This window comes from Labrus bergylta, chromosome 18 (genome assembly GCF_963930695.1).
Source record: "Labrus bergylta chromosome 18, fLabBer1.1, whole genome shotgun sequence".
NCBI classification, from domain to species: Eukaryota; Metazoa; Chordata; class Actinopteri; order Labriformes; family Labridae; genus Labrus; species Labrus bergylta.
Genome location: NC_089212.1, coordinates 21,014,900 through 21,136,795, shown reverse-complemented (window position 1 = coordinate 21,136,795; position 121,896 = coordinate 21,014,900). Strand labels below are relative to the sequence as shown.

Sequence of the window (121,896 nt, the reverse complement as noted above, 5' to 3'; positions counted from 1 at the left end):
AAGATTATGTTATTTTTGAACTAAACGCTGAATCTTATGTAAGGCTCTCAGGACAACATAACCATATCATGTCTGGATTTAAGGTGTGGGAGACACTTATGATTTCACGTCGGGCGATCCTTTAGGTTCTGTTTACGTCTGAGTAGGTGGATCTGCAGGATTAGACGGAGTCATCGGCTGTTCTGGATTAAATTCACACTGTATTGTATTGCAGCCTTGCTCCCTGCTGATGTGCAGATCAGCGACTATAAAACACAAAGCCGTGCAGACCTTAAAAACCTTAAAACCTTCACCCAACTGCGGGACGAATATAGTCGTTGTCTCACAAAAGCTTTCTAATCTTGGTCGCCTCATTGTATGTCTGTCATCATGTGACATCGGCCGGCGTGGAGATGACCTATATTCACCAGCAAAACAAAAACTCTCATCTCCTCCAGAGTATTTTCTTTGAAAGTCATGAAAAAAGGAAATTGCATGTCAATATAATTCACAGGATTTAAAAGTGAAGGATTATTTTATATTGTGTTTATATTGTGAGTGTTAATCTGTACTGTGCGAGCGCCTGTTCTATCGTAAACACTCTGACTTCTATCTGATAGATAACAGGTGCTGGTCTTTTTTTTTCTCCTCGTGGGTTATTAACTCCCACACCAGACAGGGCGCACTCTGTGGAGCAAAAAGGCTTGCTGATCTTACGTATTCCTTGTTGCTTGTTTAATCCTCTGAAGTCGACTACTGAGCAGCTGCCAACAGATTCAGTACGCGGCCTGTCTCGGCCCAATAAAAAGGGCCCTTCTATTTGACCTGGACTCTGGTGTCTTCTCATCTTAATGTATTCAGTCTTCACAATATGGAGTAGGGTGGGCTCCTCCCCCCTTCTGTCCCTCTTGATGGAAAAGATCTCACAGTAGATGAAAAAGCTGTTACTCTGGTGGCTCCTTTGAGGTGGTGACTGCTTGTAGACTGTAGACAGATCAGCACCAAACAGTCGGAGCACAATGCAGCAGAGTTGACAGCTGGTTGGCATGGTGATGACAGCATAAGTGGGATCCATTAGGACGAGATGAGGGGCAGTTCTAGTTGTTAATGAGAGGACTCTCACAGATTTGGTCCTTTGAGCAGGCCTTTGCGCCTCTTCTGCGACTTGGAGAGCCGGCTTTCAACACAACGTTTTTTGACTGAACAGGATAGCCACAAAGGGGGTTGATGGGGGGCGAGGAGATACAATCTACCAAGTCTACTATCTCACAAAACCTTACACCCCTTCAGGGAGGACCCATGAGCGCACGAGTAATGCCTATGCTGAATCCACTCGCCCCCCTCCTCACCAAAATGAGTCATGTCATGAGTGGCCGACAAGGCCTATGAAAGAGCCAGATATATGATCCCCAACGCTAAGGAGTTGTGAAAGTTGTCTCCTCCAAGGAATGCACAACCCATTAAAATGTCTGCCTAAACGATCCCTCGCCCCCTCCCAGCCTGCAGATTCGGTGGTATTTGGATTAACGGTGCAGACAGAGCTGCTGATTACCTTGAGGTGCCTGAAGCAGCAGCACTTCAGAGACAAAAAAACATGCTTCAATATATCACCTTAAAAAGGAAATGTCAACCCAGAATTTGGGTCAGGCTGCAAAACAGAAATGTGATTGAAAAGCAAAATAAATGCAAAATTAGGAGGGAATTCTACCGTAGGGATTTTAGATCTTGAAATTAAAATGCTCCAGCTTTCAAGAACACTTTTCCAACAAAGCCAAATCATTTCATCGTTAATTCTGATGAAGTGCTGAACAAATAAACAAGCATGAGTTACTGTATTTGTTCCAAAATAGTACATGGGTCTTGTGATGGGCATTTACAGTAATCTAAATACTTCAGTCCTTGCCTTACTTTATGAACGAGTATTCGCTAATTATATTTCTTTTTTTCCTTTTTTTTAAAGTTAAAAAATGATGGTCGGACATGGACCTCCCAGTAGCCCACTATGTTTCCTACTGTGTGGTGCTCATCAGTACCGTGTGTCTGTAGGACAGCGGTCTTCAAATCCAAGTTCTGAATGAAATGACAAGTGATGGTAACATATGACTCCGTGTTGAGAGCTGTGTAGTAACAGACACTTAGCAGTTCAGCTCCATTCTACTGCGCGCTCCTCAGACATTTTTCAGCTCTTGTTCTACGTGATGATGGCATATATTCCAGCTCGATAAACGCCATCAATTGCACAGAAGCTTTCTCCTTCCACAAAACTTAGTGGAGGCATATCTGCAGTCATCATATGGGTCATTAGCAGGTTGCTAACAGTGCCAGCAAAGGATGTGATGTGATTCTGCTAGTTTCTCTCTTATTTTTAAGCTTTTGTAGTTAAGCATCAAAACTGTATTCATATGATATGCAAGTTTAATACCATGTATTTAACTGCATGTTATCATCGTTTATTGTTTTGTCTCGCCTTTTGGAGAAATGTGTCCTGTCCATAGACTGTAAATATTAGGTCCTGTCCCTGCATGGGTCCAAAAAGAATATTTTAGTGGTGTTGCAGAAATCTATTATGGGCTTCAATTTCTGAATTTCCCCGCTACGATACGAAAACAGAATTCAAAGTCTTGAGAAGGGGAACGTTTCCATGTTTGTTGCAAACTAGCAATAGGCCAAATAACTGTTTTGCAGGCAACCATTTTATCAGCTTTGTCATTATTGGTTTATCGTCTAGCTAATCTGGCAGCTTGATGAAAGAAAGTCTGACATTAACTAAGTTTTAGTTCTTTGTTTAGAGTTTTTTTTTAACGCCTCAACAAAAATATCTTGCTCTTTAGTTTCTAAATACTGTAATTAATTTGCTCATGAGTTACTAAGTTTGTCCATCTTCAGTTTGATGCTGGCTCGACAGCATATCGCTTTTCATAGATATACAAACACATTTGCTGAAGACACAATTGGGACAACTTCAGAGTAGGCCTGTCTCATAAAAAAACACCATTTAGGTTACATACTTTTGTCTAAAAAATATATTGATCATAACCACTTAATACATGTAGCCTACATGCTACATGTCTTTAATGTGAAATCCACACCTGAGGTCAATGTTCTCCTCTCAGTCTGTCTTGAGTTATGAAAACTGAAGGGAAAATCCTCCCCGCCACCTGAACTTTCACATTAATCCCCAATTGACATCATGGGATTATTTTTGTCACGGATCCTGCCTACACATACATGTATCACACACTTTGACCCGCAGCGTTGAGCACAGGCAGTTGACAAAGATGTGTCATCTCCGTGTGGTGAAGGAGGCGACTTCAAATACCAGAGTGCTAGTGAGGATATGGGGTAACCAACAACAGTCGGAGGATTGAGGTGTAACCAACACAACACACTCTTCACGCTCTCATTAATCACTTATCAAGGCCTTTGAATAGCTATTTATACGCCGGCCTGAATTACATGGCAGTGGAGAACAGAGAGGCCTACATATGTTGAAATAATATCTGATGTGGATGAATGAACGCTGTATTAGGTGGCATCAAGTTGACAAGTATGAAACTCTCAAAAATTCACATACAGGATCAATTTAAAAGGATGTTGGCACTCAAATGTGAAGGAATAGTTGGAAAATAGGCTACTCTTACATGCTTTCTTGTAGAGAAACAAATGACAGAAGCGACACTGTCAGGTCTGAATCTACAGCCGACATCTAGTTAGCTTAACAAATCTAGTCATAGTAACACGAGCAAACAGTGGAAAACACCTGGGCTGTGTCCGACACCACATAGCCTACATCACAGTGCCTACTAATAAATCAAAATATACACACTTCATACTAACAAGACCGTTAGTATGCCGTTAGCAATATGCTAAATATGCGTCACCCGACGTACTTTCAGTCTGAGCTCTGTTCGATGAGCTAGCATTAAGTTAGCTTGAGTAAAAGCAAATAGAATTCAACAACAATATGCAAGCGTTTATTTTTAATACAACTACCTGATCATTTTAATATTATCCGGCAACATGTAAAATTTATTTCATCATAGAGCTTATGTTAAGCCGCTAGTTGGCTAGCTGGCAAGCTCCTGTTTGTATAAATTTTGGCTGATCTAATGTTCGTCCAGGTATTTCTCGCAATCAAAAATGCATAGACCTATTATGATTTTGGATCATATGACATTATCAATTTGATGTCATATTTAGTATGAATAGTATGAAAGTATGCGCTTTCAGACACAGCCCTGGTCTCCGTCAAAAGGTAACAAAGTCCACCAACGAGCACCAAAAGCTCTTGATTAGCTGCATTTCCCAAAACTTAAGACAACTGACACAGCTATAGTCGTTTCCCTCTGTTGCCTGCTAGCATCTAGCTAGCTTGTTACATATTTATTGTACAACATGAGAGACGTACATTTTCTCTTTTAAGACTTTTTTGGGTGCTAAAGTTTCAGTTATAATTTCAAAAGCTTAGGAGTCAGTTATCTGTTTCCTGTTTAAGCTAGCATCAAGCTAGCTTCTGGTTCTTGCAACGTTTTCCCGCCTCGTAAGGTTTCAGTCTTCTGATCTAACAGTGGAAGAGACCGCTAAATATGTTCATGACAAATATGTTGTAACTAACTAATATCAGTCCCTATGCATTCTCAGAAACATTTTGTTGTATTTATTTCAAAGGTTACATCTAATACTTCATTATTAGCAGTTACTCAACAAAAAAGGTCTGTATGCTTAACTCAATCGTTCTCATTTATCAATATCTTTATTTTCTTTGACACTATCAGACATCTACAGTTAAAACACAACATTTGGCAAAATACAATGATTTGGCAAAAAACTTCAACTGATTGACTCACTGATCATTTCAGTGAACTGGCAGAAAATGAGCATCACTGGAGATAACTTCATGTTCAGTCACACACAAAGATTTCATCCCTATCCATATTCAGTGTTTTTTAAGGACTCTCCAGCTAACTTAGGGGCCAGGTCAGACAGTATTCAGAGACATCCTGATTCACTCTCTGGTGCTGTGACACACTCAGGCTCCTCATGTTTGTTTTTGTGCAAAAATAGAGAGCGGGAGAGGGGATGAAAGAGACAGACAACACAGAAAAAAATCAAAATCTTTTGATCCTCAAAGTCACCAACCACATTGGACAAGAAGTCTTTGTTTTCCTACATGAGTTTGGACTGTACAGTATGAAACCATGAGTGGCAGTTTCAGAAGTAATCTGTGGGGCAGCCGAGGCCTTGGATGACAGTTTTTTTTTTTAACTCACAACATCTCCATCTAAGACAGGCATCAGCACAGTCAGCCACAAAACTCCACATTAATAAAAGTAATTTATCTCTGCTGCATTTTGGCAAGACTTTTTCAATTATGTCATTGCCAAAAAGATAACTGCCCACTCAAGAAAACAAAGAAAGAAAACAGTGTAAAGCTTTCTGCCTGGATGAAAACTTCCAACTCACATCACTAAAAAAACCATTGTCTCTGACGCTGTATTCCTTTTCAAGTGTTTCTCTCCATTTGCCTTGATTCACAGCCTTTTGAAGCACCAACATTTCTTTTAAAGATGCAGCGATGTCACATTCACTGCATGACAACACTGGCATGTTATAAAGAGATTTGAACATTAAAAATATATACAACACATTGTTTCGTTGTTGCAAACGCTGCTGGAGCTTCCTCAGTCTGGTGCACAATCAGGAATGATCAGTGTAACTGGGCTGGTTTGATCCAGGTGAAGATTCAGTACACTACAAGGTTTATATACAGGTTTCAATATGGCATTTGGAACCATATTTTGTAAGAAAAATAAGTGAATTCATCCTCATTTACAACAATGGTCCCTTTGAAAGTGAAGACATATCAAAATGATAATAACCTGAAACATGTTAGAGTACTTTGACCAAGAAAATGCCGGCTCATCTTGCATAAAATGTTGACATAGTTTCGCACAGTTACTTCTGTATAAACTGACTCTTCATGTCAATAGCTGCTGAGTGCTGTTGAGATGCATTGTTTGTGGATTGGCTGTTCTGACAACATTTAATAGCGATGTGTTTTATCTACAGATATTGAGTAGTGTGATCTTAAGTGGTGTAGGTTGGCTGGCAAGCCACACAACTGTAAACAGGAGCGTAAACAGAAAAAAATATTTCTCACATGCAACCTCTTAACTCGCCGAACAACACGGCGGAGTGATGATTCAAAGACAGAAATATGGATGATCTTGCAGTAACAGAGCATTTCACATTTTCCTTTACAGATCCCAAACATGTGGACAGAATCTCAGCTGGTCTGACTTCATCCTTATTCACATCCACTTGGCCCACATGGCATCATCCGCTTGATATTATTGAAAAGAAAATATGAGTGTAAATACATAAGGTCACATTGTGGGATGACAGTACAGTAGACACAATAAAATAGCTTAATCGAAGGTATGAGGGTGATGTTCGTTTTGTGCTCTTTCGCATCACTGTGTTCAACTCTAAATTACAGAGTTCTGTAGATGAAATCATACTGCAACATAATGTGGTGTGTGGGAGTTTCATATTGCAGTACAATGGTTCTGTGCTGTATTATCATCATCATCCACCAGGATCCCACTGCTCCTCGACACATCACATGTGACAATGAACAATTCACAATAATATTAAAATAGAAACCTCCCTCTCACGGAGTGGAGTCACATCTGCTGTCAGAGACTACTGCGGTAATGATCACCATATGTCAACTACAGCCACATAATGTACATTATGTAAAAACAGTTGGATTAGAAGTGCAAATGCAAACTTATAAAAATATGGGGGGGAAATGACGAATGCATATTTCCAAAAATACACCATATATATGACACAACTGAACTTCTTTCACATTTAAGTTCAGTAAACACTGCATAGGTGACAGCATCACTAGCACAGATGAGATTGTTTTAGTTATCTTATAATGCCTCACTGTAATAAATATTACATAAATATTTTCTATTTTAAAACCAGGCTCCCTCTGCAGCCAACAATAGTCTTATGAATGCTGTGTGCCATTTAATGTAAAGGTGATATTTAAGGAAAAAAGAAGAAAAAACCTTGCATCATGAATGATATCTGTTACACAGGAATATCCATACAAACGCTAACTCATCACACATTCATACTAATGTCAGGACAAATCATAAATTCAAAAAATAGCAGCAAATGTGGGCATTTTAAGCCAAATAAAGATTAAAATAGCAATAAAAATGAAGTGCATTGGTAATCCGTTAAAAATAAATAATAAATGAAAAACAGAAGGCAAAATAAGGCTTAGCAAAATTGGCTTGCAAATAAATAAAAAAAAACAAGATGGATGTCTCACTGGGTCTCTGAAAAAAACAAAAAAAAACCATTGGAGAGAACGGGACAGAACAGTGATGAACCTTCATGTTAACCGAAGGACAAAAATCTTAAAGCACTGCCTTCAATAACAAAAACAAGCACTGCATAGCCCTTCAGAGCACTATCCGCCCCAGTACCACTTGTCAAGGTTATTGAAAGACTTGTACTCCTTGTGCCTACGCAGGTAATCACACGCCAGGCATGTGTGCTCTGCCCAGAAATAGGCCTTCTTTACTTTAAAGTGCCGTCGCCACTCAAAGTACCTGAGGTACATTTCCTCGTTCTTGTCCAGGAGCAGCAGATAATCAGCCAGCTCCTTGGGTGAGGTGAAGTCGTCCACGTGGATGAAAGCGTCACCCTGGATGAAGTTCTCGTAGTTCTGCCTTGGCGGGCCGAGAACCACTGGCACGGTGCCCACCGAGAGCGGGTTGTAGAGTTTTTCAGTAATGTAGTCCTTGTGAATGGAGTTCTCGAAGGACAGGTAGAACTTACAGCTGGCCATGGTGGGGAAGTAGTCTTGGTCAGCGATGTACTCTCCGAAGGCTTGCCCGTACGCGTGAACCTCGATGTGTTTGTACAGCTCGTTGTAGTATTTCACGCGCACATGTTCCTGGTTCCAGTTGCTCACAATCCAGCAGATCAGCTTGTTTTTGCTGGGTGGGACAAAGTCCTCCTCGCCCTCCGCTGCTACGATGGACCCATAAGGCACTTCAATGTCAGCATCCTGACGATAGTTGAGAGTCAGATTGAACAGGTTCTCGATCCCAGGCAGCTGGGAGGAGTGGGATGGCGACTCTAAGTTCATCCATACCCATTTCTGGAAAGAAGGTCGCTGGATCGGTGGCAGGTTGGACAGATCGGTGCAGATGTCCCGGTGGTGGATGACGACCCCATCGGACTTGTTGAAGAAGTTCCTGTCCGCTGTGATGAAGCAGCCCTCGATGTTGAAGAGAGAGCTGCACACGCCCAGGTCATAGGTTTGTCCGAAAGGCCAGAGCCAGATCAGCACGGTGGTCACGTTTTTATCGCTCCTGGTGGAGAAGAGGTTCTTGACCCGGTCTGTGGATACCGTTGACTCTACGGGACCGGATAACCAGCTGGTGGATGGTTTAAAATACATCAAAAACAGAGTCACAAAGCATCCCAGAATGAAAGTGCCGAGCAGAAGGGGTCGTAGGATTCTGTGAAAAGGTGCAGATGGCATACTCTGTCCTGAAAGGGAAGATTGAAGGAAAACAGTGCCAGATTAAAGACATGATCAACAGGAAACAACAACCCCACTCATCACCATGTAAACCTGTTCGACATCAAACCATGGCTTAATAATTACTATCATGCTGGATCATTGGACCTGAACATAGTTTGTGCATTAATTACAGCCTGCGAGCATCTGCATGGGAACAAAGTGTTTTTTTACTCTTGCTATATATACGAGAATACGCCCTGCACCCACGACTTCCAATCAATCCTCCCAAACAAAATGTGAAGCCTCTGCAGGCTCATTATGTTACCAACCTTGTGGATTTGACTGAATCCTGAAATCCAAGCACGAATCGAGGCCGGGGAAATCGGAGGGAGCAGTTCCTACATGGAGTCGAGGGTGGGATCAATCTTCTTTGTGATTCAGAGCTCATAGGCAAAAGAAATGTGTAGGTCACAACTAAGACAGGCTTCTTTGCTCTCACCCAGAATAACAATGATCTAAATGAGGTGTGTTTGATCTGGAATGTAAAGGTCTTCTTAATGATGCCTCCTTTACGTGAGCAGAAAGAGAGAATCAGAGACATTCAATTAGTGCTAATGCATCCATGAAGGAAAAGCTTTATCAATCAACATGCAGAGATAGGCTTCATCTTCACCGACAAATCTTTCATATTAGCTGGAAAATAGAACGGAAACACTGAGGTTATTGCAAAAACAAATTGCCAGGTACTCTTGAGTGCTATTTCAAATTTGCTGGTTAAGCATGGGTGTAAGCTTCCAGCTGTTATTAGTTGTGCAACATGTAATGTATGAGAATACTGCCATCTTAAGGCTGGGGAGAGGAGAAAGGCCCCTTGACTCTTCAGCTCTCTAGGGCTCAACACACCTGCAGGTTGCATAAAGATAGGCAAAAGAAAAGGCTAAACAGACCTTTAGAGAGGACTTTCATCATTTCATAAATCACATTTTTATTACAGATTCTCCCCAAATGAAATGTCAAACATGACATATGGTGAATCATTTTGGCCGTATGTACGACAGCCCCCCTTCATCTCTCCCATCTGTGACTTTGGTGCACAGATCTGCGCACAGAGGCCACACAAATCAGTGCCAGATAAGTGCAACTCCTTTTAAAGGCTTATGGTATCAATACACTTCATGTTTGCAAATCCTCTTATAATGCTAAAACATGTTTTCTGCCGGCAGCAGCGATAAGCTCTGTGCCTCACAGAAGATGCAGCCCATGCATACCTTTTTTTTTTTTATATATGTCGGTGTAAAATATGCAATATAGATTCAGAAATGCTGAGGAGTATCTATGGCAGTGCACAGATCAAAATCTATTAAATATGCAGTGTGTGGTAAAGTTATAGTGTCTCCATGGTGATGGTGCTGAGGTCAGAGTATTTAACATGAGGTGGTAATGTTTTCCTCTTTTCTTTCTATCCATGTACACAAAAAAAAAAGATTTAAGGGATGCATGTGAGACTCAAGCATTCATGCAGATTTTTAATAGCATAGCCTGGGTTTTTTTGTCAAATGCGTTCTGATGTATTTAGGACAGAGAGAGAGAGAGAGAGAGAGAGAGAGGGAGCACCGCATGGGTGAGTAGTCTGCAGAGAGGCTACGTTTGAAAAGACTGTGGAGAGAGGCAGGGAAAAAAACGCAGCCACTGATTTTTGCAGCATCAGTCACAGAGATGCATCAAATCCCTGGCGTGCTTTCATTGACAGGTGGGCTAAAGGGCGATGGGAAAAACGCTCATGTGCTGCAAAAAAAGGCATTTGTTTTCTATTCCCCCCCCCCCGTGATTTAGCCTGTGTGTAGCCTACTCTGTCTGTCAGGAAGGCCACATCAGTGATTGCAAAAGGACACTTGATCCCAGGTGAGAATCAATTTGCAGCCATCGAGCACTGAAGGTCATTTTAAAAACGTGACGCTATATGGTCCACTTTACAATGGTTGTCTTTTGGCGTCCATCTAACTTGATGGACAGCACAGTTTTGTGCACCAAAAAAAAACGCGCAGAATATAAAATATACGCGGGGAGGATGATGCTGGAAAAATGTCACATTCAATGGAGAAAAAAAACAACATTTCACATAATCGCCCGGTGCACTAAGACTGTATGTGGAGAAATAAAGAGCAAAAGGAAAATGTGAAATTTCTCTGACATTTTTTTTAATTAGCTCGTGAAGATTTGCTGTCAAACCCAGGTAACCTGCCGCTGCTCATCCATGGGGTGCAGAGGAGGGAAAAAAAAAAAACCACATAGCCATGCATTTCACTCACCATCTCGACAGGCGTGAGTCAAAATAGACCTTTCTTCTCATTTCCTCCAGAGGTCCGTCGCTTCCCCCCCCCCCCTTTTCAAAGACACTTTGCAACGTACGGAAGATGCGGATGCGTTTGGAATAAAAAACCGCGTCTGTCCGCCGTTTTTGCAGCAAAAGATCCGGATGAAGCTACATCCATCGTCTTGACTCCACAAAAAAAATGATGGTACCTTACTGTAGCAAATGTGCGCCGATTCTGCCCCCCCCAAGTGATGCACACCGACGCAGAATATGATGGCTGCAAAAAAAAAAAAAAATTGCAAAGATAGAAAAAAAAAAAAAAAATGTGCAGCTACCCCGTCAGCCTGCACGTTAAAATCATGGCTCGGTGTGTGAAGACGCCATGTATGCTCAGGGATGTGATGCGATGTGGAATAATTCCCTGCTGGCTGCCCATGCGCTACCTTGCTCTGTTTACCGTCAATGCAGCTGCAGGCTGTGGCGGAGCTCCAGTGTGTGCGCGTTTCAGCGTGTGTGTGTGTGTGTGTGTGTGTGTGTGTGGGGGATGCTGAGATTCAGCGTTAGAGCATATTACACTTCAATCATCTGCTCAAGGTTCTCATTGAATAAACAGGTGATTCATTGCTGCTGAGAGGAAACACGGACCAAAAGGTTTCCCCTCACTTAGCCTGGCTCCACCGTTTATCCAAATAGTAGAAAAACTGTTTTTTTTTTTTGTGTGGTTTTTTTTCGGTGTTAAACCACTGGCAGCACTGTGACCGCCTGTCAGTGGTGATACTGCAACACAACCACTAATTGTATCAAGCATCAGTTAAGTAATTCATGCCACATTTTTACTCCTATCACTGCCTTGAACGACAGATTGATGTCTCAGTATACGTAGGGTTGGTTTCTGATTCTACAAAGAGGCACTTGAGCTTCCAAATGTGTCCATTACGGCACCATTAAACCAGTTATGACTATGAGCTCATTAATTAATCATTCAAAAGGGACGCTCAAGCCATTCATTTTTGCACATCCGTTAAGTTGGGGGACTTAAAAGAGACAAGTGAAGTTGCAAAAACCATTGGATACTCCAACAGTGCAATGTTATGTCCTTCATTAAACCATTGTGCTGTATGTTAAAATACTCTGATTTTCTTGATGACCGCAGCAGAAACATTTGTATTTACAATGTAGTAAATGAGTTTTTGAACATGCAGGACTCAGTACGTATACATGCAGTTAGAATAAGTCGATGTATTGTGTTATAGTCCGGCTAAATCTGGACTTTTACAAATACATGTGAGCATGTTAGACCGACTGAAACTGTACTGAATCGAATTTCTCAAAGTCGGACTTAAACACCTTGATAACACAGTAAGAGATCAATTTACTCTTAAGAGCCTCTTATTGAGGCATTAAATATGCCTCAATAAGACCCAAACTGGTCTAAGGCTTTCTGCCCGTGCTGGGCTTCTACCCGGAAATGGAACATGATTTGTGCTAATTAAATGATCTAATCGAGCTTTAAGTGTAGCTCAAATTAAACTGTGCATGAAAAAGTATACTGACTGTTGTAATGCAAATATTAAGTATGCTCATCTGAACTGGGAGCTTCCTTTTTCAGAGCTCATCGCTTTGCAATCTGGCAACTTTACTGTTTTGAATCACATGCATTCCCTTTCAATGAGTAATACTACCCTCCCAGGTGATATTGATATGAACTTGGTATTTTTAGCTCATAATAGTGACACAGATTAAAAGTTTTCACCTAAAGGAAATCTCAAAGAAATATAGGAAGAGCGTGAAAGTGACACATTCACAAAGAAACACTTTGACACCATGTACCATTCTCCATGTGGTCAGAACATTCAAGAGAAGGTCAACTTTTCTACAGGCAACATAATCTACTTTTGTTGTCAACATGATTCATCTCAGATTTTAAAAAGTGACGTGACTTTCAAACAGCAGATCTATGTTGTGTTTCTCTTGTGCTGTTTTTTTAGACTGAGTCAGAGATGGAAGCAGAATGAGGCGACAGCTTTTCACCGGCAGACTGCTTTGTTTATTTGTGTCTTTCACTCTTTTTTCTTTACAGGGTGCATCTGACATTTCTTTCTATAAAGGTTTAATACAGTCACAGATTACAGGAACACCTGAACATGCCTTTCCACAGTTTCAGCCGTGCACAGTGGAGACGGTGATTTATCATACTGATTGTGTTAGAAATCCAAAACATGTTCAAGGATGTGTAAACAAGAAAAATTAAACCAATTAATTCAAGTGGAATGAAATCACATACATCACCACAGTCCAAATAAAGACAATCTGGTCCACTTTCCTGCAGCTTTGTCAATCATTCAGGTGAACTCATCTAAGTGTTCAGTTTGTTGTGCAGTCTTAACTTAATTTACTCTTCTTGTTATTATTTTATACCACCATAAATAAACATTTGCTATGGCTTACAGCCGCATCATTCCTGCCATTTTCGTCGCTCACCCCCAAATATGGCAGCCCACTTGCGAGTTATCTCTAGGTAGATTGCAGGTTTATTGGGCAGGTAGTCCAGGTAAACAGTCAGGCTTGTTTTAGGAGTCGCCATCTCAATCTGAGTGCCCTCGTGCCATTCGTTAAAAGATGTGATCGAGATGAAGTCGGGACGGGCTTGTAACGCAGCACTCAGGGAGGTTTCATAATACTTGCCGTTGATGCGGTTTCGGGTGTTTTGGAAGTTCCAGGGTCGGATGCTCGTGTCTATGTACCCTGGACCCACACTCGGGATGAATATCAGGTTGTTGTCTTCGCAGAATGCTTTAATAGAATCCCAGTTCTTCTGAGTGGATCCATAGGAAAAGCCATTAGTGGCAAAGTAAGTATACAGACCATCAAAACCAGCAGTTAGGATGTCCCTCTTGTGTTTCTCTTCAACCAGCAAAGCGATGAAGATGGCATCATACGGCGTGTCCCTGATGCTGTTACTCTCGGTGTGTTTGAGCAGCTTGGCCCATTGCTCAGAGTTCATCAGATACGAGTCATACACGTAGAAGAGTGGGAGCAGCTTGCCAGTGTTTGTCCGGTACTTGAAGAAAGCAGGGTGCTCTCCGTATCTGAGACGAGGAGATAAACAAGATCAACGACAACAAAGACAGCGTCACTGGAGTAGAAGGAAGGGATCAAACATGATAATAACAGATCAGTTAAATGAATCACAACAGAATGGATACTCAACGATCTTCAGGCTGATATTCAGTGGGTACGGAAAGTATTCAGACCCCTTTACATTTTTCACTCTTTGTTTCATTGCAGCCATTTGCTAAAATCAAAAAAGTTCATTTTATTTCTCATTAATGTGCACTCAGCACCCCATCTTGACAGAAAAAAAACAGAAATGTAGAATTTTTTTGCAAATTTATTAAAAAAGAAAAACTGAAATATCACATGGTCATAAGTATTCAGACCCTTTGCTGTGACACTCATATTTAACTCACATGCTGTCCATTTCTTCTGATCCTCCTTGAGGTGGTTCTGCTCCTTCATTGGAGTCCAGCTGTGTTTAATTAAACTGATTGGACTTGATTAGGAAAGGCACACACCTGTCTATATATGACCTTACAGCTCACAGTGCATGTCAGAGCAAATGAGAATCATGAGGTCGAAGGAACTGCCCAAGGAGCTCAGAGACAGAATTGTGGCAAGGCACAGATCTGGCCAAGGTTACAAAATAATTTCTGCAGGACTCAAGGTTCCTAAGAGCACAGTGGCCTCCATAATCCTTAAATGGAAGAAGTTTGGGACGACCAGAACTCTTCCTAGACCTGGCCGTCCAGCCAAACTGAACAATCGTGGGAGAAGAGCCTTGGTGAGAGAGGTAAAGAAGAACCCAAAGATCACTGTGGCTGAGCTCCAGAGATGCAGTAGGGAGATGGGAAAAAGTTCCACAATGTCAACTGTCACTGTGGCCCGACGGAAGCCTCTCCTCAGTGCAAGACATATGAAAGCCTGCATAGAGTTTGACAAAAAACACATGAAGGACTCCCAGACTATGAGAAAGAAGATTCTCTGGTCTGATGAGACCAAGATTGAACTTTTTGGCTTTCATTCTAAGCAGTATATGTGGAGAAAACCAGGCACTGCTCATCACCTGCCCAATACAATCCCAACAGTGAAACATGGTGGTGGCAGCATCATGCTATGGGGGTGTTTTTCAGCTGCAGGGACAGGACGACTGGTTAGAATTGAAGGAAAGATGAATGCGGCCAAGTACAGAGATATCCTGGAAGAAAACCTCTTCCAGAGTGCTCAGGACCTCAGACTGGGCCGAAGGTTCACCTTCCAACAAGACAATGACCCTAAGCACACAGCTAAAATAACAAAGGAGTGGCTTCAGAACAACTCTGTGACCATTCTTGACTGACCCAGCCGGAGCCCTGACCTAAACCCAATTGAGCAACTCTGGAGAGACCTGAAAATGGCTGTCCACCAATGTTCATCATCCAACCTGACAGAACTGGAGAGGATCTGCAAGGAAGAATGGCAGAGGATCCCCAAATCCAGATGTGAAAAACTTGTTGCATCATTCCCAAGAAGACTCATGGCTGTACTAGCTCAAAAGGGTGCTTCTACTCAATACTGAGCAAAGGGTCTGAATACTTATGACCATGTGATATTTCAGTTTTTCTTTTTTAATAAATTTGCAAAAATTTCTACATTTCTGTTTTTTTTTTCTGTCAAGATGGGGTGCTGAGTGTACATTAATGAGAAATAAAATGAACTTTTTTGATTTTAGCAAATGGCTGCAATGAAACAAAGAGTTAAAAATGTAAAGGGGTCTGAATACTTTCCGTACCCACTGTATATATATTTTTTAAAGGTTGATTTTGAGGTTTTTTAATATTTTATTTACAGATGGGACAGTGGATAGAGTCTGAAATCTGAGAGAGAGTGGGGAAAAAGCGGGAAAGGAGCCACAGGTCAGATTCAAACCCGGGCCGCCCACTTGGAGGTCTTTAGCTTCTGTAAATGGGACGCACCCACTAACCACTATGTGCCCAGAACCCCAATCAGGCGCTGAAATTTGAGCGAAAACAGCAACACTTACTTGTTTATGATGTATTTGACATTAGTGAACATGTTGACTTCATCTCTTCCTTTGTAGGGTTCGATGTGGAAAATGACCTGATAACACATCAATGACAGAAACAGAAAAGGTTTAGTTTGGAGAATAATCTGTACTTTGAAGGATATTTGTACATCTAACTTTTAGTCCAATACTAAATACAAATCCAAACTCACTCATCTCCTGATACAGACCTTAATGTGGTATTTATGTGCCACTTCCATCAGTAAAGGCACCAAGGCATCTGTTGGATCACCGTTATCATCCTTCATGTTCGGAGGATACCAGGAAACAGCGATGACACCTGAGAGTAAACGTACAACAGGTAAATACATAAATCCAGGACCAGAGAGAAAAGAAGACTCAAATAAATGTTCTTAAATGTAATGAAAGATTATTCAGACACTGGAAATACAATGCAGTGCCTGTGCTGAGTACTGATCCTACACTGGTGCGCCTTTTCTCTGAGTTTACATGTATGTAAAATAACATGAAGGCATAGTGGGGTCTGCCTCTCGACACCTTTAAATAACTAAATTAATGCAACAAGTACAGACACTAATTTTCATAATGAAACTTTATATAATGTAATTTGAATTGGTCAATAAGCATCCAAAGATTCAAAGAACATAGCACGGGCCAATCACAAGATCACAATACAATCATATCTGTATAAAATGGGCCCTTAACTGAAGTTTGGGCTCATTCTTACCAATGGCTGCTATGCGCAGCTGCTGCATATGAGCCTCAATGACAGAGGGATCCTTGGAGCTGTAAGCCCCTAAAGAGGGGTAGAAGTTGGCCCCGATGTCATCAGGTGGGATGTGCCTCCCCTGTGGATACCCCTGAGCCACCTTAGAGTCCCAGTGTGGCAGCTGAGGATGGTCCCAGTGGATGTATTTCCCATCAAACTTGGGGTTCCCATACCACGTGTAGTAGAAGACGTGGACATAGTAGTTTGGAGGAGGGAACTTCCTCAGTGTAGCCTCCAGCTGAGCATCTTTTCCTGGCTGAGGAGAGTCATTCATTTTGTTCTGCTCGGGTTTATGGTCATCTCTCTGGACCTGTTTGAGCTCCACGCCATCAAGGCTGCCGAACGCAGAGTCCTCTGGTGTGAGCGACTTCAAGACAACTGTTACTATGAGCACAAGCAACACCAAAGTGATCAACGTAATGCAAAATTTACGTCTGAACCTCGCCATTCTTCAGTCAGTGCTTGAGGCTTCCCACGTTTCACTGTTCAGCCTGAAGTGATGGATGCTTGTCGGACAGGATGCCATCGAAGCTTGGTTACAGAGTTTTTGTTTAACCTGGAGGTTTGAGGAAACAAGAGATGTAAGTGTTTTTCAACTCTGGTTCAGTTTACTACACACACAGCAAGGCAACCAGAAGGGTAAATCCTCGATTGAGGGCTTGGTTTGAAAAAAAATATTAAAACCATATATCTATTTGTAGCTGATCCAGAACGCTGCTGCTAGAGTCCTCACCAAAACCAAGAAAATGGATCACATCAGTCCAGTTCTGAGGTCCTTACACTGGCTCCCAGTCTATCAGAGAATAGACTTTAAAATCCTCCTGCTGGTTTTATAAAGCACTTAAAGGTTTAGGGCCAAAATACATGAGTGACCTCCTGATTAATTACCGAACCATCCAGACCGCTCAGGTCGTCTGGGACAGGTCTGCTCTCTGTCCCCAGAGTCAGAACCAAACACGGAGAAGCAGCGTTCAGTTTCTATGCTCCTTATATCTGAAACAAACTCCCAGAAAACTGCAGGTGTGCTGAAATTCTCAGCTCTTTTAAATCCAGGTTGAAGACTCACCTGTTCACAGCTGCCTTTCATTAAACAATTTAAATAAGATTTTAAATTTCAACTCTGCACTGTAACTTTGAACTCTTTTTATATTTTTACTTTATTTATTTCAATTAATTTCATTTGAATTATTTCTATTTTAACATATGTTCAGATTGAATAATTCCAGTGATTTTCTTCTATTTTTACTTTATTTATTTCAATTAATTTCATTTGAATTATTTTTATTTTAACATATGTTCAGATTGAATAATTCCAGTGATTTTCTTTTATTTTTACTTTATTTATTTCAATTAATTTCATTTGAATTATTTTTATTTTAACATATGTTCAGATTTAATAATTCCAGTGATTTTCTTTTATTTTTACTTTATTTATTTCAATTAATTTCATTTGAATTATTTTTATTTTAACATATGTTCAGATTTAATAATTCCAGTGATTTTCTTTTATTTTTACTTCATTTATTTCAATTAATTTCATTTGAATTATTTTTATTTTAACATATGTTCAGATTGAATAATTCCAGTGATTTTATTTTTTTTTTTTTTTTATTTTTTTAATGTTCTATTTTAATGTTTCTTTTCTTTCCTCTGTCATGATGCTTTTTGCTGTCTTGTGTGAAGCACTTTGAATTGCCTTTGTTGTTGAAAATGTGCTGTATAAATAAACTTGCCTTGTATGTTTAGGGCTTTGGCTCTGAAAAACAAAAGGAGTGCTTAGAAAAATAGCATATGTAGCATATACTGCTGTTAATCGACGCCTATAGACAGAAAACAAGCAAACATTCAACTCTACCTGCATTGATGAACTTTGGACTTGTCAGCAGCTGTGCAGAATAACAGAGGTTACACATGGTCACTTTAATCCTCCGTTACTAAAAATGTAGCGTGTTTTAATTTTAAACTGGCTCCGTTTAGTCGTTAATATTTATTATTTCTCAAAGAAACAGCAGAACAGCTTGAACGAGTATTCATTTATTATTTACACTGCATGAGACGAGACGAGACGGAACCAGCACTTCTGGTTCAGTTGCTTATCCCGGAAGTTAACATAGGAAACTCAACCAATGGCGAAGGTGGGACCCACCCTACTCTGCCTCTGATTGGCTGGTTGTTGTCGTTGGGTTAGAGATTCAACGGAAAGTATTACAGATTGTAGTATTTTTTTTAAAAACTTCAATTTAACCCCTCAAACACATACAACTGAACCTTTTTATCCCTTGTTTTTATTTTTAAATATTTATTTCCTCTTATTTCACTTTTAATTCCCTCTAATCAGATGCATTTAACATGATTTCAGCGGTGTAACGTACAGCATGGACGTGATATGTTAAATAGGTAATTTATTTGTTGTATACAATGACATCTGTAATTGTTTTCTGTTGTTATGAATAAAGGGGAAAATAGTAAAAAGCAGTGTGATTGCTTACGGTTAAGGTACAAAGATGTCGTCCCGCAAAATATCACAGAGATGTAAACAGCTCTACTACGCATGCGCAATGGTCGTGACCCATTCATGTTGTGTAGGAGGCTGATGTTTTCTTTTTTTTTTTACTTTATTAAAACTATCTTCATCCTATGTCTTCATCACGTTTATGGTACAAACAAATAATTCAATCAGATTGTTCAGATATATTGGCGTTAAACATACAAAAATAAAAACAACAATAACCAACAGGTCTGTTTATTGATAAAAAGGTCTGTATAGACAGAAAAAAGCAAGAGTAAAATAACAGCACAAGAGGTTTTAATTGGGTAAAATATTGAGGTGACTGCATGGGTTCATTGTTTTATTATATTTTTTTGTGAGAGGATTTTAGATTTGAGAGTATCTGCAAGTATATTTTTTAACTCAGTTTGTTCAAACATAAAATAAGAAGGTAATTTCTCTGAAACATATATTTTGTGAATATAGAATTTGGCAAAGATTATAAGAACATAAATGACATACTGTTCATTGCTGTAGAAGTTATGATTGTTAAAAATTAGGAAAATGATGTTTCTCTCTGTTTCTCGCCTTGCAGCGGTGAAACTGAGTGAGAAACTTTTATTTACAGTTTGTGATGAGAAGGAAAAATGTCATCCTTATCCATTTGGAAACGTATGTAACACAAACATCACCTAATTAAAAAACACCTGTAAATAAATTGCAAAATGCTTTATAAGCCTCTGTGTTTCATTATGTTGCATTATTTCAAATAAAAACATTCTAAGCGTTTTCTTGTTTATTTTGTAGTTTGCTTACATCGAATTCTGAAAAGAAACAACACTGGAGCTCAACTTCATCAACAGGAACAATCTGTAAGTTAAACCAAATGCTAACATATTAAAGGTGCACTGTGTAACTTTGGTAGGGAAATATGAAAGTTGGAGAAGTGAAACAATTCTATGTTTCTGAACTAAATACACAAACTCAAATTCAAAGGAGAAAATGGCTCTCTGGAACACTGATTGGAAAAAGCTAGCAGGAGCGTAGCAGTTTCAATGTTGTGGGCCCACCAACAAAACTTTCCTCTGAGGAGAGTTTGAGTATGGAGTTATGAACATATACCACAGAATCTGTCAATTTCACCAACTTTCCCATTTCTCTACAGAAACTGCATCTTTAATGAAGAGATATATATATATTTTTTTGCAGCTAAATATCTCTTGGCTACAAAATATGTTTTCTTTTCAAGGAGAGAGAACAAGATCTGCTTGCTTGGTTGATTTATTTTGTTAAAATGTTAATCCATCTGCCTTGTCATTTACTTTTGAATTATTCAACTTTCAGACATTGGCAAAAATTACATCAACGTTCATGCCAATATTGAAACATTTCTTTGAATGTTAATTAAAGTCCACACTTGATTGAAAAACTCAAACTCAACATTATCTACTTAGACAGACCGATGTTGATGAAGGAAGAATCAAACCCGCGAAAGTCTTCTAGGCGCAGAAGGAAAAGGTCTCTCTCCAATGATATGCTCTTCTCCCTGAGTGCTGAAGACTGGGATAAGATGCTGTTTGAGGAAGTGGATCAGCAGGTTTGTAAAGACAAGCTATTTCATAAGCAAATTACACATTACAATGTTCCATTTTAATCCTCCATTGTTCACTATGTTTCATAATTTACAAATCAAAATCTTCCCTCAGAAGAACTCTTCAGCCCAAGTACAGAACACCATCATCTACTACACGCTCCTCTGTCTGAAAGTGGGACTGTGGGTCGCCTTTGCTTGGATCTTGTCTCACCTCCACCTGGGTGCTCCATGTTTTCTCCTGCCTTTGGTCCTGTGGTTGTATTCAGAGCCCATGCACACGGCTACAAAATGGGCCAGGAAGCGTCTGCTGGCCAAAAAAGTCACACTTGGTGGAGTGACAGAAGTACATAAATGAAAGATCAGTAAAACACTTCCTTTTCCTTCTGCTCAGCTTATTAATTCGACACAGAAACACACTAATTGTATATACCGTAAACTTGTCTAGAAAGATTTCATTTAATTTTGAGACACGTGTAGAGGGAATTGTTATTTTTTGTTGAGAAAATAGAGACATCATTTAAACATTGACTTCTAGAAAAAAAAAATGGCAACAACTTTGGTTTCCATCCATTTTATTGAATTTGTAGACTTTCCAACAAACTTGTACAAATTGCAAAACAGCTTTTGGTAACACCGCTTTGTTTCCTTCTTATTATTGTCATCATTATTAGGAAATAAATTAAGTGAATAAAAAGTAAACAATGTGAATAGAGAACAAAGAAATACAACAGAAAAAAAAAATTCCACAAAAAGCAGTAAAGAAGAAAAAAAAGAGGCAACTGTTGTCCGCAAAGGATCAACTGCATCTTGTTAAAGCCGTCAACCAGGCTAGTCGCTGGTTAGTCGAACAGTCAAACTGAAGAGCCCATCATGAGCTCTCTGGTTTGAATTCTGCATTACTCTTTTTAACCACCAGGTGGCATCACTATCACATAGGAAAACTGCCTGGTCCTGCCACACACTCCTGACTCCACCAGCCTTCTTACAGTGAAGAGGTTTGGTGATGCGAAAGAAGTAAAGCTGGCATTTATGTGGAGCAATTTTGAAGGTTGCATTTTGTTTATTTTAAATATTTGGTCTCTTCACACTGTACACACTCAGATAAGTTACACACTTGAAAAAACTGCAACATGTGCTGTTAAATATGTTCATTCCTTTTTTATTGAATTTTTTTTTTATCCAGAGACAAGTAAACGGTTATTTTGTAAGCACTTTTAGTACACCATGAATGTGATTTTGTGTGCAGGTAAATAACTGACCATTGGTACCAGTTAATTGCCTGAGCATGGATTTTTTTTCTTTCCACTGGCACAAAATGAAAAAAAGCATCTCTCTGGAACTGTCACTACAAATCGAGATTATGTGGCTGAAATTTTCTTGATGAGAACTAATAATAAACAGACCCAGTGAAAAAACTGTCAATACCAGCCCTGTGTGCAAAGTGGCATGTGTTTGTGTGGGTGTGGAGTCGAGGCACAGGGAGGCATAACAGAGGGGAGGAATCGATGCCCAGAGGGCGTTGTGTTGTCGGGTAGAGCGTGTCCACTGCCAGCAGCATCTGATTTAGCCTCTACATTTCATTCACGCCAGTCTCTTCACATTCTTTGCTACTCATGGGGAGGAGCACTTTTCCAAATGGTTAAATATAGACAAAAAAGTGCACCACAAACCGAAAGGTTCACCGCACATGCTGCATTGCGTTTCAACTGCTGAACATGAGAAAAGTTATTTGTTGTCCGTGGATTGGGCACTGCAGGGAAACCTCAGTCTCATCGGAATACATTGGAAGAAACTCTCTACTTTCTGAGAGGTCAAGGCAACAAAAACAAAACCAAAAAGTTCAATCTCTAGTTTGAATTCCTCTAACTCAGTCGCTTTGCCTCTTTATACAGAAGGCCTTTCCTTACACGACACAGAACCTTGAAAAACCTCAGATAGCGTTGGAAGTAAAACGACAAATCATCCGTTAATAATATCAAAAATTCCAACAAACAGGCAAAAAAAATTAAAACAGATTGGTCACAGCAAATTTATGTACACAGACACATTAAGAAAAGAGCTGTCAGTGGAGTTGGGGAAAGGGCGGTGGAATAAGGGAGAAAGGGGGAGAAAGATTTGGGCAATTAGATAAGCCCTGTGTCTTCGCTTTACAGGGGAGTTACAGGGGTTGCCAGGATGGACAGGGTGAGAAGGGGAGAGGAGGGGGGAGAGGGAAGGCTGTACGTTCACCTCTTCTTTGGGGCTTGGGTGGTGCGGGGTGGGGTGACAGGCCGGCCAGAATTTACACCACCATACTGGTACTTTGCCTTCTTCTCCGAGGGCTTTAGGATCTTTAAATAATGACACACAAACACAGACATGGAGAGAGGAAAGACACGTATGTGAGTGTGTTTTTCTTTTTCACATGCACGTCAAATGATCCAGTGTGTTCCTTTAGTTTTAATACTACCTGGAAGGAGCACATGAGGGATTCATCAACACTCATCATGCCGCCTGCATTGTCGAACTCCCCGCAGTAGTTTGGAGCAGAGAAAAGTGTGACCAGTTGGCGTTTGGCAAAGAACTCGTATCCATCCTCCACAACCTGTGAGAAGACGCATGACATTATTCATCCGCCTACATCGATCAATACAAAGAAACATCTCCAGCTCGTCTCAGAATCCTTTTGCTATCATGGTGGAGTGTACAAAACCACCTACACCTCAATCAATACAAAAGAGCTGAAATAGCTGTTGCCAATTCATTTCAATCCTGGTAACTGTTTCATTTGGTCAGCAGGTTCTCAGTCTCTGCTGGACATAAACACCTCTATGATATCTGAATGCTGAGTAAAGCCCCGTGTCCACCTAGAGTTATTTCTGGGCAGAAAAGCACTGGCTGTGCACTTGGGAGCGCTTGCATGAAGTGTTTGTGTGCTGAGAAGAAAAGCACTGCACGTCCCTCCCGTCTCTATGACAACAGTTTGTTGACCACAGCGACTGTATGACCATCATAGCTCCGTTACTTTTTTCCTATGTTTTTTTTTTACTTAAGGTCGTTTTTACCCTAGTAGACACGGAGCAAAGAGGATATGGGTACAAGACACGATCCGTAGGAGGAAAAAATAAGGGGAATATCATACTTTATTAATCTTCAATTGAGAAAAGACATCTGCGCTAAAGAAAAAACACTAGGTGGACACAAGGCTTAAGAGTTTAATAAATGATGCCTGGGGAAAAGAGATCAGAAGGTCTATAAGTGTGTGGTTTACCTCTGGTATCTGTATCTTTGCATGAGTCAAAGTAATTACTTATGCCAAAGTCACACAAACTAATAGAGGCCAGCGTTGTAAAATTGCACAGGCAACCATTTTTGAGTAAAAGCCAGACACAGAATTCTTTTAATTGAAATGACCTTGCTATTCATCCTTTATATCCAGTTCTCTACACCTTCCAGATTACCTGGTGGGCTCTGCAGATGAGGTCCAGGTCGTGGCGATTTAGGAATTTGCTGACAACATCTGCCCCGAAGGTGAAGGAGACCCCACGGTCGTTCTCTCCCCAGCCTTGTACATCCTTATCGGGGTCCGACCACAGGAGGTCACACAGCAGGCCTGAGAGAAGAGAGATGGAAAAAAAGGAACACAGATATCAGGAGAGAGTGGGAGGGGGAACATGTACAGGAAGAAGTTTGTCAGAAGTCCAACTGACTTTGTTGATGTAACGCAGAAGATTACAAGGTGATTTTCTTGTAATAACCATTCTTTAATGATAGGAGGCTATGTGATGTCATATTAAGATTCACTTTAACACCAGAGCAGGCGAAGGATGAGCTTACACCTACATTTATGCAGACACATATTCACACACTCTACCTGTATCAGGCACATCTGTTGGCCTCATGATCCTGCGAATCTGCTCCATCGACTGCAAATCAGGCGATAGCCCTAAAGTAGAAAATCAAGCAGTTACCTTAGTTTGAAGCTACAACAACTTACTTTTCAAACAAGTTTATAACAGGTAATAAAGGTTTCCTTTTTGGGACATGGGAATGAAAAAAGTACTGCAGGTGTTCTTACCTCCATGGCAGCAGAAGATCTTCTCATCAATGATAGCAGCGATGGGGAGGCAGTTAAAGCAGTCAGTGAAGGTCTTCCACAACTTGATGTTGAACCTGCGCTTGCCTGGTCGAGGAATAAACATGTGTTTTTAGAACCAAACAACATATGAGCTTTCTGTGAATGTATTAGGGCTGTCACAACTTTTCTCCCTCGATCATCTCCAACTATCACACATCAAAAGACAAAATATGCAAAAACACTCCAAAGATAACAGAGTTTTTTGATGACAGTGAAGGTTTCCATGGTTGATAACTGCATTGTTAAGCAGCCAAATAATAAAATGTATTAACTGGTTGTTCCCCTCCAGATGTATCCATAAAAAAGCCCCATGGTATAAGGTGGGATTGTTTCCACAACATCCTACTCACACTCGTCGTAGAAGCCGTAGATGCGGTTAATGGAAGCACACTCGTGGTTTCCCCTGAGCAGGAAGAAGTTCTCTGGGTATTTGATCTTGTAGGCCAACAGGAGGCAGATGGTTTCCAGTGACTGTTTCCCTCTGTCCACATAGTCTCCCAAGAAAAGGTAGTTTGCCTCTGGAGGGAAGCCTCCGTACTCAAAGAGCCTCAGCAGATCTGTGTACTGCCCGTGGATATCACCTGAACAAGGGAGGTGAGGAAGGAAAAGGTGAACAGAGGTAGCTAGTTAGAGTATTTTTTTTTAAAGTTCAGCCACAGAGACAGACTGCTTTACTGCACCACTACAATCAACAGAAAGTGGAGCTGCTAAGATATTAAAGGCATTCAGACGAGGTCATGAAAATATGTAAAAACATCATAAAAGCAAGAGCAGGACTAAAGAGAAAAGCAAATATTTGTAGTTTTTCAATCTCCAAAGGACTATTCACCCATCCACACACCAACTCCTGTCCCATTGAATCCATGTGATATGCAAAAAAAAACCAGATTTGTAGGTTGGTGAGGATTTATGGCTGGGTCGAGAGCAGCATGCCTGGAGATAGACACACTAAATGAGCCATTACCACTGGCTCAGATCAATGCCATGGCCCCAGGGAGATGAGCTACCCAGGGAGAGAATGCTGGCAATCCAGGTTAATCATGTAAAAGGAAAAAAAAAAACAGAGGCGCATACACATATCCACACAAACTAACTTGAATGTAACAACTCTCACAGGATTCAAGGTCACTCTTGTCTCTTTCTGTTTTCAGTCAAGCAGCAATGTTCCGGAGCTGCTCTAACCAAAGCACAGGATCTCAGCAGGGGGGAGCGTCACGTTCATCACCTAGCCAAGACCTGCTTCCTTTTTTAATCCTCAGCACCAACTTAAAGACCTGCTCTACTTGGGCTAAGTTCTCCACACACACACGACTGCAGGGACAAGCCAAGGCAATGATCACAGGTTTTTTGGTTACCAAATTGAAGGCAAATTCAAACTATTTATGGCAGTGATTCAACACAAAATGGCAAAAAATACTAATTAAAATGAAATAAAAAGGCCTTCCCCAGCTGTGCAGCCGTCCGGCCCTTGGATTAAAACCACAGACAAGAATTGGAGATTCGAGTCATGGCTGGAATGATTTATTCTATTTCCTGGTGCCCGGCAGTATTTGGAGGCACCAAAACCCAAACCACAAAAGTGCACCAAACCTTTTTGACAGCAGGCCTATAGTTATTTTTGCCTGTGTCTCAGGATGGCAGGCAAAAAGGCACACTTTTTCCCCACAAATGAATGACTAGGAAGGAAGAGCTCTGAATGTCTGCATTATAATTTATGCTCACATTGTGCGGAGCCAGTTGAGCTTTGTTTTACCATCCTTCATTTTCTTTGCCCAGGACACGCAGCCCCAGTTTGCCAGCTGAGTTTAGATACAACTAAAGGCAACAACCAGGTCACGAGGCCTGAAAACTTATTTGACCTTTGTCATTTGTTTTTATCTTTACATTTTTTCTGAGAATGTCAGAGGGAGATAGAATTAATTAGTTTTTCCAAAGATATGATGGCCTCCTCAAAATAATGTCTTATTTTGTCCCACACCCCCAAAAGATATTAAGTTGACAGTCACTGAGGTGTAGCAAAGCCACCAGGAAACAGTTATATAGTAAAAATCTACAGAGCTTGAAACTGATCTTTTTCTAAAAGAAAAACACTCAAGGTAAGTTTCAGCTCAACGAGTCGCTGTGATGAAATCATGAAACCTTTCAAAACTTTGTAATTATAGAACTTTGCAGAAGTTTTTTAAACTTTATTAAGACTATTCAAACAAATGTTCTTAACATCAGAACTAATTCAGCCATAGGATAGCATTATATTCACTACAACATCACAACCTCAAGTGTGATCGTGCTTTTAACCTTTCATTTGGGTACAACAACTATAACTTGAACTTTACAAACTGGATTTTTTCCCCATGAAGGCAACACAAACATTTTGCTGCATGCAGGCTACTTTGTGTGTTATGTATGTCCACATGTTTTTGCAGACCAGCTACTTTGTTTAACATACATCTACATGTGTGTTTCAGTTTATTATGCAATCATGCTTTGGTGTCCTGCCAATATTATTGTCCAACCAGTTTTTTTTTTACAATGATGTTGGCATACAATCAATGAGTTGGGCTCTAATTAAAGAAATGCATGTCTACATTAGGAATTGACCGATATAAGATTTTTGGGGCTGATACCTATATCGATATTGGGGAAAAATCTGATACTGTTATATTGGCCGATATCTTTTTTAGCTCCATCTTTGATCCGTAGAAATGGATATACGCATTTATTGAGTTGATCCCTCAAATGCAGTTATCAAACACTTGTGGAAAAGATTTAAAATGAATACAAGATGGTCACTCAACTGGAAAGTAACCGAACAGATACGTGCATCAGCGTGTCTAGTGTAATTCAATGATACTGAAATTACTAGTAATATCAGCGTACATCTGCGATAAGGTTAGCCAATACCAATAGTCACTTGATATTCTAATATCGGCCGGAATTATCGGCTGGCTGATTAATCTGTCAGTCTTTAGTCCGCCTTGCTTATACCCGGGCCTGAAGACGCCTCAAAGCTACAGATAGCACATTCAAACATGTAATTACTTATTTCAGCGAGCCAAAGATTCTTTTTCATTTTGGCAGCCTGAAGCCAATACATGCTACACAACGTTCTTAATACACACACACACACACACACACACACACACACACACAATAGTTTAAACCTTTACAAAAAAACAACCGGACACCAGTCATTAAACAATTAGCCTTGCTCATTTGTGTGTCAGTGTGGTCAGACCCAAAAAAAATACTTAAATGAAGGAATAAAACCACTTTTGGATAAAAGTGTAGACTTGGCAACTTGGAGTGTTATCACTGCAGAGACAGTCAGGGGGAGGTCAACTTTATGACCACATGCCTAACAATGCTGAGCTATGACTCAGTAATAAAACCTGGATGAAATGGATCATAAAATAATATTCTTTCACTAAACTATTACTCATCTTTTCCGTACCTGTTTCTGCCGGTTCACATTATTATTTATTTTCCGCACACCGGCGATGTTGACTGTCTTTGGTCAGTTTTTATAAAATGTATGACTTTGCTGCCTGCTTCTATTTAATTGGCTGTCTGTTTATAAATGTCTGCTTTTTCAGAAAGGTCACCTCTGGTAAAGTTTACTCTAACGACCCTCGACTCTGCACTAAGCGTTTCTGCATGACTGATTGCATTTGTGAGCATTCAGTCCCCCCCCCCCCCCCCGCCCGTCCCACTACCAGGAATTTTAGGACGGCAGTGAATTATTTACTCAGCATTGCTTTTGCAATGTCAAAACAGTCCGACAATAGCAGCCAAAGAGATGAAGGGTTTTTAAAAGCAGAGAGAAAGGAAGACAAATGGAAAATGTTATACCTGAGGCCAATGTTCTAAATGAGCCAGACTTTTCTGAGAAGACAACGCAACATAAAAAAACAAAACGTAATGATATTTTAAGGACACAGCAGTGAACCATATGATCTTTGTTGCCATGCTCCTATGCTCTGAAGGCAAAAGGCTAACAGACACTCACCATTAGAAATGAAAAAAACAATAACATAGAACATCTAGGATGCAACATTAATCTCATTATTAGTCTATCATGGGAGTAATAAAGCTGTGCTCATGCCTGACCGCATGCATAAGACAATAAGCTGTCGAGTACACATAAACGTAACATCAGCGTGAGCAGCATCAATGGGTAATGCTGCTGCTAATGCTGTTCATCATGAAGACAACACTTTGCTGACAAGCCGACTGTCAAAACCTGACTGTTCAGAAGTCTGTGTTGCTGTTTGAGATGGATTGACGCTTGCATTTAGATTTTGTTTTGTTGTAAAGGACCCACTGACTAACTGGGGCAGGCAGGTGGGCCAGACAAATGCGCAAAAATACTAAATGGAAAAAAATATATAAACACAGTATTATCTTTTATCTGTTATTTAAAACAATAAAAACAGATGCTTAATTGCAAGATATTGGAATATCACCTTATGGACATAAATAACACTGAATCAGTGAACGTCAAACTGAGGAAAAACATAGATAATGTGCTGGAATACTTACTCAGAGACCCAAAATAACATGAAATACAAACAATTTAACAAACAACGTCAGTGTAACAAACTACCACTGGCATTACACAGTCAGATTGATGTACTTCTTAATCCTCTTCGTCTGCACACAGTTTATTTCAGTCAGTACTTGCACTTACAAAGTCATTTGAGGCATTCTATTTGGACTCTGACTCTCAAACTGTAAACAAAGACTGCATGTTTGTGGTTTTCCTTCAGCTAATCCTACAGGCAACAAATCAATCACGCTTTGCGCTAAATTAGTAAGGTCCTATTCTGAATGAAGCACTTGGTAATTATGCAGAGAATTGTGATTGCAGGGTGCTCTTATTTTAGCAACAAAATGACTGTCTTGTAGCGCATTCGCACAATGAGGATTTGAATATCATTATCGTAAACAACACTGTGTCTGAAAATCCAATTTTCAAAGTATCCTGTTTGAATCGATGTTAAAGCCAAACAGTGTCAAAGCGGCCGGCTCGGGCAAAATGATGCTAGTGGCATGAAGGTTAACATGTGAGAGAGAGAGAGAGAGAGAGTAAGTACAGAACCTGATCCATTTGGCCTTCTGAATAATGAAAGGCGTCCACTGTTTGGTCTTTATAGTCGATGCTGGTGCTATGAAAGCTGCTGTCATGGGGTTAAAGGCAAGTAATCAGTCTGGGGTTGTATGTTGAGCAACAAAACAAAGAAAGGGAGACAAAGGAACCTTACATGGTGGCGGTGGCGTATAACACCACCTCACACTCATGCATATTTCAGTCATGTGTTGGGGTAAGGTCTATAGAGCTGAGGGCATGTGAGGCCTTTAAAAAGTGTATTAATCAGACCAATGTCATGTTGATAAACGGTAAAACCATTTTTTTTAATTGCTCACCACAATCACATTGATTACTTATGCAAATGCACATGTTATGCTGCCATCTGATGTGACAGTAATAGGCCTGCAATACAACCATCTCAAAGTAAATGTGTGTGGGAGGGAAGAGGAATGAGGACAGCAACAAATGAACCGTGTGTAGGCCTGAGTGTATATGGGAGCTTGTGTACGGTATTTTCAAGGACTGCCACATTAGACAGCTCAGAGTTGTTTGCAGCTTCAGCACTACACTGCACTGCACGGACCAGATAAAGCCTGTGGGAGTGTGCAGAGATGTGCAGCATAGCAGCTAGAGATAGGGATAGTGTGGGTTAGCATTCCAAATGTTGAGAAGAAGTTTGCTTGTGAACTGCTTTGCTCCAGTACTGTCTGTACAGGTTATGTTTGCTATATACTTATGCGCAGTCTGTGTATACATGTGTGTGTGCAATCTCCCCTATATATGTATTTCTTTAATATGCAGAGAGTCACAGTGACTCATTTTCTGTTCCAGGATGAGGTTATGGGATGGGTTACCCACTCTGGCTCAGTTCACACGTACTTTGGAGGAAAAGACAAATTTAAAATAAAAAACCGCATGGTGGGAGCATAATGAACTAAAATAGAAGCAGTGATGTGCAGCACTGACCACAGATCTTCAGAGGGGCCTCGAGCTCCAGTAAGATGGGCTGGCTGAGGAAGATCTCCCTCGATTTAATGCAGAGGCCCCGCACCTCAGCCTCCGTCATCTGGACAATCTTCCCCGGGCGACATCCCCGCACTGGAGAGGAGAGAAAGGGATACCGTCAGTGCAGTCAACAACTGTTATCATCACTGTCAGTCCTCACGCAGCAGCTCCAAAAACCTCTCCCCAACACCATCAAGTGAATCTCTTTCAGGCCATGATACAATGTCTTTTTACCCTAAGGGGAAAGAGAGAAAACACTTACAGCGGATTTACAAAGCAATCATAAAATCTGATGAAGTGTGGGTGTAATGACTATAGCTTATAGCTGCTTACTTTCAGCCGTACTTAAGAAGCCCACTGCTTATACTACGAGAACAGCTTGCATCTTCTGCAATGGTGTGGGTTTATTGGCTGTGTATTTGCACTGTTGGCTTAAGCCAACTTTAAGGCATTTTGCCAAAGCTTTTGTTGCAGATTTTTCTTGTTGAAAGGAGGAGTAAAAATTGTATTCGGTGGCTACCGTCAGCAGCTAACAGAGTCAGAGATATGATCATGAGATTAAACAGAAAAAATGCCTCCTAGCTTATGATTCTTTGTGGCTCCTATAAGACAGAAGTTAAGTTCTGTCTCACTTCAATAGTCTGCATTTTATATATCTGATACTTGTGGTTGGTTTAAGATCTGAACTGTCTTGTGAAAAGATGGGTTTGTTTAAAAGAAAAAGCAGCTAGAGCTAAAGGTAAACAAAGGCAGAATTCAAAATCCTTTACAGGCTAAACAAGGTCTTATACTTCTTGTTTTTCCAAAACAAATTTAAAGTTGTGATATCAGGTTTTGAGATTCACTGTGGCCAAATGTCCTGGTGTCACCCATGACCAACAAGTCTTATCTACAGTTAGCCTTTGGTGACTCAAAACTCTGGTCCAATAAACATCCACATTCCTTCACACTAGGGTTATCAAAAGCTGGGGATTGAACAATAAAAAAAGGACCTTGAGCAGATGTAGCAGACACACTCATATAATAACTGAAAACTGCTTCTTCATGTTTGGTTGCTATTTGGGCATTTTTTTGTATTTCAGAAGTAAAATATGTTAATATTATGTTTCAGCATTATTGATCAGGCTTTTAATGATTTTTGGGTTGTTTGGGGGCAATGATTTGGGGCGCCTGTGGCGTAGTAGTTAATGTGCGCGCCCCATGTGTGGAGGCTGTGGTCCTCAAAACCTAAAAAAAAAAAATCAACTTAATACATAACCATAGAAATATATTTCTATTGATTCTGTCAATGTCTTTTCTCATATGTAAAACTGCAAGGAGGGCTGTGTTAAGATCTGTTACTTGTACTGCTGTTATCATAAACCACATTTGTCAGCTTGGTTTCCCATGGTCCCAATTACCTAAAATAATCACAGTCAATCCCATTTTTATCTCTAAATTTAATTCTTGAAGTTTGTTTTTAATTAGTTGATTGGCAAAGTTGATAATAAAAGAATGTTCTAAGCATTTATATTGGATCTATCTCAATAAAACTGATAAAATATCATATCTTATCTATACAAGATTACAGTGATTAAGCTGTTAAAAAGCTGTATTGGAACATCCCCAGGTCTCATGGTGTCAATATAAGTGCCAATGTTTTTTTTAATGCTATATTAAGTAAATGGTATTGGACCACAATTGTACTGTACAGTGAATTTAATTTAGGTTTCAGTCTGACGTCACAAAAAGCAGATAAAGCTCTAAGTGGAGATAAAGCATTGCTGACAGAAACAAAAGAGATGAAAACATCCATGACTGAGGAATTATGTAATAACTAACCATGTTGGTATTGCCTTTCAGCTAGACGCCCACACAAGATTCCAACAAAAAAAACAGCTGAGCCAAGTGAAACAACTGCATGTTGGTCTGGATGTGAGTTTCATGAGTGTTATGGTCTTACTGGCAAATTAGGAGGCAAAACAGCGGGATGTACAAAGCTGATTTAAAGTGGTATTGATGAGAAATGCCTGAAGATTGGTATATATGCATTTGTGAAGACATGCATGCTTCTTACACACTGCACTCCCTCACTGCCACAGACTCATCATTCATGAAATCCCACCAAAAAATCTCAGAGAACTGAGCAAAGCAGATGAATATGGATCATCCCAGATGGTGAATCTGAGAGACAGAAACTATTCTAGGGTGGAACCAACCTTAATGAAGTGCTGCTTTACACCATCACTTTTTCCTTATCATCCATCTACTATATGTGCGCGGCTTCATATGGTGTGAAGCATGAAATTGCAGCAGCAGGGCTTTTCACTCAGAAGCCAGGCCTCATCAGAGCTGAGACAGTTAAGCTTGGATGCTTAGCTGCTCGGCTTTAGCGCTGAACCTTTCACTGTTTGCACTTTCAATGGGCTTGCACTTTTTGAAAGAGATTATATACTTAAGATCATTGAGGGGCAAAGGCTAAGATGTAGCAATGACAAGGATTTGCAACCATCAGACAGACACCATATAGTCATTTGTGTGTATGTGTGTGTGTGTGTTGGGATTTTGTGACTGTACATAAGCGTGGAGAAAGTCACAAAGTGTCCTGTCAGGTTTTAATTCCAATGAGTAAGCATTCTCATTGACTCTGGGATTTTCCTGAGGACCGAATTTTTTCATTCAGCAACACTTACAGTCAGCTATAATATGATGTTAGGATGCAAAATAAAGGCTCAAGGCCTTTCCAATGAACTGGTTTACTAAATCAGCACCCGAGAGTTTTTAATCTGTTGGTATCGTTACTCTATGCTGACCGCCAGCAAAAATCTCTGCATGTGTTTAAAACAGAAAATAAGGGGTTTGTTGCATCGTAAATAACAAACATCATGAAAATGTAATGTAATATCTAATGTATGATTTAGTGATTTTCCTCTTTATTAATTAACTAAATCAACGGCCTATCATTCAACTTCAATTTTGTTTAACACTTGCACTACAGGGCTGCGTTTGTAATGGTGTTGGCTGCACTCGTGGTGCAGACAGAGTGTGAGTGTGTCTCCATTTTATACTGGCTGTGGTGGCAATGGCACCAATGAAATGCTGGTGGCAAGCTAGTATACCTAACTGCTGATCCAAAAAACTGATTTTTCACTGGCTTGAAAAATCACCTGTTGGACGAACTCTGATCAATTTTCACAGACAAAAGTTGAAAAAAAAAAAAGTGTTGGTAGTGTGAGAGTCTTACACCTGCTCAGTGTCAGATCAGAAACATGCATGTTCCAGTGACATATCAAGGCGAGCGACTACTAAAACCATTTAATTACATTAAATAACACACACCTCGTTTGAGACACAGACATAAAGCATTACACAGAAGTAATGGAAAACACAGACTCTGCAATCTGCTAAGTTGTTGTTTTTTTTTTAAAACACTGGCCTCTCCCTCGGCCCTGAATTTTACAATCGGTGCATCTCTGATCAAAACAGACAAACGAAACCAAGAGTTAGACGCTGGGAAAAGAAAAGCTGGTTCTAATGAAAGTTTTCTTTTAAACACTTTTGAAAGGCAGACTTTGTTTTTGTTTTTTTTGTGAGTTGTACGTTGAGTTAACTTTCATTAAATCCTTAAGAATAAGTTGTTCTTTCAGGTAAGATTGAGGCTTAAAACCTGGATGCAAGAATTGATCAAAACTAATCCATCCTCTCTGTTATGGCAAAAACATCTCACCTACAGAAGATGGTGATTTATAATGTAAATTAATCACATTCCTTCATGATTCACATGTGCTTGAGTCTTACTGTTGAGTAACTTCACACCAATATATCCAGAGCTGAACACTTAGGTGTGAAAGTTATGATGGAGCAATGACATCCAAATCAATTAGTCATGTGTTGTTTTGAGCATAAAAAAAAATAATATAAAAAGGACTAGTCGCCATCTGGCACCACGGAGATCACAGCTAAACCGACAATCTATGAAAGAAGTCCAACTTGTATTCATCACATGAGCAACATAATCAACAAGTCACCACAGTCTGAGGGAAATAACAAAGAGAACACAATGTGTGAAGGATCGACGCACTTCCCCGCTGAGAGACATTTTGTCTCACCCACAAGAGTAGAAAACAGACGACGAGCTGTTGATTTCAATCTAATTTCACCACTTGACAGCGATATTTAAATTTAAAAACAGAAAAAACGAGGAAGAATTTTCAAGCCAGGACTTTTCTAAAGAGAAACCTTCATATATTAGTGCTGGCATAGTTTCTCATGCCTCCACAGATACGGGTGGAAAGTATGCCAAGGACAGCTGAATCTGCCTTAGTGGTCTGCTCTGACTCATTGGAGATCTCACAAGGGAACAGAAAAGTCCTTGCCTTCTCTTAAGCAGGTGGATCACCAACACAAAACGAGTCTTTCATTTCTCTTTCTCTGCCAAACACAAAGTCTGTTCCTCACACAGCACACAACACGTTTGTTTACCAAGTATGAACGCAACAATGTGATAGTGAGGACAGCAACACACGACGTTGTCCTATGGCTTATCTTCAAAAGAGTGTGCATACAAACATTTCTTTCTTATATCCTCATTTTGCAAACCTTCTTTTAGGGTTTTGTTATTCACTTGAATCAACAAAATCAGGACAGGCATTTAAAGGAAATGTAAAATCTCTGAATCATAAACACTGAATCATAAGAACAGTTTCTTCCCCCAGGCTGTCACTCTGATGAACGCTAAACAGTCACAGTGTCAGACCTGTCGCGGTGAAATGACTCTAAACCAACCGTCACTGTGAATATACACATATATATATATTATTTAACTTAAATGATCAACATACGCACACTTATGTAAATACTGTAATTGACCCATCTGTCACATAACTGCATTTTACTTCAGCATCTTTTGCACCACTGCACTGTTTCATGTTTAGTCATGTAAATATTAGTCTTTTCTTATTATGTTTATTGTTGATATTTAATGTTGTACTAGGGCTGGGACAAAAACTCATAACTCGATATTGTTTAGCTGAACGGCGATACTCGATACATATCCGTATGTATTTTATTAACAGTGAAAACACATGGAAAATTAAAATACCTGTTTGTGAATTTAAAAAAAAGTAATATTACAAAATAAAAATGTTCCTTAAATACAATAAAAGAGAGAGAGAGGAGGAGCAGGGTTAAGAGGGACAGACAGTCAGTCATCATCAGTGAGATGAGAAAAAAGTTACCTGGCACCTCTGTAAGGTTATTTTAATGCAACATAAACTATATCCATATTAACGATATTGTCTTACCCTATATCTTGTTTGAAAATACATCGATATATCTTAAAAACTCGATATATTTCTCAGCCCTATGTTGTACCTGTACATAAGAGAGCACAGTTCACTGAAGTTAAACTCCTTGTGTGTGTGTGTGTGTGTGTGTGTGTGTGAGCATACCTGGCCCAATAAATCTGATTTATAGGCTACTGATCAATCAACAACACCTGCAAGTGCAAACCACGAATAAGTGAGCCACAAATTGAGTAAACAAACAAAAACTTACAACCTTCTCATGTTTGTTTGGGTTAATTGATACAGATATGCAACACCATGTGATGTGTGAAAAACCCATTTGCAACTTACATTACCCAGTATATAGAGTAAGATTTAACCATGCAGAGAGCAGGTGATTAGGTAGAAATCTGTGTTTATATCGTATTTTATCATCATAAACTTAATGTAACTTAATTGTAGCAGTTAAACCCGTTTTAAGCAATGCCACATCAAACACAGGACAGCACCTCCTCCTCAGTTACACACAGCACTGGACATTAAATAAAATATAAAATGAGGCAGAAAACGACAAAAAAAAACCTCAGGCAGAAAGTTCAAGTCAACATTCAGGCAAAGCCCACGGCACAACAAAAAAACAACAACTTGGAAAAGAGTAAGGTAGCTCGGCTTTCACTGCGAAAACTGAGAAATGTAGGCGTCCACCGCTGAATGTTTATAAACACGAGCAGCTAACAGTTAGCCGGAGCTAGTCGGGGGGAGGGGTGGAGGGGGGGGACGCACCGTTACTATTGGCAGCAGTTAGCCCCGACACCGCTAACACATTCCCCGCTGCGCTACCCGAAACTCAACCTTCAACCGGACACTGAGAACAACGAACAGAAAACAACATTTCTCATTAAAAAGACTATTTTTTTTTTAAATAAATTGCTCACCTTCCAGAAGACGAGAGATGAGGCTGTCCACGTTCAATTCACCCTCCGCCATCTTCAAACTGCCGCTGTTGTACAGTGTTGGCCGGTTCGATTCCCCCCTGCAGACACCAGGGGGCGCTGTTATCAACAACACAATAGCCGTGTATCATAAAGGGGTAAACACACTTTTATCCACCTGTGAATATGATTTTATTCTCGCTTTAAGGCGGTTAGGCAGACCTTTTTTTATTATTCTACAGTAACCTATATCCAGCATATAATAGAAGACATTTAAACCTTTAAACTTTAGCCTGAGTTGCATATATCAGATATCAAACTATTGTGGGCTTATGTTTTTCATTTTGTTGTATGGGTGGGATATGTTTGTATATATGTGTTGTGTTGTGTGCTGGCTGCTGGAACACCTACATTTCCCTGCTGGGATGAATAAAGTATATCTTATCTTATCTTTAATAAAGTTATTATTATTTGTATTATTTTTGAATTTTATTTGTACGTGTATATGTGTTTATATATGTATGTATGTGCATTTGTATAGATGAATGTTTTATTTTTATTTCTTGCTTTTACGCTTTGCCTGTAAAGCACTTTGGTCAGGTGAAGCTGTTTTTAAATGTGCTATACAAATAAACTTGATTTGATTTGATTTGATTAAAGCTTATAGGCACTGAAGTACCCCCAACTGCTCAGGCGCTCTTTCATGTGCAGCCCCTCACTCTGAAATCTTTCCATTAGTGCATGTCCATAGGATGCTGTTTGTTCAGTGTGTATATTTCAGCCTATTTGTGCGTGTGTGTACTGTAGCATGGCTCAATGACAGAGTGTAGAAGTAATTCTCCCTTATTGGAGTCAATAAAAGACATCATCTTTTTCTTCTTTTTATCAAAAAAGTCTCAGTATCTGTTCATGTTTGCAGTGGTGGGAGGATAAATTAGAGCGTATCATCAAGTAGTAGCAATCACTAAAGAAATTTATATTTGCTACCTATGTTATTTTTTCAAAATGTTGCTTTCATACAATTTTTAATATTTGTTGAATCAAAGAGACACGTACACTTCTAAAGAGTAATTTAAATGTCGAAGCCACTTCAGGTTTTTTCCTGTATCAATACATCATATCTCACAAAGTGATCAAGTGTTTTATTAGTAAAAATCAGCAATCAAATAAAAGTAGGGGAGTTATTAAACCACTCCTAAATGTAATGGCGTTGCAGAAAATGAAAGTAATCAAAGTCCAGATAGAAGAGCCTACATCAGAACTTTGGTAAAATGTACTTTCCAGCGCTGTGATGCTTGCAACATTATTAACAGAGGCAGTCGGCGGCTTTCATCACTGTAAAGAGGTCGTAAAATAAATCGTTTAATGTTTTATCAGCCATCCATGTCACTGGTGATAATGGTTGTCATTATACACTTATGCTGTTGTAGTTTATAGTATAGGGATTTTTATATAACCCCCATTAGCGCAAAATTGTGATAGTTTCCTGGAATTGCAGCCCACAACATTCAGAGAATAATTGGTGTCAAGTTGTCTGGATGCCAGACATCCAGCTACACTGGATGAAAGTTAATATAAATGATTGCACAAGCTTTATTAAAAAAACACTGTCACAATAAAATACATTTGAATTATATAAAAAAAACACACAATGAAGAAAAAAGAAATAATGGCTAATTACATTGTATTTTCTGACTTTTGTCACAACCCAAAAAAGGTCACATAAAGTTAGATTTGTATTAACATGAACCACAAGTCCAATGACTTTACATTCAGCATTTAATTCAAAAAATCTTTTCAGGCATGTTGTGAATTGTACCATTCACAGTGTGACGGTATGTCTTTTGTTGAATCAAATTACAGCAGCAGCAATAAGTTAATGTGTGTGAGTAAATTCTGTATTTTTCCCATCAAATCTACAGGGTTTGTATTGTAGTGGTTGATAATTGCATTGCTAAATGAAGTCGGTTGTAAGGCCAGCTACAACATATAAATACGGGATAATGCATCAAAAACAGCTCGTCTTATTTATTGCTTTAGTTAAGTAGAGATTGGTGTATTTTTTCCTGCTTTGCCCTGAGGAAACGTCACGTCTCATTATATAAAAACAGCTTCATCATGCTCAACACTTTCTTTAAATATGTTGATGTCTTCACTTAAATATTCCAGTCCAAAGCTACAGTAAGCAGCACTTTAAAACACTGTTCCCTTCATCTCTACTGCAGAATTCATCTTTCTGTTGCCTCTCTTGGCTCTGCAGGAGAGGAGGAGCCAGGTGACTCCAAAGCCAATCAGAAGCCCCGTTACGGCCAACACAGCAGCGAGCCATACAGGCACATAGTCGGTGCAATCAGGGGGGAAAGGCAGGGCTGTGCTGTGCGTATTGGATGCTGGGGAGGTGTGAGGTATATCTGTGCCGTCGGATTTGGGTGCTGTGGTGGTGGGCAGACTGGGTAAGCTGTTCACTCTTGTGAAGATGAAAGGATGCTCCTGAAACACACAGAAACAACCATTACATTCCCTTTTATGAACCGTGTGTGTCATACTGTACAGATAAATCAAAACTGTGAGTCAACTTTCTTACCTCGGTGGGGCACTTGAGGCTGTCTCTGCTGTTTCTGAAATTGTTGTACGTCTGTTTTTTACCCACCGGCTCCAACTAGAGATAAAACAGAGCACATGTTTGCTCAGTCTATGACTAAATTTCAGTTAAAGATGTGGTTACTTAGGCAGACTTATCCAAACCCTTTCCCCTGTCAAACACAGTTAGCCTTTAAATAGCTCACCATGTTATTCCACAGAGCTGTAGCCATGTCAGCATGACCCCGTTCACTGAAGTGGAAACAGTCCTCAGAGAAGTATGTGTCGTCAGGTCTCGCATCCTGGAGGAAAAAAAACATTACTTTTTTTTTTTTTAGAAATGATTCGCTTTAAGTGAAGGGGCTTGTGAAAATGTTTGTATATGTGGAGGTTTGGATGCCCACAGTGGACCTACAGCATTCAAAGGAACAACGGTGTTCTTAAAAAACGGCTGAACGACCACAGCAAAGTCCTCCCTGCCATCATAGCGACCTCCGTACACCAACTTTTCTGTGTCAACCTGAAGGCAAAAAACATCATCGCACATGTTATTCAGGCTCATATTATGACGGTGCTTTGTTGAAATTGATCATAATCCTCTCCTGATATGTTAATAGTTTGGTTAAAATATCACATAACACACTTTGGTATTGTAGTTTTAAATTTAAAAAAACTAACAAAAAATGTGGAATTGCAATTGCTGTGCAAAAAGATGTCTCCTAATTCACTGAAAGGGCTTCTATAGCTCTGCAATGAATCAACCATTGAAAGAAAATCAATCCCTGACATTTCTTGATAAATGATTCACCATTGAAGTCATTTTTCAAACAAAATATCAAACATTACTGTAGCTGCTCCCAGGTTCTTTCATGATTTTCTTCGTCATTTTTTAAGGATTTATTTCTGAGCTTTTTGTGCCTTTGTGGATAGAGTTTGAGATTGGGGAGAGAGAGAGAGTGATGAATGACGTGGGTAAGAGGCCACAGGTTGGATTTGAACCTGGGGAAGGACTACATCCTCTCTACATGGGGCGCGCAAAATAACCACTTGTCCACCGGCGCCCCTTTCTATTTAATTTTTAAGAGTACATGACGAGTCTCGGATTGTTGGACTGCTGGTTGGACAAAAGTTTTGCTTTAACCTCCTGGGAGTTGTGATTAGCATTCTTTTCACAATTTATCAATAATGAATCCCGCAATTCTGCAACTTTTTGATTCTTTACTCACTTCATTTGGCAGATTAATGTGATGAAAATCAAATGTTACAGCTAACTTCCACCAGATGCGTGTTCGGTCTACCTAGCTGTGACATCACATTTCACGCTGGTGTGTCTACATCTTCAAGCCGGATTTAGGTGAAGAACAGAGAAACTTTCTAAAATCAAACTCTGTTGATGCATCTTTCTGCAGAGCAAACATCTGAGTGAAAAAGAGCTATACGACCCGCCTCCCCTTTTAAGAGAAAGGGGACTTGAACTAGATTTTGGTCACACAGTTTGTCTCTGCCGACCTGTAGTTCCCGATTGATCCGTTTTACTTCTGCCAGCTCGAGGGAATCCTCTCCAGGCAACAAGAAGCACGGGCAGACGAACCTGAGGATAAAGTGTGAAAGAAAATACACAGCTGATATTGTGAAATAATTACATCTCAATTATATTTGACTTACAAGAAATACACAACGCTATACTTTGGATTGTAAAAGTTTGCAGGTGATTTTGGGATAAAGTGTACTTTGAGTAACTACTCATTTTGAAATATTTATTTTCTAAAAAGACAAGTTTAATCAGTGTTATAAGAAGTGTTGTTGTTTTCAAAGGAGTAATGTTCCTGGGCCTCAGTGGTCTTTGATTCTTTTAGAATTGATCCGGCATGAGTGGATGGATGAGCATACTGTTGCAACACATTGCATCCCAGACTGTCCCTCTTGATCCTGCGAAGACCTTCAATTTCAAGGATATCCAAGACGTTGACAATCGTCCTGGGAACCTACGGCCAAAGAGCAAAGAAGCATGATCTTTAAACAACTTCAGAGACTAAATAGAGAATTCATCCATTTGTCAGTGGGCGAGGAGGGAAGGAAATGTGTGCCTCTAAATCTGGGAAAGAAAACTGCACATTTTTAGTATTATTTACATATTCATAACAGAAAATATCATTTTACCTCTTCATAAAGCATGTCTAAGCTTGTCATCATGTGGTGGCTGTAGTTCTGAGGTGACAAAGTGGCCTGCAGTTTGAAAAAAACAAAAGGCAATTTAAGACAACACACAATTCACAAAGCTTTTAAGTAATTTATAGTGGACACATGTACAGGCATTCCCTTTCTCATCAACACATATGCTCTGTGGTTAAAAAAAGGCGATAATTAAGGCACAATTAAAGGAAACTTGGATAAAGAGGACTTAAAAAGATAAGCTAAAGAGCCGATATCGTGCAACATGCATGAGCGTACGAGCAACAGCCAACCCTACGCTGTCACTACAGACTCAGAGCTCATCTTAAATTGATGCTGCGCTTTGATATTCTGCTTCAAAGCACAAACATTAAAAGAGAGACTGCCCTGTCAGTGGAGCGTAATGGAGAGAGAGAGGGAGAGAGAAAGTGAGAGAGAGAGAGGATGAAGAGAGTCTGGCTTGACCTCTGCGTTGTTTATGCCTCTTAGAGAACAAGGCCAGTCACTGTGCCCCTGTGATTGTTTAATGTAGACAGAGGCTGAAACAGAAAGAGGGGAGAAGGAGGAGGACGAGGGGGGGGGGGGGGGGGGGGGGGGGGCTGTTTTGCGTCGGAGGGGTGAAGTGACAGAATGTGCTCACTGAAAAGAAACCGTGTCTGCTCTCATCTTACTCTGACACAATAAAACAATTAGAGGAGGGCTGATCACAAAGCCCGATTATTCTGCTCCAGTGCGCTGTCCCGTTTGGCGAGTGATATCATGAGACGGCTCTAAACGCAGCATCACACAACACTATGCAGGATGCTGCAGCACTGTGATGTGGTAGGAGACAGATTTTCAGCAAATGGAGGGCTTTGATATTGCCCCTCATTCATGGACTGTCCTTCATGTCCCGGGACAACTTCTGAAAATCACTTACACGGTCATTGCAGTACTGACACAGGTCATTGCCTCCGATAAAGAGGGTCACCAACTTCCAGTCATTCTGAAAATCCATCGTCTGTTTATGTAAAAAAAAACATGAAGAGATAATTAGAAAGATGGACTTTTTTTTTTTGATACACTTTAATATTATTTGCTTATACTGTATTTTTAGCACGGTAAAATCAACTCACAGAGTCTTTTTTCATGAGGTCAATCAGGCGTCGGACCTGCCCTGGGATTCCTCTGTATCACATAAGAGTATTTTCAATGCCTTAAACAAAATGTGTGAAGTGAGCCAGTCAAATCTGATAACAGATCAAAGCCATAGGAAAAAAAAAAACTCACGCTATTTTGGCTCCTGATACAGCCACATTAAAGCCAGTCTGTCTTTTACCCTGCCCCTTCGACACTCCTTTGATATTAGGGTTGAACTTCTTCAGAATATCTGATGGGGGGGGGAAAAAAAACACCAAAAGTAGGAAAACTACTTCAGAGGAGACCAAATTTGAAGTTTTTTTTTTCATAGTCTAACTCTGCTATCTAGTGGTGCTAACGTGCACAACATGTTAAGACAAGTGCAGCACAGACTCATGTGGGGACTTACTCGGTAATGTTGTGACAGTCTCAAGTTGTTTGTCTCCTCCAATGCTACATATAAAAAGAGACGTTTGGTAATGAGTAAAAATGTGATGTTCATGATTTATTTATTTTTTTAAATAATTTTTGTGCAGTCTCTTACCTCCATGACACCCCTCTGTACTCAGTCCTTAGCTGCAGCAGATTCTTTGCTTTAGCACCGAAGCCGGCCTGCATGCAGAAAAAGATCTGTTATTTTAGACTCTTGTCCTCTGCTTCTCTTTCTGACTTAAAAATAACGATACTCTCTCTTGTACATTACTTTCATTTATCTTGAGAAAAATAGATTTTTCACTGTGCGTGATTATGAATGAAAGAGGTACTTATTGCACTTTGAACGGACAGAACTGTATCACTAGATCTAAGAGAAGATCACAATGATACAGAATATGACAAACTGGAGTTAGTAAAATAGTGTGTAGAAAATGATTCACAAGACAACAATAAAGACATAAGTTTATCAAGATAGAACTATGGGATTAATTAAACTGTGGCCTTCAGTAAGGATCTTTTTCATTTAACCGTTTACAAGCTGTGAAAATGAATAGACCACCATTACAAACAAACGTTCTTTTGTGCAAATTTACCGTAATGGAGTCTCCCAGAGCAGCCACCACTTTGATGTCAGCTGGTCGTATCCTGTGAGCTAAAAAAAAAAACCCCATCAACATAAGCATTAATTACATCTATCCTTTTTATTTTCTTCATTAAACCCAGTAGAAACACAGTGAAAGGCTACCTGAAGTGGGTACAGTGTTGGAGGGTGCTGTGTGTTGACAGGAAAAGTCGGTTCCCCAATTCTAAAAAAGTTACAGAGACATATTTGAATTATTTATCTTGGTGTCATGGATAAATAAAAGTGACTTTCCCTCCTGAGGCTGTGATGTGCTTGAGAGACAGAAACGTTGACGTACTGTGACAGGAGGAGGAGTAGGGGGAGGGCCTGGAAAGGTGTAGTTACTGTTGATGGCAGTCCTAATAAATGGGTTGCTCTGATAAGGAAAAAAAATCACAAACTTATAATAGATCGAATAAATTAAAGCAACACCAAAAATGTGATAATGTTGAGTTTTTCTTGAATAAAAAATGTACCTGAGACGGACACTTCAAGTCGATGCCAACTGTGAAGTCTTGTGTAAAAGTCTTGTTGCCCACCGGCTCTAACTAAGAGAAAGAACAAGTCAGTGATCATTTCTGAATCATTACATATAACAATATAATACATGTGTTCTGATAAAGTAAAGCCTACCATGTTGTTCCAAAGAGCACGAGCCATCAGGGTGTGAGCTTTCTGACTCAGATGGAAACAGTCGGGCGAAAAGTACGAGCGATCAGGCCGGCCATCCTACATAATGTGAAGATATAGAGGGGTGGGTGTTAAAGGTCACATATTATGCAAAATACACTTAACATGTATTCCATCGCTTATATGTGTCCCTGGCTGTCTACAAACCCATACAAAAGTCCATCCTCTCTGTCTTTTGCCTGCCTCACCCAGCTCAACAAGGCTGTTTGGAGATTTTCCCTTTGTGACATCACAAAGGGCAGTAACCCCTCCCCCCAGGTGGGTGACACTCCCACAGCTAGGCGTTTGTTCTGCCCTCTGAGTCTGCCTTCTCACTGTTAACAATAGGACATGGAGCGAGAAAGCCCATACCACCCAAGTCCCTCCAGAGGCGTGGTCAGACACAGCTCATTTACATATTTAAAGGCACAGACACAGAAACAGCCTGTTCTGAGCAGGGCTGAGATAGAGGGGTTTATAGACTCGATGAAATACAGGATCAGAGTGGATTTTTGACAAGAAACTTCACAGACATGTTTTTTCTGAGCTCTGAGACTTATTAAAACTTGTTGAAAAGGAGGATAACATGTGACCTTTAATGAAAAACTAAAGGGAAAAAACAAATGCAATATTAATAGTCAATGTCTCCAGTGTGTCTTCTCCTACCTCTAAAAAGGGAAGGAAAACCTCTCTGAAGAAGGGCTGCAGCACCACGGTGAAGTTGTTGTGAGTGTCGTAGCGCCCGGAGTCGATCAGCTCTCTCATACCGAGCTGGACACAGAGAAAGAAGAAGATAAAGAACATACCTCAGCTGCAATGTAATGACTGATCATCAACAGATATCATTTCTGGTACCTGGATCTAAACTTATTCTGCATCCTGTTGCACTTTCCAACTGTGATGTCATACTGTTTCTATTAGTGATGGTCCTGAACTAAGATTAAAGAGATTGGATGGGGGTTGACTGGTGTTTTTATGCTGTGAATTTTCTCTTTTTAATACTTTTTAAATTGTTACTCTAGTAAATTGCTGTTCTCTCTTTGATTTTTGTTTTATTTTGTTATGTTTACTTTGATTTCATTTCAATACAGTTAAAATTGTAACCACAAAGCATCAGTGATATGCTTGGTTTTTTTCTACGGTAAAAAGTAAGAGCAAGAAATAGGAGTATACCTGTTTGACTGGTCACTGATGATGGCCTTTTTGCACACTTAGAAATAAGTAGAAAAATAGAAAAGACCTTTGCACATCCATTTCACAAGAAACGTGCATAGGAGAACGAATGTGTCCATCAAAAACTTAAAGGTAAACTCCCACACTGTGTTTATTTTTTGTTATTGGCAATGTACTAGACCTTAATCAGGTATTACATCTTACACAGGAAGTGGCTACAAGCCTGCAACCAATCATCATTATGACGTCTGCTCTGAATCAACAAATTTAAAACAAATAAACATCAGCCTCCTGGTTGAAACCACACACATCAAAACAACGACCGAAAGCTGAAAGAGGCAATTCTACTTAATATATCAGTTCATAATCTCCAGTTCAGGGGACACTAAAGGTCCTGAGAAGTACATTATGATCCAAACACAAAATCAGAAATGTTGCAACACAGCAAACGTTTTTCATAGGTTGGCAGACTAAAATCATTTTACATCCTCAGTCACACTTCTAAACACTTCTTAAAAATAAGTGCTGTTTAGTACCTGATAGGCTCCATTGAAGTCGTTGACCTTCTCCAGTTCTGATGACCCCTTTTTAGGCTTCAGTATGCAGGGGCAAACTAAACTGAAACATACAAATAAAAACGTTTTAATGATAACATGATAGGTTTTTTTCTTCTGTCCAGATGTTGGTTTTACACAACTTCAAGTCACTGACCCCACAAACCAGGTCGGACAGCCCAGAGTTTGATCATAGTGCAGGTCACGTAGCGGTATCATTTCCAACAACTCCACCAGGTTAACAATGGCACGAGGAACCTGGATTATACAAGAACATTAAGTTAGTAAACTGTTTGTAATTTGGATTACGAGAGTTTGCAGAGGAAGTAAACATACTTCACTGTGGAGGATGTCCAGAGCTTGGCGAATGCGAGCGACGAAGTTCCTGGGTGAGAAGAAAACCTGAGGATGATAAACACAAGAGGCAAACATGAAACGTTACTATAGTGCATACATAGATGTGAGACACTTCACAGCTCTAACTGACACTCAATCATTTAGGTAGTCAATCAAGAGAAAAAAAATTGACAATACTTTTATCACGGATTAATCGCTTGAGTCGGCGAGTAATTTTTCGGACAATATTGCAGAAAAATTCCAGATTCTCAGATGTTTGCTTGTTGCCTCTTTCTTTTCTTTTCTATGATGTTTTGTAATTTGAATATTTCACTTCTCTCCCTGAAAAATGGTGATAATTAAAAATACATTAATTAAAACTGAAGAAGTCACTGATGAAATATTGATGCAGATTGATCAATATGGATGTATAAAATAGTTGTTTACAGCTATAAAACATACTTTTTTTGGTTTCACCTTGTCTTTCAAAAGAACAAGTCAAGTCACAGTTATTCATAAAGCAGATTTTAAAACAGCAGCAGGTGACCAAAGTGCTGTACAATGCATCAAAGAAACTTTTATAAAAATAAAGAAATAACAATAAGGAAAGCAGAAAGAAAACCTGATAGAAACGGCCTCTTCAGGACCAGAGGACTCAAACGCTAACATATAAAAATGTGTTTTGAGGCGGGACTCAACAGGGGGGGCAGGCCTGATGGAAGGGGGTTTTGACTGCAAAGGCTCGATCACCTTTGAGCTTGAGCCGTGAGCGAGGGACAGCCAGGAGGCCCACATCGGACCATCTTAGTGGCCTAGATTGGCCTAGAAGTTTAAGAGCTAAGGAGGAGGTCACATTTCGGTTATGTACAGGGGAGCCAAGTTATTCAGGGCTTTAAAACCAAACAGCGCAACGTTAACATTAATTCTAAAGCGTATTGGGAGCCAGTTAAGAGATGCAAGGATAGGACTGATATGCTGCCTCTTCTTGGACCCAGTTAGAAGCCCAGCTGCAGCGTTTTGGACCAGCTGCAGGCTTATCCCGGTATATAAAGAATTACAGTAATCAAGCTGGGAGGAGATGAATGCATTGAAACCCATCTTCTCACTTAATGAGAAGATGGGTTTTAATAAGAATCTTGTAAAGTAGGTTTCAGAAATATTGACAGATCTGTACTTTATATTTGTCCTCTCCAAGACAGAGAGAAACGCTCAATAAGCATGTGAAAGTCATTACATCATAGTACGAACAAAATTTGCATGTACAAATATGAACGCTCACGCTGTCTGTGCAGAAGTCACAGATGTCGTTGCCTCCAATAAAGATAGTGATCACTTTCCAGTCGTTATGGAAATCAATGCGCTGTAAAAGGAAATAAGCGGTTACAACTGTGTTGATTTGGTAATTGGGAACATAAAACAGAGATGAAGGTTGCATCAGAGCATATCTCTAGTTGTAATGAAGCCTTACCGAGTCATTTTTCATTTTGTCCACCAGGACGCGCACCTGTTGTACCATGTCACTGAAAATACACACGTTTGAAGGTAAAATAAAAAATAAAATAAGTGCAAATTCTTTGTTCTGCTGTAGCATAAGTTCTGCTGAGGTAACAGTTAGTTATGAAATTAAGTGAAAGACATGACTGACCCACTCTTGGCTCCTGCCACAGCCTGATTGAGGAAGGCTGTAGGAGTGTTCTGGTTACCAACTCCCTCAGAGAAGCCTGTCAGGTTTGGGTTGAACTCCTTCAGGATGTCTGCAGAGCACAAAGGATGATCAGATTGACAGTGAAGTGAACACAGTATTTCATAAGATGTGTTTTTTCCCTCCTTTTTTTAAAAGATGTACTTTTGGGGGGTTTTGTGCCTTTATTTGAGACAGGACAGGGAAATGAGCCACAGGTCTTATTCCAACCCGGGCCGGTCACTCTCGAGGTCTTCAGCTTCTGTACATGGGGTGTGCACACTAACTGCTAGGCTACCGGCGCCCCAGCATGGCCATTTAAATTGTAGAATTTGTATTTTTTACAACAACAAAAAACAAATATAACTGTGGCAGTAACTGATAGATACTGAACTAAGACATGGAGGTGTGTGTGTGTGTGTGTGTGTGTGTGTGTGTGTGTGTGTGTGTGTGTGTGTGTGTGTGTGTGTGTCAAACAGCAGGATCTATCACTTGGTATTGTTTTGATTCTTAACATATAAAAGGCGTGGCTCTTTAACAGTCATTATTAAACTCATTTTAAGATTTAGTTCAAGCAGATGGCCAATAATGATGATAATAATACGTCATCATAGTTTACTTTATGAGGCAGTATCAGGCCACAGCTGACCTCTGATGGACACTGAACATGTGATTTAAATAAACATTAACCTTATTGTGACATTTCATTGTAGGCAATGCAATAACAATAGTTTATAATACCATAACGGGGGGGGGGGGGGGGGGTCTTACTTGGCAGAGTGGTCACTGTTGTGATGTTTCCATCACCACCAATGCTGAATAACAGAGGGGGAAATGGAAGAAAGAGCTTGTAAGTTTCAAAAAAAGAAACGAACATTACCAAAGGAAGTGCTAAACTCTTTTCCCACACTATGAAACATTTGAACACAGGTATTCAGTAGCTTATCTCACCTCCATGACAGCCCTCTGTACTCATTAATCACTAACAGAAGGTTATCATTCTTCGCACCCACACCATTGGCTGCCTACAGAAACGACAGATCTTAGAAAATATCACATGCAGAACCAGAGCAAAGGGGAAACATAGTGAAACAAGATGCATGTCCTTTATATTTATATTGACTGTTTATCTGGTCTGTATCTATCCTAATGTCTACTGGGATAAGTATAGATTTAGACAAAGGAAGGTGAGTGATGAAGGGAAACACTCACAGTCAAAGAGTCTCCTACTGCCGCCACCACCTTAACATCTCCAGGTCTGAGTTCATGAACTACACAGAGGATAAAGCATGTGAGCGCAGTCAGATTTCAAAAAATAGTTCCAATAATATATTAGTAGAACATTAGCAGTAAAAGCTAAACAATAAATAAATGAATGTCCTGGTAACAAACACCGTTTAAAAAACACCTTTTTGCACATTTACATTTAATCTTTCATATTTAAGACTAGTAATGCTTAGTTAAATCCTGGTTGTATATATTCTCATTCTTAGTTTTGATATTTTTTGTGCTTATTTACTTTGTATTTAATATTATATTGTGCTTAAATTTGCTAACATTGTGTTTTTTGCTCATATTGTGTGTTTGGAGAACCTGCTGCTGTAACGCCAACTTCCCAGTTTGGGATCAATAAAGTAATTCTATTCTATTCTATTCTATTCATTGTGAAGAAATGGCAGTCTAAACTGAAATCCTTTATTAAACATTATCTATGCGTTTCGACTCAACTGAGTCTGCGTCAGGATCAAAATATGTACCTGAGGTGGGTGGGAAGGGAGATGGACTGCGGTCAGTGCAGTTGATTTCAGTTCCCATAAACTGCAAACAAAAAAACAGAAAAGAATCCTCACATGAGTTCAACCGTGTGTGCTGGTATATTAACTGGTATTTATGAATCTGAACCTAATGACCCACAGATTCAGTTAGCGGAGAGGAATCCAGCTCTCTTTCAGTGGGGGAGTTCTTTTGAGTCCGCAGGAAAGGCCGTTCCTGTGAGAAGAAGTTAGAGAAGGAAATGCTGAAATCATGTTTTTTTTTTAGGTTTTTCTCTGTAATATTCTGGCTCAGAAAGAATGCACCACAACCACATTTAGAACTGATTTGTTTATCTCTGTCTTATCAGGGGATAGGAGGACATGCCTCACCTGGGTAGGACAGGGAATACTTGTAACGCTCGTGTCCATGACCTCTGCCTGACTGTCTGTCGATGGCTGGATCTGGAGGGACACAACATGATTGGTTTGAGTTTTTAAGGTTCTGGTGGGGCCATTCAGCACAGCCAATTACCTTACAGTGACAGTAACCGTACAGATAACATAACTAGTGTATTTAGATTCAGATAAGCTGGTGAAAATTATCCACAAGTTAATCTTTACATCTCTTATCTAATATCATGTCAGACCAATGAACTGTAATCATGCAGCTCCATCTTAGTTTTGCTTTGAGGAGTTATGATGAATATTATCTGTCGGTTATTTTACAACTGAGACTCGAGGTCAGTTTGAGTGTCAGAACAATATGTGCACGAGGTTTTTCAGCGTCCTGGCGAATATAAACATACAGAAAAGTGAGCATTTAACTTTCCTTTAAGACTCTTTGATGTGATAAGAACGTACCATGTTTGTCCAAAGCTGAAGAGCTAACTGGTTAAGGTCCTGCAGAGAAACACACAACATAGGCCGGTTTCACATGAGCCAAATCAGGTGTCATTCATGCAGTGCTCCTGGAAGAGGGGCTGCACTACATAAAGTTGTGTTTTGATTATAAGTGTCAGCTGGTTATAGCTTTCCTCTTCTTACAGAGTCTGAGATGTGATCAAGGATAGCAGGCGTAGACTGCAGCACAACAGTGAAGTCTGACTTTTCGTTGTGCCACTTTGGATTTTCCAAGACATCACTTAGAGAATCCTAAAATGAGACATCAGGGTATTTATTGAGTGGGCTGACAAATATGATTTAGATGATCATGCATGTACCGTCAACTTAACGTATTTTACCTGCAGGGTTTTCAGGAGAGTGGCCGTCTGTAGTCGCTGGTTTACGTTATTATCTCTCATACATTCACACCTGAAACAACAACATATAGAATGTATTTTGCTGGCTTGTGAATTGTGCATTCATCAAAAACAAAACGCTTCAATCCTTTCATTTTAAACACTCACTTTTCTTCTTGATAACTCCAGACCACGACATGAACTAAAGTGTGATGCACCTGTAAAAAATACAAAACTCCTTTCAGTTTTCTTTCAACCCTATTATCTATGCACGGCTGATTTATATTTAATGAAAAGCTGAGTACCTGTTTCTGCAACAACTTCAGAGCTGCTTCCACCTCCTGCACAGCAGCTTTAACATCTGCAGCCACCTGAAGCCCAAAGTAACAGTTTCACATCTTTCTCACATCCTGAATCTCTTAGGCAGACGACACTGAGCATGATTTGTTAAGAAGGAATCTTACATGTGGTGAACAGGCACAGAGGGAATCTGCTGGGACATAAAGCAGCACAAACTTCCATTCTGTCTCCTACAAAGATATAAGAAAGAGAAAACTGGGAAAACTTCATCCATTGTGAGATGTGGGTTTAAACTCCAGGAAAGTGTAGTAACTACAATATAAGATACTGAAATCCACAAATAAAGCTTCTTTTAAAATGTACATGTAAAAGTGGGCGTGGTCGTTAACCACCAAAGAGAGGATTTTGTGCTAAACAAATGCTTGCAATGGATTCAGAATCCTGAAAAGAACTTGGCTTGCCCCTAATAAGCTACTTAAGGGTTTTTCTTTTTTAGTTTTTCACCAATAAGGTCCTGGGTACCCAAACTTCGAGCAGCTCTCACAGATTTTCCTACTAGTGTTGACTTTAAATCTTTTCACGAAGGTTATGAGACACCTTTATGAAGACATTTAAGAAAGTTCTTGGTATGGAATGTATTCCCAGATTTTTTTGCAATATCCCCATACTATCAGTTTAAGACAGTACACAAATTAAAAATAAAAGCCTTTCATTTTTTATTTTTAAATGCCTAATAATGGGATTAATTGTAATGATTTATTGAAATTTAGCGATTAATCAGGATTAAAAAATGTAATCGTTTGATGCCTCTCAAGTATATAATAAGATGATTCAAACTAAACTGTGACTCTACAGTGATAACCAGAGAGATATCAGCAACCTGATTCAGTTTCAAAACGCTGTACATATAACGTTGTTTAGGCTGACGACTATAATAGCCATTTACTTTCAATGAAACTCAAAATCATAATTTCTCTCTTTCTTTTTTTTTAAAAACTTGCTTGAACCTTGAGACATATACAATTCAACATTTGAGAGAAACAACAACAACTGTTAGCTGAGCTTTGCATAGCATACTAAAACAGGGTGAACTAACTAAAGCAGCAAAATAAACAACAACAGCATACCAGAATGGTACCTCTACTACTAACTTATTAGCATGTTCTTCATCTACTTTGTTTACTCCATGTGTAGTGTACGTCTAACTTCCTGACATCTTATAATGGCCATCAAATAGACTCGCACAATAATCTGTTCTGTATTTTATTTTTAATGTTTTGTGCCTTCAACTGAAAATTGTTTACTGATTGTTTAAATAAGAACTACTACTGCACAAAAGTTAAAAATCAATCAAATGTTTGGCTAACCAAAAGTATTTCAGTACCTGATCACAAGACTGAAGATCAACCACAAAGAGGTAGTGGCATTTTATGCTTTAAATAGAAAATCATTGTTTGACACGAACACTTAACTTCTGCTTCTAGTTTTGGTTAAAGTTTCCTTGAGATGACCTTTTAGAAAACTCATATAAATCCTCAAACTATACCTTTTTATCACCTTCATATTTTAGTGGGTAAACACACTTAATCTGAAGTTCTCTTCATGTTAATTATTTTATAATATATGTAAATGCATGCTGAGTGGGTTAATGTGTACCTGGAGGGAAAGGGAACGTGACAGGTCCTCAGCTTCCTGCAACAAGCTTCTATAACACAAATGAATATGTGACAAACCTTCAGAGAGAACCTGATACAGCATGTGTTTGTGTTCCTGTACGTGTGTGTCATGTGCATTGTGTGTGTTACCTGGGCTGCTGTGAGTTCTGATCCACATGCTCAGTGTTGCCCTCAGGGTTAAACATGGACAGCAACTCTTTTCAAAACACACACAGACACACATGTAAACACTGAAGCTACAAAGCGTATCATTATTAACAAACAGAGAGTTTAGAATGCACACGATGCAGCTTGTTTTGTTGTGAAAGTTGTTCTTGGTGGACGCTTCACTCAATTTGCTGAGCTTTCTGTGGTATGAAAGTCATTGACCTGTGTTTTATGGCCCTCTGTCTTATGATTTGGAGATAAAACTGGACTAAGCTGTAGGATTATTGTTCTGAGAGCTGCGTGACAACACTTTCTGTGACATGGTCTTGACTAAGACCTTGAACCAAGCTTTCTGTAAACTATAAATGCTTGAACTTTATGGTTGGATAATCCCTTTGTACAGTGGGGAAAGTGTCTCTTTTTATATTTCATCCCAGGCAAAGTTAATCGATGACAGAGCAAGATTATAGCAGTAAACATTAGGAAATTAACGACAAGGACTACTGCTTTACACATTTTTATAAAACTATAATTAAAAAAAATCTAACTTCAACATGATGAAAGTGATGATACCAAGACAAGACTTATTTTATACGACCAGTTTGTGAGAGTTTATGGCTTACCAGCTACTCTGTTGACCACTCTGGATGCTTCCTCCCTAATGCACAAGAAAGACATGATGTCATGATGACAGGATGTTAACTTTAAAGTCACGTCCAATAAATCAAGTCAAATAAAAGTGTATCTTTGCTCTTGCTGTGTGTGTTTTTCTACCTGTGTGATGGTGGCAATCCCAGGACGTAAACAGCCGAGACATCTGCAGGTCTGAGAGCGTGAACTGATGGAGACAAATCAGGAGGGGGGAAATAAAGAAGTTAGCAAGGTCATGATAGAAGACTAGGAGGAATGATTTACTTCAAATTTGATCATGAAAATTATCATTGATAAACAAGATTAGTGGTGATTAAAGCAGATATCAGTACCTGAAGAAGATGGGGTTAAGGGGGCGGGTAATGGTGAGCAGAGATACGGCTTGTAGCTTTCTGTCTGTAGCACACACACACACACACACACACACACACACACACACACAAAAAAAACTCATCAGTAGAGCATGGACACAATTTCATACATGTATATAGGTTACCATTCAATATTACGTTTTTCAAAAAGAGACATATGTTTCTGACACACAGTACCTCCTCCGATTCTTCTGTTGACGCTTCATTGTTTTGTACAATTAGGGCATCTAAACATGACAAAAAGCAACATCAAAAAAACTCAAAATGATGTCAAAGAGTTCACATTTCAGTTGAAGAATAATGAAATACAGCCTTAGAAGTTAACAAGTAGAAATAAAAGGACTGTTAGTCAGCCTTTTTGGAGTTTATCATTTGACCATGAAATAAAACAAACATATTAAAACATATAAAAAGATTATATTTTCTAGCTTTATTAAGTTGTCATAGGTTTGATTTGCTTTACTTTAATGGTCAGCTACCTTGATCTTGTGTTTGTGTTAACAGATTTTGCTCAACCCTTGTGATAAACTAGGGTCTAAAATACTTTCTGTGGTATTTGCTTATTTCATGTTTGCATCTGAAAACCCAACCTATTGCAGAAAATACAATTCTCACATCATACGATCCTCATACAGAGAGCCAACAACTTGTAATGAAAAGACAATGGACAAAGATTTACCTGCAATCTGTGCACAAGCTCCAACAATGGCTGCAAGAATCAGAAGGGCGGATCTGCTGTTCATGATGTGTTGAGATACTGAACACCTTCCGCACTGAGGGGTTTGTGTAAAGCCCACCTTTTTTTTCCCCTCAGAGAAAGAACGAGTGTAGAAGTGCCCCGTACCTGTGAGGGGTGTGGCAAAGGAATAAGACAAAAAGGACAAAAAAAGAAAGAAAGAGGGAAGCCACTTCTCATATGAGATGAAAAGGGATCAATCCTGTGACTTTCCCCGCACTCATCCTCTCTTATTCTCCGTCATATCTCAATCTTATCAGTTTATCTGGATAACACTTAACCTGACTACAGTTATATCACCTCTGCTTTATCTCTATGTGTATCTGTGTCCAGCAACTCTTCCTGTTAACCTACAGGATAACCACATGTTTTATAACAGACCTACATGTATGTATACATTGTAGAAGGTCACTGAGACGTTAAGTCATGGCTCTCAGTGTAATCATCAGTAAATCACATCATACATTCAATGGTTGAAAAAGACCAAACACATGATCTTTTATTAACTCGCACCTTATAATACTTTTTGTACAATTGTTTTTTTTTGTCCACTAGAGTTGACATTGTCATACCATATCTTACCTATGTAGGTACAAAATAACATAACAATGTACAAACTGGCTCATTGTTTAAAAAAGAATATTGTGGTTGGAAATCTTTAGCAATCATCTCTTGAGGGTTACAGTTCTCTGTGTGTTCAGAGAGTTTATACAATTGTACATAATCATCTCATTCAGAGGTAAGATCATTATGGGCAACAGGACAGTTTGTGTACACAGTGATAGTAACCACAGAGATTTTCCAGGACAATGCATATACAGTACGTCATAGTAAAGCTCACTTGGCTTTAAAAGCACAAACAAACTTCTTTTTTTCTGCTTTTATCAGCATGTTAAATCTTAGTTTTCAGCCCACAGGGAGATCTAATTGTCAATGTTGATAAATGTATGTTAAATCTTATGGATGCGCACTTTCATTTAATTTCATTTTCATTTTTTAATATGTTGCTGTTTAACTTAGAGCCAGGGTACTGATTTACTGTATGCTCATTCACGAGAAACTTCCTGGTGTTTTTTAATTTCACCAGTGTGACATAAGACTTTGTTAACGACCAGCTAGGGGTCTATAAAACTGCCCAGGTTCAGTTTTGGAGATGTGATGAGATTTGATAAGATTGCTAAATGTCTTTATGAGTTTGTCCTTAGATTGGCTTTGCAGATTGCCTGAGCCTTAAAGGTACAACAGAGTAAAGCAACCGGTTATCTTGATGATTTTTTCAGATTGCCATTATGCAGCAGGAAATGTTTATATGTCATGAACATATACCAGCAGCCAAAAATGAATTTGCAATGTCTAGGTTTTCTATTTAATCTGTCATGTATCTGCATTTTACAACCAAAGGACTAAAAGTTTCAAGTGTTTGCACCTGAAAATTCAGCTTGGCACACACTACTCTATATTCAAAGTGGAACTGCAACATCTACCAACAGGCCTACACTGTTTTTACTGTGTTTATCAATCACTACAGTCCATGCATGACCGGTTTAGTCATTCAGTAAATGTTTCTAAAAAAAAGTTTTTCAGTGCCCTTTTGAGCCAAACTGTGCATGTCTGATATGTTCCTGTACAAGAACATCTCTCCAGATAGATAAATAGATAGATCAGGGGTGGGCAAAACATGATAAAATCTCCCATGAAATCATGAAAACCAGAAATATGTCCATAATCATATTTGATCACTGGTATATGTTGAGTTAATTTGAGACATAATTAACTGTAATCATTTAATTTGGCCCTCGGGCAGTGAGAATTAAATGAATGTGGCCAAAGTTGCCCATCCCTGAGATGAGATGAGATGAGATGAGATGAGATTCAACTTTATTGTCATTACACATATACAAGTATAGAGTAACGAAATGAGGTTTGGCATCTCACCAGAAGTGCAAATAAGCAGAAAGTGCAAGAGTCTGTGCTATGTACAGTAATTACAAAATTTACAGATGTAGACAAAAAAAAGTGAATTATTAGGTATATCTGGATGGCTAGATAGATGGATAGATAAGCAACCGAACAAGTGCTGTACGGTTTTGATAACCACTTTATAGGTCATGCATAACTTAATTTAACCTCCAACCTCGCACTAGGTCAAAACACTGGCATCAAAACAGCAAACAATAGCCCAAACACCATCATATTATTTTTGTAATTTATTGTAAGAAACTACTTTTTTTTACCTACTGTATTTTCAAATTAATGGGTGAAATATCCAATTTTAAACCATTTTTTTTCATGTTTTTCAAAGGAATCTCGCGACCCCCCCCCCTAACAGTGTTCCGCGACCCCCCCAGTGGGCTGCGACCCCCACTTTGGGAACCACTGCTCTAAAGAACTGTCAAAAGGTGTTATATAGCAGGCAGTGACATTTACTCAAACTACTTGCTGTTCATTGCAAAGTTTGTTGTATTTTGTATGTCTGTATCTCAAATAAAGTTTTTTTTTTTTCTCGCTCTGCTGACACCTTGTGGAGCACGCGCGAGCCGCCTCATCAGCGCTGGCTGCTACGTCACAACCGGATGTTGACACCAGCTCGGAGCCACACAGCGCAGACAGGAACAGCTGAGAAAGAACAACAAAGCCACGACGACCGACGACGGCACAAACAACAGATGTGCGTCTGTGTACCTTAAATATCGGTGACATCATCGCAGGTGGGGACGTTTTCCGCCACTGAAACACATTTTGTAAAGGTATGACGTCATTATATTAAGTTTAGAGATAGTAATTGTTTTGTTGTTGTTGCAGCAGCTGTTAGCTTCAGGCTAACGTCACGATAGCGTCTTTTGACTTGTTTAGGCAGTGCCAGGCCACCAGAACAAAATGTCCAGAACAACAATGGCATGCACCGGCGAATCAGTTCATATTTATTAGTTTTGTAGGAAGCTTTGAATGATTGGTGATGTATTTATCTTACAAAAATGGCTTTTCCCCCCCAGTAGGCTTCCATTATAAGATCAGCTGCCACCTACAGTCAACAGTCCTCATGACAGGAACACAAAGTACTTCAGGAAAATGTTCACCATGGAGGTAGAGGAGATAAAGACAGCTCCAAATACAGTTTGATAAATACCAGATATGCTAGAGCAGGGGTGGGCCCCCCATCAGCCCTCAATGTGGCCCTCAGGTCAATTTTTGCACATCAGTGAATTGTAAACATGAAGAAAATGTGACAAAATCTGCCATGAAATCATGAAAACCAGAAATACGTCCCTAATAATATTTGATCACTGGCACATGTTGAGTTAAATTTGAGACATAATTGATTTTTTTTTTTTTTGGATAATTGATTCATAATTCATCGTTTTTTGTATCCTACAATTTGGCCCTTTGGCAGGGAGAATTAATTGAATGTGGCCCCTTGCCGTGAGCGAAGTTGCCCATCCCTGTGCTAGAGCCTTCATTTGCTGTGGTGCTTGTACTTGTACTATGGTACTACTTGTCTCAAAACTGGTCAAATATTTCTGCAATAATTCTGAAGACACATGTTTACCGGAAAACATGAGAGACAAAGAAGGTAATTGTTAGGTGGGGGTTGTTTCCAATGTATAAATCTAATGAAGAAATCGTGAAACAGACTGGAGATTATAACACCATTTAATCGGCCGAGGTCAGACAACTTCATCAAACAAGCACGCTTCCAAATCACTTGACTGACAAAGTGCTGACAAAGTAACAGTGTTCACAGTGCTGCTTATATTCTGTCAAAAAGGTGCAACCCACAAATTCCTTTCTATTTGGGTGCATTACCATAAACAATAAAGATGACATGACACTGATTTGTATACGTATCAGATGTAGACTCTCTGTCTAGCAAACAGTTGCTGACAACATATAGTTGGCTCCTATCCAAACATAGATCTGCTACTACTTAGGTGCTTCGCTCATATAAGGTTACAGCTTCAGACACCTAAAGGTAGGAGTGTTAACACGTGGTCAGCAGACTTAAATAATAAATTTCACGAAGTTACCAAGATGAATGAATTTCATGAAAATTCGTACTAACAGTAATACATCATGATGTGTTGAACGTCTGCTGGTTTCTTACTCTAGTCACTTTCTGATCCACCAGTGACCATCTGAGAACACGGCTCAACCACTTAAAAATATGCTTCACACTCTAGTCTGCTGTCTGCCTCTGTGCTTATCTCATTGGCTCAGGGCTGACATTTGATGGAGAACCTAAAAAAAATCTATAATTTGACTCCTTTTTGAAGGATTTTATTGGTAATACTCACAATATTCACAATTAACTAGTTGCCTATAAGAATGCTAATTAGTAGCATACTGGCTGCTTATTAGTCGTCATTGAGCGCTTATAAGAGTTTGCCCTCAATACCCTCCTAATCACTGCTTATTGATAGAAATCTAGGGATTATGATATAATAATTATATCATAATTCATGTTCAACAACTTCCTAACTTGCTATCAATAAGCAGTAGTTAGGAGGGCATTGAGGGCAAACTCTACGGTAATGGCCTAGTGGCTCTACATCATGATCATTTAAAGTGTTCATTTTATTTCTCCCACTGAAAAAAGTCCCTTAGGTTCTAGGCTTGTTTTTAGGCAAATGACCATGATAAACGCTGTAGCCTCCATAAAATCAATCTGCATAGTTGTTATAACACAAAATAGAGAAATAAATTATCCTTAAGGTTAACTGGACAACACCATAACCGTTACCAGTTTCTACTGCATCTGATTTAAAGGTTTTCTACCTCATAACTATCAAGCCAGAAATACAATATGTTTTATTTTGTCTGAGTATTTGATTGATTGATTTCTGTAGCAAAGTAATCATAAGAATTATTAAACACAGATAAGAATATTAGTATAACAGTTTGTCTCTCTTCTTCTGCTTTAGTTGATTCACACCAAGAAGATTTAACAATGGGACGCATCTTCTTGGACCACATTGGTGGAACACGCCTCTTCTCCTGTGCCAACTGTGACACCATCCTGACCAACAGGTCAGAGCTCATCTCAACGCGCTTCACAGGAGCCACGGGCAGAGCTTTCCTCTTCAACAAGGTGCGGAGACATTTGCGATGCCTAGTTGTGAAGATTCAGCTTAAATGCGTTCAGGATTGTATTGTGTTGATACCTGTGTTTTACCCTCACAGGTGGTGAACCTGCAGTATAGCGAGGTGCAGGACAGAGTGATGCTGACCGGGAGACACATGGTGAGGGACGTCAGCTGCAAGAACTGCAACAGCAAGCTAGGTTGGATTTACGAGTTTGCTACCGAGGACAGTCAGCGGTACAAAGAGGGACGCGTCATCCTGGAGAGGGCGCTGGTGAGGGAGAGCGAGGGCTTCGAGGAGCACGTCCCCTCAGACAACTCGTGAGCCGCTAACCAGGGATTGTTTGTTCCTTCCCTCCTTCTCCTCTCTCCCCTTTACCTCTGCGCTGTGCACCTCCACCTGCAGACTTAGAGCTCAGTGAAGTTTTAGCTTCACCTGCCACACCCCTTCCCTCGCTCTGGTCTCTGACCTCTGCTAATTAGAAGATTGGTATGCTGGCTCTTTTCTATTCCCTAAAATACTTCCTGATTTATGTACCACAGGGCACCATCCTTACCAGCTGGGAGCACAGAAGCGTTTCTGCACGGTCACACACAAGTTTTCACGTCTCTGCACAAGGCATGCTCCTCACACTTTTCTCATATAGTTCTTAAAACACATGCATGATATACGACAGGGTGAAGCATCACTTGGTTGTTTGGTTCATTTAGATAACAGGTAGAATAGCTGAGTATGTCCATCATCAAGCGAAGCCTACACATTATTCTAAACGAGCTGTAAATCTGCATATTGCTTTAATGGGGCTTCTGTGTCGTCAACTTTGTGTCAGTGTATTTGTCACTGGTGGACACTGAATGCAGTTAAGACCATGATTATTATTGCTATATCAGTTTCTTTGTAATTAGCCAGTAGTGCAATTATTGTAATTGTGTTTAAAATCTTTGTTCCCATGTAAAAGGATATCATAAGGACTGCACAGATTGATGTCATATTTGAGTATTCATTGTTGTGGTTGATGATAATCTGAGTTTAATTTAGATCTAGCTCACATCTATGTTGATTGACCTGAATAGCTTGAAGTGAACATAAGGTGATATAAGTGTCACATTAATGCAGTATTTAGTGTGGAAGCAGAGTGTACAGTAGACAATCATACAAAGTCATCCTGCAGTTTTATTCAGTTAAAGTGCTCTCTCTCTCTCTGTCTGGTTCTATTGTTTCCATGCCTGTGTGCTGTGCAACACTGTGGTGTCTTATGATCAGGAGTATTTACCTTTCTGTCATGTGTCTCCACTCCAGTGTGACGGAGGAGAAATGTGTGAGATGTTCTCTGCTGTCATTAAAGACAGGATGACGACAGTGCAAGGCGAAAAGCTAACAGAAAGTTAGCCGCAGACATCCATTTACCATTTTTTTTTCCTGTGATCGATTACTATGTTGTTTAAAAAAAACGAGCATTGAAAATGTGTTTGAATCAAGCCTTAGACTGCTGGAACTGTATTTCTTTGAACAGGGTTCACTTCAGTAAACATCTCCTTGTGTTAAACTAATTTTAGGATAGTCACACATCTTTTTATAATCCTCGTTTTAGGGCACGTTTGGTCATGAGATGACTTCTTTCTTATAAACTCAAAGCAAAAGACGCTTCAATGGACTCTGTCATCTCTTACTATGCCAGAGTCAATTTTATAAAAAATGTGTACGTAACCATGTGAAGATTTAAACCAAAATGTCAAATTGAACAAACAAATCTCAATCTGTGTGACATTTGATTCTTGGACTGGGTTGTAGCGTCATGGCCCTGGTGAGACTTTGTGCCATTTCAGACTGTGCATGCCTGCAGGCGTAGCCACACTGGTTCAGCCTGCACTGCTGACACTGTTTGTGTTTCTTGCCTGACTTTGTAAAGGTCCCCAAGTCAGTGGTGTGTCCATCTCGACTCAACTCGACTGTCCAGTCAATGGCAGATTTGAATTATCATTTTGTTTTCTTTTACCATTTTATTGGCGGGCCATAGCTTCTTCTTGCTTTACTGGTTATTATTATTTTTATTTTATTAATGGATACATTTATCTTACTGAATATTTTATGTATGAGAGGATGGAAAAAGTTAACTTCTTGTATGCTATAGCAAGGTTTTCTTTGATGTGATTTCTAAATAAACATTTCGTCTCGCTGGGTTAAATGTCTTTGTCTTCTTTTGTATTTTTTGTTTTTTTGGGTTGGTGGGGGGGAGTATCAAATCTATGACTGTATTTGATATGAAATGCACCAAATAGCAACACGTTGGGGCATTGAACCTGCGACCATGGGGTGCCTTTTCTGCCAACTGAGCTAAACCAAAGCTCCGTTTTCAACATTATTATCTTGTTTGGAGCTTGTTATTTATTTTCTTTCAGCAAATGCAAATCAAATTTAGGGAATCGATATTGTCCCATTTCTTTTCGATGGTTGTATTTTAAATAATTGTAAATAAGCTCATCTTGATTTAATTAAAATGTAAATATTGTTATTTTAACTTCAATAGAGGGACCTAAATAAAGTGAGTGGAGGTGACTCATGAATAAGACAAAACGCTCAGACCTCTAGGTGGCAGCAGGACACAGAGAGAGAGAGACGGGCTGATCTCTGAGGATGTTTCCCCCTCGGTTGCTTGATGCTTAGTCCCTTGCCTTCTTCCTCTGACGTTCGCCTGGCGGTCTCTACAGAGCTTCACTGCAGTCTGAAAATACATATCAATGATTTTACTCTCTGGAGCATGAAATTGTATGAAGTGTACTGCATTGTAAGCAGGTAGATAAAATGCTCAACACAGAGCCCTGTTCAATGAGTAAAGACTAGAGGTGAAACAAAATAGAACATCTGTGACAAAAATGCTGCATGTACTGTACATTTTAAATTCAGTTTTAATCCTATTTGTTCAGTTTCCACTGCGGTTTGACTGCATTAGGTTCATAAATAGGCAGTGACGACTCCCTCCTAATCCTCCCACTAATATTGCAGCGCTGCCGTAAAGTTATTTTTAGCCCTGATCCTGTTGGAAGGTTTCTTTGTCAGTGTGTCTGTGTCACAGCGGTGGAATCAACAACGAGGGGTCTGCTTCCCTGCAGTCACTCCTGGAGACATCCCTGCACCATGCACGCACAGACAAATATTAATTAGGTTCATGGACACACGCAGAGTCGTGGTCACAACTATGTTCGCCCCACTGTGGCTACTTGCTCTTGTTTTGAAGGATGTGGTGCTTAAACAGAAAGATTCATGTTTTTGTGACAGAATCTAGAGACATGACTAGAGGGGAAAAGGAGGAGGCTCAGTCTCCCCAGAGCTCACTGTCCTGCTTTATAATTCATTGTACTCTTTGACTTTGTCCCTGCTTAACCTCAGGATTATCTGCTCTCTGATACTGAAAAGGCCAATGGGCCAGATAAGGATAATTACACTGGTGTCTTGATCCTATTAGTGGATGTGCAACTGGATAGATGTGGCACAAAGCTAGATATGACACAGTCTGGACGTGTGTGTCCACAGCGGGAAGTATTTTTCCACAGCCCTTCAACAACGCTCTTCTGCAGGATTTTCGGGGCATTTTAATTATTAAAAGACTGTTGTTCAAGTTCTCATGACTGTTGGCCAGAAACTTTTTTTCTGCTACCACGACCTGCTGCAGTCTTTGAGGTGCGAATGTAAGATTAGGGAGAAATGAATTTAGACGCACTGCTGAAGCGATGCGCTCATGTGTCCCAATGCATCATCTTGTCTTTCTTCCGCCCACTGTCAAAGCTATCAGAGCAAATTTGGAGATATATTTAGATGCAGAGGATGATTTGGGAATGAGAGAGGAGACTAAAAAAAAAAAGAACCAGGAGTATAATTGCAACCCTTAATTGGCCCGTGATTCATCGCCCCTGGACAAGCTATTTTTGCTTATCCTCTCCTTTTGTCTGTCTTTTGATTCCATGGGGTGTCAACATCACGCCCACCTCTCCGTCTCTGTGCGCGCCCTCAGGAGAGCTGAGATATAGAATATAGAAATAAACTCCTCTCTCTCTTTCCAACACACACACACACACACACACACACACACACACACACACACACACACACAAGGAGTGACATCATTCTGTCAGCAGGAGAAAATAGCATGCTTTCCATTGACATCACTCTACATCCCGTTGCTAGGAGACAGGGGAGTCAACATTAGTTACTATGGAGACTGCACTTCACCTTCAAAGCTCCTGACCTTTTTGGTTGTGCACGGTAGACGAGAATGTGTGTGTGTGTGTGTGCTCGTGTGTGTGTGTGTGTGTGTAAGAGACAAACGGGGGCTCTAGTGTTGTGTAACATGAGCATCCAAGGTCTTGTTGACTCAGTCGCTGCAGAGTAGTGAATATTACAGCACATTCTAGAAAAATAAAAGACCTCAGAGACATTTGCTCTCCGGTGGTAAAGTGAGACAACAATGGAGGTGAAGTGTTATTATGCATGAATAAGTGAGAGAAAACCGACTGCCACTGTTCCATGAGCAGTTCAAACATGAGAGCTCTTACATCATTTATCAACAGATCAGGTGTGTTTACGAGTTGTTTCCAGAGGGGTTGAAAGCAAAGACTGGAAACATTAATGAGTTGATATAGTATATTTATTTATATTTATATATATATACAGCTATATATATATATATATATATATACACACATTTCTTCTTTCAAGAAACCAACTCCTAACAGTGTCTGCTGTGTTTACCTGAGGACAGAAACTTTAAAGAGGTCCAGCATCAAAGAGTGATTGTACTATGAGCAACAGAAAACAGCACGAGTGAGAGGGTATCACGTTGGGAATATAGCTGGTTTATGCTAGAGGAAAACCATGTTTGGTAAACTACTACCACATGCTGATGATAAAGTTATTAACACAGCAAGATCACAGTGACTGGAAACAGCCCCTTCAGACCTTAAACTACAAGGAGCTTTAGATTCATATAAAGAAAAAAAAAAAAAAAAGTGAGGTTGAAATTGAAGGACATTTTCAAGTGGTTGGCTAGAATACATTTTGCACAGTGTTACAGAAACTGCTACAGACTGTCCCAGACACAAATGTTTCATAACTCCCTTAATTAACATCATTGGATGGAAGGAGAGTCGGTGGCTAAAAGTGTGGCTGAAGAGCCGCTCCAATCTTGTTTCAATTTCGGTCCTTTTTTGGCACAATTGGAGCAGCTTTCTCAGCTGTCATTTGCTAATTGAGTTTAACAGGCGCATCAATGCCAGTCCTCTACAGAGGGACACGGGCAGAGGTGGGCATTACAGGGCTTTTTTGGATTAGGTTGAGTTCAGGGCCAGTTTTCCACTCCAAGTCTGGTCCTCTTTGCCACCCTACACATGGAGGGGTAATGTTGTCCCAACAGGACATTCTTTCCCCCCCTTCCCAGCACCAACCACACATCCCTGCCGTCCCTTCAGTCCCTGAAAGGGCACAAAACTCATCTACTTCTACACTTATCCACATGTTACATCTCAGTCAGATCTGTGATCTTGACGAGTTGATGACTACAGAGTGTTACATGAGTGTGGCTGCAGTCCTTGCTGGTGGAGGTCGAGGCTTCTCTCACCTGACAAAGACAAACTACATTCTGTTTGGTAAATCATTTGTACTTTTCCCACCTTTGGCTTTTATGTGCACAAGCTACTTGAAGAAACAAGCAGAAAAAACACAATGAGTTTCATGAGTTATACAGTTAAAAAAAAAACATGACAGGCTTTCTCTGACTGACTAAACGGGAAATGTCCATTCCCCCAACTTGTATAAAAGGGTAAAGATACCCCATAAAGGTAAACAATGATACACATACTGTATATACCTGTATAGTCCTTCTCTAGAATATCACTCCTTTGCTTTCCTTGCTAGACATGAGACCACTTATACTAACTAGTCTCATAAGACCGGTACAGTGCTGATTTGAATATCAATGAATGTCAAGTCATCGTAAGTACGGGTGCTCTGTGCTATGGCTCTGCTCCAGAATATATGACACTGATATAAAACAAAGGGCAACACAAACAATAAAACCAGTTTCTAAGACGTGGCAATAGTTAAACTAATAATAACAGAATTTTCTCACACATTTCGACACTGAGGTTCTGAACCAACAATTATAATCAACAACATTAACTAATAAAAATGCACAAACAGTGAGCTCATTAACAGCAATATGTACAAGGAGGGACAATCACAGGGACGTGACACATCTTGTGGGATGCGTTTGTCAAATCCAGCACAGCTAAATGTACATTACATTCCTCTGACTTCTTCTTAAACTGAAAGGTAAGCTTTTTTCCTCTAAAGCCATGCAGACTGTCAGGAGGTGAACTCATTACTCCCTTTCTAAGGCATGGAGCGTCGGGTCCCTCAGAGGGATCCTTAAGCTCTCAAGATGACTGAGTTCTCAGTGTCCTTGCTGAGCGTGGATGAAAACATGACATTTATTCCATCCTTTCATCCTCACTGCATCTTCTCTTCCAGCACCTTACTCTTCTCCCCCACATCAGCAGCCACGGACTTCCAGTATCGATGGCAGGACAGCTCCAGCAGCTCCACCCCTCCGACCAGCTTCTGTTGGGCCATATACACTCCGACCATGACAATGAAGAAGAGCCTGAACTGAGCCCACAGCCACAGGCCGGTGAAGCAGAAAGCGATGAAGCTGGTCCAGTACAGCAGCGAAGCGGTTTTGATCAGAGCCACGCGAAGCTCCGTCTTACAAGGCGGGACACGTGCAACACCCTCCCTGTCGAAGGCCCGGGGCTGGCCTGAGTAGAAGTCCCGCAGACGGCTCTCCTTCTCGACCCAGCGATCGCGACACCAAGACTCCAGGTCGGAGGAGGCGGCGGGCAGCGAGTCCACGGGGTAGCGGCGGACGTGGAAGTGGATCTCACGGGGGAAAAGGCCCAGGATGAGGTGGCGCTCGGTCTGAGGGATGTTCTTGGGGTATGCCACTGTGATGTCATGGACAGCATCCAGGTTGTCTCCTAAGAAAAAAAAAAGGACAAAATTTTGAACCTTCAAAAATGAAGCTTAGCATACTTTATACATTTTTTGTCTCAATCCTATATCACAGTTGCTGCCACAGCCTCTTTATCTCCTTAATCAAATATCTCTCAAACAATTCCAGATGATTTAGGACTCAGCTGCCTGGATTTGAACCAAAATGATCATAACACTCGACTGCTTTGGCTTCTTCATGCTGGCTCTGTGTGTATTTTAGGATTTTGTTGATTAATTTGGAGGCTCTTGTTGGCCTTACTCCCTGCTAAATCTCTGACCTCTATACCCCGTAGAGGGGGTATTTCAGGTGTTTTTCTTTTACATCAAAATGTCCTATCTGTCACCAGCACCTTACTGACATCCTACTTTCTTTTTTTAACGTGATGATTTGATGACTTATCTGTTCTTTTTGGCTCTCTTTGTGACGCACTTTTAACTTAGTTTATAATTAAATCCAAAATAACATTCAACTAAACTCTTCACTTCATGTAAACCAGTAGTTTCAGTTTTCACATCATAATACTGCAAGGAAACTGAAACTGTTTTCTTTGTTCAACATCTACACATCAGTGGAGTTGTGTTTAAAATACCGGCTCTTGCTCCATCACTTATGTACCACTAATTATCCAGGAGCTCTATACCTTTAAAAGTACCACGAGCCCAAATCAACATGACAGTTCTACAGTGTCCTTACAACAGATAGATAACACTGAATTAAATAACAAGTGGACAGGATGACACCTTCCAGCGCCTGCTTCTGTATAACTCAGCTCCACCACGGTAAAAATAGAGCTGAGAGGGGCACTTTGGACTTGGACAAAGAACAACATGCATAGCATGTCAGTCAGCGGTGCAGCGACAGGGAGAGGAGAATTTGCAAAGTGTGATGACATCACACTGATTCACAACACCTGCTTGGAGAGTTAGTGCCATGCTCAGCATCCAGGGCGGGTGAGGGACGAGACAACAGGCCCAGAGGTGGTATTTAAGAACTCTGGAGGACTGCCAGAATTAGCTCATAGGGAAACATGAGAATCTCGGGGGTGTTGTAATGACTGGCGGTAGGATGAGGCAAAGGTCTGACACTTTGAGGAATAACAGGTATGATGGTTTGTTCCACAAACAGCGTCAGTGGATTAACTACAATCCCCATGACAGTGTGTTGTTTTCTCCCTTGGTTTGGGTGAAAGAATATTTCCATCACTGTGGTGACTTACAGCACACTCAGCCGTTTGACTACCAACTAACACTAACACCTTTGGTACAAGTGAATCATGGGTGGTTGTCTCGATCAGTGTTATCGTGAACCTCAGAGACAGCCGACGTGGATAGCAGCTGACCTTTTCGTAGTCTGTCCACGATGAAGGTGAATCCGGTGGTGCGAGGATGCAGCACGTACTCGAATTTCGGCAGGTTGTTCTTAGCCGCGAACGCATCACTCTTTGTTCTTGTATTGTCTGCAAGAGAAAATTCATTTCAATGTTAAATTCAAAACTCTCGTGTAACATCTGAAATTGTGGAATGTACCTTTAAGATAAACTGGGTTGCTAAGTTACTTGTTTTATCCTTGTGCTATGAACGGATGCCTGCTGTAACTGAGCTCCTACTTTTCCTTTTGCCTCTCAACTCAACACTAACATGAGGGCTCGTGTGGACATGTGTGATAAAACAACGCCGCTCTGTAAGGTTGATGTGCAGTTTGTAACAGACGACGAGCATTGTGGGAACTCCAGACACGTGTAATTGCGCACTTTTGGCTAACTTTATATCGCCGTCTTCAACACTCTTCAAAACACCACTAACCAAAAGGCACTTGGTGTGCTATACTAATTAGTGCAGATACGGTTCAATATTTAAAAAACAATGTTTGTCTCGGGATACGACCAGATTCATGACTCCTCATTAGTGCAGGAATATGAAAACTCTATCATGACTCATCATATAATGCAACAAGAAGCTGCTTCAGGCCCACTGGTAGGACAAAGGGAATATTTGCAGACCTGTGTTGGTCAGGCCTCTGCTCTTCTTGTGAGACAGTGCTTTCCATTCAGTCCTTTGCAAGTTTCAATCAGGGTCATGAGAGGAACTTAAGTGCACCCAGGACACGAGCCTGTAGATTGGGGTCTGTGTGTTTGTCTCAAGATTAAGCATTAGGCGTGTAAAGACAGAACATACTGTTCGTTTCTTAGGTCAAATTAATCCTAGAGGTCTAAGTGGCTTAAACACAGACGTGTGTGTGTGCACTTGCAGATAAAAACACATGCACAGGCGTGAACAGAACCCATGTTTAAAGCCTTAAATCTGCTGACCAATTATGATGCAACTCTCGTACCCACCCTCATGACATCATGGTTAGTAAAGAGAAGTTAAGCCTCCCCTTATTAAGTTACTTTGGACTTTGACTGGCTTAATTAAGATCGGCAATGGCTTTAGACACTGGTGTCGCTGTTGTTGTAGCTGGGAGATCAGAGCATTCCTACAGAAATGACAGAGGGGTGTAATTCAGGGGATATGACCACATCGTGTCATTTGGAAATTGTGTTTGCGTAACAGCGTCAGTGCAAAGGTGTATGACAGGTGGAGGGTCACGGTGGTCTGGTGGGTAGCTTACTCTGGGAAAAACAACTGAAATGTAGGCAAATTGTCCCCTGAATAGACAGATTGTTGCACTGTTTATGTCTCACCTGTGAGGTCTGTGCCCTCTGGGAACAGGAGCAGCTGCAGGGGCTCTCTGATGTCACAGAAGTAGTCCAGCATGTTCTCCATGTGCTTCTTGTCCTGCTCCCAGCGACGCTGAATGAAGATGAAGGCGGCCACCTGCATCGCCCAGCCTGGAAAATAGAAAATGTTTCCCTTATGAAATTGATTACTTTACAAAAGATTCTCTCAGATTTTCAAAGCAGGCAGGGGATAAGTTTTCCAGGAAAAGCATCTGTCATTGGTCCTCATGTTTACCAATACTCTGAAACGTACAGCCTGAGGCGGGTCAAACCTGGGTCTTCTTGTAAGAATTTTTTTTTTCTTCTTTTAAACTTCATTCAGTTTAGAGTTTATTAAAAACATCATTCAGAAAAAATGGATTGTTATAAAACAGACCTGTAATCAATCCCACCATCCCACAGGTCATCATGTTTGGGTGTGTTTTAGAGTTAAACTGAATTCATAAGTTTGCACTATGAGCTGCAATTCATGGTTGTTTATTTTCATGCCATCATACTGTGTCTTTAAGTCTGGATACCAACTTTGTGTCAATAACAGAACCAGAAAAAAATATTACAAAATATGATTAAACCCACAAAGTGAGGATTTATTGCATGATTTTTGTAATACACTGCATTTGATTTGGTTTCTTAGCAATTTTGCATTTTTCCAACTTTTTAGACGTGCTCTAATCTTGGGTTATATTGCTCCTTTTATATATTCACTTTTGCCTGACTGCATTGTTATTACCTCCTACTGTGGAATGAAGCAGCTTTGCAATAATTGTATGTGTCTGCAGAGCAGAGATTACAAGTCTGTGTGTGTGTCTGTGCTGAGAAAATTGCACCCACTGTTTACCCACCAAAACCAGGCACAGCCTTCAGGATGGCCTTGAGGCAGATCTTCTCCAGACGCAGGTAGCTGTACCTGAGCAGACAGCACCACAGAAACATCCAGTCCAGACGGGTACGATGGTTCATGATGATCACGCTTCGCTCCCCGGGAATGAAGCCATCGCCTGTTATCACCACCTTCACCCCAAACACCAGCTCCAGCAAGGACTGCGAGGAGGACGGGTTGCCAGGGTGGAGGGAGGATGAAGAAGAAATAGAAGGAAGGGGAGGATGGGAGGGGGTAAAAGAAGGGAGTAAAACAGAGAGGTGGATGACATGGAAGGGAGAAAAGATGGATCATATGTAAAGAATGTAGAGGGAGAGAGGAGGGACTGGGAAGGAGAAAGGTGGTGGAATAAATGTGAAAGAGGTGAGAGACGGAGAGGAACATAAATTAATAATGCCATCAATTCATCTGATCACTGTCAACAAGATTTGCATAATTGCTCTCCAGGGCGATGTGATCAAATGATACTTGACAAAAATAAAATCGTATTAATCAGAGGGGGCATAAATAAGGCTGAGATGACGCAGGTTGCCGTGACGGTGTAAACACAGGTACCTTAAGACCATCTGGCAGACACACAAGTAGGCTAAGTAAAGGCTAAGGTGATGTACACACCACAGGCAGGGTGAGCCAGGTAGCCACGATGCGGTCGGTGATCCAGCGGTACCAAGCAGGAGACAGCAGCATGAGGGGCAGAACTGGACCCAGCATGAAGACACTTCCAAAGAAGCTGCCCAAGAACAGGGTCACCACAAAGTACAGGCCCCGCACCGACACAGCCATCTGCGGAAACAGAAGGCCAGATTAGAGCTCCATTACTCAAATGGGATTGAGCAGTGGAAAGGGTTGATCTGAAGTATTAAGAAAAAAGGATGAAACATGATGACGTGGGAATTTATTCCTGTTTTGGAATTCCACTCTGGAAAAGAGCTTAAGAGGAGTAACTCTGTAACATGAAACAAACGGGATTATCCGCCGCCTCATCAATAGCAAACACTGCTGTTCTCTTGTTCCTCTGACATATTTTCCCACAAACAGTGGAAAATCCAGGGTTGACATTCCTACTGGGGAATGTAAATAGGGGAACCTTTCAGACTGTGGGTGACAAATTGTGGGTCGGTGGGTGGTCACTAAATCAGGAGTAGCTGTGGCTTCCAAATTATTCACTGACGGTGCAGACTGAGCGGGGACAAAAACATTTTCTGATGTTCTTTCTCATAAAGGAAAATTGATGCAACATAACCCAAATTAGCCACTGAATAACCATTAGGTGAATCATTCAGGTTACCAATAACATTATGTGACATTATGAAATACCATGATACAATATTGATAGCAGATTTTCAATACAATAGTTTAAACGAAGACATGAATAATTATATTACAAGCTTAGTTTAATAATTCTCTTTCTGATGCATTACAAGCACACAGACATCATTAACAGCTGCGTATGCGTTACTAGATATTTTGAAATGCAGCTGATGTGGTAACCTGTTTAAAATAAAATGTCATACATAGTAAGTTCAGACAGACACCAATGCTCAGGATGAACATAATGGAAGAGGATTTAAGTAGACTGAACATGGTTATGGCATGTTTGTTACAGTAGCTGAGACATAGCAGAAATACCACATGTTCATTAGATCCCTGCAGGAAGAGGACTGAGCCTGTAATCCTTCTGAAATTCAAACCCAAGTAGCGGGACCTTCAATTGTCAATGACACATCTGACAGTTTAAAGGGGCTCATCTGGAGATGCCAAAGGGGATCCCTTGTCATTCAATGACATCAGTGGTGACCACTTTGGCCTATGGTAATTGTATACTTGTGAGGCATGTACCACTTGAATATCTCTACATGTTGTACTCACACTGATTAGACTTCATCTCAGAACTATGTGTTTGAAGAGATTCTCCCTCTCCCTTTAGTCCGTTTTGTTATAGATATTTTACTTCCTAGATAGGCTTGATCAAACATGTGAATAATTTTAAATTATGAAAATTATCTATAAATTTAATTAAAAGTCTTTAGTAGTCTGACAACTTTTAAACACTAGTTGTGTCGTTCAGGACCTTTTAAAGGTCACATATTGTGCAAAGTACTGCTTTAACATGTTTTTCTAACACTAATATGTGTGCCTTGTCCGTCTAAAACCCCCTCCAATTATGAGAAAAGTCCATTCTCTCTGTTTTTTCCTGTTCCACTTTTCAGAGAACTTGTGTTCAAACAGGCTGTTTGGAGATTTTCCCTTCATGACATCACAAAGGGCAGTAACCTGTCCCCCAGGTGGGTGACACTGCCACAGCTAGGTGTTTGTTCTGCCTTCTCACCGTAAACAATAGGGCATGGAGTGAGAAAGCCCGAGCCACCCAAGCCCTTCCAGAGAGGGGGAGTGGTTAGACACAGCTCATTTGTATTTAAAGCTACAGACACAGAAACAGCCTGTTCTGAGCAGGGCTGAAATAGAGGGGTTTACTGGCATGATCAAATATAGGATCGGAGTTGGATTTTTGGGGAGAAACTTCACAGACTGTTTTGGGGAGCTCTGAGACTAACATGCCCAAACGTTACTATTTATTCCCACACAGTCAAACAAAAACCTGAGTGGAAGAAAAAACACTAAAAACATTCAAGTCAAATTTCCCTTGAGCAAGTCACTTAAATAGCAAACGTTTTGATATACTGCATGTGTACATGCTGAAGCACTTGTGATGAACAACTATGTAAATAAACATGATCTGACTTTCTGAAGAACATTGAAGTGTTTAGTTATAAGTCGTGTCTTTATAAGGCATGTTCAGAAAAACTAAAAAAAAAAAAGCAGTCTTTCCAAACAACCTTCACCAAAAATAAAATTAGCTTATATCAAGCTTCACACTCGAGAAAGTAAATGACTTCCAAGTCTGCTGAGACAAAGGTTAAAGGGGAGATACAGTGAGTCTTAATTTAATAAGGCCCTGGCCTTGATGACGCAGAGAGACGGAGCTGATGCTACAGGGACCCTTCTCATCCAGCAGGTGTTTTTTCATCTCGTATTTGAACTGCGGTTCACACCTTTCCACCTCAATTACTGTTATGATTGCACAAGCCCGAAGCTCACACCAATCTCCCAACACTCCCGTCATCTCTCCCTCATCGACAGCCTCTGCGGCACGATGACGCAGCACGTCTCACAGCAGCCACCAAAGCGGCTGAAGGTGCATTTAAAAGATGCAAACGTGTTTGCGTGCATGATTATCCCAGCAATAAGGGTTTAAGGGTTGCTGCTTTTAACAACGGAAAATGTGAAGCACGAGAGACGTGAGACAACAGCCTTGCTCAGCACAACTGCTACAATTATGCCACGTCCCCACAAACACAGAATACACACCCTTGGGTGGCTGCACCAACAATCTGAGTAGTCTGCTCATGCAAACATTGGAAAGGTATGACACATCTGTAGCCAGAGATGTGAGAAGTGAATGGAACGGTATTAAAGTGTTAAAAAAACATGTTTTTGTTCTGCTTTGCATGGACAACTGGGATACAAAACTGTAAATATGTGGCTTACAGTGAAACAGTTTGTTTCCATTCTTCAAAGCAAGCACTTTTGTGAGTTTGTTTTAGTTGTAGTCCCTTCTATTTCGGTTTGTTAAACATTTATGTAATCACCATAGAAATGAACCTGAGAGCACTTCCCCAAACACAACCGTCGTGCATTACACAGCCTCTTATTCCACTTCTAAAGTTTCTGGCAGACATTTAGCATTCCTTACTTTAAGCCAAGACCAGACATCCCAGCAGAGCAAAGCAGAGTTAAGAGGTCAAGTATGTCTAGGCTGAGCAAGGAGCTTCAGTGGTGTGTGTGTGCGTGTGTGCGTGTGTGTGTGCGAGTGAGAGATGGACAAAGAGGGAAAGGAAGAAAAGTAGATAATGCTGCAAAATGATTACAAATAGACTTTTAAGTGCAGAGCTGTTTCACAAACTGAGGGACATCTCTAGAGAACCGTCATCCTCCTGAACTGTGCCGTACAAATCTCCAACTCGCTGTGAAAACAAAAACAGTCCTTTTGCAAGACTTTTCAAACGTCTGAGATTGGAGGGGTTTAAGCCACCTCCCAAACTCTTAAATTTGCAAATACAAAAAAATGCCAGAACAAGATGGCTCTTCTTCATTATACAATTAAGGAAAATATAATATTGGGAGCAAATAAAACACTACAACTTTGCATGTTTGGGATCCCTTTCAACTGAACTACTGGAGGTCATTTAGAGCTGGAAAAGCTTCACAACCTCATGGGATAATTTGATATTTTTGTAGAGGACTTAAGCCTATTTCGTTTATGATGATAAAAAGATTTTCTGAAGTATCTTGCCATGGCTGCATCTTCTAGTGTTTAACAAAAGCCCAGCAGGCAGGTATCGGGGGTTGATTTGTTGTGCATTCTTTGAAATGGAAAGCTAGATATGATGCACAAAGACTCGCAACACCATGGCTCCCAAAGATATACTTATTTATTTGCTATTCAAATTTAAAAAACAAGCCTGACCGGGCTCTACATCAGAGGTCGGGCTCAGAATTTTGTTTTGTAATGCATATAGCAAATATATAAATATGCATATCTTTGACGCCATAGTGACGCATATCTTCGTGCTTCATTTCCAGTGTTTTTTCAGCATCTGAATAAGATTAGGTGTGTGTTTGCTAACTCCAACCACCAAAGACTTCACATTGCATATGGAAGAAATTGTATTAATTTTTACTTTTGATCTCATTGTGCTTCAGCTGAACATAAAGTTAATCTTTAAGTCGTGACTTTGAAGTAAGGTGCATGTCTGCTTCATACACATTTTTCAGATAAACAATAACTGCCACACCTCGTTTATGCAATGTAATTATAAGACCAATAAACAGCTGATATCTAAGTGGTACACTTACAACATATGTTCAATCATCACAAGGTGGAGCAACGCAGGAAATGTAACCACAAACAAATCGGTTGTGTAATGTTTAATGTTGACTTTGCCTTGCTCTGTTTTTAAATCCTTATTTTAGTTGGCATGGTGCTCCGTGCGTAAATAATGCATCCATGTCCTGTATGCAAAGAAATGAAAACCCAGCAGGTAACGTTAAAACAACAGTGAGATGAAGGAGTGTCAAAATGACCCAGTTAAGTTACTGGAAAGGTAATGACATTATAAACTCCTCAAAAAAAAGTTTGGAAACATTATTTGGGTCACTTATTTCGCCCCTTTAATAATACTAATTGCTGTTGTATGTTATATCATTGGAAAGCCTGATTAGTCACCTTTACGACGAGGTGTAACTTGTAAGGATCGTGCATTCGTGGGGGAATGTGCAACACAGCTAAATTTGTGGGTAGAGCCCTAAAAAAAAAAAAAGCAGCCAAAATCCCCTGCAATATTCTTCTGTTGGTTTTCACTCCTGTTTTGAGCTTCAGGTGTGTGCCAGTTTCAGGTGTATGACTGACACCTGACTGGTGTCTTGTGGGATGAGTTTGGGCGTGCTGTTCATGCCAGAGTGACGCTGGTTGACCTTCAACAACTCCTGGTTGAGGAGTGGGACGCCATCCCACAGCAGACTGGTGACCAGACCAGCATGAGGAGGAGGGGCCAAGCTGTTGTGGCCTCGTATGGATCTTCCACTACTGACGTCCCTGACAGTGTGAAATGCATAAAGCAGTGGTGGGCAACTGGCGGCCCAGGGGGAGCCACATGCGGCCTCCATCAACTCTCGGGTCAACTTTTACATATCAATTAATTTTAGACTTAGACTTAGACTTTCTTTATTGTCATTCAAACTTGTACTTTACAGTGCAGATAAGAACGAAATTTCGTTGCGTTTGGCTCGTTGTAGTGCAGGATAAGAACAGCAGCATGTATTTACATATAAAAATAAAAATAAGGTGCAGGGAATTGGGAACATGAAGAAAACATGACAAAATATGCCATGAAATCATGAAAACCAGAAATATGTCCATAATAATAATAGATCACTGGTTTAAGTTGAGTTAAATTTGAGACATAATTGACTGTTATCGTTTTTTGTATCCTACAATTTGGCCCCCTGGCAGTGAGAATTAAATGGATGTGACCCCTTGCTGTGACCAAAGTTGCCCATCCCTGGTATAAAGTGTAAAAAGCTTATTACTGTGGGAGAGTGCAATCATCAATTCCACCAAGAAACTCAAAACAGGAGTGAATCCCACCAGGAGAACATTGCAGGGGATTTTGTGCTACTCACACATTTAGCTGTGTTGCTCAATCCACGAACGCACCATCCTTACAAATTACACCTCGTTGTAAAGGTGACTAATCAGGCTTTCCAACAATATAACATACAACACCAATTAGTATTATTACAGGGGCGAAATAAGTGACCCAAATAATGTTTCCAAACTTTTTTTTTTTGAGGAGGCAGACTGTAAGTGCATGAGCAGACATCACAGAGACACATATTACAACTTATTACAAGATAAGAAAACTATCATGTGTTAACCTAACCTTAACATTGCGTTGTTCAGACACTAAAGGTACAACGACCAAAACAAGAAAAGCTACATCCGGGTAATTCACGTTTAATCCAGGTAAACAACATGCATGCTAACGTGAACCTAGCGAGCCTAATCTTGACATTACACAGCATCTTTACACGACTTATTTTAAAGCCACTGCCATGAGTGCAACAACAAACTTTCAGTATCAATACATACCCACCTTTCAGTTTTGTTTGTTTTCCTCTCCAGAATAAAAGCTTGTTTTTTAGGCGAGCTAGTTGTGTTAGCTCCACTGAGTCCACACACTGGGTTGCGACATGCTAGCAGGTTGCTAACGGTTAGCTTACGTGACAGCAAAGATTACGCGCGGAAATTCTCCACTAAAGCCCGCAAAGATAACGCGGGAAAAAAAAAGAAGAAAAGAATTGCTCCGGAAACTGATTTGTTTTTTTCTCGCTTAGATATTAGGCGAGTCTCTCACCTGATTGCCCCTTTTTTCCCTCTACAAAACTAACAGTGCAGTACGAGAGTAGCCACCGCCTCACCGTTTTGCTAACACGACCTCTCAACTTGTCACCCCTCACCTGTCGTTACACCCTGACGTCAACAGGGGGCGCTGTTCGTGCAACGCTACACACACAATGCAGGATGGTGATTTCAAACCGCAGACTCAAACTAAAAAGCAAAAGCTTTGGTGAGCCCTCATACTGAGTGCTATGTGGATGTTACATGTAGTTTGTGCCTTTAGTTGATGTTTTTATTGTGTTTCAAGCAGTTAAATTAGCAGCACTCATAAGAGTATTGTAGGCTGTGTTAGGGACATTAACAAAATGGGAAAAAAAATAATCAATTCTAATAGAATAGAATATAATAGAATTACTTTATTGATCCCAAACTGGGAAATTGTGGTGTTACAGCAGCAGGTTATCCAAACACACAATATGAGTAAAAAAAAACACAATGTTAGCAAATTTAAACACAATATAATATTAAATACAAAGTAAATAAGCATTAAAATATCAAAACTAAGAATGGGAATATATACAACCAGGATTTAACTAAGCATTACTAGTCTTAAATATGAAGATTATGAGCAAAAAACACAATGTTAGCAAATCTAAACATGATATAATATTAAATACAAAGTCAATAAGTACTAAAAATATCAAAACTAAGAATGTGAATATATACAACCAGGATTTAACTAAGCATTACTAGTCTTAAATAGGAAGATTAAATGTAAATGTGCAAAAACAGAGTCGTAAATGGTTGTAAATTAAATATGGAAGATTGAATGTAAATGTGCAAAAACAGAGTTGGAAATGGTTGCAAATTAAATATGGAAGATTAAATGTAAATGTGCAAAAACAGAGTTGGAAATGGTTGTAAATTAAATATGGAAGATTAAATGTAAATGTGCAAAAACAGAGTTGTAAATGGTTGTAAATTAAATATGGAAGATTAAATGTAAATGTGCAAAAACAGAGTTGTAAATGGTTGTAAATTAAATGTGGAAGATTAAATGTAAATGTGCAAAAACAGAGTTGGAAATGGTTGCAAATTAAATATGGAAGATTAAATGTAAATGTGCAAAAACAGAGTTGTAAATGGACGGTATTGACATAAGTTAAAGTGCATGAGTGTAGACATATTATAAGCAGAAACTATACAATATAACGGCGAGTAGACAGACAAATGAAGTGAACATGAGTGCAGGGATAATTTGTAAATTTAAACATGTGCAGAACAGATGACAGTATGGAGAGACAGATATTATCATGATGACAGTTCTCTGCTCGCATGAGGTGAGCTGTTGTAAAGAGTTATGGCCTTCCGGTAAGAAAGATTTCTTGTATCTGTCCTTGTGACAGCGGAGTTGTATCAGTCTGTTGGAGAAGCTGCTCTGCTGTTTGTCCAGTAGGGTGTGCAGAGGGTGATCAGGATTATCTATAATGGATAACAAAATGGGGAAAAAAAAAAAAATTCTAATGTGGTTCTATCTTGAAATAGCCTATATTTAAAACACTGATAACACATTTTGCAAATACTTAAATATAGGTGTAAGTCCTGTATTATTTCCATACCAAAGTTGTAGTCTACGGTGTCAAATATGCCTGAACAATAAATATATAAATGTTAAATCAAAAATGAAGGTGCTCAATTTGCTAAAAATGTCCCTGATGTTTGTAGCAGCTTTTTTTCTAATGCTGGTGACGGTTATGATAGTCAGATAGATCAAAATGCATCATATTTAAAAGCTGTTCATGGATTAATTTATCTTCAAAGTAACATGTAGCTATAGTTGTGAGCACAATATTTCCAATAATTATAATTATTTCTACAATAAAGATAAATATCAGCTGCCTTCAACCTCAGTGTATAATAAACAAAACCACAAAGTAAAGTTCACCGGTATAGATTTATATCATCCAGATATTTGCATCCAAATGAGAAGTCGTCTATTCATTTATTTAAACAGATTTCCTTTAATAATAAGTAAAAATGAAAAAAGAATTACAGCAGCAGCCGTCAACACTGCACTGACACAAACTTCATTGGTCATGACCTTTGGTTAAAGTGTTTTAAGAGTAAATATCTGACGTGCCTCACAGTGGTTTAACAGACTCCACCTAATAACCTACTTTCTTTCTGGGACACTAACCTTTGCTTTTGCTGTGACATGAATACCTTTAACTTGTTTTCCACATTGAAGATATGTTACTGATTTAAAAAGATGAGCCGTGATTGGATAATGTGTGTCAGTTTCTTAACTCCTTTGCGCTCAGTGGTCCTCTTCAGAGCTTGTAAAGTTTTGCACATGTTGCAATGTTCCTCCTCATGATCCCCAAGTACAGTAAGTAATGTGCAAGAACAGTTTTACTCAACTCTCAAGCAAAGTTTCATGATACACTTGCGGACTGATCCCCCCCCGAACATAACCTATTATAGTAAATCCTAGCATGTGTCATTTGTTTCTTTAACCCACAGATATGAGCTGTTCTTCTGTTACAGAGTTACCTCAGCATTCAGTGATGTGTGCAAGATTGGTCAATGTGTCTGAGCGTATGGGAGCATACACATGTTCTCTCCTGTGTGTGTGTGTGTGCGTGTGTGTTGGTGGATAAACTAGAGTCAGATAGACAGACAGACTGGGTAAAAGAGAGAGTGCACTTAGTCAAACTCAAGACTTTTCCATGACCTGCTCCCTATGGCATGCACTCTATCTGAGAGACTGAGTGAACACTATAGCTCTGTCAGTATAAACTCCTCAAGGGTCAACGCATCACTTCAGAGAGGGAACGGAAAAACTTTGCTTTGAAACAAGCTCTCTCTCTCTCTTTCTCTTTCTCTTTTTTTTGTAGTGCCAGCTCACCTTCAAACAAGAAGCACATCCACATGATTAATGACGCTTGTCAGAGATAATTTAGCAGAAGCAATATGATCGGATACTCCTAATCATATTCCCTTTGGAGAAACCAAAATATCTAAGCCCTCTGGTAAGAATCACAGTCATTTTAATGCGTTAAAAACAAAAAACGTGTGCACCCTTGCTATGTTTGCTTTTAAAGTCCACATGGGAGGTAAGCCAGGAGCTATGCAACTTTTCTTAAAGGATCAAATTAACAGATAAATGTAAAGAATAACAACCATGTGGACATGCCTTTCCACTTATGTAACGTAATGCTGGAGAAACAGAGTGACTTTTTTTGGGCATAGCACACTGTGTTTGAGTTTATTTTGAATTGGGTTTATTGATAGCGTTTAAACAAGGCTTTATTGAAAAGGAAACTCAAGTATGTTGGTTTTAAAACATTTTTGCCTCTTAGGGACCTCTTGTGCTCTTTTGGCAGTTCAAAGAGGGGACATCATGGATGATTTAACTCGAAGGCTTCTTCTCTTTCACTTCACTTCCTCCTCACGCTGACAACATGTCTCATCCTCACACCTGTAACAGCGCTTTGCACGTTACTGTAACTTCAGTTTTGCTGGTTTTTATTCCAGTGTTTTCATCTCCTTCTACGTCCTGCTCCTATCCCCATGTCTCTTTCTTCTTCTTCTTTTTTTTCCCATCCTGGTCTCTAGGCAATAAGGATTAAGAGTGGCGGGGCTGTAAGCAGTCTATTTATATCAACAAGAGCCTTTGGAAGAGCAATAGGCTGTGGCTTAGCACATTATCACACAAAAATACAGTGTAATGCAGATTTACTGTAGCGGACTTGTATTGAGTGGAAAGTTTGGGGGTAGTTACATCACCATGTAACAGAAAACAACATTAAAAAAAAAAACATTCCCATGGTGCTTAGACTCATCTGTCCAAATACATGCTGTGGTTGTGAGTCCAGCAGGTGCACTGTGTCTTTAAATCCTCGACTGTTGACTTACAGTTACAGTGAGGAATTTAGCAGTATTGAGTATGCTTGATTGTAATTAATAGTTTCGGTGCTGTTTCGGTGTTTTTTCTTTTAAATATCAGATATATTAAGGGAAGAACTTGGTTATCATATCTGAGTGAAGGTTGAGGTCAAAGGGGTTCAAGCTTTTTCTGTGATGGCGCCTTGACTCTGGAACAGTCTTTCACTCCCCATCTGATCAGCTGACTGTGTTTCTGCATTTCAATCCAGCCTTAAGACTCATTTTTACAGACTTGCATGTTTAGCCCCCTGGTTGTCCCTATCCTTCTGCCTGCATCTCATCTCATTTTTCAAGTCTGGCTCAGTTTCGGCAGACAGCTGTTCAACATAAGTCTGGATTTGCCCAAGATTTCTGCCTCTTAAAATGAAGTTTTTTCTTGTTGCCACTGTAACTTTGCTAAATGTTGCTAAATTGTGCTCATGAGGGATTAACGTTGGGTCTTTGTAATACAACAACGAGTAAGGTCTTTTACCTGCTCTTTTGTTAAATGTCTGAAGATTACATTTGTTATAAAGTGACGCTATACAATTAAAGATTGACTGATTGCACTCCTGTTGTATTGTTTTTAACTTAATTTGTGTTTGGCTCTTTTAACATAAGGACATAAGTAAGATTATTGTCATTGTAGTAGTCGACAACAAAATTCTGTTTGGCATTCTCAATAGAAAGCAGCATTAAAAAGCTCAAAAACACAAGACAAGAAAGCACTGATAGCCTAGTGGTTATGTTGTGCGCCCCATGTACAGAGGTTTTAGTCCTCGTTGCAGCGGTTGTGAGTTCAATTCCGGCCTCGGCCCTTTTCTGCAACATTTCCTGTCTCTCTTCAGCTGTCCTAAGGGTTAAATCAGCTCTTAAAGAACAGATTTTAATACATTGTTGCTTTTCCCTGGCAAGATAAAGGATATGTGTACTTCTCCATTTTAATTGTAGAGTCAATTTAAAAGCACATATTTGACATTTTATGAGGGGAATTTGAAACGGCAAGAACTAAATACCATTTTTCCTCATGGTTTTGGTTTACCAAATCTTGTTCCTTATCAATTCTTGTCTCAAGTGTCACAGTGCAGGTGTTCTTAATGCACTACCTCCACAACATCCATCCTTTTTTTCCTTACCTGACCCCTTCATCTCGTGATCCTCCCTACTTGTAGTATGCCTCTATGCCTATCTTCCTCCAGCTCTCCTCTTGTTGACAGAGCCAGATATGTGTCTACGCATGGTGGGCCGTCTCCAGACAGGTTATAAATAACCAGAAAAGTTTTTTTTTGCTTCATGTCCTGAGAGCTCTACTTTCTTCTCACACTTGAGGAACCATGGGAAAAGAATCTTTCCCTTACGCACACAGCACTCGTAATAACAAGACACGGTTATACATAAAACCTTGGAGCACATGCGCTCGTTTGCAAGCTTTGCACAAACACAGAGACGCTGTTATGCATGCACACGCAGAATAAACCTGGGTGGCTTATACAGTAAGGTTGCAGCACTAAAATAGCAAGGTTATAAGAACAGGGGCCGGTGTTTATAATGAAATGTTAACTTACATTACATAACCAGCGCTGTGGGAATGCAGAGTGTATTTCTACTGTCATGTAAGTATGGGAAACTTGCTGAAACAACAGAAAGGGATGAAAGTCTGGGAGAGCAAAAAATGGAAAGAAAAAGAAAACAACAGCAGTTAAGTGAAGAGAGTGGAAAAAGAGCTCATCGCATAAGCATTTTTTTATCTTCTCCTGACAGAGTTACTGAAGAGGGAAGGTTTATGGGTACAAGAAGGGGTTGGTGTGAGTTTATGTGTACAGGAGTGACAGTGAAACACGGTTAATGTGGACTATAGTTGGGAGTAGGGGAGAATTCAGGGGTTGGCAGGTCAGACCCTGCTGACACACTGGGATCAGTGATGGGATTGTTTCCATTGGAAAGAATTCCAAGAATGAGTTAGAAGAGCTATCAGTGACTACACTCCTAGGGCTCTGACAACAGTTTTAATACACGGCCCAGGCACACACGCTCTCACTCACATTTAGAGATACCGCGTCTCACGCCAACAATGGTGTGCGAGACACACTCCGTTCCCCCCTTCACCAGTATGTGCTCAGCGAGAGTCACTAAGTACTCATCTCACCGACTGGAAAATGAATGCTGTCACTTCTGAACTCCAGCAGGGTGGTAAAGAAACTGATTAACACTGTAGATATTATTTTTCCCACACATAAGAGACAAGGTGGTTAAAATGTGCAGGTAAGTTAATTAAACACATGAAGGCTAATAGGACATGTCAAAATAAAACGCCTCACAACTTGATTTGAAGTAATGTCGTTTTAGTTAACAAGCAATAATGTTTAAAATTATAGTCAACATTTAAAATATACTTATTTAACAACAGCATATGCTCTGTTAGCATCTTTGCGAGTTAACTAAGTCAGTGAAACCAGCTCTAGTTTCTTAGCTAGCATAGTTAGGCCTTGTATTTTTCATCAGTATACAATAAAAAATATTGTATCAGTAAACAAAAAAGATATATAATGTTGACTTTTGAGCTTTAGATGTGCTGGTGTAGACTTTTCTTATCATTGGGAGAACTTCAGGCTAGCTGTTTTTGGTCTGTAAGCTAAGCAGAGCTACGCTAAAACGTTCCTAAGAGCTACGTTTTGGGTGAACAGAAATAATAATAAATAGTTGTGTAATCTAGAATAGGACAATGCATATATTCAAAAATAAAAATGATATAAGTTCTGGAAGTGCTGTCTCTCAGCAACATAATCAAAAACCCCAAGTACAACACAAATCGTATTGTAATATTGTTAGACCCTGTTTGGTTCAGAGGAGTTTGCTGCCTTTCCTGAGCCATTCTAGTGATTAAAACCAAGACGTGGACTAAAAAAATGTTTCTAATTTGGACAGGTCTTCATGTTGGGCCCCATCAGGGTTAGGAAAGGTTTCCGGGCCTTTTAAGGGAGCTCTTACTTGGTGATGTAACTGAAAATTCCTGCAGTTAAACTTTGAACTGCCAAGATTATGGAAAAATTGTTTTCATGAACTCCTGTTCACATTTTGTTCAGCTCTCCTTTCCATTCAGGTTTGAAAGGGCAAAGGAGGACTGAGTTAAAAAAAAAGAACACTACAGGATAGACAGACAATTGGAAGTTCAAGTGTGTACAGTTCAGTTTTTGTCTTACTAAAATATCAACCAAACCCACTACAAGCCACTTCATGCCTGCTGTTGGCTCATTGGGAACAAGTAATCACACGTCCTCTATTGGGTCATTTATTTTCTTTATGTGTAATTTCAGTCTTTTGTACAGCTGTGCCCTTACCACACTAACCTGCTTCTGTGACATTTAGTCCATGTTGTCCTCGTTTCTTTTGTCATCCAATTACGGCCTCCTGTAAGCCAGACTGTAACAAGGCTTACACGAGGAGGTCAGTGTGATGAAAGGATCATAGCATGACTGAGCCCTCAATGCATGACAAGCATTTCTACAACAAATTGATCACAGAGAGGCAAAGCCCCCCCACGCTGGTTTATTTTTTCCTACAATCCCTGCACATTTCACTAAAACGATTACAGGATGCTTTTTTTCTTTTTTCTAAAGTCACAGGAAATCATTTAGATTCATTCCAAAGGGGATGGAGAGAAACTGTCCAGAAACATTTTGCTCTAGATACAGACAAATCTAATATTAACCTCTCAGAAACAGACAAATCTATAACCAGCAGTGACAATCAGAGGAGTTTACATATTAATCCAGAAGCTAAAACCATCAGAACATTGTACCAAAATAGTTCTGGGGGCATGAACATCGCTATTTTGTTGTTAAGTACAGAGCAGTTTTAGCCCCGCTGCAGTGTACCAGTGATGTGCTGGTGTCAAGGGCAACTCAAATTTAAATTGTAGTCGCATTGAATTTAATTTAATTGAAGAGCAGATGTTTTCTGTGAGTCAGTGGCTGAAGATAAAAGCTGCTGAAAAGTCATAATGCTATGAACCGTTGCTTCAGGGCCTTCCTTTCATATCTCTTAAAGCCCCATGAAAACTCAGGACCTTTGTTTATTAAAGCTGAAGTTTATTGCTCTCTCAACATTACTTTCTCCATTTGAAAGTCAATGCAAAGTTCAGAGGTCTCCGGCTGACGTCACACGACTGCGTAGCTGGATGCGAGTTCAGCGAGTCTCTCAGAGGAGAACTGCGTCTGTCCTTTCACTAACTTTTCTCGTGATTTCTTCTTTCGGTGATCTCATGACATTTTCCACTGAGATCAAGGGGCAGACAATAAGAAAGGGATAAAGGACATTCCTTGTCTTGCCTTTACAGAAGTGGCCACCGGATACACTCTGCTGCTGATCGCCATTATCAACAAGCGGGTATTAATAACATTCTGATTCTTTTTTTGTTGTTTTTTTTCCAGGAAGAAGGAAGTGAGACAGAATGTCAGTGCATTGTTCCCCTTCCAGGAAGTGACCCAAAGACTCTGAGAGTACCACCTTAGCAAATCCATCAGGGCTGACGGACCTACAGCAGCACCCCTGATGGACTATTCCCGGTACTGGGCAATCAAACTTGACCTGGTGGGTCGTACAGAACTGCAAATCACCTGAGAAGTTTCCATTGTAACAGTGATCACTAAGCTTTCTGTTTATTCCTGTAAATCCCCCAGATCCCCATTAGAACATTTCCACTCAACCACATTTTATTAGTCCTGTATCATTGTGGTAAGTGTTTATGGGGAGAGCGTGAGGAGCTGCTTCCACAGGCTTTTATACCCTGCTGCACTATCCTCATTTTCTTTGATCATGGAAACAAAAAAAAAGCCTCCAAAAAAGGATTGCAGGTCAACCCCATGTTCTCCATAACGCCAGAAAGCTCCGTTATATTTTTAAACTAGATTAGAAATTGTTGTATCCAAGTGTGTGCAAGTTGAAGACAGGATGTAGCATGTGGCTTATTCTCATGTCTACATGTTTTCTGATACAAGCATCTGCATTCGTAGAGAGAAACTGCATGTGAGATGCAGAGCAGGAAGTAGAACTTTTTTTTTCTTCTAACCACTGCAGGTGAAGCGAGTGGGTGAAAGGGGAGGGGGGGGGGGGGTTTCACATGAAGGAAAGTAAAAGTAAACACAGAAGTTTAGTCTCTTGGAGTGCCCCTAAAAGACAGTGCAGTAAACACCGCAGCGACTCTTCAAAGTCAATTATTTTCACAGCAGAGTCACAAAGTTGGATAGCAAATTCAAATGTTTATTTACAGCCTCTGTTATCGTCACAGAGAAAAGTGGTCTAAATACAAAAAAACAAAGAAAAAACAAAAAGAGAAAGATGGCGGCTAATCTCCCTGAGCTTTACAAAAACAATGTGGGACCTGTAGGTGACGGACAGGAGAAAGAGAGAGAGAGAGAGATGTTCTGTACACAGCCCTAATGCCACTCGAACGAGAAGTTATAACACAGACATATCTCAGTCATGCTTGAACAACAGGATTTCATATTGCGACTTTTTTCACTTATTGACTTACAAGAACTGTTCCACAAACAACCAGTTGATATTTAAAGAGTGAACAAAGTAACATCAACTTTTGAGACTTCAGTACAGACAAATTAAATGACAGACATTACAACCAGAGAGCAACTTTTGGCGTATGCAGGACTAACTGTGTTATGAAAATGGGTTTAAGATATTGCCTTACGCATCTGAATTCTGTCCTACGGTGTGATTTCTGTGTGACCTGAACTCCACTGCATCAAAATAATATGGCAGTTTAAAAAGAAAAGAAAAAAGAAGAAGAAAGAACAGGAAGACTAAAGACAGTTAACTTTTAGGTTCAGGTGTGTACAGCTCAGAGGGATTCTCACTCTCTGTCTTTCTTAAAAAGGAAACCAAACCCAGAGTACAAACATGAGCAGCGCACCACAAGGCCTCAGGGTTCGGCTCAGAGGGAACAAGTATTTACAACATCCTAGATTGGGTCTGTACATCGTTTTACAAACTGCTTTTTCAAATATTAGACTTTTCTATCATTAATTACAATTATCTACTTTTCCTTACTTCAAATTTATCTTTGTGATCCAAGTCTGTTGTCCTAAGGCTTACAGGGGACCCCCCTCCCCCGATGAGAGGATCATAACATAGATTGAGCTCCGACTGCATAACAAGAATTTGTACAATGATTTTTACATTAACAAAGAGGGGCATGCTGGTTTGTTTTATCTCGCTCTCTTTTCACCGTTATAAAATGATTCCAACATTCCCGTATTTTTTTTTTTTTTTTTTTAAATGAATCTGATGGTAAGATCACAGAAAATATTTTAGACAAATCTTGTTGAGGGAAACCAAAAGTCCCAAGGAACATTTTTTTTACACAAACACCCACTTCTCAAATCACAAAACATTCACTTCTCAGAAACACAGCAGTGGCAATCACAATAACCAACATATCAATCCAGAAACTGAACACAGGTACAGACTGCGTACTGAAGACAATTATTCCCACGGGCACCACAATAGTTCTGTATGAGAGTCTCTGGGGTCATGACGCCAGCCATTTTTTTTTTTTTTTTTTTTTTTGGAGTTAAATGGAGAGCAGTCGCAGCCCCCTTTACAGTGCGAGAGCTGTCCATGGAGCTCAGAGCTGCCACTGTCCAACAGGACATCTTCCAGGTGGAGACACACACTGCGACAGGCATGGTAGGAAGTGTAGGTTATGAGTGTGCATGTCTGTTCTTTTCAAGCCTGTCTTGGTGCGTTTGCAGACTGGGAGGATACTTCATGTGAGGGTTTGTTTCTTGTGTATTGCTTCTCTCGGGAGGGGTGTGATGCTTTGGTGTCAAGGGCAACGAGATGGTATCACGACACACTGAGCGTGTGTCTGCCGTCTGATTCTGTTGGAGGTGCCGGAGGAGCAGTGGAACCAGTGTGAAGAAGAGAGTCCAACAGAAAGAAACAAGAGAGCGTGGATGCTACAACACAGCCTTTTAATGCTGTGAATTCTGTGTCGGCTGTCCGTTTGGGATGCTGCCATTATTCTGCTCGTCCTCCTCATCTTCCTCCTCCTCCTCTTCTTCCTCTTCACTGACCAGGAACTCCTCTGGAGGCCAGCGCAGCTCCCCGCTCTCCACCTCTCCCTCCGTCGGCTCCACCACGATGGAGGGCAGACGATCTTTGAGTTTACAGCAGCGGTCGAAGTCTGAGGGGTCGGGGAATATCTGGAGAGAAAAGACAAAAGACAAATCTTTAACTCTGGACCGATGCTACATTAGTGTGAAGGTCACAATCACAGAGAATGGAAGTTACTCTTCTGATGATGTTGAGTTCATTGTGTGAAAACAAACTAAACCTTACAAAGCCAGACAAGCTGGTGTATTTAAAATAAAGGCCAACATTTTGAATACAAAAACTGATTTAACAAAACCAGCATTTATATTTATTTGCAATACATCCTTATCTCTGCAAGTTGTTTACCAACATTTTCTTTGACTTTTTGAGTTGTTCCCGGCTTAGGGGGCTTTCACATGAATTTTCCTGAACAGAGCGACTGTTTAGACAGACCCCAAACCTCAACTGTGGTAAATTATTTTTCTGAAGTGTATATCAGGGAGAGTGAGTGAGCATATCTGTCATTAGTGCTAAGTGTACGCTTGGCTCTGGAATACCAGAATTTGCTCGAGTATTTTAGAAGTGTTGCAGGCACTTCCACAGGCTAAACACTCTGAAGGAAGGGATGCAAAGTCCAAACATCTGTGATAGGAAATGTTCCCCGAATTCCTGTTGGCATACCTGCTCTCGCCTAGGCCACATTCCTACCCAACAACCATGCTAGCTTTCCACATACAGGCCAACTGAAATAAATGATTGCACAAGCAGAAGTTACATCAGTGGCTCTGTTTTGGTGAAATCAGGCATGTCCAGTGAGACTTACGGAAAATTCTGCATCATGTTTAATCTAAATGCTTTGGAAGGCATTGGGCCAAGCAGCTAGTAGCTGCTTACCAACTCATCCAGTACTGCATCAGCCACTACTCGGAAGATTATACAAGAGCATAATCGTAGCATTTCAAATCAACAGCAAGCTAAAAACACAGAAAGGTGAAAGGTTTACCAGAACATGATTTTTGTGTGTGTGTGTGTATATATATATATATATTTAGAGCTGAATACTTGATATTCCCATGGAGATGGAAAAAGGTTTTGGAAAGATAATGAAATCAGCCGAGTTATATACACAAATCCAGGCCGATAGGTTTCCTTACAAAAGCAGTGTAGCACTCGCTAATGTTTGGATCTAAAGCGAAGGGCATGAGGGACTTTCTGACAGGAGAGATTACAAGCATTCCCCATCCTGGCAAGATTGGACATCAACCTCAGACTCGCGCTGTTCTCAGGAACCAGAGAAACGACCCAAGGGGGGAAAAAAAAGCCTGCCACTTCTGGTCCAAGAACAGCAATTTTGCTGTTGTTTGGATAAAGTGGAAGAATATTTTTAGACCTGCATATTTCACTTGAAGACACTGGAAGAGAGAGGGAAGGAGAGGGGGTGTGGGGGGGGGGGGGCAATGTCGCTGTCTGGGCAAAGAGCCGAGTGGAAAAAAAGAATTAGTTGAGGCAGAAGAGAGAGGAAGAGATAGACGGGATCCAGCTGTGTCTGAGTCTCTGAATTCCAAAGGAGACGGATGAGAAGGGAGGAAAAACACAGAAAGCTATAAATATGCCTTGTGAATGTGAGAATTTGTCAGGTTATGAAAGCATGTATGCTTCTATCAGTGGCTTTTACATCCTCCAAAAACAGCTGCTTATAAAGCCACGCCAAGAGGTGTGATTGGATGCGTGAGAGCTTGTCTGTGTACAAGTATAAAGCCCGTGTGTATCTGCATTTCCGGACCCGTATCGCCAATCCTCAGTGTGCGTCAGCACAGAGGGAAGTAAGGCAGAGAATGACCTTGCCTTTGGACCCCTTGCTAACACATGTCATAACTTGTTTCACATCCAGTGACAGAAAGAGACGACACATCATCAGCCGGGCACAATGCCAGCTATTTTAGGATCTTCTGGGGGGGTGTGGAGGGTGCATACTATACGCCTGAATCATGGCATCAGGATGATAAATCAGTACATTAGTAACCATTTGCTCATCCATTTCCACTCCGAGGACACGTTAATCTCAAATACCTTTTATAGGTGCAGCTGGAAGTCTATGGTCACGCAATATGTGTCAAAGCCCCCAGCATACGTAACGGAGGAAGTGAGTGGAAGCAGCATCACTGCTTCATTGAGGGGAGTGATGGGGACCTTGAGGATGAGGAAGTGCAGAGTGGGCACAGAAATAGTGGAGAAGAATCACCCTTTTTTTTAAACACCACCCCCCCCTCCCTCTCTCCATCCGCTCATCTCATCCTCTCAGACAGAGTCACAGCTGGGGTGTGAACTGAGGGGGGGGGGGGGGGGGGAAGCTAACCTCTTCCTCTGGGTCAGCCTCAGCATGGCAATAACACTCCATTGTGTTTAAGAAAGCATGAAAATTAATCCCATAGAAAAGTAAGAAATTCCAGCGAAGAAAAGTCTTGTGAAATAACACGTTAACAACAAGGAAACGGCCCCGTGAGATTTGAGCGCCTCAGCAGGTGGAAATCCAAGTTAACCATGACGTTATTGTTACTCCGTTCCACCAGCTCAGATGCAGCATGACTGACCGTACGGCCTACTTCCTGTTCTAACCGGTGTGGGCAGATACAAAAATGTTACCGTAAATGTTCAAACTGATTTAAATAGCCTTCATCCTCTTTACTCATGGGACATCAGAAAAGCAGCAGTTGTCTGTTTCAGTAGTTGTTTCCAGGATGGTCCTGTTTAGCTGACAGTAAGACAAAGCAGCTGGCTGCATCCTGTCAAGAGCACCTGATGGCAGCTCCTCTTGTCACTCTGAATCTTCGGGGTATATCATTTTTTTTCAAAGACCTCGTCGTTACATTAAATGGCATGCGATTTCTCGGGCTAACGTTACCATTGCATGTTTTAAGTTATGACTAACCATGACCTCAAATGACCCCTATATATTAGAATGTTAAATTACCTTTATACAAGTTCGCTGTTACAATTTTTAAAAACAATTTTCAGTGTTAAAATCCGTAGGTCAGTGTTCCAACCTCAGTCAAACCATCATTGGTAACACAAGACGGCTTGGAAAGAATTTTAAAGATTAAAAACAAAACCCCAAAAAAAGAACATTCATTTATACTATATTATATATTTTTTTTAAATCCTCTTTTGCATTTACAATGAAAGCTTTTAATTCCCAAACTACCAAACATGCAGTGGCTCTTCCCTCCTGATCATGCCGAGGTCAAGCAAGGACATTATAACGAATGGACTTGTTTGAAATGACCATGCACATGTGGGAAAACGGGACAGTATTTGTGTTTTACTGACATCCCTGGCTACGTGGCTGTGTGGTGTGTAGTGTGCAGTGTGTGTCTTACCTGGAAGGAGAGTCTGTCCTTGCTAGGACTCAGCCTCATGTCCTCCATGGGGGTGCTATTGATCATCACCTCAGTCATATCTCGGCCGGGCACAAACACTGGGCTGGGGGGTTGAAAGAAGAAAAGAAGTTACTTCAGTTAGATAATCTGATAAGAAATCGTTTTTCATACAGGAAGAGGAGTCTCATCTGAAATTCTGTGTAGTGAACCTGAACATGCTGACATCAAAGTGTATACTGCACACAACCTTTAAAAAGAGGTTCATAGCCCTGAGTCACAAATAATAAAACATGTTTTAACTAGTGTAATGGGTTTTCTGTGGAAAGATACAAACAGGTTATAACAGTGTCAACAAACAGATACGCCAAGTCATCGTGATTACAAACTCGAATAAGAAATGTGACAAAAAAGAAAATAAAAATCTATCAGAGCATGTCTATGCATTCACAAGTTCAAAGCATCAAAATGTCTCAGGTTGCTGGTGGCCTAGTGGTTAGTTTGCGCACCATGTACGGAGGCTGTAGTCCTCAAAGCAGGCGGCCTGTGGTCAAATGCGACCAGCAGCTTCTTTCTCAGATGTCATTCCCCACTCCCTCCACTTTTCCCATCTCAATAAACGCAAAATGCCCCTAAACCTAAACTAAAAAATATTTAAAGTCTGTGTTGTTCAAACTGTTGAGAATGTGCCGGTATAAGTTTATTCTCTGCAAAGCTTGACCACAACACAACCGAGCATCCAGTCAGTGCTCTGCCGTGCAGGGGTAATGCACTGCAGAGCTGCAGAGCTGCAAAGCTCACGCTGCTGCTTGCATAAGGTGGCCGTGTCTAAATACAGGATGATGTGCTCTTGCAGTGGAGACCAGAGAACACAGTCATTGAGAGAGTCAACTGAAGGCGTGCTGTGGTATTTGACTCCAGTGGAACTTGATGCTCTCTGTTCCGTTCAAGCTTGGCCAAACTTTCCATTTTTTTTTTTTTAGAACCAAACAAGATGCTGATTATCCATGCTCGATGTGTTGTTCACTATCCAGCATTGTCATAGTAAGGATGAACAAAACAAAGAATACTTAAGCAGGGCCCAGGACTGACATTTACAAAGTCCTGAGACGAGAGGCTGAACAGCCTTCTCACGCTCTCTATTTAAAGCCCGCTGCCTTGTGGTCAGCGGCTGCAGGCTTGTGGTCGGTGTGGTCACTGCTATACAGAAGAAAGAAAACAGAACAAACTTGCTCATATCCTCACATTATCCCATTCATGGATGTTTTTTTAATTATTTTTCAGGAGAGATGTGTGGGCTTCACTTGACCTACTTTGCATCCTAAATTAAAAAAAACGTTTATTTTGGGATACAGCTGAATGGTGGAAATTATACCCTGGTAGTGATTGAAACATGGTTTTGAAATAAGGAGTGATTATGTAAATGTATTCCAAAGAACAAATTCAACCATTCACCGCAGTCTTCTTCATCCATCAAAACACCCCGGCTTCAAAGTCTATTAGATAACAAACTGGAAACTGAATCATCTCGGCGTTTGATACACTTCACAAACAGAAGTCCCTCTGAAAATAAACCGTGTCAAAACATACAATACTTCATCTGCAATTACAACATGACACCTGCTGTGGAATTTCTAAGTAAAGCACAGCTGAATATTTCTGTCTCTCTTTATGACTCATTCAAAACTCATCGCACTGAAAATACCCTCCATGCAGTGTTTTCTACGTCTCTGTTTACTGGCGCATGAATTACCATAAAACTAAAATATGTTTGTTAGTGATTTTTATCTGACAAACTGCATAAGAAGGTCTCGACATCCAAGAACAAAAAAAAAGGTTACATTTGTACTTAAGATAAAATATCTAAGCCTCAAAAAAGAAAAAACACACCCAAAGATCCCAGCCCTGATGTAAGCCATGAAGAATGGTGGCTCACGATTCGATTCAGAATGTATTTTTGATTCAAAGTCTATTTTTGAATTAGTGTATACTTCAGGCTCTACTGCAGTCATCTGTGAGACTGACTTAATTTCTAGCTGCTCCATTTGGCATTGTACTGAGTTGAAGAGCTAGCATTAGCACTTAGATTGCTCTACGGAGGCCGCGAAGTGCGTACGAGGAGACGGAAGGGGTTTGAAAAATATCGATTTTTGGAAGTTACTGTATGAATCCATTTAAGATCTCAGAAGGCAAGAATCTTGATATTTTACATAAATCGATTTTTTTCCCCCACCTCTAGCTTAGATTCTACTACCGCCTGCCTTGGTATGGGGGTTAATGTGAACACGCTTCCAATAGATATTGTGTAACTGAGCGGCATAAACTCTTCTAATTGCTGCACTTTGAATTTAACATAACATGATTGATAATAAAAAGAAAATGATACAGTCGCATCAACGATTACTAGTAAATTAAGCCTTTTGTATTATTGGCATCCACATAGTTTATCTACAGTTTTGTGTTGCACTGTTAGTCATGTTGAGGGGTTACAGTTGTACATTTCTGTTTTGGATATGCACTACCTATCATCGATTTCATTTTGACTCGGAAAAAAAAAGAAAAGCACACACACCAGTTCATCCCTGAGGAGTAGAAAATCATGCAGCAACAGTCACCAGCCCTAAACTATTTGCTTCCTCCAAGAAGACAATAACATCACATCAGGGTTAAGTGCAGAACTAAACATGAGAATAATGACACGGTTGAACCACCATAACCTTTACTGAGCCAGTCAGACAACACGGCATACTCGGTTAAAACAATACCCGGATATCCAAAAAAAAAGAAAAAGAAAAGGAGGCTTGAAGGATATGCTAGGATTAACATGGAAAAAAAGAATGTCATCTGGAGCTGCTCTTGAACTTAATTCATCCTTGAGTGGGGGAGCAGAGAGGGCGAGGCAGGCATGCAAAAAAAAAAAGCAGCAGAAGAGAGGAAGGAGGGATGAACGGTGACAGTGAAGACCTGAGCAGAGGAGAAGGAAGACGAGAAGAGAAAGAGACAGAGAGAGGGAGGGGAAAGAAAGATAAACACTAGGGCCCTGCCAGTCATATTTCTGTTCGGGGATCGTATAAACATCCTGCTCGGCTAAGAATAACAGAACATCGGCCTAATAAAACATAAAGGGGCACAATGAGGAGGAAGTGGGGGTGCAGGAGAAACACGTTGACCTGGGAGGAAACAAACACAAGCAGACCACAGTCAAATCTATTACTACTTCAAGTGTCAGGCAGGAGGACAGAGTGTCCCTCTCATAAAGTGGACTTCTCCTTTATTAAAAGCTGGTGTTAAGTGTTCTATAAGTAACCAACCTGTATGTGTGTGTTACATAAGATCATCATGGACCACAGCTCGTTGACTAGAGTCTACGCCGATGAGGGCGTTGTCATGTCATCAACAAGATGCTTGATTTAAGACTATTGGCCTTCAGTGATGAACGCTTGATGCTGGTGCGGCAGATGGCTGTTAACCTCTTTACCTCCTGACCCAGTCCAGATAATGCACACCTGGTCCTAATGCCATGTCCAATCAGGGCAGCACAGGTACAAGACCGGTCAGTCATAAAGCGCAAGACCAGAACACATGCGGGGAGGGATTACAGACTGTAAACCATTTGTTGATGAAGTAATTTCTAGGATAGTTCGCGGAAAGATTTTTTTGGTCCAAGCTTCTGAATATTTTGAGATTGTATTCCCTTTGTTACAACAGCTAATTTAAAGTGTTTTGGGTTGGAAATATTTCTCAGACAAACAATTTGGACACATGATCTTTGACTTTAAATAAGTAATAGGGAATATTCACCACACACACAAATCAATAATGAAAACGATCGGTCTGGTTGCAGTCAAACTAGAGCGGGGTTATGCAATATTTCTAAAAGCTAAAATTGCATAAGACATGACCAAGAGTTAATCACTAAAGTCCTTTTCCAGTGCGTGGGGGAATCACCCCACCACACACACACACACACACACACACACACTAGAACATGTATGAGAATGAACACCATGTTATATATGTCTTAAAGTTTAACCCTGTGGATTACAACAACTGGATGTGCAGACAGTTTGATTTTGTAAAACATCTACCTAACCTCATTAAATAAATAGTGAGCATACTTCCTGACAATGTTACACCAAGTTCATCCACCTGTTTCAGGGCTTAAATAAAAGACCACGGCTGTGCTGCCTCCTTGTATGCCTGAACTGTAAGTGGCCCTCAAGTGCAACAGTCTCATTGCACAAGAGGAGTATTTGCATCTTGCATTATCAACATTGTTTCCCCTTCTGCTGCCACCCCACAGTTCTTACTACCAGCATCGTAAATCTCAGCCTGTATGGTAACAGGACAAAGATTTCCATCAGCTGAGTCAAACAGCTCTGCAGCTATGCGTGTGGGTAGTGCAGGGACTGCACAACACCGCAACACTCTTTGGTTTAGCACGAGAATAGGAAGTCACAGTGTGGACATTCAAAAAGGGGTTTTAGTAAGTCTGGAAAAAACGCAAATGAAAATGAAAGTGTACTTGAACTTTTCTGGTCTTGAATCTAAAATGAGAGGAATTTAAAAAAGTAACGAAAAGCCCTGTTATGGAGAAGTATAGGCAAGGCAGCGTATGGTTACAGTAAAGAGGTCGACTCTGAACTTCCTGGTAGAGACAGTCAGAAGCCTGCTGAGGTTTGAACAGAGATCGCAAAACAGTGTTTGCTCGCTGCTAAACAGGAAAACACAAGACAAGATAACAGGCATGCTCAAGCAAACAAAGATGCACTCACTTCACATGTTTTGAGAAGTGAATAAAAAGGAGTTATGGTGCTGACAGGCTGAAGAAATAGATATTAGTAACAGATAGGAGCACTGTGCATCTTTCCATCTCCTATTGCACTGCACCTGCAGCACTAAAAGGATGAGAGCAGTGTCGTATTCCATCCAAATGCCTGAGGATACAGACAAGTGAGCTTGTATGCCCTCTAGTTAGGAAAAAAAAAAAAAGTTATTAGCATGCAAATATTCCTAAATAGAAAAAAAAAACCGGATTAGGCACATGCAGCAAGCTGGAGGCTGACAACCACTTTGCCTCAAACATTAGTTTTCATGGAGACCTAGAATTTTCGCTGACTTTCTTTCCTATCTTAGTGATATTGACATTCCGAGTCTCAGGGGGCAACACCCCACACAAGAAAATCTCAAAGGAAACAAGAGTGGGTGAAGCAACAAAGGGGGCATCACCTAGCAAAAAAAAACAAACCACAACTCTACATATTCCATTGTTCCAAACTTGGGTTCAAAGTTAACAACTTGCAGTGTTTGCTGTTAAATGATTGCTTCTGTGTGGCATTTATGGAGTTCGGGAAAAGATAAAAAACAAAACCTGCTGAAGGTTGAAAGTGGAAAAGATGCGAGTACTCACCAGTATATCTGCGGGGAGAATACAGACATGAATTCACACCTGCTGTCAAAGCTGCTGATTAGAGAATGTTTTAACAGCCACGCGCCTCTCTCTCTGCTTTGACCGTCTTTGATCTCTCCTTAAAAGCAGCTGAAAGCGCAAACCAAATGTGTCTCTGTCAAAACTCAGAACAGCCCAAGGACGAAAGCACAGCTTTTCAAATTGGTGCGTCTGATCAACACTACCGTTGAATTGAGTTTTTATGTAAGAGGCGTGTGCTTGTTCAGCCACAGACACACCTCCTCCCCGCATGAACCCAAAAATCCTCAATGGCAGCTCATTATCGGCAGCAGCCAATCACAGCGCAGGTGACTCAGGCGGCGCCGCCCCGTCAGCCCTGATGACGACAGCAGCGACTGAAAACGCTCATTGGGAATGGACAAGGAGATACTGCATGATGCCACTGATTTGTAGTCTCCAAGGCAACAAAATGACAAGCTTCCCTCCTCTTGAATGACAAAAATGCACACTGATTCGCCCGTTAGGTATTTCGTGACATTTATCCAAATGAGGAGAGGGGAGGAGGGAGCGCCCCTCTGCTCAGGCTCATTCACAAATATATTCCAAGGGCAAGTCAATGTCTGCAGATTTTAGTAACAATGCATGCTCCTCGTGTATGGTTTTCCTTGTATTAGAAAAGCATGCAAAGATTCCTACTTATGTAGTCCAACTTACAGTAGATTTTCTCGTTAATTTAAAAGTAGGCCTAAAGACATTAAATAATAAAATAGCTTTATTTGCAGGACCTGACTGTGTATATGTTTTGTTCGGGACCTCTATGACATAGTTTTATATAACGCTTAGTTATATTTTCCTCACATGTTCGCACAGCAAATTTCGCTGTTAAAGCAGGTGCAAAGGACGCTCTGCAGTTTTAAGGACATAATGGTAAAATGCCAGTAAACCTCTACTGCCACCTTGTGACCGATCAAGAATAATGCCCTAGCTGTCTCATTCATGCAGTGAATGTGTAGGCTATAATATAGTATTTAAAAAAACAGTTTTCCTTATGTTTCCTCACTCCCTATCTTATCCTTTACATTTTCATGTTTGTGTGGTGACATGAACACTATATTGTTATGCACCGCACAGCTTCCGCAAATCTGGCAGTTTTCAAATGGCCTTTATAGAAATCTCTTGGGTGTGACTGACAGCAGCTGGCCCACATGCCCTGCAGAAAGAAGCCATTTGAGAAGATTTTAAAATGCTTAACAACGGGTTGTCTTCAACCACTTAACAAGCAACTGCAAACCAGACTATTTAAAAAAGGTTCAAAGTAAATACGTGTTCAAGCCCACAAAACATTTACTTGTTTGATTAGGCTATTTCAATGGTGAGTGCATATTTTCAACAATCATCAAGGAAACCAGGCTATAGTTTTGGTACATGATAATATAAATGCAAACTTACTGGAATGATGGTGCCATAAAAAACATTGAGTTCTTGTTCTGATTTCTTTATGTAAAGTTGACTTAGAAAAACATTATTTTAGGGAGAAAAAGTGGAAAGAATGGGTCATAAAGCTACCTTTGACCTTTGACCCTTTGAAAAAGAAAGAATACTAATTACCAACTAACGGTTCAAAAATGCTTCTGACCATATCCCCCCTTGTGATCTGTCTGTGGCACATTTAAATACTGTACAGAAGCCTGTGTTAAAGAGGTGAATCAAATGTTTTAAGCAGTCTTTTACCACTGTCTCAGCTTCATCCATCATCTTGGTTTCTCTAAAAATAAATGAGAAGAATCGAATGTAATACATTCAAATTCAGAGCTGAAGAAAGATCTTACGCCAAAGTGTAAGCTTCAGGCTGAAGTGTGCGCCTCTGAAATATTAAAAATATTGAATTTTGAATAGCTTCATATTTCTCGATGTTTTTAAATGTGTTTAGATGTTTCACTATAAGTATAGTGGGGGCTTTGGCCCCTTCTGAGAATTGTATGGAATCAAAACATTTTTTACTGTAAAATGTAAAAAAAGAAAGATCAACAGGTAAATGTAAAAAAAAAAAGAAGATCAACAAGTAAATGTAAAAAAAGAAAGATCAACAGGTAAATGTAAAAAAAAAAAGAAGATCAACAAGTAAATGTAAAAAAAAGATCAACAGGTAAATGTAAAAAAAAGGTCAACAAGTAAATGTAAAAAAGAAAGATCAACAGGTAAATGTGAAAAAAAGATCAACAGGTAAATGTAAAAAAAAAGATCAACAGGTAAATGTAAAAAAAGAAAGATCAACAGGTAAATGTAAAAAAAAAAAGATCAACAGGTAAATGTAAAAAAAGATCAACAAGTAAATGTAAAAAAAAGATCAACAGGTAAATGTAAAAAGAAAGATCAACAGGTAAATGTAAAAAAAAAATCAACAGGTAAATGTAAAAAAAAAAGATCAATAGGTAAATGTAAAAAAAAGATCAACAGGTAAATGTAAAAAAAAAAAATCAACAGGTAAATGTAAAAAAAAAAGATCAACAGGTAAATGTAAAAGAAAAAGATCAACAGGTAAATGTAAAAAAAAAAAGATCAACAGGTAAATGTAAAAAAAAAAGATCAACAGGTAAATGTAAAAAAAAAAGATCAACAGGTAAATGTAAAAAAAAAAAGATCAACAGGTAAATGTAAAAAAAAGATCAACAAGTAAATGTAAAAAAAAGATCAACAGGTAAATGTAAAAAAAAAAGATCAACAGGTAAATGTAAAAAAAAAGATCAACAGGTAAATGTAAAAAAAAAGATCAACAGGTAAATGTAAAAAAAAAAAAATCAACAGGTAAATGTAAAAAAAAGATCAACAGGTAAATGTAAAAAAAAGATCAACAGGTAAATGTAAAAAAAAGATCAACAGGTACATGTAAAAAAAAAAAATCAACAGGCTTATCTTCATGTAGGCCATGTAAGAAAAAAAACTGACTGAGATATATATTTTTCCATTTTGCTCATGTGACACGTTGTCAATCTACATGCAGTAATGTACATTTAAATTATAAAAACTACTTTTCTGTACTAAATGGAGTTTTTTCTACAACACTTTGGAAATTGTTCATATGTAAATTAGCTTTCTGAACTCAGGTTACTGCTAACCTGGCAAGCAGAGCTCTACAGCTCAGCATATTGCTAACACAACACTCTTAGTAAGGAACAAATTACTTTTAAACATTTGGTTTAATTAAATGTATAGAATTTCATTTTGTTCATTTCAATGTTAAATACAATTTAGACACATCAGCCTCTCTAATAAATCAATATGTGGGAGCTATGGGGGTCGTTTATAGCCTAGCAGGTGGTTATTATGTGATGCAACAACAGATAACAACATACAGCAATGCATACAAGCATACAATGCATACAAGTGAATGCATTTTGAGGTGTGAATAAATCATTAAATCATTAAAATATCTAGGCCTATCATTACATTTTGGTCACATATTTTATAAAATGATGTTAAAAACTGACATACTGTAGTAGCCTATAACTATAAGAACATTTTTTGTGCTTCAAGCAAGAAAAGTGATAAACAGAAACCTGCTAATGGCATAATTCAGTGCTACACATAGATTAAGTAGGGTTGAAATGACAATATGTTTTGTGGGGCTGCAGTGCTATCGGTGATGTTTATTTCCTCTCATTGTAGCTTGTTAGCATCAGATTTGGAGGTGACTAAGCAAGTGACATTTCCTTTGTGACACAATGACCAGATAATGTTTGCTGAGATTCATCGTCTCAACAGGATCATCACCCAGTTGTGTCAAAAACAGCTCCCTGAAAGGAAATACACAAACAACAAAAGTCATTTTTTAAATAATTTCACTGAGGCATTGACAAAAAATGACCACAGGAGGTCACCAGAGTGTAACTTATGGCCAGGAGGTTTAATGTGAAACACTGTTTAGAAGGTAAGATTGACATGAACTATTTTAGAGCTGGTAAGGGAAATGATTAAGTTCAACACACACATTAAAAATTACTTCTTTCAATGTATAGTTTAAAAAAAAAAAATAAATAAATAAAAAAAAAAGATTGCGTTCTTCATAGTTTTATAATTTGATGCATATTTTAGTGAGCAATTTTAGGATGAACTAAGTGAAATAAATCTTTTCAGAAATTCAACATGAATAAAGTATTTAAAATAAGCTGGTGACACAAAGTTGATTGTTGTCACAATTTGACCAAACATCTGTAAAACAAGTATCACTCATTGAGTAGATAGTGGGAGAAATAGCGACCCCCTCTGTTCATCCTGAGGTTGTGGATAGCAGAGCAGCTGCTTTGGTTGCTGCTCTCCACATAAACAGCTGCACATCTGGGCAGGCAGAGACGCCTCAGGGGACCAGAGGGGAGGCTGAGGACTGACTGCACGACGTGCAAATGAACGAGGCCCTGAAGGGGACGGCACTCGACAAGCACCCGTTGCACTCTTGGCCGCATTTCGACACAGGCTTAAGTTTCTTTGTGGACTCTGAAAGTGTCCAGTTTTTTTTTAGATAGGGGGATGTTCTGGGATCTTTTGGAGGGCATATATAAGTATGCATTGTGCACTGGATTTACATATACAGTACGACCTCTACTTTGGCTTAAACAGAAATTCACTGAAACATCATGCCTAAAAAATCTCATTGAAAATAATTCTCATTTAGCAGTCTGCATAAGTGCTCTGTATCACGTGCAGGAAGTATGATTTTGCAGAGATCTGGAGTGTTTCCATGTTCTCACTGCTTTTTTTCTTGCATGTGTTTATGTCCATTAGTGTAAGCATGTGCAGGCCTACAGGTTTATCCTGTGTGGGGACATTGGCGTGTATTTCCTTTTCTCATGCATACACGTGTGTGTTTATGCATGTGTGTTGCTGAGGGACATCTGATCTCTGGACTCGCCGCACGCCACGCTTGCTTGCTTGCAGGTGGTCTGTCCACACTTGGGGGCTGAGCAGATTTAATATTTCATAGGAGCACAGTACACCCCTGGACGCCATCATTGAGTCCACATGGCTGGCCGGAAAGCTTCTCTGTGAACACTCGGCTGAAATATGCGGCCTGCCAGCCCCCTCTCCTCCATGCTGCTCGCTTGCTTGCTGGGCCTCACAATTAAAAAGCTAACCACAGCTACAGATGTTGGCAGATGTCTTTAACCCATGAGATGCCACTTTCAAGTTCCAGGCCACCTCCATCTACTGAAGTGCAAAAAGCGTCTTATAAAGTTTAGGTAGCTGCTAAATTCTTTTGCAGGCACTCATTGCTTGTAGGAAAGAGAGGTTATGGTTGAAATAAGGCAAAAAGAAAGAATAGAAATCTGAGAGAAATTAGTTTAGGAGTTTATTTTTAAAGTTTCCAGGCCAAGCACTCCAACTAAACTTTCAGCTCCTTCAGTTTACAGCCCCCTCCACCTTTATATCCATACAGTGAAACCAAAAAGTGTTTATATAGTCCTTTGCAGAATTACATTTTAAAATGCAGGTTCAGCTCAGACTTTCATTCCAGTAAAAATAGGAATGTAAAGAAACCTCACGGTAGAATTAATTTAAAATCAAGACAAATATGGACAATTTAAATCGATTAGACGAAAAAATATAGTGCTACTCTTTTATTCACCAGCAGAGGGTGCTACAGTATCTGCTCTTGGTTTCTCTTTTCCAACGTCAGTTCAAACTGGGGGTGTAGAAGCAAAGTGAGCACATAAAGAACAAGAAAAATACAGTATACAAGTGTTACAAGTGACTGATGAACTACACAAATAGCCCAACAAACATGATGCAGCATGAAAAACAGCTGTACGTTGAGAAGCTAGAGACACCAAAAACATACCAATAACATATGCTGGGAAGCAGATCTGAAACCCCCCTCGTCCAAACGAGTGCAAGATATAGAGTACTAAGTGCATTGCCTAAATATGAAAAATATGAATGAAAACTTTATTTCTTACTTGAATAGTGTTTCACCATCACTGCCACTCTCACATATTCACCTTCTGTCGTATTTAACCAGCCAAACATCCTGGAAGACAAATAGATCGGTTTATAAATGTATTTAATCTGAAATCTTGCGACCAGTGTGTTTTCAAAGATGCACAGAAACACACTCGTACACACAACCCCACACACACAAATAATTTAAAGCAAACCAACAGTTCGCAGTTTGACAGCTTGTTAATGTTGTGCAACTACTCCGCCAACAAAGGATGCATTGCAGAAACTCAAGTCTGCATGTAATTAATCTGATCCCCGCATTAACTCTCTGGAATATTTACTGTACTCCACTGTCGTCTGTGAGGGAGACAAACTCAGAGTTCACCACAGACCTCACACATCTGTATGAGTGCGCTGATTCCACGGTCTGTGGCCGGGCAGAGCAGGTGAAAAGGGTTGTTACTCGCCTCTTCGACCGTCAGGGCCTATATAATGTTTTAACACACTGATCATGACCCTTCAGGGACCTCACTACAATAATGCTGTCATCAGCAGGTTTGATGGTGTGACACAACATCAGCATCCATGGGAGACTGGACAAAGCAAACACGGGACAAAAACGTTCCTCTGTGAACTTTGATCTCGTAGATTTATTTAATGTTTATGACTAGAAATATGTGTTAATCCCATTGAATTCCAGTATAGATAGTTTATTCCATTGCATTTCAAGAATGGGGACTGTCTTACAAAGGTGAACAAATGAAGCCTCATCATATGCCATCCTATGCCGGGTCGAAAATGTATGATTTTGGGCTGTGCCAGAGGAAAGATTAAAACTACGTCGCACTGCGAGAGAGGATCAAAGACGACCAATCTCACGGTCTTGGGACAGAAATCTGAGGACCATCATCTCACAATGTGGATGCTTACGATATATGTCAACTACCAACCAATAGAAATGCAGCATACAACAACACACTTATCAGGGCGACCACACAGACGCCATGGATCTCTACATCAGACATCGTTCTTCTTTCATGACTGTCTCAGTGTTTACCACCTCCACAGAATATATCTTTAGCTGGTGTTCAGTCAATCTATTTACTAACTTACTAACTATAGGGGTGGCTCAACCCAGCATTGCTCCCTCTGCTTCAGTGGTGGTGTATGAATGGATTTGTGTTGTACTTACTCTCTGATGTACATCACTTTGGATAAAAGCATCTGCTAAGTGACTAACTGTTCATATCATCTGTTTGCATTCAGTAGGTTTGTCAAAAAATGTGCCACAGTATCCCCTTTGCTCTTGTACATTACCAGTGGTGTATTGCTTCATCTCTGGGTCGCTTGTCCCTTATTGGCCAAGGTCAGAACCCAGAGCGTGCTGAGAAGCTCCACTTACTGCAGCCAAATGAAAGTATGATGTGATGTTAATGTTTAGTTTGACCTTTCCTCCAGCTAATGATTGAATGTAAATCACAGACACCACTCTACGCTGACACTTGAGCTGAGGAGAAAAGAGGCTTATTTTAGGAGTTTATTTTGGATTTGAGTAAATAACCATGTTTGGAAAGCAATCATCTGGCAAACACGACTACATGTAGTCTGAGAAGGAAATGGATGCGGCTAAGATGACCTCCTACCTAGTAAAAAGAAATTAAAATGTCCATCCTTGTCTTTAGACAGCTGATGAAATGTACAAATGTAAAATAAGTATTATGATAGTAGGGGTAGTGCAGTTAAAAATGTGAATCATTTTTTTTATTCACCTTTATTATGAAAATGTGGCACTAACCTAGCTGTCTTTGAAAGGAGACATTCCTTGTTGTGAGCCACAAGAGGCAGACAAGAATGAACCTTTTTCCACTCCTCAGGGATAAAATGACCCTGTCCCACAAAAAATGTTTCAATAGAGGGGAGATAGGGCCATTAAAATACCTCCTAAAGGTCACACAAAGCCAACTTCAAGGTTTGTTGTCCCACCACTTCTGAGTTACACGGAGAGACGGTCGGGATGCCCTATGGGCCTTGCGAGGAGGGGGGTCCTGCCATTCTGCAGGTTCACTGAGAAAGATGGCCGAGCATGTTTGCTCATGCCATGGGACACGATGTTTTCAGAGGAACAGCAGGAGCAAGGGTTGTAGGGCGGCGAATGGAAGGAAGGGGGAGGGAGGGAGGGAGGGGGGGGGGCACTGCGAAAAGAGCTCTGAAGGAGTCTGGTGGCCACATGTCGCTGTTGCTGCTTAGATTTTTGAAGGCTTTCGTGCTGAACACTGATGCAGAGGCTACTAAGAAACGCTGTCCAAATACAGAGGTAGGGTGGGGAAGTGGTGAAGACGAGGCCTCTGACGAGACTTCCACCAACATCTCCATCTCTGTCTAGCTTTGTCCCTCCAGGGCCAAACTTTGACCCTCCAGGGCCAAACTTTGACCCTGTCTTCAAGCACACGATGGCAACTTCAAATGACAACCAGCTACATGACTGTAAACAAACTATCAGCATGAGAAGGGGCTTGAAATTGTAACAATATATTATAATATCAAAGTTGATTGTCTTATAAACCTCCACAGAAACCTGAGTGAAAATAAAACTACATACAAAATACAAATGACACTCTGCTAATGGGTTTACACTGCACTGTGACTTTTTCTGTGATTGGCTTGTGGAAAAGGAAATTGCTTTAAAATCAATGACAGTGTTTTTAATGTTTAAAGTACTTTTCAATTCCATCATGTGGAGGACAACCTATAGGGCATGGCAGTATATAGAGCTTTTGAGTTCCAGTATATCGATATATTTTCAAATGAGATATAGAGTAAGACACTATGGTTTGTATCCATGTAGTTTATGTTGCGTTAGAATAATGTCCATCTTCAAAAACTAAAAAAAAAAAACACCTGCATAACAAAATACACACGGACATTTTTTAAATATTATTTCATTTAAGGAACACTATTATTCAATAAAAAAAAAAGTATTTCACGTGAGTTTATTTATATGTCAACATGTTATTTTTCATGTTGACAATGTGCAGCCGGCTGTTTGACATTTGATCTATGTGGATTTTACTTTGAACATATATATAATTTTTTGTCGTTAAAAATATTGATCGTGTATCGCCATTCATATAAACAAATTATGCGCTATGATTTTTGGTCCATATCGTCCAGCCCTAGGACACACTTATAACAGTAAGAAGACTGTTGTTTTAGGTTTCCAGTGGGTTTATTTATTGAGAGAAAAATATCCGCTTTGCAAATTTGTTGCTCTGATTTAACCCAAGAAGTAAACATTATTTTGAAAATATTAGCCTGTGATTTAAGAAAAAAAGACGTCTTATTGTCCGAAGATTGTTTAATGATGCCTGAGTTGCCGAGTGGAAGTGCTCTTCAGTGTTTTAAATCTATTCTGTTTCTATCTGTTTTCTCTATATTCACAGGGAACAGTTATCCCACTAAGAATTTCATCTCGTCTTTGAAAACCATATTTTTTTAAACGCCGGTTTTGTTTCAGTTAAGAATAGAAACATTTCCTCCAACGTGGTTCAAAACATTTAATCATATTCAATTACATTTTCTATGGGTGCAATTGAAGCAGGCCTGTGTTGCCATACTGGGAGCAGACATGTCTATATTAGTGTCAGAGACACCCAGAGCTCTGTCACATTACCACACAGTAAAACAGGTTAAAGAGGACCTTAATTGCTTGCTTGCTGTCCTTTGAAAACGCTCTGTTTTCCTTGGAAGAAAACGTTCCTAAAGCAGACGAGCCGAGGTCGGAGCAGAAGGAGAGAGCCACATCAAACGAGCAGTGAGCATGAATCTGTCAGCGATGAAGGGCTATTACTACAGTAGCAGCACCCTGCCTGAGGGAATACGCTGTCAGCTTCCTCATTAAAACACTGACCTGAACAGGACAGGGCCTCGGGATATCCTTCACATTTTCAGGTTGACTCTTTTTTGCAGTTTTTCTGTCATTTGTGAAAAATCCCGGTCTTTAGAAAAACGCAGTAAAGGTGATTAGGATTTTAGAATGTGCACACATATATGTGTGTGTGCGAGAGGCCAAAAGCGAGATAAACAGCGTGTGTGTGTGTGTGTGTGTGTGTGTGTGTGTGTGTGTGTGTGTGTTCGCATCCTGTCTGCCCAATTAGAAACACAAACACATCAGATCTTAAACAAGCTTACCACATCCAACTTCTGCGAGCAATTAGAAAAGCATCAACACCATTACGCAGCGACTCTGACACGCTATGCCCAAACCCTTCACCTCTCCCGACGAGTAAACACACACATTGGTGATAAAGCTAATGGGGCCCCGGCTAAACGGGCCACATGAGGAGCAAGATAGAGCGATCCATCTCAGTCACGCCTAACCAGCCATCGGTGTGTCCGGCCCGGGGACAGAGGAACCACCGCAGAGGTTGTGCAGTAGTTAGTGAACCTGTCTGTCACCTGTCAGACTCCTGTCACACACACATTGAGCCAAGCATCAATACACACCGGCCTCCCCCTCCCCCCCCCCCCAAGTTTTTCCCGGCCTATACGCGCCGAATGCACATGTTTTGATTGCTGACGGCCATGTCAGGAGTCAAGTAGAGCCTCTTAAAATGTGGCCCGGGGGCAAGGGTCATCCGCTAATGAGTAAAAGCTTTTTTTTCCCCCCTTTGTTGGCAGGGAGGGAGTAAGGAAATGTGCACACTAGGTGGTAGAGAGGTGAGGAGGGGGAGGGGGGGAGGGGAGGGAACGTGTGAAGGGATGGGTAGTGGCAGGGGAGTGGAAGGGTGAAAGGGCCGAGCGGGCGGAGGGTAGGGGGTGTCAGGAAGTGGAGCGAGAGGGGGAGGCAAGAGGTGAGGTCTCAGGTGAGAGGGGGTGATAATGATAAACCGTGTTTTTCTCTCGTGACTGACGGAGGGATGGAGAGAGAGAGAGAGAGAGAGAGAGTTTGAAACTGTTCTGATAATGAGGAAACTAATTTTCGTTCTCTTGTTTAACAGACAAAATCAAGTTTTGATATGAAATCTTTCACATTTTCTTCGTTTAATCATGGCTGATTATGTACTTTGCTATGCTTTCTGATTTCTTAGCGTCATGTCTGACTACCAGGGGTCATTATTTGAGGTTTTTTACATTTTATAGAATAGAGACTAATGTTATATTGAGGTGTCGAAACAATGCTTGTATTGTATAAGAAAGAGTCTCATCTTTTCCGAAAAAGCCAAATACTGTATTTATGGAAATATCTGTTAAGAGATATTAGTCTACAGTTTAAAAAATCTGGTAAATGGACTTCAGCTTGTATACCCATTCACACACTGATGGCAGAGGCTGCTGTATAAAGTGACCATTTGAATTAAATAATCCATTGTATACATTTTTATGATTACTTTTACAAGTTGTACCTTTTGTAACAACTTTTACCACACATGCACATGTAGTGCATTGATCTCCCCTCTGCACTACAAGGGGTGTTGTCCAGGCTTGTCCACGGCCAGACACTCTGACCCTGACATAGAAACTTTTTGACAAGAAGCCCCTCCCCCCCCCCGCCCCGCCCCTTGTGCATCTCTGCTCTCTCTGTGTGTTGGTGGGCTGGGGTCCTCGCCGGCTGTCGTATGTATGAGGATGTACTGCAGATGAGACACCGGTGGAGAAGAAAGCCGTTCCTTGTGTTCAGAGAGTTAACCTTAAGTGCTGCTATACCTCTGAGTGCAAAGAGACGCTCTTTGTTCTCACCGCTCCTCTGATCTGGCCTTTACCTCTGCAGCCAGGAGGCGTGTGTGTGTGTGTGTGTGTGTGTGTGTGTGTGTGTGTGTGTGTGTGTGTGTGTGTGTGTGTGTGTGTGTGTGTGTGTGTGTGTGTGTGTGTGTGTGTGTGTGTGTGTGTGTGTGTGTGTTTGTGTTAGCAGTGGCGAACTGTTTGAAGCCTCTGTGATGGTTCTTTTGGTGCTCTCCGGGAAACGTTTGTCTGTGCATTGGATGAGCTCCTCCAGATGTTCCCATAATTCCCCTGGATGTGTATGTGCACGCTGTACTGTGTGCAGCTAGTCTGAATATGTGTGTGTCTTTGTGTTTAGATAGAAAGTGGACGGAGGGGGGGGGCGTGCTCCAATTAGAGATGGGTAAACTGTTGATGTAAAAGAAACTAAAGCTAACATTTACAGGCCGTGACTCTGTGATGTCTCCCATTGTGACTTCAGTCTGCACTGTGGCATCGAGCCTAAAGCAGCGCTCAGACGAGAGAGTTGTTTTTAAATTCCACATTATAGTTTCCCAAAGTGCACTCCACTGATCTAAACACATTTAATGTACAATCACTGTACAAAACATTTAAGAGGACTCTTTTCTTTTTTTTTTTCTTCCCTGTGTGAACTTTACATGCCCTGCTGGAGTGTCCATGAGCCAGAGAAAGAGGAAGGTTGTAGCTGACCTGGGACGTTGAGCTCCCTATAGACTGGGGAGGGAGTTAATATATGATTTTACTTTGTGAAAACAGAGTACAGCCGTAAAATCACTCACAACTTAATGGCCAGTAAGAGACAAAGCTGAAGCACAAAACCCTGCCTCTGTTACAGGAGGGTCTGTCTCAAGAGAGAATGAACCAAAGTTTGGTCTGAAGCTTGCAAAGGTTAAAGTCGAGCTTAAATGTTTAGCTTTCAGTAAAGGGAAGGAACAGTTAACGAGAGGTAAAAGCCTTAATTTGTGAGCTTGACTGTTCTTCAACTTGGAAAGCAGAGGTCATTGAGCTCCCATGTTTAGCAACTTCCAACAAAAGGAAACCTTATTTTCTTTATTGCTCATTTAACTGTTCATTTAAATTCTGGGCACTTTTTGGATTTGTTGTTTTGGCATTTTGGTAGTGGTGAAACAGATCAGAGTTGACATCTAAGGGTTCTGAGGGAAAATGAGTGAAAACTTTAATTAAAAGAATTCTTCAGTCTCTTATTGTTCCAAAACTAATATTTCTGTTTCATTGTGTAATCCATTGACCAACATATTTTAGCTTTTTTTGATTATTCTTCTAGAACAAGTCTTTGGAAGGCAGAGTTGGACATTTCTGAGATTGATTGTGTATCAAACTTACTTTTGCATCTCTGCATCTTGTTCAGTAAAGATGACAAGATGTGGCTCTGTGTGGATACAACAAAAAGAGAGAGATATCAGAGGCTTTCCCTAAAGACTCATTCAGATGAGGACGAACACAATGAGTGTGAAATTCAAACGCACAGGAAATATCAGAACGAAAATACCTGCATGAACCCATCAAAGACAGAACAATGACGGTAGTGGAGAAGGCTTTAAGCTTATCTTTCAAAGTGTGTGTATCAGTGTGTGTGTATGTGAGTGGTGGTGGGTGTGTTTTATGTCATTTATAAACCACCATTGACGATACACAGTTCTCCATCTACATACACTTGTCCATAATACATTTTATACTGCACTCTTTTGTGTGTCTGTGGAGGAACAACTTGTATGTGATCACCTGACATGTTTATTTCTCAACTAAGCCCAGGTTGAATCTGTGGCTGTGTTTTCATTTACAGGATCTAAACCCTTTTAATGTCCAAGTAAGTAGAAATAAAGACATTTAAGATCTCTTTAGCAGTGATTTCCTCCTTTAACTGGAAGTGTTTAAAGCCTCTTTAAACAATAATTATTTGTAATAACACTTAATCTTGTGACAGACAATCCAACAGCCTGCACCATGCTGTTACATTCAGGCCTGTTGGCTAAGTCTAAGTTTATTGTCTTTATTCACAAACTGTTTAGTGTTTCCTATAAATTGTAGATTAGTTATCTGACTTATTTTGATTACTAACTCTGTCATTTGTAGTCTGGCTTTGTATCTAATTATTTCGGATACATGTACATCCTGCTGTGATAAATGGTGTACGTCCTTTCACCCCACAGCCATCCTTGTTTAAGCTCAAGCTCACATGCAAAATAACTATTTGAAACCAATTTGGCTTCTGCTAAAAACTTTATTTTAGAGCTGAGGCAGGTGCTCAAAAGACGTACGCAAGCGGACTACACTAATCGGGCTTTCCCCATTGGCAGAAAACTCCTGATATATCCAGGAGAAAGCTGTATGTGTGAACGCAGACAGCCGGATTGTTGGTTGGTTTGTGTGCTTGCGTGTTTATTTCCAATCTGCCTTTGAAAATTCCATCTTCCCTCTCCTCCTGAAGAGCCACACTTGAGCTGTGACCTCATTTGGATGCCGAGCACCTGTGGAGTGCAAACAATTATCCTATTAGTGCTAAGAGGGGCTGCTCCTGCTCACCTATATGGAGCCCTTATCCCCGCCCACACCTTCATGCAGGAACTCCTCCACCCTCCAGACAGCTCTGGTTTCTCGACTAGTCCCACATCTGAAGGCAGGGGGTTAGTACCTTGGAGGTGTGGTAGCACTCAAGTGGGGGAAGAGGTTGGGGGGGGGGGGGGGGGTCATGGGGATCAATGGTTTTTCTCCTGGTTGACAAAGCTCAGACAAAAAAGGCCCTTCTCTGGCTGAGACAGACGGGCCGGCCCACACACACCTGGATGGCCAGGGGAGTCATAAGGAGGCTCGCAGGGCTTCAAAGCCACACTGCCACCTGGGTTCGTAGCCGCGGATAAGGAGGGGTGTGCGCTTGTGTGTGTGTGTGTGTGTGTGTGTGTGTGTGTGTGTGTGTGTGTGTGTGTGTGTGTGTGTGTGTGTGTGTGTGCGCTTGTGTGTGTGTGTGTGCATGTGTGTTTAAGGACCTAACACACACCAAAGGGGTTTAAATGTTAAGTCTAAGCCACTGAAGTCCTGCTTATCTCAAAGTGATAGATGCACAGATACCCACACAAGCAGCTATACATCCACATGTACAGACCAAACAAACACTTACCCACCCACGCACACGCATGCACACATTTACGCATACACACACACACACACACACACACACACACACAAACGAAGCTCCATGGTGAGGCTGGGAACCTGGGTGCAGGGCTGCTGTAGGAGCTGTTTGAAGCCAGCTGTCACAACCTGACAGCCTGTTGTTTTAGAGGCCTTTGGTATGGCCGAGGGGGCCGAGGGGAGAAAAACAACACCAGGAATGTGTACAAGTCAGGACCCAACAGTAAATCCTTCGTCCGTTTCCTTTCTCCCAACGCAGACAGAGGGGAGCAGGGTCCTCCGAGGGGAGAGAGAAGAAGACGTGGGAGCGCCTCGCGTCTCCCAGTAGAGCCTCTGAGGTGATACGCATCTTCCTCACATTCTCTTCTTTTTCTCACACCTTTTTTCTCTTTTGTCTTCTTGGTTGTCATCTCTTGTTTAGTCTTTTTTTTTTTTAGATCCTCCCAGCCGCTCTCTGTTTCCCTGCTTCACATATGTGCTTAATTGTTTTATCATGCGGCTGTTTATCCCATCGTTGTATTCATTAAGAGCAGGCACACAAACAACCGCTTAGAGGGAGAACAAGAAAAGAGAAAAAGGGTGGGGAATTCACAGATACACAAATACATCCAAGACACACATATTCTCACAGTGATGGATGCAAACACACCCACAGCACAGCGCTAATCCAGCTAACGTAATACAAACATGACCACAAAAACATACGACAACGTCCAAGAGCCTCCGTCATGAGCGCATACAGGACGGCCGCAGATGTGGACTCACGACCTGCCTCTTTTTCTTGTGGGAAAGAAGGTCCTGCTGCAACAGTGTGCAAATGAGTCAATAACGTGCATGGTCACAAACACTCAGAAAAAGCATGCAGACACAACAGTGTGCAAATGAGTCAATAACTTGCATGGTCACAAACACTCAGAAAAAGCATGCAGACACAACAGTGTGCAAATGAGTCAATAATGTGCATGGTCACAAACACTCAGAAAAAGCATGCAGACACAACAGTGTGCACACTGAGGAGACAACAGAAGCACAAAGTCAAAATAAAAGCATCCTGGGAAATGGATGTGATGTTGCATTCCATGGAAGTGGCTAAAACATGAATCTTAATTTTGTATTTATTTTCACAATAATCGATAAGATATGCAATTTTTGGAAGGAATCTCCCCCCTCTAACTGTCTCACGACCCCCCAGGGGGTTCCGGCCCCCCCACTTTGGGAACCACTGCTCTAGGCTACCTACAATCTGTCTCTGAAAAGCACATTTTGGCAAAGTCTCAGGGACAAAAATTCATATTCGATGGAAACATGAAGCGCTGCGAGGGAAAAGCCATCTATTTTGCTCTTGCGGTTCATTTCCGCCATGTCTTTCCAAACATCTTGTGATGTATTCTCAGTCTTATATCCTGGTTTGATTTCGGTTGACTGGCCTCACATCCTGAATCGGATCATTTCTCACTCCGTGTTGTCGTTCTGCTATGAGATTTGGGCACTGTTTTTTCCAACACATTACTATAGCCGCTTTAATCTTTATGCAGCCCCGTTGGCGAATTGTGTAAATAAATGAAAGAAGATGAAGCCACAATGAGTATATACAGAGTTTCACATGACACCAAGTTTCTGTTTTGGTCAAGTTAAAGTGCAACCTCTTGAAAGGGACTCTCCAAACATTTACTTGTCACAGTGAAAACAAGTGTATAATATCTTGTGTTTTCATAGATGGGGCTTTCCAAAGCCTGAGAAGTATCCCAGATGATGTCATCAGGGTTTGGGACGTGGGTAAGAAGGCATTTAAGGAGGACACACTTGTATGGCATGACGTCCAAATGCACAAAGAGGAAATGGTGTCTATACATGGTCCGAAACAGCTACGCACAAGTGGGGAGAAAAACTGATCGAAAAAAAACCTCTTTTACACACAAATTTGGGATGTCATTGTTTTTCCCCGTCTGATCCCTCAGTGGAAGTAGAAACACTGCCAGTTCAAGATGGGACTGTTCCGCCTTTGTTACGCCTCACCGTCGATGTAAATGTAACAGAGGCGAAATGGTTGGGAGAAGGTGTTCTGCCATCGATACTGAAGAGAGGTAGTAACAAAAAACTGTAATATAACCACTCGCAGAGAGAACTCCCATGATTCCCCGCCAGCCTAGACGTCATATTTTCTTATTGTAGCGTTGATTGAGAGCCCCCTGGTGGCAGATTCTACATATTGTATCTTTAAGTCAGCTAGTCTGAATTTTAAACATTTGTTAATTGACAGGGAAGATGTTCCCTAATTGAAACAAGGGACACAAACCCTGGGTACTTTCACTGTTTTTGAACATTTTAATGGTGAGTGGTCAAACTTCATGAGAGTGTAATACTGAATGAGAGTTACATTTTGAATTGATTCTCCACCTATTTCACACACTAGTCCTCCAGCAGAGCTTCAGCAGTGATTAAAACAAACAAACAAACAAACAAACAAACCCATTTGTTGATACAGTTTGAGTGTTTTATTCGGTGTAGATCTCCTGCTGTGGGAAACAGGTTTCTGTTGTTCAGAGTTTGCTTGGGGCAATATGATGCCAATCCAGATGCGATGAATAGTCTGCTGATTTCTAATCTTTACTCATTGTATAACAATCATAATGTTTATTATTAGTATTAGTGACAGGCATTAAGGCATAATAGGAGTATTAAAGTAATGACCAGGTTGTTATTCATTCACTATATATTACTATTAACAATCGTTTTTGGAGGTATCTTTTCACACACATACACACTCATATAAACGCTCTCACTCACACATGCTCACACACATACTGAGAGAAGGGGTACACTAAAACCATGACCCCGGTGGTCCAGTCTGCTATACATCATGGTCCTGAACACTCCTCAAACTCCTCTCTGTGCTTTGAACTGAACACGGTTCACTGAATAAGCTGCTGCCTCCCTATTGGGATACATAGAGAAACCCAGAAAATCACCACAAAACTCTGTGGTGAAACTTTATGGGGCTCTCAAAGGAAAGGCCAACAGATGTTCAAAAACCTTTTTTTTTTTTTTTTTTTTTTAACTACATTTTACAGGCAGGTCTCTTCAGTCCCTCCAGTCAAATATTGCTTTACTGAAACGGCCTTGGCTTTTGCTTTATTGTATTAATTTGGCTGTGATTGGCTTTTATTAAATAAGAGCAGTTACATTCTGGTCAAGCTTCATGAAGTGTTAAATCACACTTCTAGCTGTGTCCACTCCAAGTCCCTTAATGACTTATTAAGTGCCTTGGTAATTACATCATGTCCATGAGAGAAAGCAGAGTGGAGGCGTTGAAGGTCTGAAAGTAATATCGCTGTTTACACAATAGGAGCGATGCATCTCGGACATGTGTGTATGCTGTGTGGTGTGTGTGTGTGTGTGTGGTCCGTGGACATTTGTTTCCTCCCTACCTACATGTAAATACACTGTAAGTGAGTGTTCTGACAATCAAGCACCTGTGCCAACATTACTCCCTCTCCTCCCGCACCGACTGGACAGAATGAGACATTAAGACGAAGACAAAGAGCAGAGAGAAAGAGAAACAGGAAAGACGAGAAGTGAAAACAGAAACGGAGTAACTGAAGTGGATACAGTTTTCATGAAGAATCCCCGAAAGTGGGATTGACATTTTCAAAGAAAAGTCCCTTTTTTAAATTGTCCTTGGTGGTTGCCGAACTGTCAGGATGCTTTCTAGGAGACCATGTCCATGTTCTTTTTTATTAACATCAGACTGTTATAAGCTGAATTACCTTCTCATTTGTAATTCTGAGACTTTTTTTTAAGCAAACAGGCTTCACAGAAATATGTCCTTATAGGTCACGCTGCGTAAAACTACCCGAATATTTTTGTGTTGGCCATTTTTTTACGCTAAAGTTGGGGTCCCCAGTCTCTGGCACCCTTTATTTTGGGGGGTCACTAATAATCAGTGGATGGATGAAACTGTCACCCCTTTTCTCCCAAAATGTTCCTCTTCGTTTAGACATTAACAGTCCCAGACTTGTTAGGGCCCGAGCATTGACCTCGGAGTGAGGACCCTATTGAAACTGAAGGAGTTATTATTCTACCTCGCCAAAATGAATTTGGGGGGCTTTAACGTGCATGACAACTCACCAAACTCACCCAAAATTCTGCCTTGTGTAAAATTTATGTATGAAAGTGGTTCTAATATTGTTAGTATAGGCTATGGTTTAAAAAAATATATACATAGTGAAGGCCAGACGTCACAAGCCTTGAACAGGCAGTCTGAACAGAGCTGTAGTCATTTCAGTTACCTAATAGTTATTTCATTTGCCCACTAAAACATTTGTCCTGTAACTTCATTACTCTCATGTGGTTCCTTAGCTTTAGTACCAAGTTAAAAACAGAGTCGGTACAGCCAAATTTCCTTTTAGTTATTGACATTATATCAAGTGATTGGTAATCCAGTGGCTCCTGTTGGCTGTGAGGAAGGGAAGGGTTTAATAAAACTGCTTCCTTGCAATTAGGTTACTTAGTCTATTTTGTAGTCTCTCCACTCTCCCAAAGGCCATATCTGAGTTCACCCCTGTTTATATCTGCAAACATTTTGCATGCAAATATGCTTTCATGACAGAATTCATTGATTGAGGTTATTCCATTAAGAGTGGATTATTTTCATAAAACGTTGCATTCATTATTGATGAGGTAATTGTGTGCTTAGGGAAGACAAAAAAAAAGGGTAGCCCAAAGAAGGGTCATGTAAAAGATTCAGTGATGAAAATTTGTGAATAAATTTTGAATGAATTCCCAGCCTTCCTTCAGGATGCCAATGACCTGTCTACAAAGTGACCTACATACAGAACATATTTATTTACAAAGAGAAAGTAGCCAACTATTTCACAGCCACATTCTTAAACATGATGTCAATCCCTCTGCAGGGACATGGATAATAAACATGTACCACTAGGACACTGCATACTCTCTTGACAGCTGCTCTCGCTTGTTTATGTGCAGCCTGTACATAAATGCTGACATGGGGGTCTCAACATTTCCAGTCCCATATCAGAGCCTGACCCTAAATCTGAACCCCGTTCCCAGACTGCTGCACTAGGCTCAGCCCTTTGGGATGAGAGCTGGCCTTTGGGGCTGCCCCCCTGGCCCTCGGTCCTGTCCCCTTCTGCAGGCCCCTGTGCTGCCTCGGTCCTTGGGGAGCCACGTTAAGCAACCCCCCCCTCCGCTGTCCGCAGCTCTCTCACCACCAGGAAACAGGGGCCTTCTCCTGCACCTCTCGGCTGCAGCGTTTGACAGCTAATATTTTTCTGTCGAATCTGCGTCTGTAATCCGCACTTCCATGTGGGGATCCCGTTACGACCTGTCTTGAGAAGGCCAGCTGTTCAAACAGGGTGATTAATTAAAAGAATTCTGTTTGTAAAACAATCCCCGACCTCATTCCCTCTCTTTAGCCATCGCATACTCTCTCTTCCTCCATCCTGCACGCTCGCCCTCTCTTCGTCATCACTCATCCTCACTCTCTCTCTCCCCTCAGACTGCCTGTTCAGCTCTGGCCAAGATCGTCCGGTGGTTAGCCCTTATTAAGACCACAGAGTGAAGAGTTTGCAGTCTCCTTGCATTAGGGCCTGATTCTCCCCTAGGGTACCGCACATTAGCAAGACAAACACCTCAAATAAAGTGGGTAGAGCTTACATGTCTGTTTAAGTGTGATGGTTTTATATGTAGCTGTGTTTATGGTGGTGGTGTGATTGTTGCGGCAGGAGGGGAGGCTTGCAGGAAGGCAGATTTTTATTGCTTCATGCCTTGTTGCAGGTGAGGTCTCTTGTTGCCAATTTGAAGAGGTGGACGCTCCCTCTCTTTCCTCCCCTCCTCTCAGTCCCTCAATCTCACTGCTTTCCGTGAGTTGTGCAGGTGCTTGCTATTCATCACGGCAGAGACGGATGCCTCAACTCCCAGCGCATGGTGTGACCTTGCTCCTTCACACCGTCCTGCAGCGTCGGGGCAAAGGGTCGCATTGGTTACAGGCAGCGCCAAGGCAGTCGGCTTAGATGTACACAACTCTTTTTGTGATCGACGCACATGCTCTTGCACAGCTGTCTCATCACAGGGTCCCCCAAGCACAAAAAAACCCTGGCTAAAGTGCTTAGGAGAAACCAGAGAGGTTGGAGTGCTCACAGGACATGTACCACTATAGTGAAAACACAGCACAGACTCAGTCCAAGATGTAAACAGCTTTGGCCACACCTAGTACACATGAGAAATGTCTTACTGTAGTCTGTCCACAAATGTGCACAGATGTTTTATCACAAGACACAAAAGAGGCCATAAAACCAATTGGAACAAAACCCATAGCACACACGACCTTACACATGCCTCACAATTGGTTCTCTCCCTAAAAAGCCAACAGGGACTTTTGAAACTATTTCTATTAGGAGTCTGGGCTTTGTCCCTCCAACAACATCTGTTGTGAGAAAGGAGTTGGTGAAAGAATTAAGGCAAGGCCCCATGTAAGGGGCCTTGCTACTAGGGTTACTGAACGATTCCACTTATGAGCAGTGACTAGGCCACCTGGTCACCTCAGGTATCAAACATATGCTGTTCATGTGGGTTAAGGGTGGAGATCCAGATACTGCACCTTCACACCACATCCGAGTCTCAGAGGAAGATGCTGTGCCAAATGCTTACTCGATATAAATGAGGATCAATCATAGGAAAAGCATGAATTAAAGAAATGGGGAAGTCATATGTTTAGGGATTTTGGTGATTTGTAAAACCGGATAACTCACTTGATCTTTCTATTCTTGTAAAATCCACTGTTACTTCCTTCATCTGAGCTTAGCCAGCAGCGAGCGGGATCCAGAGCCTGATGCTAAGCTGACGGAGTTTAATTCGATGAGGGGAAACTTAAAAGTGGAATTACATCGCTGCTATGTGGCTTATAGCAGTCTGGGCTCATCCACAAGTCTGGATTCCAAACCTCTGAGATTCCATGAAGGTATTAGGTGACTCTAACCGGAAATCCCCTCTCTGTGACCGCTGGCGTTTGTTTTACTTAGCTGAGCTCCGAGATGGGTGGCATTGCGGGCCCAGGCCTCTTCTCATTCTGTCTCTCCCACTTCCAGATGCCCAGGAGGGAATGGTTAAAGCTGCCTTCATGCCCGGCTGGCATCGTGTGGATCGGGTCCAGCTTCTAACATGCTGGGCTGCCTGGTTACAGTTTACATTCCTCCCTCGCTCCCTCCCTTCCTCCCTCTCCCTTTTCCATCTGGCCCTGCGGCCAAGGCTGTACCACCAAAAAGGAGGCTCTCCGTTCTCTGTGGCTGAGAGGCTGGAAGACCTTTCTGTGTAATTACAAACAGTCGCAAATTCACAATTTTGGCAAATTGGTGATCTCACACCTTTGCTCTTTTGGCTGCCTGACTGCTCGTCAGGAGTGAGCCAAGGGACAGGCACCATCAAGAGGCATGTGAGTGAGAGTTTTGGCTGGGCTGCTGGCTGACTGGTAGTTGAAGGGTCAGAATCCTGTTTCAATCAAGGCCAAAGACAAACCCTGTGTTGTGGTTAAAGTGACTTGTTATTTTCCATTTTAGCCTTCTTGGAAAGAGCGCAAGATACACAAAGAGGGAATTGAGCCAGTTTGGAGGATGTATGAGTGAAAAGTGTGCAACAAACACAAGAAAAGGAACTATGGGACAGGAGAAGAAAGGGGAAAACAAGAAAAAAAAAAAAAGGCAAGGAGCCGTTTGAGGAAAAAAAAAAAGAGAGGGGGAAAAACATCTTGAGCTGGAAGCGTTCCTTTATCCTGGCCAATCTCGACTGCACCTGTGATGACAACCCCTTGTGTGCAGTGCAGTGATTGTGTAACCTGGAATGAAAGAAGGAGGGGGAGGCTCTAGATGGTGTGAGGGGCTAGAGAGGGGGGAGCAAATGACATAAAGCGTTCCCCCCGACTTGTAAATCCATGACAAGACCCAGACAGTCACCCTGCCCCCCCCCCCCCCCCCCCCCCCCCCGTGTCCCCCTGCAGCATGGATGGGAAAAAGAAGTCAGGGTGCTGGGGCAAAAATCCAATAGACACCCCCCCCCCCTCTACTTCTGTTACCCATATTGCCCCTCTTGTAGCCCCTCTCTTATACCCCAACTCACACACACTCACATTGTGGGACAGTGCGTTCTTCCATTCCACACAAGCTGTTGTTTTAAATCATAATAGTAACCAGACTGTAATCACATTATTGCACACATGGTGATTTTGACAAGTGGTGGGAGTCATGTGCTGAGGCTTTGGCAGGGTTAGCACACCATTCTCCCAGCTGTGAGCTCAGCCCCAACCCACCCCCTACACACGCACACCCACATCCACACACACACACACACACACACACACACACACCACACACACACACACACACACACACACACACACACACACACACACACACACACACACACACACACACACACACACACACACACACACACACACTCCTAACCTCCATCACTCTCTACCCCCCTCCCAGGCAAAATGTTGCTCTGCTCTGTTCCACTGTAACCTGCATGTATTAGTGCAGCCTAATCTAAATCAGATTTCAGTACATTGTAGTTACACATGTGCCTTGAGACTGCCCTGGCTACAAAAACACCCCAACAGCTTTAGTTGTTTTGTTTAAACATTTAAAGTCCCTAAAATTATAACATTTTCCAGTAACGTTTCTTATATTTGTTGTGTAAAACATGAAAGATTTTGCACAGAAGTGAAGACTTAATGACAATTACCAAATATATAAAGGGCTGAGAAACCTCTTATAGAGTTTGTTTTGGGATTTCTTTGTATTTCCTAGAATCATGTATAACAATCTGTGACAATTTCCAACACAATTTCATCGATTAGATAATTAAATACTTTACCTGTTCAACCAAAAATGACTACAGGTGGACGTGGACCTGACTTCCAAATAAAGGAAAGGCCATACTGGCTAAACAGTCATCCTGTTTCAATCTCTGTATTGTTTACCTGTTTGACATGTTTTTTAAGATCTTAGCTTGTGAATCAAGTCCATTACTAACTTAAGGTACAAAAATAAAACCAACATTGTTGTAGCCTTAGCTAGCTTTTATGTGCTACTAGTGTCCAATGGCAACTTCTATTGAATCAATATTAGGGAGGATCCTAGTC

General features: G+C 40.5%; 7 protein-coding genes across 13 annotated transcripts; 1 reads left to right on the top strand and 6 right to left on the bottom strand.

The window, feature by feature from the left end:
* Nucleotides 1–4,713: 4,713 nt before the first annotated feature.
* Nucleotides 4,714–9,098, bottom strand: fut9a (fucosyltransferase 9a). Its single transcript, XM_020638715.2, has 2 exons — nt 8,866–9,098; nt 4,714–8,562 (listed from the first exon to the last, which is right to left on the bottom strand). Exon 2 carries the CDS (start codon nt 8,552–8,554, stop codon nt 7,472–7,474), a length of 1,083 nt encoding a protein of 360 aa, XP_020494371.1. The 5' UTR covers nt 8,555–8,562; nt 8,866–9,098; the 3' UTR covers nt 4,714–7,471.
* A 3,776-nt stretch (nt 9,099–12,874) lies between these two features.
* manea (mannosidase, endo-alpha) lies at nt 12,875–18,818 on the bottom strand. 4 transcript variants are annotated; one of them, XM_065966625.1, is made up of 7 exons: nt 18,558–18,817; nt 18,436–18,458; nt 17,143–17,258; nt 16,661–17,056; nt 16,143–16,252; nt 15,931–16,007; nt 12,875–13,939 (listed from the first exon to the last, which is right to left on the bottom strand). In XM_065966625.1, exons 4-7 carry the CDS (start codon nt 16,974–16,976, stop codon nt 13,306–13,308), a joined length of 1,137 nt encoding a protein of 378 aa, XP_065822697.1. In that variant the 5' UTR covers nt 16,977–17,056; nt 17,143–17,258; nt 18,436–18,458; nt 18,558–18,817; the 3' UTR covers nt 12,875–13,305. The 4 variants fall into 4 exon arrangements, with proteins under 4 accessions (XP_065822697.1, XP_065822695.1, XP_065822696.1 ...); XM_065966623.1 differs by having other exon boundaries at nt 16,661–17,258; nt 18,558–18,818; XM_065966624.1 differs by lacking the exon at nt 18,436–18,458.
* Nucleotides 18,819–21,339: 2,521 nt separating this feature from the next.
* On the bottom strand, nt 21,340–37,337 carry LOC109987581 (serine/threonine-protein phosphatase PP1-beta catalytic subunit). Its single transcript, XM_020638695.3, has 8 exons — nt 37,195–37,337; nt 30,957–31,088; nt 25,252–25,482; nt 24,842–24,946; nt 24,638–24,709; nt 24,225–24,376; nt 23,234–23,368; nt 21,340–23,114 (listed from the first exon to the last, which is right to left on the bottom strand). Exons 1-8 carry the CDS (start codon nt 37,244–37,246, stop codon nt 23,010–23,012), a joined length of 984 nt encoding a protein of 327 aa, XP_020494351.1. The 5' UTR covers nt 37,247–37,337; the 3' UTR covers nt 21,340–23,009.
* A 1,429-nt stretch (nt 37,338–38,766) lies between these two features.
* On the bottom strand, nt 38,767–55,632 carry plb1 (phospholipase B1). Its single transcript, XM_020638714.3, has 43 exons — nt 55,349–55,632; nt 54,847–54,896; nt 54,631–54,694; nt 54,422–54,485; nt 54,271–54,305; nt 53,630–53,696; nt 53,481–53,529; nt 51,989–52,054; nt 51,830–51,895; nt 51,693–51,742; nt 51,528–51,597; nt 51,331–51,438; nt 51,148–51,186; nt 50,677–50,748; nt 50,447–50,521; nt 50,290–50,350; nt 49,745–49,803; nt 49,484–49,557; nt 49,304–49,347; nt 48,497–48,605; nt 48,320–48,371; nt 48,131–48,211; nt 46,852–46,917; nt 46,673–46,773; nt 46,498–46,579; nt 45,455–45,559; nt 44,753–44,848; nt 44,596–44,667; nt 44,418–44,495; nt 44,243–44,303; nt 44,091–44,149; nt 43,607–43,674; nt 43,472–43,515; nt 43,213–43,312; nt 43,059–43,110; nt 42,863–42,943; nt 41,932–41,997; nt 41,662–41,756; nt 41,281–41,362; nt 40,187–40,291; nt 39,978–40,073; nt 39,776–39,850; nt 38,767–39,681 (listed from the first exon to the last, which is right to left on the bottom strand). Exons 1-43 carry the CDS (start codon nt 55,410–55,412, stop codon nt 39,385–39,387), a joined length of 3,300 nt encoding a protein of 1,099 aa, XP_020494370.3. The 5' UTR covers nt 55,413–55,632; the 3' UTR covers nt 38,767–39,384.
* A 2,350-nt stretch (nt 55,633–57,982) lies between these two features.
* Nucleotides 57,983–62,663, top strand: ypel5 (yippee-like 5). Of its 2 annotated transcripts, none has more exons than XM_020638732.3 (3): nt 57,983–58,152; nt 60,319–60,491; nt 60,584–62,663. In XM_020638732.3, the coding sequence occupies exons 2-3, from the start codon at nt 60,351–60,353 to the stop codon at nt 60,806–60,808; spliced, it is 366 nt and encodes a 121-aa protein (XP_020494388.1). In that variant the 5' UTR covers nt 57,983–58,152; nt 60,319–60,350; the 3' UTR covers nt 60,809–62,663. The 2 variants fall into 2 exon arrangements, with proteins under 2 accessions (XP_020494388.1, XP_020494387.1); XM_020638731.3 differs by having other exon boundaries at nt 57,985–58,152; nt 60,325–60,491.
* A 2,445-nt stretch (nt 62,664–65,108) lies between these two features.
* On the bottom strand, nt 65,109–78,202 carry lclat1 (lysocardiolipin acyltransferase 1). 3 transcript variants are annotated; one of them, XM_020638725.3, is made up of 6 exons: nt 77,845–78,202; nt 71,744–71,911; nt 71,091–71,289; nt 70,213–70,359; nt 68,869–68,985; nt 65,109–67,512 (listed from the first exon to the last, which is right to left on the bottom strand). In XM_020638725.3, exons 2-6 carry the CDS (start codon nt 71,909–71,911, stop codon nt 66,986–66,988), a joined length of 1,158 nt encoding a protein of 385 aa, XP_020494381.1. In that variant the 5' UTR covers nt 77,845–78,202; the 3' UTR covers nt 65,109–66,985. The 3 variants fall into 3 exon arrangements, with proteins under 3 accessions (XP_020494381.1, XP_020494382.1, XP_065822606.1); XM_020638726.3 differs by having other exon boundaries at nt 78,106–78,181; XM_065966534.1 differs by lacking the exon at nt 77,845–78,202 and having other exon boundaries at nt 71,091–71,453; nt 71,744–71,880.
* Nucleotides 78,203–87,254: 9,052 nt separating this feature from the next.
* Nucleotides 87,255–98,139, bottom strand: lbh (LBH regulator of WNT signaling pathway). The gene is made up of 3 exons (XM_020638718.3): nt 97,911–98,139; nt 92,504–92,606; nt 87,255–89,236 (listed from the first exon to the last, which is right to left on the bottom strand). The coding sequence occupies exons 1-3, from the start codon at nt 97,937–97,939 to the stop codon at nt 89,006–89,008; spliced, it is 363 nt and encodes a 120-aa protein (XP_020494374.1). The 5' UTR covers nt 97,940–98,139; the 3' UTR covers nt 87,255–89,005.
* Nucleotides 98,140–121,896: the final 23,757 nt, after the last annotated feature.

What these genes read in the sequence shown, in the direction of transcription:
- ypel5 (XM_020638732.3), top strand. Translation starts at nt 60,351, where the DNA reads ATGGGACGCATCTTCTTGGACCACATTGGTGGAACACGCCTCTTCTCC. An exon ending in GAGCTTTCCTCTTCAACAAG is followed by an intron (nt 60,492 to 60,583) that starts GTGCGGAGACAT and finishes TTACCCTCACAG; the next exon opens with GTGGTGAACCTGCAGTATAG.
- LOC109987581 (XM_020638695.3), bottom strand. Translation starts at nt 37,246, where the DNA reads ATGGCGGAGGGTGAATTGAACGTGGACAGCCTCATCTCTCGTCTTCTG. An exon ending in AACAGATGTGCCTGATACAG is followed by an intron (nt 24,377 to 24,637) that starts GTAGAGTGTGTG and finishes CTCTTCTCTCAG; the next exon opens with GCCTGCTGTGTGACCTCCTG. An exon ending in TCATCTGCAGAGCCCACCAG is followed by an intron (nt 23,369 to 24,224) that starts GTAATCTGGAAG and finishes GTCTTCTCACAG; the next exon opens with GTTGTGGAGGATGGATACGA.
- lclat1 (XM_020638725.3), bottom strand. Translation starts at nt 71,911, where the DNA reads ATGGCTGTGTCGGTGCGGGGCCTGTACTTTGTGGTGACCCTGTTCTTG. An exon ending in CCTGGCTCACCCTGCCTGTG is followed by an intron (nt 71,290 to 71,743) that starts GTGTGTACATCA and finishes TCCTCCTCGCAG; the next exon opens with TCCTTGCTGGAGCTGGTGTT. An exon ending in CGTGGACAGACTACGAAAAG is followed by an intron (nt 67,513 to 68,868) that starts GTCAGCTGCTAT and finishes TTTTTTTCTTAG; the next exon opens with GAGACAACCTGGATGCTGTC.
- fut9a (XM_020638715.2), bottom strand. Translation starts at nt 8,554, where the DNA reads ATGCCATCTGCACCTTTTCACAGAATCCTACGACCCCTTCTGCTCGGC.
- lbh (XM_020638718.3), bottom strand. Translation starts at nt 97,939, where the DNA reads ATGTCTGTATTCTCCCCGCAGATATACTG. An exon ending in TTCTCCCCGCAGATATACTG is followed by an intron (nt 92,607 to 97,910) that starts GTGAGTACTCGC and finishes TCAACCCCCCAG; the next exon opens with CCCAGTGTTTGTGCCCGGCC. An exon ending in AGGACAGACTCTCCTTCCAG is followed by an intron (nt 89,237 to 92,503) that starts GTAAGACACACA and finishes TTTTCTCTCCAG; the next exon opens with ATATTCCCCGACCCCTCAGA.
- plb1 (XM_020638714.3), bottom strand. Translation starts at nt 55,412, where the DNA reads ATGAACAGCAGATCCGCCCTTCTGATTCTTGCAGCCATTGTTGGAGCT. An exon ending in TTCAGCTTTGGACAAACATG is followed by an intron (nt 50,749 to 51,147) that starts GTACGTTCTTAT and finishes GTGTCCCTCCAG; the next exon opens with ATCCAGCCATCGACAGACAG. An exon ending in GTCAGTACTGCAATGACCGT is followed by an intron (nt 41,998 to 42,862) that starts GTAAGTGATTTT and finishes TTCAAACTGCAG; the next exon opens with GCCACTTTGTCACCTCAGAA.
- manea (XM_065966623.1), bottom strand. Translation starts at nt 17,150, where the DNA reads ATGGCGAGGTTCAGACGTAAATTTTGCATTACGTTGATCACTTTGGTG. An exon ending in GCTGCGCATAGCAGCCATTG is followed by an intron (nt 16,253 to 16,660) that starts GTAAGAATGAGC and finishes GTTTACTCTCAG; the next exon opens with GTGTCATCGCTGTTTCCTGG. An exon ending in GTCAAATACATCATAAACAA is followed by an intron (nt 13,940 to 15,930) that starts GTAAGTGTTGCT and finishes TCCTCGTCTCAG; the next exon opens with ATACGGAGAGCACCCTGCTT.